The sequence below is a fragment of the Ursus arctos genome, unplaced genomic scaffold, assembly GCF_023065955.2.
Source record: "Ursus arctos isolate Adak ecotype North America unplaced genomic scaffold, UrsArc2.0 scaffold_6, whole genome shotgun sequence".
Lineage (NCBI taxonomy): Eukaryota > Metazoa > Chordata > Mammalia > Carnivora > Ursidae > Ursus > Ursus arctos.
Genome location: NW_026623078.1, coordinates 19,493,000 through 19,637,178, shown reverse-complemented (window position 1 = coordinate 19,637,178; position 144,179 = coordinate 19,493,000). Strand labels below are relative to the sequence as shown.

Here is a 144,179-nt window from a genome sequence, read left to right as displayed (position 1 = left end):
TTTTTAAACTAAGTCCTTCGAATACCTGACATCCTCAACCTGTGCCAGAACCCTATCCAATTTCTCCATCCCACCTTTGACCACAAAGCTTCAGGAGGTAAGGAGCTAAGGACAGGATCAGACCGTCTGCTGTGCACATTGCTTAGAGAAAACACTTGTAAAAGCTGAATGTTTACTTTATGTCACACAATGGGAGACATGGGCAAAACATTTCCAGTGTGAAAATAGCTCTGCAGGCCCAGAAACTCAATTTTACAGGACTCACAAGTAATAGAGGGATTCAAAAACTGAACCATCATAAACATGCTCGTAAAACAGATGCATTAACCGGAATGCCAGTTAACTGGCTCATGGTGGGAAATAGAGCTGACAAGTGGGCCAGGATTCTCGTGATGTCTGGTGAGTGTGTTCTTTCCCCACAATAATAGCTGCACGGGAAGTCAAATTATAACCAGAAAGCTACCCCAGTGGCCCAAAATCAGGGGGCAAAGAGTTGTATGGATATATTCATTTTCTGGAACTGCCACAACAAGGTACCACAGACCAGGGGGCTTAAACAACGGAAGTTTATTTCTCACCGTTCAGTCCAAGATCAAGGTGTCCCCAGAGTTGGTTTCTTCTGATGCCTCTCTCTTTGGCTTGCAGATGGCCACCTTCTCCCTGTGTCCTCACATGGTCCTCCCTCTGTGTGTCCATGTCCAAATCTCATCTCTTCTTATAAGGACATGAGTCAGAAGATTGGATTAGGGCCCATCCATATGACCTCACTGTACTTTAATTATCCCTTTCAGGGTTATTTCCAAATACAGTTACATTCTGAAATATTGAGAGCTAGGGTTTCAACCTGTGGATTCTGGAGGAATGCAAGTCAGCTTGTAGCAAAGGATGACCTTCAAGGCCAGTTCACCAATGTCCTCGTAGCTCAATGCACTCATGGTCATTGCAAGGTGAGCCCACTGAGCAGACATGCAGCCATGTGGTCTCTTCAGGGCACTGTCTCTGACAGCACTGGGATCTCCACTCCAAGTTCAGTGCTGCAGGGTTCCTTCAGAGGATTGTCGCAAAGTTAGATCTAAGCTTCCTGAGTCACAGTTTTTATTTTTATTTTATTTCAGCCCTGCTTATCTCAACCAGCATCTTACTTGGATTTGGGGTGTTCTCTAACTCTTGAGTCACACCTTTCCTCCCTCCCTTATCCTCTTCCATAAGTGGCCAAACCCATCCACACAGTGGATTTCATTAGTTTAATTCACAGAGGGCAACTGTATTTCAGAATTCTTCAGTGTACTTTTTGGTCACCACTAATTCATTGATTAAAGAAACAGGAATCAGAGTACAGCCATAAAGACTTCTCATGAAAATGGTGTTAACACTACAACCTTCCCTCTTTGTTTTAAACTATTGGTGATCACAGTTAAAGTGCAGTTAAAGTGAAAGAAACCATATATCGACCAGAAATGGGCACGGCTATCAATGAAACTCCAGCTGAAGGTTGGTCCTGCGTCACAGTGTCCACTGGCTTGAGGACGAGCTCTGCAATATCCTCCACATCGCCGTGGAGTTCAGACCACTAGGGTGAGAGCTGCTTCTGGATGGGAGGTTTCAGGAAACCAGACGGACACAACTTTTAGGGCTGCCAGACAGGGAGAAAAAAAAACAAAGGGAAAATTTTGAAAACAAACTACTTATTTTTCTACAGCAAACTATTATCTTAAATCACGTGAAGAAAAATTAGCACCAAGAGATATTGACAAAGTGCAATAAGAAATGACTCTCCTCCCAACTAGGGAGATAGTGTGGTGCAGACCTGTCCTGCCCAAGTTTGGTGCACATCACAATCACCGGGGGATATTGTTAAAACTACAGATCACAGCCTCAAAGGTGCCAGAATAGGCTTAGAATTGCCAGATACAATGGAAGACAATGAAAATCTTTTAGCATCCGTATGTCTCGGATATTGCATGGGATACACTTATCCTGAAAATAATTATTCATTGCTTATTTAAAATTCTATTTTAACTAGTCATCCTTTTTATTTCCTGTTGGTTTTTGCTAAGTCTGGCAAGCAACTCTGTTTCCCACAAAATGGAATAATAGACTAATCTGAAATGCTGTTAGCATAAGCATGGTTAGAGGCCTCAAAGAGATAAAGGAAGAAATAACATCCATTTAACCAAACCACAAAAGTATGAACTAAAATTGGGTGGACTAGCCAATCGCCCCTGGAAAGAATAATATACTTTGACATGGAAATTAACCTTTTAAAATTTAACAAACTGGATAAACTCATGACAGGACAAAGTTAAAGTTAAAAGGGGTATGGTATGAAGCAACTCATCTGGAATTCTCTACAGAGGGACAGGGAGATAAAACGCATGAGAATCTAAAAGACATAGAGGAAAGAGCAACAGGCTTCCTCGTGCATCTAACAGGAGTTCTGTTTGAGAAGATGCAGGGGCAGAAGAGCTAAATTAAAGGGGTAATGGTTCAGTGCTGTCCACAACTGAATAAGGAGAGAGGGACATCTACCATGGTGGATACATTAGAAAAACAAAAATGCACATGTAGAATCCATATAGTAAAATGCAGAATACCAAGAATAAAGATGAAATTTAAGCCACAGGAGAGAAACAAGTCAGACAGCTACAAAGGAACCATTTATGATGGTGGGCATTTCATTGGGGCAGACAGGCTGGAAAAGCAGGGTGAGGTATTCAAACAGGAGAGTTCACCCCTCACAAACCCTCTTTGACAGAACTGCAGAGGCATGGGAGTCACCTGAAGAGACTTCATGCTCAAGGGTCTCAGGCCACGCACCTTACCAATCAGATCAGAGCCTCTGGGGATGGGACCACAGGTCTACATGAGCCTAAATGTGTGGGAAGGGGAAGGGGATGAGGGCGTCATTAGAACACTTCCTCTGACTCTAGTACAATGAAATTAAAAATCACCAACTACAGAAACTGATTTTAAAATTCATATAGATTAGTACATTCTGCAAAGATTAAAGCAAAACAAGAAGACTTGCCCTACTAGATAGTAAGACTTCCTTAAAACAAGATAATAATTAAAACCGTGAGAGGGGCACAGGGGTAGATCAACAGCACAGCCTACAAAGCCCCCAAACAGGTCTGAGTACATATATATGAAACGTTGATACATCACAGAGAAGGGATTACAAATCAATAGGGAAAGAATGAGCTGTTCAATAAATAGTGTTGAGATCACCAGCTTCCCATATGGAAGAAAAATGGAAAAACTAAATCCCAATCGAATACCAGGTACAAAAATTTATCCGTGTTGAGTGAAAGATCTAACCGTGAAAACATGAAACTCTTGGAAGAACATACTGAGATATGGAAGCATATCCTTATAATATTGGAATGAGAAGGATTTCTCTTAAAAATAAACATAAACATGCATATAGTTGTAAAGAAAGGTTTTTTTATTTTTAATGTTTATATGTAATTAAATCTACCAGTCTAGAGATAAAAGCTATTAAGGCAGTTGATGACATAAAAGGTCCACATTGAAGTTTTTCAAACTTTTTTTTACAACAAAAAATGGTATCAACAACATTAAAACCTTAACCACATACTCCTCACTCTAGAAGTAACTAGTATTACTAGTTTCCTATGTGTCCCAGATGTACTGCTAAGAATTTTAGTAGAGTGAAAGGAACACAGACTTGAAACAACTTTTTGAGGTCAAAGAATGTACTTACACCCTCTTTGTAAACGTCACCACGCGCGGTGGGGTCATCAGACTCAGCGTCGCGTAGCAGACATTGGCTGAGCACTAAGTGTCAGGTGCTACATTAAACTGTTTTCATGTAGCATTTCACTTAATACGCGAGTCTACCCATAGGAGGCAGGAACAACTGTTATCTCTATTTTTAGAAGAGAGGAAAGAAACGGAACTTTGGGAGGAAAGTGTTATGGGTTGCAGTGGGTCCCCTGAAAATTCACATGTTGAAGCCCTTAACCCTCAGTACTTTAACATGTGAGTGTATTTGGGCAGAAGGACCTCAAAGAGGTAATTAAGGTGCAATCAGTTTGTACGGGTGGGCCCTAACCCAACTGAATGAAGTCCTTGTGAGAGGAGGAAGTCTGGACACACGAAGAGATACTAGGCACGCACATCAACAGAGGGAAGATCATGCCAGATCACCAGGAGAAGATGACCATCTACAAGGGAGAACAGAAGCCCCAGAAAAAAAAGCAAAACTAAATAATAATAATAATATTTAATTTTAATTAATTTAATTAGAGTTAAATGAAATTTAAGAAAAATAAGAGGAAACTAAAACTGCCAACACCTTGATCTTGACCTTCCACACTGCAGACCTGTGAGAACACAGATTTCTGTGGTTTGTACCATGCAGTCCGTGGTACTTTGTTCCAGACTAATACAGTAATACGGTAATTTACCCAATGTCACACCCCAACAATAATTTTGTCACCAAGAGCAGTGCCTATATACAAATTACTTATACCCTTGAACTTGGCTTTTACCTCCTTGTGGGGAGGGGCAATTATTCCCACCCACCTAACCCCTGTGTACCTACTGATAGGTGATGCTAGAGAAAGACCCTCTCCTGACTTCGAAGACTCTAATAGCAGTTTACCCTGTCCATGTGAAGGGCACTGTGTGGCTATAATCCCTTTTCTTCTTCCCACATACAGAAAGCTAGGTGCAGGGGGGTTTACAGCTCTGCATGCTGCTGGGAGTGCTAGAAAGGCAAACCAATCTTGTTCAGGGATTAGAAGCAATAAAGATCAGATTCTCCCTAAAGGAAATGCTTAGAAAATGATAGCAGAGCTGGCAGGTGGGAGCCAAGCAAGCAAACTTTTAGGACCAAGGGGAACTTGAACTAAGCCTGGACTAACCCCCCATTTTGACACTGGCCCAACAAACTAGGGCAAGGAAGCCAGTCGCAAGGGAAGAGTCTCCTTTCATTGGTCCAGAAGCCCCTGGGATGGGGACATGTGCAGTCTACTCCCAAACATTAATGTCCCCTGGGAAGAAGGAGGGAGCAGGGAGAAAACTGTAAGCTCAGGATGACCTGGAAGAAGCCAGCAACCAAATTCTCGGGCTTGGTAAGATCCTTATTCATTTTTCCAAGCAGAGGTTAAAACGCTTTACTTCTCCCCGCCCTGGCCCCCCACATGGCCAGAGGATAGCCTGTGTCACCCAGAAACTGGGGAGTCAAGTGCAAGCCCAGCACAGCCCCGCCCCCCTGTAAGTTTTCCTCTCCCGCCTACGTTGGCCCATCTCTGAGACTCTCCCGCTGCCCGTCGATTGTGCTTTCCATGTCCTTCTTCCTTCCTCCGGGACTTTGCTCTATTTCTCGCGCTCATCTGCCACCTTAATCATAGTCGGCTCTGTCCTTTCCTCATTTCCATAACCCACTCTCTGTTTCAGCCCTCACGGCCTCAAGCTCTGGTTGCTGCAATCCCCACGTGAGCAGGCTTCCGCTTCCCGCCTTCCAGGTCATTCACACACTCCATCCAGAATTGTCCCGTTTACCCCCCTTGCAAGACTCCAACGATGCTTCCTTGTCAGCAGGATACAATTCTGGCCGACTTTGGGGTGCCTGCTCAGCCCTCAGCTCGTTGGTCCCGAGGCCTCACGGAGCACGCTGGAGGCAGCCTCTTTCACTTCCTGAAGTTTGCAATGCTTGTCATGCTCTCTTTATTATGGGTTCTCTCCCTGCTGCTCTGTCTCTTTGTTTGTTTTTAAAGGTTTTAAATTTATTTGAGAGAAAGCAAGGGAGAGAGCATGGCAAGGGGAGGGGGTGAGGCAGAGAAAGAAGCAGACTCCCTGCTGAGCAGGGAGCCTGATGTGGGACTTGATGCCAGGACCCTGGAATCACGACCTGAGCTGAAGACAGACGCTTCACCGACTGAGCCACCCAGGCGCCCGTGCTCTGTCTCTTTGAAATGCTCTCCCCGCCTCACTGCCTACCTCCTTCGGCCCAATTCCTACTCTTCCATCCGAATGCTGGTTGGACATGATTACCTCCTCTGTAAAGCTCTCCCTGCCTCCCTCCCCACAGACCAGGCAGCCCTTGGTTGTGGTCAGGACCCGTGGGTGGGCTCCCCAGAGTGCTCTGTGCACACCCACCCAGAGCGTCATGAAGGGGGACTGTGAGGCTATCTCTGCATTAGCTTCTGTACCCATTTCCTATTGTTGCTGTACCAAATTTCCGCACCTTTAGTGGCTTACAATAACACAGATGCATCACCTTACAGTTCTGGAGGTCAGAAGTGGGAAACAGGTTTCAGTAGGTCAAAATCAAGGTGTCAGCAGGGCCATGCTCCCTCCAGAGGCCCGAGGGGAGAGTCTCTTTGCTCACTTCACCAGCTTCTAGAGGCCATCTGCGCTCCTTGGCTTGTGGCCCTTCCTCCGTCACCACCAACAGTAGAGCATCTTCCAGTCTGCCTCTGATGCCGACCCTCCTGACTCCCCCTTGTAGGGACCCCTGTGATTCAACTGGGCCCACCCACAGAACCCAGAAAAATCTCCCCGTGGCAAGATCCTCAACTCTATCACATCTGGCCATGAAAGAGGTAACAGATTCACAGATCGGGGCTGAGGTTGTGGACATCTTTGGGGAGCAGTTATTCTGCCTTCCACAGTGCCCCTCAAAGTAAGAAGCAGGTCTTGTTTGTAATTGTAGCCCAGCACATCATATGCTGTAAATATTAAATGAATCATGAAACAGATTATGATCCCTCAGGTGGATCTGTTGCCTCAGCCCACAAATGTATTCAATTCCATCTTATTCTGGAGAAGGAGGAGGAAGAGAGTAAGAAGGAGGAGAAGGATAAGGAGGAAAATGAGAAGGAGGAAGGGGAGATAGAGGAGGAGGAAGAAATAAAGAAAGATGACTCTACTTGATTCTTTCTAGAGATAGCCTGTACTTTTCACCGAATCTTTTGAAAAATTGTCCCACCTTCCTCCCTCAGCCCACTGCATTTGACCTCCCTCTCTATTTTCACCAATGTGTCTGACTAAAGTGGTTCGGGAGGGTCCGCCATGATCTCCACACTGGCCATGTTTTGGTCTCCACCCTTCTGGATCCCTCAGCTGCATTTAACATGGTTGACTATTTGGCATTTCTCCAAGCCCTCTATTCCCTGGGCTTTCCTGACTTGATTTCCTCCTTGTCCTCCTCATTCTGTTCTGATGGCATCTTCCAGATTACTCTTCTCTTTCCTAAAATGAAGGTGTTCCTCCAGGCTCTCTTGTTGGCCCACTGGTTCTCTCACACTACAGGTTCTCCCAGAGTGATGGCATCTATTTCTTTATGGTATGGACTCTCTAAGCTATATATCCAGGCCCAGTGCTAACTACAGTAGTGTTCTATTGCTGTGAACAGATTGCAACAAACTTAGCAACATTTATTACTTCACAGTGTCCTTGGCTCTGCAGTCCAGTCAGGGCTGAGCTTTGCTCAGGGTCTCACAAAACCGCAATCTCGATGTTGCCCTCCTACATTCCTTCCTGGAATTCAACATCGCATTCCAAGCTCCACATCGCTGTTGACAGGATTTAGTTCCTTGCGGTTGTAGCCCTAGGTCCCTGATTTCTTGCTGACTGTCAGCTACAGGTCACTTTCAGCTCCTAGAAGCCCTTACAATTTTCAGCCATATCGCCCTCAAAGGCCCTCTCAGGACACAACAGCTCACTTCTTCAGTGCCAGCAAGAAAATATCTCACTTTGAGTCTCTTCTTTCAGAAAAGACCAGAACCTTCTTTAAAGAACTCACCTGATTAAGTCAGGCCCACCCAGGGTAATTTCCCTTTTGATGAATTCAAAGTCAACTGATTAGAAGTTTTAATTACATCTATAAAATCCCTGCACCACCTAATCATGGAAGCAATGTCCCATCACTTTTGCCAGATTCTATTGGTTAGAAGCAAGGTACAGGTCATCCCACATATACACACTCGAAAGAAGAGGCTTATACAAGGGCATGAGGCATTGGGACTACTTTGAGAATTTTGTCTACCATTCCGACCTTCAAATTTATCTATCCAATGCCTCCTAGTTATCCGTATCTGAGACATCATAGGTATTGATAAACAAATTATGTCCAAATGTAAATCAATAATCTCTTCCTCAAAACTTGCCCTTCCTCTTCTTCTCCAAAGGTCAGTTAACATGACCCAGCTACCCAAGCCAAAAACATGGCGGTCATCTTTCACTCCTTATTCCTTCTCACAACTTCACAGACAATATGAAGTTGAATTGACCCCCTTCTTCCATCTCTATTTCCCCTGCCTTTGTCAGGCAATGGTCTTCTTTTACCTGGACAACTACAGTAGTCTTTAGGTCTTTAGTCCCCACGCTTACAGTCTTGCCCACCCAAAGCCACATTATACTCAATGCTCTATCATAGTTAAGATTATCTTCTTTTGCAGCTTTTGAAGCACTATAGAAATGTGACAATGAACATTTTCTATGAGGATGAGATAAAACTTTCTAAGCTTGAGGCAGCCAGGCGGGGCAGTCAAAAGAGTAACCTCCAAACCAAGAAAGGAAGCTTAGCCTGAGTGCTGAGCTCCAAGGCCAGCCCTGGCTACTGACTGGCCCCTCGAGTCTGGCCTCCACATCTGTCATTCATTCTACCCATTGTGCATCTCCCTTAGAGTCACCAGGTGGCAAATGCGGTCAATGCCTGCAGAACACAGGTGTTGTTATTTTTGTGATGGAGAAGTTTATTAAAATAACTCTCAAATTGGGGGCCTGGGTGGCGCAGTCAATTAAGCATCTGCCTTAGGCTCAGATCATGATCTCAGGGTCCTGAGATTGAGCCCTGCATCAGGCTCCCTGTTCAGCAGGGAGTCTGCTTCTGCCTCTGCTGCTCCCCCTGGTTATGCTTTCTCACTCACGCTCTCTCTCTCTCTCAAATAAGTAAATAAAATCTTTTTTTAAAAAAATAGCTCTCAAATTTAGGAGGATTGACATCAGTTCTTCTACTGCTCTACCAGATAGAAATCTTCCACCCTATTTTTAATGGAACCGTACACCTGCCCATAACTGTCTCTTAGAAATCTAAAAGGATTTATGAGGAAATTTCTCCAATCCTATTAGAAAAATGGTGTGCAGTCAATTCACTAAATTATTTTTCCTATCTGGCAGATATGATCTGATAACTTTTACATTTTGTTGATTTTCATGTTCAAACACTACAAACTACCTTTGTAACTAAAATGCAAAATTCACCTCAGCTTTGCAATTTCTTTAAGCTAATTTCTAAAACTATTGCAGCTCTTGCCAAGAAAGAGTAAGAATGTAATATTACTCTGATTTATCTCGTATTCTGTCAGGACACTTTCTTCAGAATTAATGAGCTGCATACCTTGCTCCAAAGTATATGAAAGATAGGGTCTTTAAGAAATTCTGCCTCACAGTTGGAACTAAATCAGCATGTGTGTCTGGAAAAAATCTATCATTTTGTGAAACCAATAAATATCTCCCCCCTTAGCAAATGTACTGGTGATGGATCACAGAGAAAAATTATTTGATCTATCTGTATGCAATAAAATACGTGAAGGCATTTCTGTTTTGACTTCTCATTTTTAATTCTACTGAAAGACCAAGAGCAATAGGTGAAAGGTTATGAGGATAGATCTGAGTTTCCTGAAGGGCTATGGGCTGTGGTAGCTGAGCCCACTATCTCCCCTGGCTTTCACTGACCTGCCGTAGCCAGGGTGTGTCCCCTCCTTCGCCAGCACGTCTCCCTGAGCCGTCGGTGGAAAAGTCTTCCCAAGGACCTCCAGTGGTGGAAATCTGGTACTGCAAGACCAGGCTGGTGGGCTGCCTGGGAAGCCAGGGGGCTGAGCGTTTCCCCAGTCTCCCTCTGCCCTCCCTGTGAACAGTTAGAGCTCAGAATCACGCCTGAGAAACGTATAACAAACATTTCACCTCATTCTGCGAAGCTAAAATAGCGGTAAGTTACAAGCCAAGGACTCACAATCACTTCCTTCTCACCAAAACCCAATGTACAGAGGAGAAACCGAGGCTGAGAGCTGATGGGTGAGTTACCCCGAGGTCACACATTTGGTCAATAGCAGAGCCAGGTTCGAGCCCAGGTCTCTCTACCTTCGTCCGTAGCTTTCAGACCTGAGTGTGTGTAAGAATCACTGAGGGGCTTTTATAAATCTAGTTGCCTAACCTGGTGTCAGAGTTCCTGGGGCCCTGGAATGCGCATTATAACAGTCTCGCCCCCAGGGACTGGGAAATGCATCCAGCTTGAGAACACCCGCTCTGCGTTGTACCCCTTCCCTACATGTCTCAGGAAAACAGAGCTAATCTCCTCCACCAGATAGGTCAGCTTCTCTTAGGGTGGAGCCTGAGACAGAAAGGGTCTTATAACTCCTAGAAGGCGTTAGAAGATCAATAAGATATGAGGGATGGATAAGCAAGCTCCGCACATGCAGGAGCCTTGGTCCCGTCTCCCGGTTTCTCAGACTGGCTTCCACGGCCACCCAGGGGAGGCTCTGGGTCTGCCTCCTCCAGCTGATGCACTTACAACAAAAGCATCCAGTCCGTGGCCGAAGGAATTATGGCACATCAATTCAATGGAATCTTTCCCAGGCACAGGAAACCAGAAGCCTTTTCTAGATTTCTTATAAAATTAAGACAGCGCTGAGCTCTATCTGCAGACTATTAAGCTGTATAGGCATTGGTCACAAGAATATAAAAACCATGCATGCACATGGCAGAGACCAATAGAGAACATAGCAAGATGGAAAGAGTCCATGAATTAGGATGTTTGAGTCATGGGTAAATGTGTGTGTGTCCCTCTCTTTTTAAAATGTCCTTTCAGCAAAAGTGAATTTTAAAATATTAAGTTAGAAAAGTCCCCCATGCTCATTGACCACTGTGCAGTCCTGTTGGGTGCCCGGGTCTGTGGCAGGTGCTAAGCAGAGACGAATTCACATTCACTGAGAAGCTCACAGCTCCTCTCCTCCAGCTTGCAGTTCAACGAGGTCGAGGTTGGTTGGTTTCAGAAAAAAAATCCCGATTTTATCCCAACCAAAAATTGTATTACGAATATTGGCAGAAGCCCTGGCACCAAAGGTTTCCTGCTACAAGGTGAACACTTGATAAATCTATGCCCAGTGAAGAAATGTCTGCCAGTGTTTCCTGAGTCCCTAGATCCCCATGCCTGTATGGTGGCCAGATTGGTCCATCTGAGACGTCCAGAACATACTCTGGGGCACCTCACTGTTCTTTCAAGATCTCCCCATTCCCCACCCAGTACATACCTGTGCCTTACATGAACTCATGCACAGCTCAGCTCAGAAACTTTTGCCATGAGGTCTTCAAATTCCTCCCCTCTGCAGGTAGAATTACTTTTTTCTTCTCTTTTCGTCCACGGAAATTTGTTAATAGGAATATTGGCAATGCTAAGTCATCTTGAAAACCTCTCCTATTGGACTGCAGGCTCACTCAGGGCAAGGATGCCATATACACTCTTTCTTTCATTCATCAAATGTCTCCTGACTCCCAGGGGCCAGGTGTTGTGCTAGGCCTAGAGAAACAGGTGCATAAAGCACAGATAGCCTTGCCCTCATCAGCCTGAGAATCTAGTAGGAAGGCAATCATTCAGTAACTAATGAATATTATGATAAGTGCTATAAAGCAGTTCAGGGTCCCGAGAATGAATATAACAAGAAATCTAGTTCAGGGAAATGGGGAAGGTTTCTTTGTGCAAGTGACATTTATTTTAGCCCTAAAAACTGAGTAAAATATTAATTAGCAGAGAATCGAGATTTCTGAGCACACTGGGCAGAAAGAACTGACAGCCCTGTGTTTTCAACCATCCTGGCTATTACCATACAGACCACATCCTACTCAAAACCTATTGCAAATTTCTTTGCACGTGTTCAATTTTCAATAGTCATTGGATCAATGACTTTAGTGGAAATATACTCTCCCAAACCGCCTTTAGTTTTGATGGTACAGGTTAGGGCTTAAATGAAGATAGGCAGTCTAAAAACGACAACATGTGAGCAAGAAATTTAGCGGTATACTCACTCAAGACAGTGTTAATCTAGGATCTAGGACATGGTAGGGGTTTGACGAAGCTTGCCGAATGGAATGGAAAAAAAGTAGAAAAAATACTGGCCTGGGAATTTAATTAATTAACTCAGCAGATATTTATTTTATTGAGTACCTCTTATGTCTTGAAAGCTTGCTAGACATAGTCTATATGTTTTTGAGCTTACAGACTGATGAGAGAGACATAACCCATCAAACGTATAATTTGCCAGAAGAAGTAAAATTACACTAAAAAAATAGGCAGAATTCAAATAAGTAAAGATAATGAATTTCAAGAACTTCAGCAACAAAAACAGTAAAAGACAGGTTTAGTGTTAAAAACATTCTTCCCTCATACCCATTAAGATGGCTATTATTAAAACAAACAAAAAACCAAAAATAACAAATGTTGGCGAGGATGTGGAGCAATTGAAGCCCCTGTGCCCTGCTAATCGTGATGTAAAATGGTGTAGCTGCTGTGAAAAACAGCATGTCATGTTTTACCAGAATTTACCAGAATTACCGCAGGATGCTGCAATCCCACTCCAGGTGCATATCCCAAAGAACTGAAAACAGCTTCGAACAGATAGTCATACACCTGTGTTCACAGCAGCACAATTCACAATATCCAAAGAGTGGGAGCCATCAAATGTCCACTGACAAATGAATGGATAAACAAAACGTGGCCGGTACATACAGTGGAGTCTTTATTATTCAACCTTAAAAAGGAAGGAGATTCCAACAGTGCACGATGACATGGGTGAACCTTGAAGACACCATATGCTAAGTGAAATAAGCCAGTAGCAAAAAAACAAATGTTGCATGATTCCACTTATGCGAGGTGACTAAAGTCATCAAATTCATAGAGACAGAAAGTAGAACAGAAGTTACCGGTTACTTGGGCTGGGAGGAAGGGAGAATGGGCAATTATTGTTTAATGAAAAAGAAACTTCAGTTGGACATGATTTGAAAAGTTCTGAGTTTGGATGATGCTGATGGCTGTACAACAATGTGAATGTGCTTAATACCGCAGAACTTTACGCTGAAAAATAGTTCAAAGGGCACAGTTAACATTACATGCATTTAACCATAATTTAACATTTAAAATTTTTTTTAAAAAGCACTCTTCTAATTAGGCACAATTCCCTTGTGACGTATGAGATCATGAAACTCGGCAAATTTTGTAGTTCTTTCACCCAAATGAACAATTCCATCCACCTCTAAAAAAATTTTTTTTTGTAAGTACTTATTCTTTCTGGAAAGTTCAACTATTTCCTCTGGCTTAAAGAACAGATTTTGAAACAAACACATCCTCAAATTATACTTTGCAAATTGGACATCTGTAAACTACTCCCAGTTCTGCTTTTGTTTGGTTTGGTTTTGAATTTTTTTTTTTAGTAGCAAAGAGCTCTTGAAGAAAGCAGAAGAAAAATGCTTAGTACAGTGGGTGATCTATTAGTGGGACAACTTGACCTTATGAGAGCTTAATGAAGCTGGATTCAACCTACAGTGGAATTTGCTTTAGTAGTAAAGTAGCTAGACACAGCGATATGCGGCACTCCCCATTTATTTTGTTATATGAAATTGATTCTTTTCTTTTTTTAATGAAGTAATAATGTACTTAATGTCATCTGCAGAATGTTTAGGGAACCTCATTATATTCTTCCCACATTTAACATTTTCCTGTAGAAATAGCCAAGTTCTGTAGACATGCTAAAAAGCCCTTAATGCATTAAATACTACATTTTTTATAACATAAACAATTTGCATTTGTAGCCTCTGAATGTACTACTTGACTATTTTGCCAGCAGAAGATAGCCACAAGTACATTAGTTTTCTTCCTCAAAAGTCATCAATTTTGGCTTCAGTGGCAAGGCTGCCTCTCTAAAGCTGTGTGATTTGCTTTTAAAAATCAGTCCTTGCCCAAGAACATAGGCACCCCGGGGCTTGGTTTGTGAGAGCTACAAAAATAATCATTATTTCCTTCTCTCAGTGTCCCTCAATAAGCTTGTCAATGATGACAGTTCTGTGTGCAAAGCTCTCCCACCTACGATCAGCTTGTGTTGAGCGAAACCCAGGAGGGGGACACTGTGAAAAGAGCCCCAGTTTTGAAGCTGGGAAACTGGAATTCAAGTCCCAGCCCAACGAGCAGAGGAGTCTTGCAAAATTGCTTAACTCTCCTTGGCCTCAGTTTTCTTATCTGAAAAATGGGTCAGTATCTCCTACAGGGCAGGGTGGCTGGTAAGATTTAAATTAGATCTCTAATGTGGAAGCACGGAGCACTTAATAGTTAGTCAATGAACATTAGTCGAATCTTTCTGTGCAGCTATTGTAAGCAATCATCAATGAAAAGAATTCATGCTTACGATCACCTCTACTATGTGCCCAGCGTTTTGCTGGGGATAAAACTGTTGATATAGGGGAGTTAACAATCTATCACAAGACGTGAATAAGAATAATATATAAAAATGTTAGGAAAGCAGGAGAAGGGGCACCTGGGTAACTCAGATTGTTAAGCATCTGCCTTAGGCTCAGATCATGATCTCAGGGTCCCTGCTCAGCAGGGAGTCTGCTTCTCTCTTTTCCTCGGCCTCTCCCCTCAGCTCATGCTCTCTCTCTCTCTCTCTCTCAAATGAATAAACAAAATCTTTAAAAAAAAAAAAAAAAGAAAAGGCAGGAGAAGAAGTAAGATAACCAATGCTAAGCTGGGTGGGACAGGCTCTGAATACTAAAGCAATCTCCTATGAGCCTGGCTTGCCTGGAGGTCTTCTTGGAGGAAGAGGGGAGTGAAATGACACCAAGCTCCTAGGATGACTGGGTTTAGATGGACAAGGGAAAGAATAGAGGGCACTAAATGTAATAAGTAGAGCACAGAATTTTTAAAAACACGATCTCTTTGGGCTATCACCGCATTGGCCATAAGCATAACTTTCCTCATTATCAGTAAATCATCCTCTTATTTATGCTGGAAAGAAATATTTGAACATGTTCTGCCACCTCTATCGACCATAGCTATCCTGTCCTTTCTTCTTTGCTCTTTAGATTTTGTTTTGTTTTGTTTTTGTTTTTTCATGAGGAGGACACTGGTGCAGGCCTGAGAGCTGACATCATCCTTCCTCTGGGGCTTTGGAAAATGCATTTACCCTTCCTCACACCAACTCTCCTTACCTGCCACTGCACAGGACCTGGCTCTGTACTGTGCTGCTGTTACTAATTTGGCTGGGACATGTGAGCTTTCCACCTTTCAGGTTGGCTAACCCATCAAATTACCTCTTTTCCTTAGTGACAATAGGCCCTCGATCTTTAGATGACCAGACAAATATGGTCCCATTACAAACCCTATGGAGAAGGTTAACTTATCAAAATTAGTGGGTAGATTTATTTCATTCTGCTGGTGCTTTTGTTTTGTTTTGTTTTCCTTTGTGAGGTACAGAGACGAATCATTGAAAAGGAAGTCAAAGAAAAGATCACAATTGGGGAAATTTCACCGTGATTGATTGTGGCTAATCATATCTTGAAAACATTTTCCAACTCCAAAACCTAATTCTACATTGCCAAATGTTAAGTTATGATTCAGCCCCAATAGGAAATAAATTCATAATTCCAAAAATCGGACATGGAGTGGTCAATAATGATAAAAAAATTCAAATTCGCTAGTGATTAAATAAATGAAATAAAAAGAAGATGCCATTTATGCCCACTGAATGTGCAAACTTAAAAAGAATGATAGAAACTCTGCTGGCATAATTGTGGGGTCAGGAATATCTCGTACATCATTAATGAAAGATAAATCAGCAAACCTCTCTGAAGGGCAATAAGGCGAAATTGTCATTAATTGCATATGCTTAGACTCAGCGTTCTCATTTCATAGAACTTGTTCTGAGTAAATAATTTGGAAAATACTCCAAGATATATGTACAAGGATGTTCATAGCAGAGTTTTTACATTAATGAATAAGTTTGAGGGGTGCCTGGGTGGCTCAGTTGATTAAGTGTCTGCTTTCAGCTCAGGTCATGATCTCAGGGTCCTGGGATCGAGCCCCACATTGGGCTCCCTGCTCAGTACGGAGCCTGCTTCTCCCTCTCCCTCTGGCACTCCCCCCAACCCATCCCGCTTGTGCTTTCACTCTCTCTCAAATAAATAAATAAAATATTTTTAGTAAAAGTTTTAAACAAATTAAATATTCAAAAATAGAGAATAGAACAAATATATAGACAACACCTATATGTGGAACGATGTACTATCCAGTCATTAAAAGTGACAATATAAATGTACATTGACTGTGTGTCATGGAAAATTGTTACATTAATGTTGCAGTGATAGCTTTATTAATTCCTGGGTATTTACCTTTTTTTCTCCTTTTCTACCCATCCCCACTTACTAAGGAGACGGTGTCCTTGCCCTCCCTCCTCTGGGCCTCAGTAGGGCACCCTAGCCACCCCGGCAAGGGCCCTCACTTTTGCTCATGCAGACTCTGGAGAGCAGTGAATTAATAAGGGCACCAGACAGAAGAGGCAATATGAGGGGGAGAACTCAAGAAAACAAATGGCTTGACATAACAAAATGGAAAGGGGGATGGGACAAAGTAGCTCTGGGGATGAAGGCGACATTGGGCGCTTGGCACAGAAAGTACCTTCAGCAGCTCTGGCTGCAAACGAAACAAAATAAAATAAAAGAGGAAGGGGCTTTCCAGAGTATAACTGTGGGTCATGTGTTAGATTCCTATTGCTATCCATCAAGAAACACAAGGACTTGGGGTGCCTGGGTGACTCGGTCGGTTAAGCATCTGCCTTTGGCCTGGGTGGTAATCCCAGCGTCCTGGGATGGAGCCCCTGAGGCGGGCTCCCTGCTCAGCGGGGAGTCTGCTTCTCCCTCTCCCTCTGCCTCTCCATTCATGCTCTCTCTTTCTCTCAAATAAATAAATAAAATCTTAAAAAAGAAAAGAAAAGAAACACAAGGACAGAATGGAAACTGTACTCTCAGTTCACAGCTTCTATATCTTTAAGACAACTCTAAAAAATGGACCTCTTGGATTTATTAAAATATATTAGTCTTACATTATTTGAAAGAGAGTGGAGAAAGCAGGTTACAAACCAGAACACTGCTTTCAAACATTCATATATATGTATTTGCACAAGCAACATTCTAAAAGGACATAAAGTCAAAATTTTATATAGTGGTCATCTCCGGTAGTAAGGTTTTCAATTATTTATTTTATTTTATTGGTTTGTTTCTCTGAATTTCCTTATTTTTCTACAATGTGCACATCATTTATGCAACAAAAAGGAGGATGAAAATGAAACAATTCCATCCAGAGGCTTGGGCACAAACGCACAATGTCGTACCATGTTCAGAATTATATTCCAGTCTCCCCCTCAAAATAGCCTCTTAAAGAAAAGTCCTTCCTCCCGTTTCCCATGTGTGTCCCAGGCCATGTTCGCTTCCCATGCATGAGGCCCCTGGCCACTTGTGGAGGTGGCCACGCTTGGCCATGCACTTGGAATTAAAGGCAGCTCCATCTCTCGTAAGTGTCTTGGCACTCACTTTTCTGCAAGCTGGTTTTGCAAAACGAAAACGAAAACAAACCCTAGCTTGAGTTTCAGGCTGCGCACTGCACAGGTGCTAGAGCCAGCGGCAGAAGTCTCCAGAGGAGAGCAAAACACAAGCATGACATAAAGGAAGCCTAGCAAGCAGATGACTGCTCCCCACATGTCCCTCCCGACAACGAGATCTGTTCAAGACAACAATTTTCAGTGGTGTCCAGGGAGAGGAAAATGTATGACACTAGCAAACCACACTGGAATCTTTAACTCAAACTACAGAAAAAGCAAATTGAAAAAACGTAATATATTGGATAATATGATTTACTAAATATAATTTAATGTTTATACACGCACACTGCCATCTAAGAGGAAATAAATAAATGCGAGTTAATATCTTCCCATGAGATGATCTGGGACTTAGATAATCATATTGTCATCTTCACTGACTAGCAAGAAATGGGGTTTTGGGGCTTTTTTTTTAAAGATTTTTATTTATTTGACAGAGAGAGAGAGCGCAAGTGGGGGGGCAGCAGGCAGAGGGAGAGGGAGAAGCAGACTCCCCGCTGAGCAGGGAGCCCGCCTCAGGGCTCGATCCCAGGACCCTGGGATCATGACCTGAGGCGAAGGCAGACATTTAACCGAGTGAGCCAACCTGGTGCCCCAAGAAATGTTTATATTAAAAAAAATCATATCGCGTAAAAGAAGAGTGTAATGTGCTGAGCTGGAAAGGTAATGGTAAAGGGAAAAAATGATGACTTTCACTCCAATTGCAGACTTTTGAAAGGGCAAACCTAGCTTTTTCTGCTCTGCTGCTAGGTAAGTGCTTGTAACAGGTATTATTTTGCCTGCCAGGCATAGCACTCAAATTTGATAAGCACCAGCCTTCCCCACTCCCAGTCAACAATGCTCATCGGGAAGAGTTCATCTCAGACCCTAGTTATAGGCTTGAGCATTTATTAGCTAAGCCGCGGTAACAGTGAAGCCCAAGGCTGCAGTCATTAGGTGACAAAGTCCAGAACTGGCAGAAGATTCCAGACAGACAAGCTCTCTGCCCCACATGGTGATCCAGGGGTCCAGATTGCTTTCACCTGGCTATACCCCCAATAGCCTTTCTCAATTCTCCCAAGCATGATCCACAACCCTTCCAGATGCCACAGTACCATTCTAGATGCATACGAGGGAACTTAATGCATTATATCCAATGGATGCTCGAGGACCCTGGGGCTTAATTCCTTTCTGGAACTCCTTGTTGGAAAGGCTGCTAGAGTACCATGGATGAAGCAGGGATCACCAGCACTCTATCCACATTTCAGCAGGTGGGGAAAGGACAGAGCGAGCAGAGGTAAGCACGGGTTTAAAGCAATGCAGATGTTGCACGTGTTACTTCCACTTACATTGCATTGCTGAAGAACTGGCCACACATAGTTTCAAAGGAGGCTGAGAAACATGTTCTCTAACTAGGTGGCCATGTGTCCTGCCAAAACATATGGGGATGTTATTACTGAAAGAACAAAGAGGAAAGTATATAGTGGGTAGCAAATAGCAGTGTCGGCTTCGGTCATAGTGACCTAAGTATAGCAATCAACAAACACCTTCATTCCTTCACTCCCCGCCCCTGCCCCCCACCCTCCCCCACCACACACACACCTCAGCTGGAGCTAGCACCTGCTCTTGTGGATCTTATCTCTCATGGTGGAGTAGGGGAAACAGGTGAAAACAAGTAAACCTGAAGATATCATTCAAGCCCCCAGGTCAAACTGTGCCGAAGGGCTTCCAAAATGCACGGGCTAATACATCCCTTTTTATGCTTAGGCCAATTTCAGGTGAGTTTCTACCTTTTGCAACAATATGAGTCCTGAGTAGAGAACAACAGCTCTAGGGGCTGATAGAAAATTGTGATGTGTTTTTCTATCATTAATAATAAGAACCTTAACCAGCATTGATCCGGCAGTTTAGTATGAGTCATACAGAGAACTAAAAAGCTTTCAAACATCTCTTTTAACCTTTATCTCAACACCCTATTACCCATGCAGCGTGTATCACAATTCCCATTTCTTTAAATAATTTGGTACCTGTTTGGTACCTGTCCCTTTAATAAAAAATAAACTCTGTGATGACAGAAACTTTGTCCATGCCCTAGCGTCTAACGCAGTACTGGCCTGTAGCAGTTGTTCAATAAATATCTGCTGTATGAGTGAATGAATTCATGACTCGAAAGTCTATGTTCTCAACTATTTTGCAATGTTCCCTTTCTAAAGTTGTAAAAATCATCTTGTTTTGAAGATTTGAAGTTCTCTTGTCTAGTCTGTTTGTCCAGGGGAAAAAGAAGCTGAAACCCATGACAGTAATGTAATTTTTCCAAGGTCACCAAACAACACCCCTAAGACGATCTCTGTAGAAATGATTGGATACAAATGCTCTAATCACATACTTGCAGTAACGTATATGTATACATATATGTAGTATATATTACCACATGCATACATATACCTGCTATATATTATATATTGCTACACACATATATATGCATACAATACATATTATATATATTACTATATACATACACATATACACAATATATATTCTATATATAGAGACTATATATACATACATATACATACTATATATATATTCTATTCACTCATTTTAACTGTTTTCAGTAAAATGGTGGGTCCAAGCCATCTAGTCTGCCATTACTAGAAATAGAAAAGATCCAGAAAAGTGTAAAGGAAGGAGTGGGAGCAGGGCTCAAAATCCTGGCTCTTTGGGAAAACTATCAAACCAGTCTGAGTTGCTAAATAATTTTGTTGCAGAAAATGAATGAGAGAAGTCAGGTGCCATACATGTCACAATGCCTGGCACACGTGGTTGCCTTTCTTCTTTTATTATTCTACAAAATGCTTCAGTTGGAAGGGTTCTTCATGGGGGGAAGTTGAACATTTGTTGGGTGAAACCATATGTTGGGTGGATGAAGGTGGCCTGAGGTGGGGGACCACATAATAGGCAATAAGGAAATGAGGTTTCTGAGAACAGATCTTTTGTTCCTCTGAGCTGGAGTGAAAATGGGATTGTCTGGCATGTTCATGTGGATATAGTCATTTTGCTCCCTTTTGTCTGCATGTGTAATTAATTTCTATTTTTTATGATGCAGTTCAAATGTCACCTCAGAGACAAAATGCTTATTAAATGAATGAATGAATGAAACAGTTTGTCAATCGGTTTTCTGTGGGGAAAAATATTTTCCTGCCTTTGAAAATGTTTGGAAATACTCACCACTCAACAATTATTCTCAGTGTTATATTTCAGGCTTCCATCTCATGTTGCCAGTTATATATGAAAATAAGTCCAGCTGTGTACCCCAGGATGGCAGGAAATGAACAACCCTGAAATGGTCTTGAACTTCGTTTCCCCATCCTCGGACACATCCACATTTAACACTCTAGAACACTTTATCTTTAAAAATCTCAGAGAAGACAGTACAATTTTTCTCAGTCCCACTGCCCTTTCTGCCCCAGACCCTTCCTCACACCTTAGTTAAATCCTTTCTGAAACTACGGAGCTACTTGAAACATGTTTGGGGTTCTATATTTTCCAGTTGTCAGAATCTCAAACTTCTTTTAAGGAGTCTGATGTAATTACCTTCAATTACAGTCTTTCCTTCCTTTCCTCCTTCCCTCCTTCTCTCCTTCCTTCACTCCTTCCTTCCTTCCCTTTTTCTTCCTTCCTTCCTTCCTCCCTCCCACCCTCTCTCTTTCCCACCTCTCACCCATCTATCTCTCAATCTTTCCTCAAATAGTTATAGTTCCCAGTCCCCAGTGTTCTCATGTACTTCCCACCTAGCAAAACCCCAAGGGTGCTATATATGAGGAAATCCAGCACAACTGACCCTGATTCCAAGAAGGCAATTTGTCTGCCATTTTCTTTCTTTTCTCATCCCTTCAACTTTGCATGTCCCTCCAATGCATCTTCAGATGCTTGTCCTCACCTGTCTTTCCTCCTCAATGTTCACGATTCTTCAAATATGCAGAAAAGGAACAAAAATTACACCTTCTCTTGAGGGGAGTTTGTATTTGCATTACATTTTCATTTCATTATGTGTCTGTGCAGATCTACAGAGATATGACATCAATTCATTCAGCTGAAAGTTTTAATCTCACAGAAGGTAAATGCCAGCTGCAGACAGAGCCTTTATCCCATCTGCTCTTACTTGATTCTCCTCTTCAATTCCAAGCACATTTATGATAATGAGTTAGCCTGGCTCTGCACTTCTGTGTGACCCTTTTCCCCACAGGCCATGCAGTGTTGGTGTGAGATGTCAGAGAGACATAAATTCCTGTTCCAGAGATTTCTAGCGGGAGGCACGGAGGCCTCCTCCCCCACTCCTGTTAGCCCTGCTGGGCAGCCTCACTTACACTGTCCTTATCTCAGTGGCCGCTCACAGGGCCAAGTTATGGCAGCCATATTTCAAGTGGCAACGAGGGAGGAAACAAGATTTGGAATCATGGCAGTAATACTAACAACTAACATTTGTATAGCATTTAAACCTTGCAAAGGGCTTTCATATTAGCCTACTAAATCATCACAGTCATTCTAGAAGCTAGGTGTTTGTGTTATTATTCCCATTTTAGAAATAAAGAAATTGAGCCCTGGAATGGTAGTATAAATAATCTAAGATTACACTACCAGTAGATAACTGAGCCTGGTAGACAAATCCAAGACTCCTGACTCCAGAACTCACATTCTTAGTAGTTACTTTAAATAGTCTTCAATACAACGGACATGGACCTAAACTGGACAGAAAGCCTAAAACGTGTGCATATGCTTTATTCTATGTGTAGAACTTCTTGTAATTTATTACAAGAAAACAATCAGAAATATGCATAAAATGTATTTATAGGAATTTCAGTAACTGTGGAAATGTCATGAAATTGCACACTAATGAATGTTTAAAAATAGGGGGTAATGTAAAAATATTAGCCTACATTCCTAAAATGTGTTTTGCCATTAAGACTTGTATTTTCAAATGGCATTTAAACACAATTGTTGTATAACATTGAATAAAAATTAAAACAGTTAGAAACCTATACAGAGTGAGATTCTGATTTGATTTGGAAAATACTTATCTAGAAAAAAGAAAGTATCATATAGATACATATATACATACATGTATGCTTACACGTGTAAACATATATACACACATATTCATGAAAACATTACAGATAATATTTATTTTCCTGAATATTCCCTGAAAAAATCTGAATTGTTCAAATTATATAAATGAATATGTATTCATTTTAATCATCAGAGAAAAAAACAATAAAATAATTTTTCAAAAGTTTGTCAAATAACCCCCATTCTTCCTGAATATTTCTTTATTCCTTTCAGGACTTATTTTTTCAGAGTCCGTTATTGTTTGTGTCTGTGGCTACTTTGTACAAGCTGGCTGTGCAAAGCCCCTCCCTTCGGTCTCTCTGGCAGGTATGTCCCCTAGCATCTTTTGTACAGTGGTGGGGCGGCAGGTGCAAGGGAAGGCAATGACGGGATTCGATTTCTCTTTAATGGGCTCTGCGATTTGCAGTTTTCTCTCCTGGTAGCTGATCCCCAGCGGAAATACTGCCCAGCAACCCACAGTGTCTGCTGAGGCACCTATGACAGTGTCTTCACTAGAGTCTTCCCTCAACCCTACTGCAGCCACACCCCCACTGAATTCCTTCAAAACCCTACTGCAGCCCACACCATTGAATGGCAGTGGCACCTGTGTCTTTTTCAGAGTATCTGCTGGGCCTTCGATGCTTGACGAGGAGTGACGCTGTGTGTGAGGCCCTGAGACTGGGTCTTTATCTCACACATGCATGCCTTGGCCTCACCATAAAAGAAGAAAGCCCTCACACAGAAGGAAGCCATCGGATAGAGGATGTCCACATGAATGCTCCTCTGTTCTCCCCAACCTCCACCTTCTTCCCTCAGTTCCAACTCCCAGAGCTGGTCAGGTGCCTGGACTCTCCCTCTCCTCTTGAGAAAGAGGGTCCACTCCTTTGCAAGACTCTCTTTGTGTCTTGCAAACTCCAGTTGCTCAAGTATAGGCTGGGAGTTAATACAGCTTCTCCTTTGTTGAGTCCAAAGGGCACACCGTGGGCTCTGCCATTACTTGTGGGGGAGAAGAAGTTAGAGCTCTCATGCCAGTTCCATCTCCCTGCTTGGAAGTTGTGGCCGATTTCCTCAGAAGTTTCCTATGAAGCTGGAAAACTTCCCTAAAGCAAACCTTACTTCTTCTAAAATAACATATTCTCATTATTCTCCTGTGAGAAAAACACATTCTCCCGTTAATGTCTTTTATTACACCTGGTGTTTGGGTGCTAAGGGTCATCTGATAGATATAAATATAGACAGATACATACAGATATAGATATATACAGGTAGAAACCTCTCTCTCTGCCTGTGTGTCTATATATATAAACACATATATGGCATGTTTTATACATATAACAAGAACCATTGTAGCTGAAAATTACTCCTACTTAGCCATGGTAGTCAGGGGTAGGAGGAAATATTAGATCCAATTAGATCCTCTCGGAGATTCAAATCTCTTCCTTAATAGAATGGGGGATAGGAGACACAAATGCCAAGAGGAGGGAAATGGACATGTGGTGTACCCTCCTTCTGAAGCCCTTGTTCTGCGTATGGCTTCTTCACTCAGAGCTGTAATGGTGGCTTCTCTGTGAGATCTGCCGACCTTTCTATATCAGTTAGCTTTTGCTGCATAACACCCCACCCCATGATTTAGCTGCTTATAACAACAATCATTTATTTAGCTCATCTTGTAGGAAGCAAGAAAGAAAATTAACTATGCTGGAAGTAATTCTGACAAACAAAAAAATTGGTTGTGGCAATAAATGTGATAGGAAACTCAGAACAAATTTATCATGTCCCATAACAGTTATTAAGAGTCAATGGTAAGAATTCAATGGATAGATATGTAGTTAGATGATCTTTTTTAAATATATGGATCCTCTTTTATTTTTTCATTTTTTTATGTTTTTGAAGATTTTATTCATTTGTTTGAGAGAGAGAGCATGAGCAGGAGGACGTGCAGAGGGAGACGGAGGTAATCTCCAGCAGACTCTGCACTGAACACAATACCCCATGTGAGGCTCAATCCCAGGACCCTGAGATCATGACCTGAGCAGAAACCAAGAGTCAGACGCTCAACTGACTGGACCACCCAGACACCCCATAAGGATCCTCTTTTAAAGCAAAAAACTCACAGTCTCACTTGATAGTAGCCATACTTTCAACATCTATATATCAATAAAATTCACAGTGGTAACTTTGGATTGACCTAGGCTGGGCGGTCTTCTGGTCTGCCTGATTTCAGCTAGGCTCATGTCTGAGTCCAGGGTTAGCTTGTGGGCCCTTTGGCGCTGCCTGAGTTGTGCAAGCCTCAGCTGGAGAGACTGGCACCGCTGGGGCCTCTCATGTGCTCTCTCATTCACCAGCAGCCCTCCCAGGTGCGTTTACACAGCACTGAGGTCCAGGAACAATATGAGGGCGAATTCAAATGCTCAAGTACTTCTCAAATCTCTGCTTGTGTCACATTTACTACTTTCCCATTGAAAACAAATCATCTGTCCAAACCCAGTATGAGAGGGCGTTTTCAAAGGGTGTAGATACAGGAGACATTAAAAATTAGCACTATTCGTGCAATTCCCTTTAACTTCATTGAAGGAGCTCCATTTGTCTTTAGAGTGTGTTGGTTTGGAGAAAGTTGGAAAATCAGGAAGCACTCTGGAAAGGGAAAGTTACCACTTCATGCTCTCTGCTGGTTTGAGGGTGGGTATTAGTTAGGCAGGCATGGGGCTGAAAGTTCCCAATGATCTCCATGTTCTCAGGCTGCTGCAGCCAAGAACCACAAACTAGGTGCCTTAAAAAAGAGAAATGCATTCTCTCACAGTTCCAGAGGCAAGAAGTCTGAAATCGAGGTGTCGGTAGGGCCTTGCTCCCTTCAAAGTCTCTAAGGAAGAATCCTTCTTTGCATCTTCTAGTTCCTGGTGGATGCTAGCAACCTATGGCCTATCTTGGCTTGTGGCAACATAATTCCAATTTCTGCCTCCATCTTCACATGGTCTTCTTTCCCATTCCTCCTCTGTGTCTTCAAATACCTTTCTCCTTATAAAGACACCAGGCATTACAACTAAGGCTCATCCTAATCTAGGGTGACCTCATCTTAACTTGATTATACCTGCAAAGGCCTTATTTCCAAATAAGGTCACATTCACAAGTACTAGGGGTTAAAACCAACATATCTTCTTATGGGGACATAACTCAAGCCACAACACCTACTTACGGTTTACTACACAGAATCATCATTGGTCATCAACAGCCTAGAGGGACATACAACCAGTAGTAACTTAGAAAATGTCTCAGGAATGATATCATAAAACCAAATGCCATGATCTCGACTGCTCTAAACTTGGGTTAAGAAGAAACACCTCCTGCAGATAGAAAAGGGGAGATCTTTTGACAGCAAATGGTGAGGGAAATTTATGAGAAGTTGGACTGGAAATCTGAGTTCATCTTGTTACATTTTTCTTGCAATTATTCTCTTCCTACCTTTATGACTGTTCAGTCTTCCCAATGACATTGTAAGTTTGGAGGCCTGGAACAATTTTGCATTTGCAAATATAAATGGGCACTTAACCATTGGGGAATTAACATTCATGGTTTCAACTATTCTCAAGCAACCCCTAAAATCCTTGATACATGGTAATTTACAATGGTCAGGAAATCATTTTGAATCCCAGCAAGAAGACCAATTATACAATAAATCTCTCAGCTAGAGTCTTCCTAGCTGATCACACATGTTTTTCACTGTATACATTACAGTTTTATCCTTAGCAGTTGAATTTAGGTCTTTTCTTGCTTTTCATGTTTCCCTACTTTTTTTTTAAATATATAGAATTCAGTTAAAACTGTTTTTAATGACGTTTTATGCTAATTCTAACATCCGTACCACTTTGGATCAGTTTCAATTGACTTAACTGCATTACCCTGGTTATATTTTCCTGTTTTTGTTTATGCCTGGGAATTTTTTGTGGGATGTTAGACATTGTGAATTTTATCATGCTAAAAATGATCGATGCTAAAAATTTTTGTTTTCTACTAAATGTTCTTGAGCTTTGTTCTGGGGTGAAGTTAAGTTACTTGAAAGCCATTTGATTATTTCAAATCTTGTTTTTAATATTTGTCAGACAAGACTGGAGTGGTGTTCATTCTCAGGTTGATTATTCCCAGTACGGGGGCAAGAACTTGCTGTGTACTCTACCCGATGACCCATGAATCATGAGGTTTTGCAGTGTGGCGGGCATAAATAGGCACCATTTTGGATTGTATGGAAGTGTCAGATGCCATCACCTTTAATCCTTTCAGGTGGTTCTTTCCTCAAACTCAGATGGTTTCCTCACATGCCTGTACTGATCAGCAGTCGGCTGAATATTTTAGGGGACCACTGCACGTATCTAAAATTCCCTCTCTGTACACCTCTCTCTCCTTCAATGTTCTGAGCTGAAAACTTGAACCACCTTCATCACCCTTGGCTCAGCCTGGGCTCTCCTCCCCACCCTGCCTGGAAACTCTCAGGGGCAAGTTGGGACAGCTATAGGGCCACATTATTTGTCTCCCATGTCTCAGGGATTACTGTCCTTTGGTCGTCCGATGTCCAGTGTCTTAGTTTGCTCAGGCTATCACAACAAAATACCATAGACTAGGTGGTTTAAACAGCAGAAATTTATTTTCTTACATTTCTGGGGCTAGAAGTCTATGACTGGAGTGCCAGCATGGTTGCATTCTAGTGAGAGCTCTCTTCCCTGCTTGCAGATGGCAACTTTCTCACTGTGTCTTCACAGGGACTTTCCTTAGTGCGTGTGTGTGGAGAGAAAGTTCTCTTTCTCTTCCTCTTTTCATAAGGCCACCAATCCTGTTGGATTAAAACTCTACCTTTATGACCTTATTTAATCTTAATTACATCCTAAAAGCCTCATCTCCAAATACAGTCACATGAGAAGGTAGGACTTCAACATATGAATTTGGGGGGGAATGCCATTAGCCATAACATCCAGTGTCTTGCAAACCATTATTTCATACATTTTGTTCAGTTTCTGGTTGTAACTGGTGGGAGTGTAAATCTAGATTCTGTTACTCTATCTTTTCTGGAAATTGGAAATCATATCTTTTTAAAATGGAAATTTCATAACCTCACTTGATAGTACCTACACTTTTGGTAACAAGTTATTAACAAAATACACAGTGGCAAAAAGCTACTATAAACTCAGCAATTCTTTTAAATAAATATGCATTTTATTTAACAAAATCTACATCTATTTGCAGACAGTGGCACCTGTATGTATGAGTCACATTATTTATTTTGTGTATGGACAAAACGTAATATGTATTACAGGTTTCAAAAATTATTATAAATATTGTTCTAATATTCAAATTATAGATTCTAGGAACCAAGACCAAAAAGAATTTTACACTGAGCTCCATAAGTTTCTAAAATAAATTTTTAATGTAATTATTAATATTCACTAAAAAAATTAAAAAGTGATTGGTTCAGTTAGAAGAAATCATTAGTCTAACCTCATTTTCTTTAGGATTGGGTCACTAGCCTGATATTGCAGGGGAATGTTTAGATATACTTCTGGAATTCAGCAAGGCCACTGGTACTCCATCTTCTTGATCTACTTGTTTGTATATGGATACAGAAATGCTAGCCAGATAATAACTAAAGAACAAACCAAAAAGATGCCAATCAGATGTCCTTCTAAGTGCACACACTTGGCATCTGAAGCAGAATTTTCCCAGCTTATCACAAAATTTGTTTCCTTTTCCCCTTACCGGGCTCACAGCTAGAATATATTTCCCAGCTTCCACTGCAGTTCTATTCAGTAGAATATGAGCAGGAGTGCTTCGTGCTCCTTTCAGGTCTTATTCAAGTAAACATCCCATGGAATATCCTCCATGTTCTTCATTCATCTGTCAGCTGATGCAGACAAGTGTAGCCACCTTAGAAGACACACGCTGAAGATGGTAGAGGTGAAAGGTATCATCGGTTCCCTGAATCTCCTTTGGAAGACACTGCTCACTAATTAGGAGCACTGAAGATTTTATTAGGAAGAATGTGGAGAATGGAAAAAACAATACTCAGAGAATGAAGTCTCAAAATATGTGCTTTGCTGTTTACATTTTTATAAAATAATTGGATCAAAATAAAATCTCATAAGTAGTATTAATTTTTAAGATTCTTTAATTTTCATATTTTATTATTATTTTATGACTTTCTCTACTTTTATAGTAACACATGCTCATTATATATTATGCAAAATTTGCTGCTCTTTGCAAATAGAAAAGTGAGAGAGATAATAACAGTCTTCTGTAATAAAACACTCAAATATAACTACAGTTAACTCCCCCAATTGTCTCAAAATCACTTTAAACTCAATTTATTCAATGCTGCACTTAGGATTTTTTCCCCAAAAATAAAGTCTCTTTCCAACATTTCCTACTTCACTGAATAATAATACCATTCCTTCACCTGCATGAGCCAAAAATCACAGAGTCATTCTTGGCACTCTCCACTTTATATGCCCTTTCTGTAACCTGCAAGATAGAGCTAAAATAGACAAAAGATACAATGACTGATGAAATCTTACAGCAGATTGATATGTCAGAGTGATGGAGGAAATCTAATAGTTTTATTCCAAGACAGCTCTGGATTGGAAGGATTTTTGGTGCAGGTGGGTTGGGCAGAGCAAACTTAATCAGCAAGACTTTAAATGTGAAGCAGACTTCATGCTCTGAGTATGTTTTTTCCATTCTCCACATTCTTCTTAATAAAATCCAACCCTAGGTCCAGCTCAAAATCTACATCTTACATAAAGTTTTGCTTGACTTCTACCCTACAGCAACCTGGCTCTAGCTGAAAGCAATTTCCCCCTTACTAAAGTATTTTGCATCCATGTCATTTGTGTGGTGCTTATTTTTTAGCCATACACTGTTATTTATTTCTTTAAGATGGATATACTCAGCTGTCCTACCTGGAATTAAAGTTAAAGTTCTTGAGGGATAAGAGTTACAGCTTTCATGGCTTTATTCCTTTGTGAATTCAGAGTCTAGTATAGTTCCCTAGCATGTTTACTTTAAAAAGAAAAAAACAACAACATCCACTTATGATTAAAAAAAAAAACTCAACAAAGTGGGCATGGAAGGAATGTAACTCAACATAGTAAAAACCCCATATATATACAAAAACCTCACAGCTAACATCATACTCAATGGTGAAAAATAGAAAATTTTTCCTCTGAGGTCAGGACTAAGACAACAATCCTCACTCTTGCCACTCATGTTCAACACAGGATTGGAAGTTCTAGCTAAAGCAATTAGGCAAGAAAAGGAAATTAAAGCCATTCCAATTGAAAAGGAAGAAATAAAACTCTCACTATTTTCAGTTGACATGTTACTATATGTGGGAAACCCTAAAGACTCAACCAAAAAACTATTAGAACTAATAAATGAATTCATTAAAGCCACAGGATACAAAATTAACATATAGGAATTGGTTGCTTTTCTATACATTAATAATGAGCTATCAAAAGAGAAATTAAGAAAATAATCTAATTCACAATTGCATCAAAAAGAATAAATACCTAGGAATAAATTTAACCAAAGAGGTGAAAGACCTATATCCTGAAGACGATAAGACATTGATGAAAGAAATTGAAGATGACACAAATAAATAGGAAGATAAACCATGCTCATGGGTTGGAAGAATTAATATTATTAAAATGTCCATACTACCCAAAGCAATTTACAGATTCAATGCAATCCCCATCAAAATACCAATGGCATTTTCATAGAACTAGAACTAAGAATTAGTTAAAATGTGTATGGAATCACAAAAACACTCCAAGTAGCCAAACAATCTTGAAAGAGAAGAACACAGCTGGAGGTATCATGCTCCTTGATTTCAAACTATACTACAATGTTGTAGTAATCAAAACAGTATGGTACTGGCACAAAAACAGACACATAGATCAATGGAATAGACTAGACAGCCCAGAAATAAACCACGCATATGTGGTGAATTAATCTATGACCAAAAAAGCAAGACTACACAATGGGGAAAGGACAGTCTCTTCAATAAATGATGTTGGGAAAGCTAAACTGCTACATGCAAAAGGATGAAACTGGACCACTCTCTTACATCATATACAAAAATAAATTCAAAATATATTAAAGACTTCAACGTAAGACCTGAAACCATAAGACTCCTAGGAGAAAACATAAGTAGTAAACTCTGATATCAGTCTTTGCAACATATTTTGGACCAATCTCTTCAAACGAGATAAACAAATGGGATTACATCAAACTAAAAAACCTTTGTACAGTGAAAGAAACCATCAAGAAAACAAAAAGACAACCTCCTGAATAGAAGATATTTGCAAATCATACATCTGTTAAGGGGTTAATAGCCAAAATACAAAAAGAACGTATACCACTTTTTATATATATATATATATATATATATATAAACAGGGGTGCCTAGGCAGCTCAGTTGGTTAAGCATCTGACTCTTGATTTCAGCTCAGGTTATGATCTCAGGGTTGTGAGATTGAGCCCCACCACACTGGTCTCCGTGTTGGACATGAAACCTGCTTAGGATTCTCTTTCCTCTCCTCTGCTCCTCCCACCCTCACGCTCACTGACTCTCTTTCTCTCACTAGAAAAATAAAAATTAAAAACTAAAAATTAAAAAAAGAAAACTAAAAAGTAGGCAAAGATCTTGAAAAGACATTCTTCCAAAGCAGGTATCCAGATGGCCAACAGGCACATGAAAAGATGCCCAACACCAGTAATCACTAAGGAAACACAAATCAAAATCACAATGAGATAATACCTCACATCTGTCAGATTGGCTATTATCAAAAAGACGAGAAATAAAAAATGTTGGTCAGATGTGGAGGAAAGGGAACCCTCATGCACTGTTGCTGGGAATGTAAACTGGTGCAGCCACTATGAAAAACAGTATGGAGTATCCTCAAAAAGTTAAAAATAGAACTACTATACAATATAGTAATTCCACTACTAGATGTTTATCCCAAGAAAACAAAAACAATTCAAAGAGATGCATCCATATGATTACTGCAGCATTATTTACAATCACCAAGATTTGGAAGCAAGCTAAAGGTCCATCAATAGATGAACAGGTAAAGAAGATGTTATATTTATATATGGAATATAAAATATTACTGAGCCATAAAAGAGAATGAAATATTACCATTCATGACAACATGGATGAACTTAGAAGGTATTATGCTAAGTGAAATATGTCACACAGAGAAAGATAAATATTGCATGTTTTCACTTATATATGGAACCTAAAAAACAAAACAAACAAGGAAAAAAAAAACCCACAGAAACAGACTCATAGATACAAGAAACAAACTGTTGATTACCAGAGTGGGGAGGGATTGGGGTGGAGGGGGAACAAAATAAGTGAAGGGGATTAAGAGGTACAAATTTCCAGTTATAAAATAAATAGATCATGAGTATGTAATGTAGAGCCTAGGGGACAAAGTCAATAATATTGTAATAACTTTGTATGGTATTAGATGGTAACCACCCTTATCATGGGGATCCTTTCGTAATGTATAAAAATATTAAATTATTATGTACACCTGAAACTAGTAGGATTTTCTATGTCAGTTATACCTCAATTACAAGAAGGAGGAGGAGGAAGAAAAGGGGGGAAGTAACAAATGCCTGCTGACTTATCTCAGTCTTATGTTGCCCTGCGCTGGTGTCAGCAAAGCTGCTAGAGGAGCTGGGGTGAACAAAGTGCGGCTGTGTGAGCCATCCCGCCTATTTTTTGAAGAGAAGACAAATGACTAGGTTTCCAAAGTAGGCTCTTCTCATTCTGACCAGTGTCTGGAGCATGCCTAGAAGATGAAGATTTCCAAGATGAGATTTTAGTTACATCAAAAAAGAGATGAATAACCTTAGTTGTGATTACTTCCCATTTGCTAATAAAAAAAATCCATTTAAATTGGCCCTTCTCCACCACACTTTTTATACTGATTAATTTCTCTCCAGTCTTGACCTGCTGATCTCTTCAACATTCACATTCACTATTTATTTCAATAATAATTCATTAACTTGATTTTTGTATTGACCACAAGACCTAGAAAATGTTTTTCAAATTTCTTGCTGATCTGCTCAATGATGATTGTGCTGAAGTAGAGTCATTGCATTTCAAACCAATGAAAGGGGGGCTAATTGGAGGCTCTGAGACCCATCTGATAATTGGGCATTTAGATGAAGACCTCTTTTTTTTTTTCTTTTTTAAACTACTATTATCTCAAAGAATCATATCTTTTGCTCAAGAGGCTTTTCTAAGAATAAACTTACAAAGAGAGAAATTAAGCAAGGTAGTCTTTTAAAAAATAATAAAACTAGGGATGCCTGGGTGGCTTAGTCAGTTAAGAGTCCGCCTTCAGCTCAGCTCATGATCCCAGGGTCCTGGGGTCAAGTCCTGCATCAGGATCCTTGCTCGGCAGGCAGCCTGCTCCTCCCTCTGCCTGCTGCTCCCCCTGCTTGTGCTCTCTCTCTGACTCTCTCTCTCTCTGACTAATAAAGAAATAAAATTTTTTAAAAATCAAAATAAAATAAAGCTAGTAAAATAATTTAATAATAATGACAGCTCCTACATCATTAGGTCGCTGTGAGAATTAAAGTTAATAGAGGACTGCATGTAACAAATTCTCAACAAGCATAACTCTTGCTATTGTCTGCTATTGTCTATTATTTCTCTCCATCGAAGCTATTTCTTTTTTTTTTTAAGACTTTATTTATTTATGAGAGAGAAGAGCATGAATGGGGGCAGGGACCAGCAGAGGGAGAGAGAGTAGCAGACTCCCAACTGAGCAGAGAGCCTGATGTGGGGTTGATCCCAGGACCCCAAGATCTTGACCTGAGCCAAAGGCAGATGCTTAACCGAATGAGCCACCCAGGTGTCCCCATCGAAGCTACTTCTTAATCTATTATTTATACTGGAAGATATTTGTAACATAGGACAGAGCAATGAACAGTTCCTCCATGGAATGTTTCTTACTCACTGGTAGACAAGAAATAAATCCCCTGAACCAGTTAATCTTCCTTTTCTTCTTTTATAAAAGGGGGACCAGAAATGGGCAAATGAGATTATTTGTGTTAGCATCTGTTTATCAACAAATCCTCACTGAAAGAAGTCTAGGTTCCTGATACCTCCAATACTGGGGATGCATTAGTAGAAGAAAAAGGAAGAAGTTGTTACCCTCATGCAACTCTCAGAAAAAATTATTCTGTTGCTTGTTATAACATAAAGGAAGATTTTATTCAAGACTATTGCAACAGATGTCAAGATGAGCATAATGGGGAAAGATTCAACTCAACTCTCAGTACAAGGTCAAGTATGGATTTATAGCTGAGGTGGGGGGATGGATAAAAAAGGAAATGAGGAAATATCAGGATAGATTTCTGGTTAAATCAATTTATTTTTTTTTTCAATTACTGTAGCTTTTTTTTTTACATTTCTTTTTTTATTTAAATTCAATTAATTAACATTTAATGTATTTTTAGTTTCAGAGGTAGAGGTCAGTGATTCATCAGTTTTATGTAATACCCAGTGCTCATTACATCATATGCCCTCCTTAATGTCCAGCACCCAGTTACCCCATCCCCCCTGCTCCCCTCCCCTCCCCTCCAGCACCCCTCAGTTTGTTTCCTATGATTAAGAGTCTCTTATGGTTTGTCTCCATCCCTGATTTCGTCTTGTTTGATTTTTTCCTCTTTTACTCTATGATCCTCTGTTTTGTTTCTTAAATTCCACACATGAGTAAGATCATATGGTAATTGTCTTTCTCTGATTGACTATTTTCACTTAGCGTAATACCCTCTAGTTCCATTCACGTCATAGCAAATGGCAAGATTTCTTTTTTTGATGGCTGAGTAGTATTCCATTTTGTGTGTGTGTGTGTGTGTGTGTGTGTGTGTGTGTGTATCACATCTTCTTTATCCATTCATTTGTCAATGGATATCTGAGCTCTTTCCATAGTTTGGCTATTGGGAGTATTGCTGCTATAAACATTGGGGTGTGGGTACCCCTTCAGATCACTACATTTGTATCTTTGGGGTAAATCCCTAGTATTGTAATTGCTGGGTTGTAGGGTAGCTCTATTTTCAACTTTTTGAGGAACCTCCATACTGTTTTCCAGAGTGGCTACACCAGCTTGCATTGCCACCAACAGTGTAAGAGGGTTTCCCTTTTTCCCCATCCTTGCCACGATCTGTCATTTCCTGAGTGGTTAATTTTAGCCATTCTAACCAGTGTGAGGTGATATCTCATTGTGCTTTTGATTTGTATTTCCCTGATGCCTAGTGATGTGGAGCATTTTTTCATGTGTCTATCGGCCATTTGTATGTCTTCTTTGGAGAAATGTCTGTTCGTGTCTTCTGCCCATTTTTTGATTGGATTATTTGTTCTTTGGGTGTTGAGTTTGGTAAGTTCTTTATAGATTTTGGATACTATTTCTTTATCTGATATGTCATTTACAAATATTTTCTCCCATTCTCTCAGTTGTCTTTTGGTCTTGTTAACTATTTCCTTTGCTGTGCAAAAGCTTTTTGTCTTGATGAAGTCACAATAGTTCATTTTTTGCCTTTGTTTCCCTTGTCTTTGGAGACAGGTCTAGCAAGAACTTGTCAGAGTCGAGGTCTAAGAAGTTGCTGCCTGTGTTCTCCTCTAGGATTTTGATGGATTCCTGTCTCACATTTAGGTCTTTCATCCATTTTGAGTCTATTTTTGTGTATGGTGTAAGGAAATGGTACAGTTTCACTCTTATGCCTGTGGCTTTCTAATTTTCCCAACACCATCTGTTGAAGAGACTGTCTTTTTTCCATTGGATATTCTTTCCTGCTTTGTCAAAGATTAGGTGACTCTAGAGTTGAGAGTCCATTTCTGGGTTCTCTATTCTGTTTCATTGATCTATGTGTCTCTTTCTGTGCCAGTACCATGCTGTCTTGATGATTACAGCTTTGTAATAGAGAGTGAAGTCTGGAATTGTGATGCCACCAGTTTTGGTTTTCTTTTTCAACATTTCTTTGGCTATTTGGGGTCTTTTCTGGTTCCATACAAATTTTAGGATTATTTCTTCCAGCTCTGTGAAAAAATTTGGTTGTATTTTGATAGGAATTGCATTGAATGTATAGATTGCTCTAGGTAGCATAGACATTTTCACAATATTTGTTCTTCCAATACATGAGCATGAAACATTTTTCCATTTCTTTGTGTCTTCCTCAATTTCTTTCATGAGTGTTCTACAGTTTTTAGAGTACAGATCCTTTGTCTCTTTGGTTAGGTTTATTCCTAGGTATCTTATGGTTTTTGGTGCAATTATAAATGGTATTGACTCCTTAATTTTTCTTTCTCCTGTCTCACTGTTAGTGTATAGACATGCAACTGATATCTGTGCATTGATTTTATATCCTGCCACATTGCTGAATTCCCATATGAGTTCTAGCAATTTGGGGGGGAGAGTCTTTTGTGGTTTCCACATAAAGTATCATGTCATCTGTGAAGAGTGACAGTTTGACTTCTTCTTTGTCAATTCAGATGCCTTTATTTCTTTTTGTTGTCTGATTCCTGAGGCTAGGACTTCTAGTACTATGTTGACCAACAGTGGTGATAGTGGACATTCCTGCCGTGTTTTTGACCTTAGGGGAAGAGCTCTCAGTTTTTCCCCATTGAGGATAACATTTGCTGTGGGCTTTTTGCATATGGCTTTTATGATATTGAGGTGTGTTCCCTCTATCCCTACACTGTGAAGAGTTTTAATCAAGAAAGGATGTTGTACTTTCTCCAGAATAGACCATATACTGGGTCACAAAACAGGTCTCAACCGATACCAAAAGCCTGAGATTATTCCCTGCAAATTCTCAGACCACAGTACTTTGAAACTGGAACTCAATCACAAGGAAAAATTTGGAAGAAACTCAAACACTTGGAAACTAAGAACCATCCTGCTCAAGAATGATTGGGTAAACCAGGGAATTACGAAGGAGATTAAACAATTTTTGGAGACCAATGAAAATGAAAACACATCAGTCCAAAACCTATGGGACACTGCAAAGGCAGTCCTAAGGGGAAAATACATACCCATCCAAGCCTCACTCTAAAGAATAGAAAAATCTAAAATGCAGTTTTTATATTCTCACGTCAAGAAGCTGGCACTGGAACAGAAGAATAGGCCTAACCCACACACAAGAAGGCAGTTGATCTAGATTAGAACTGAGATCAATGAATTAGAAATCAGGAGCACAGTAGAGCAGATCAGCAGAACTAGAAGCTGGTTATTTGAAAGAATAAATAAGATTGATAAGCCACTGGCCAGACTTATTCAAAAGAATAGAGAAAGGACCCAAATTAATAAAATTATGAATGAAAGAAGAGAGATTATGACCAACACCAATGAAATGGGAAGGATCATTAGAAACTTTTATCAACAGCTTTATGCCAATAAATTAAACAACCTGGAAGAAATGGATGCCTTCCTGGAAACCTATAAACTACCAAGACTGAAACAGGAAGAAATTGATTATTTAAACAGACCGATTAATTATGAAGAGATTGAAGCAGTCATCAAAAACCTCCCCAAAAACAAGAGTCGAGGGCCTGATGGATTCCCCAGGGAATTCTGCCAAACATTCAAAGAAGAAATAATACCTATTCTCCTGAAGCTGTTTCAAAAAATAGAAACAGAAGGAAAACTACCAAACTCATTTTATGAGGCCGGTATTACCTTGATCCCAAAACCAGGCAAAGACCCCATCAAAAAGAAGAATTACAGACTGATTTCCCTGATGAATATGGACGCCAAAATCCTCAACAAGATCCTTGCTAATAGAATCCAACAGTACATTAAAAGAATTATCCATCATGACCAAGTGAGATTCATCCCTGGGATGCAATGGTGGTTCAACAAGTTGATCAGTGTGATAGATAATATCAACAAGAAAAGAGTCAAGAACCATATGATCCTCTCAATTGATGCAGAAAAAGAATCTGACAAAATACAGCATCCTTTCCTGATTAAAACCCTTCAGAGTGTAGGGATAGAGGGTACATTCCTCAATCTCATAAAAACCATCTATGAAAAGCCTACAGCGAATATTATTCTCAATGGGGAAAAGCTGAAAGCCTTTCCCTTAAGATCAGGAACACGACAAGGATGCCCACTCTCACCATTATCATTCAACATAGTACTAGAAGTCCTTGCAACAGCAATCAGACAACAAAAAGGGATAAAAGGTATCCAAATCAGCAAAGAAGAAGTCAAACTGTCTCTCTTCGCAGATGACATGATACTCTATATGGAAAACCCAAAAGAATCCACCCCTAAACTACTAGAACTTATAGAGCAATTCAGTAATGTGGCAGGATACAAAATCAATGCTCAGAAATCAGTTGCATTTCTATACACGAACGATGAGACTGAAGAGAGAGAGATTAGGGAATCCATTCCATTCACAATAGTACCAAAAATCATACGTTATCTCAGAATTAACTTAACCAGAGAGGTAAAGGATCTATATTTTAGAAACTACAGATCACTGTTGAAAGACATTGAAGAAGACACAAAAAGATGGAAAAATATTCCATGCTCATGGATTGGAAGCATTAACATAGTTAAAATGTCCATGCTATCCAGAGCAATCTACACTTTCAATGCTATCCCGATCAAAATATCAATGACATTTTTCAAAGAACTGGAACAAATAGTCCTTAAATTTGTATGGAACCAGAAAAGGCCCCGAATCGCCAAGGAATTGTTGAAAAGGAAAAAGAAAGCTGGGGGCATCACAATGCTGGATTTCGAGCTGTACTACAAAACTGTGATCACAAAGACAGCATGGTACTGGCACAAAAACAGACACATAGACCAATGGAAAAGAATAGAGAACCCAGAAATGGACCCTTGGCTCTTTGGGCAACCAATCTTTGATAAAGCAGGAAAAAACATCCAGTGGAAAAAAGACAGTCTCTTCAATCAATGGTGCTGGAAAATTGGACAGCTACATGCAAAAGAATGCAACTTGACCACTCTCTTACACCATACACAAAGATAAACTCCAAATGGATGAAAGACCTCGATGTGAGACAGGAATCCATCAAAACCATAGAGGAGAACATAGGCAGCAACCTCTTTGACATCGGCCACAGCAACTTTTTCATGACACACCTCCAAAGGCAAGAGAAACAAAAGAAAAAATGAACTTGTGGGACTTCATCAAGATAAAAAGCTTCTGCACAGCCAAGGAAACAGTCAAAAAACCTAAGAGGCAGCCCATGGAATGGGAGAAGATATTTGCAAATGATGCTGCAGATAAAAGACTGGCATCCAAGATCTACAAAGAACTTCTCAAACTCAATACGTGAGAAACAAATAATCAAATCAAAAAATGGACAGAAGATATGAACAGACACTTTTCCAATGAAGACATACAAATGGCTAGCAGACACATGAAAAAATGTTCAAAATCATTAGCCATCAGGGAAATTCAAATCAAAACCACACTAAGATACCACCTTATGCCAGTTAGAATGGCAAAAATTGACAAGGCAGGAAGGAACAAATGTTGGAGAGGATGTGGAGAAAGGGGATCCCTCTTACATTGTTGGTGGGAATGCGAGTTGGTACAGCCACTCTGGAAAACAGTGTGGAGGTCCCTTAAAAAGTTAAAAATTGAGCTACCCTATGATCCAACAATTGCACTACTGGGTATTTACCCAAAGAGACAGAGGTAGTGAAGAGAAGGGCCATATGCACCCCAATGTTCATAGCAGCATTGTCCACAATAACTAATTTGTGGAAGGAGCCGAGATGTCATTCAACAGATGACTGGATTAAGAAGATGTGGTCCATATATACAGTGGAATATTACTCCGCCATCAGAAAGAACAATTACCTTACATTTGCAGCAATATGGATGGGACTGGAGGAGATTATGCTAAGTGAAATAAGTCAAGCACAGAAAGACAATTATTATATGGTTTCACTCATTTATGGAACATAAGAAATAGTAGGAAGATCGGTAGGAGAAGGAAGGGAAGAATGAAGGGGGGGTAAACAGAAGGGGGAATGAACCATGAGAGACTATGGACTTGAGGAAACAAACTGAGGGCTTCAGAGGGGAGAGGGGTGGGGGACTGCAATAGGCTGGTGATGAGTATTAAGGAGGGCACATATTGCATGGTGCACTGGGTGTTATATGCAAATAATGAATCTTGGAACACTACATCAAAAACTAAGGATATACCGTATGGTATCTATAACTAACATAACATAATAAAAAATTATTATTGAAAAAAAAGAAAGGATGTTGTACTTTGTCAAATGTTTTTTCTGCATCTATTGAGAGGATCATGTAATTCTTGTCCTTTCTTTTATTAATGTAGTGTAACAAATTCATTGATTTGCAGATGTTGAACCACCCTTGAAGCCCAGGAGTAAATCCCACTTGGTCATGGTGAATTATCCTTGTAATGTACTGTTGGATCCTGTTGGCTGGTATCTTGATGAGAATTTTGGCATCCATGTTCATCAGGGATATTGGTCTATAACTCTCCTTTTTGGTGAGGTCTTTGTCTGGTTTTGGGATCAAGGTAATACTGGCCTCACAGAAGGAGTTTGGAAGTTTTCCTTCCATTTCTATTTTTTGAAACAGCTTCAGAAAAATAGGTATTAATTCTTCTTTAAATGTTTGGTAGAATTCCCCTGGGAAGCCATCTGGCCCTGGATTCTTGTTTTCTGGGAGATTTTTGATTACTGCTTCAATTTCCTTGCAGGTTATGGGTCTGTTCCAGTTTTTTATTTCTTCCTGTTTCAGTTTTGGTAGTTTATACATCTCTAGGAATGCATCCATTTCTTCCAGATTGCCTAATTTGTTGGCATGCCTTTGCTCACAATATGTTCTTATAATTGTTTGTATTTCTTTGATGTTAGTTGTGATCTCTCCTCTTTCATTTATGATTTTATTTGGTTCCTTTCTCTTTTCTTTTTGATAAGTCTGGCCAGGGGTTTATCAATCTTATTAATTATTTCAAAGAACCAACTCCTACTTTCGTTGATCTGTTCTACTTTTCTTTCGGTTTCTATTTCATTGATTTCTACTCTAATCTTTATTAATTCTCTTCTCCTGCTGGGTTTAGGCTTTATTTGCTGTTCTTTCTCCAGGTCCTGTAGTTGTAAGGTTAAGTTGTGTACTTGAGACCTTTCTTGTTTCTTGAGAAAGGGTTGTATGGCTATACACTCCCTCTTAGGACCACCTTTGCTGCATCCCAAAGGTTTGAACAGTTGTGTTTTCATTCTCATTTGTTTCCATGGATTTTTTTTAATTCTTCTTTAATTTCCTGGTTGACCCATTCATTCTTTAGTAGGATGCTCTTTAGTCTCCATATATTTGAGTTCTTTCCAAATTTCCTCTTGTGATTGAGTTCAAGTTTCAAAGCATTGTGGTATAAAAACTTGCAGGGAATGATCCCAATCTTTTGGCACCAGTTGAGACCTGGTTTGTGACCCAATATGTGATCTATTCTGGAGAAAGTTCCATGTGCACCCGAGAAGAATGTGTATTCTGTTGCTTTAGGATGGAATGCTCTGAATATATCTGTGAAGTCCATCTGATCCAGTGTGTCATTCCAAGTCTTTGTTTCCTTGTTGATATTCTGCTTAGATGATCTGTCCATCTCAGTGAGTGGGGTGTTAAAGTCTCCTATTATTATTATTATATTATTATCAATGTGTATCTTTAGTTTTGTTATTAATTGGTTTATATAATTGGCAGTTCCCACATTAAGGGCATAAATATTTACAATTGTCAGAACTTCTTTTTGGATAGAGACTTTAATTATGATATATGTCCTTCCTCATGTTTTAGTACAGTCTTTCATTTAACATCTAATGGGTTTGATATAAGGATTGCTACCCCAGCTTTCTTTTGATGTCCATTAGCATGATTGATTTTCCATCCCCTCACTTTCAATCTGGAGGTGTCTTTGGGTCTAAAATGAGTCTCTTGCAGACACCATATCAATGGGTCTTGTTTGTTTTTTTATCCAATCTGATACCCTGTGTCTTTTGATTGGGGCATTTAGCCCATTTACATTCAGAGTAACTATTGAAAGATATGGATTTAGTGCCATCGTATTACCTGAAAAGTCACTGTTTCTGTATATGGTCTCTGTTCCTTTCTGGTCTGTTACTTTTGGGCTTTCTCTTTGCTTAAAGGATCCCCTTTAATATTTCTTGCAGGGCTGATTTAGTGATCACAAATTCTTTTAGTTTGCTTTGTCCTGGAAGCTTTTTATCTCTCCTATTTTGAATTGCATCCTTGCTGGATAAAGTATTCTTGGCTGTATATTTTTCTCATTTAGCACCCTGAATATATTATGCCAGTCTTTTCTGGCCTGCCAGGTCTCTGTGGTTAGGTCTGCTGCCAGTCTAATGTTTCTACCTTTGTAGGTTATGGACCTATTGTCCCAAGCTGCTTTCAGGATTTTCTCTTTGTCCCTGAGATTTGCAAACTTCACTATTATATGCCAAGCTGGTGACCTATTTGTATTGATTTTGAGTGAGGTTCTCTGTGCCTCCTGGACTTGAATGGCTATTTCCTTCCCCAGATTAGGGAAGTTCTATACTATAATTTGCTCCAGTATACCCTCTGCCCTTCTCTCTCTTTCCTCTTCTTCTGGGATCCCAATTATTCTAATATTGTTTCACTTTATGCTATCACTTATCTCTCAAATTCACCCCTCATGAGCCACTAGGTGTTTATCTCTCTTTTTCTCAGTTTCTTTATTCTTCATCATTTTGTCTTCTATATCACTAATGCCCTCTTCTGCCTCATTTATCCTAGTAGTTAGAGCTTCCATTTTTTATTGCATCTCACTAATAGCCTTTTTGATTGACATGATTATATTTTTAGTTCCTTTATTTCTCCAGAAAATGATTCTCTAGTGTCTCCTATGCTTTTTTTTTAAGCCCAGCTAGTATCTTTATAATCATTATTCTGAACTCTAGTTCTGATATCTTACTTATAACCATATTGATTAGGTCACTGGCAGCCAGTACTGCCTCTTGTTTTCTTTTCTGAGGTGAGTTTTTCCATCTTGTCATTCTTGCAAAAAGTGGTCACTTTTCTATTTGTACAGTTGCAGCCATTATTTTCTTAGATCTCTGGTTGAGTTCACAGATGTTCAGAATGATTTGATAGCTATCTAGCTGAATTCCTGGGACCAGACAAAACTAATGTCTCCTACTCCTCCTCCATCTTGGACTACCTCCTGTTAAACCAATTTAATAGGATTCTTGCTGAAGGCGGGTGGATGAGAAACTTGATTGTATTTCAAAGGATATCAGCTATCAAGGATGGGGGATTCCCTCTACAGTGACTTATCAGGATTATTGCCATGACTGGACTATACCAGCCCACAAGTTCTGGGCCAGGGGCTCAAAGGAGCTTGGCTCAAGTTTGTTCAGAGGGGACAGTGTCTGTTAACTTCAGCCTTGGAATATTCACCTGGACTCAACAAACCCTTTTGAAAAGCAAATGGGTTATTTATTTTTAGACCTGCTTGTTAATTCATCTGAAGGAAAAGAAAGTTTAAGAGATCATTTAGAAGCACAGTTTTGGGGAAAGAGTGGGTGGGACAGCCACAAGTCATTGAGGCAGAGACGTAAATGAATCTTCCTTCTCTTTTCCATTTTGCTTCTGCTACTGAAATCATGATGGCAGGCTCTTCTGAGCTGCTTCAGTTGCTCTCCTGCACTAGGAAGGATCTGGTAGAATGATCTTTATTCATGTAGGGGGAGGATTGATTTTATTTAGTAAATACAGATTCCTTTTCATAGTTTGAAATCATAACATGCAAAACAATGGCTAAAAAGGCAAACATTCCTCACAAGGTTGGCAGATACTGCTTTGAGTCATTTTTTTAACGGTTTATTGATTTAATATTGCTACTGATTTTAGAAACACTGCAATTAATTCCTGTAATCAATATGCATTTTTTAAAATTCAGGGCTAAAATCCAGCTGAATCCAAAAAGTTCAAACAGGGACCTCCCAGCCTCATGTGAAGGTCCCATCTGAGCTCTGCTTCTGCATGAGAAGCTCCTTCAGCAACTTCCACAGAGCAGGTCAAGCCAGGAAAGAAAGTGAAACACAGTGGTCTCTGTGCCTTTTCCAGTGAGCAGTGACAGGAAAAAGTCCAGCTCAAGAAATGTCAGTCATTTATGGTGTCAGCAAGAAACCTAAGTCTAGGTAAAAAGGGACCATAAATAATTCTAAGGCCTTCCCACAAATTTTTCAAGAATGTTCAGAAAGATCAAGCTGATCCTGACCGCTCTGAATTTCTTTCCCAGGTGTAGACAATGATTTGATATCTCCTTCTGCCCCTCTGGGCTTTGTTCAGGACACAGCTAGCTTTTTCTTCTGTTGCACATGTGACAAATGCCTAGAGGGGTGTCACACCAGCCATTCTCCCCCCTCCTGGCAATCAATTAAAAGCATGAAGCCTTGACTTTCTCTAAGTGATTTAGATCCTTGTCTTGACTTACAGCATTTTGCATTCTCAGTAAGCTATTTTATTCATGATAAATGATTTGGGTGCCTGGAAAGGAGCCACCACAGTAGGTACACTAGAGAGCTCAGGAGGCTGAGAAAATAAAAGTGCTCTTCTCTGATTCAAGTCAAGTTTGGGTAACAGAGACAAGAGGCCATTGTCCAAAAGCCATTCACCAGCAGTGAAAGAGCTGATCTCCCCTATCCCCAGTAGTCTTTGCAAAGGTCATTCCTTTGGTGCTGTACATGCTGAATATTTGTGTCCACTCAAAGATTCCTGGGTAGAAGCCCTAAGCCCCAATGTGACTATATTTGAAAATAGAGCCTTTGGAAGTAAGTAAGATTAAATGAGGTCATAAAGGAAGGGCTTGGCTCTGATAGGACTACTGTCCTAATAAGAAGAGGAAGAAATACCAGAGCTCACTCTTTCTCTCTCTGCAGGCACACAGGAGAAAAAAAAAAAAAAAGGCCGTGTGAAGACACAGCAAGAAGGTGGTCGTATACAAGCCAAGAACAGAGTCCTCACTGAAACCATATCAGACTATGCCTTGATCTTAGATTTCTAGTTTCTAGAACTGTGAGAAATAACCATCTGTTGTTTAAGCCACCCAGTCTATGGTATTTTGTTGTAGCAGCCTGGGCTGATTATGACGGACATAACCTTCATCCGCATCCTCTTCCAACATTATCTCCTCAGGCATGCCTTTGCAACTTGGCCTGTCTCTTGCCTGTCCCAGGACTAGCTGGCTGAGGCAGGAAGAGGAGTTTAAAACAGGTGACGTAGATTAAGGTAGGGAAGAAGCCACCTCCAGAAGAACAAACAAGCTGTAAGTATTTACTGAGCATCTCCTAGGCCTGTGGCTCTGTCCAGCAGTGTCACTTGTAAGCACAGCCTGAGAACACAAAGAAAACCATTTTACTCATAGCCAATCATGTTCTGATCCACTGCAACAGATGATTTCCACCATCATCTGAATCCATATCAGATAGGCAGATAAGATCTTTCCCCTGATCCCCTCTCTTTCCTACCCTCACCCAACCTCTGTCACAGACTCATTTTCCTGCTGCCCCTTTAGGATAGGGGAGGTGCCCTGTCCTAGTACCCAGGCCATCTAGCTCTACTCCTCTAGGTTCACAATGCTCCATCTCCTGCAGGGAGCACTTGTAAGGCAAACAAAACTGTTTGCTACCAATGATCAATGTGGCATTATTTTGACTGTGGTTTTTATTTTTACTTCTTTCCCCCCACCCCCAGCTTCATTGAAATATAATTGATATACATCACTGTATAAGTTTAAAGCATACAGGATAATGGTTTGACTTAACACATGTTGTGAAATGATTACTGCAACGTTTAATTAGCATCCATCATCTCAATCAATAAAAAAGGAAAAGCAAAAAAAGAAAACACTTTTTTTTCCTTGTGATGTGAACTCTTAGGCCGGACTCTGTAACAGCTTTCACACAGGCATATCTCATTTTATGGCACTTCACTTTACTGCGCTTTACACATTGAAGGTTTGCTGCAACCCCGCATTCAAGGGGGTCTTTTGGCACCATTTTTCCAACAGCATTTGCTCACCCTGTGTATCTGTCACATTTTGCTAATTCTCTCACTATTTCAGACTTCTTCTAAATGCCATTAAGAATATTCATAGTTCATGGGGTGCCTGGGTGGCACAGCAGTTAGGCGTCTGCCTTAAGCTCAGGGCGTGATCCTGGTGTTATGGGATCGAGCCCCACATCAGGCTCCTCCGCTATGAGCCTGCTTCTTCCTCTCCCACTCCCCCTGCTTGTGTTCCCTCTCTCGCTGGCTGTCTCTATCTCTGTCGAATAAATAAATAAAATCTTTAAAAAAAAAAGAATATTCATAGTTCATGGGAAGAGCTCAAAGCATCAACATCAACAGGAGTTTGGAAGAAGTGGATTCCAACCCTCACAGATGGCATGGAGGGGTTCAAGACTTGAGTGGAAGGCAGAGGAGTTAAGATGGTGGAGGAGTAGGGGACCCCTTTTTCAGCCGGTCTCCTGAGTCGAGTTGGATAGGTACCAGACCATCCTGAACATCCACGGAATCAGCCTGAGATGCAGGAAGATACATCTGGATCTCTACAAATGAACATCTCCAGCACTGAGTATTGAGGTACGAAGAGGGGAGCCGTGAAACCGCGCACAGATATCGGAAAATAAATGGAAGGGGGAGGGAGCTGCCTCGTTCAGGCACTGGGAAGCGGTAGCCACCTGCATGGGGGAGCGGGTGGTCTTGCCACCAGCACCCGCGAGAGAGCAGACTGAGACCATGAACAGGGGAACGCGGGCGCGACCAGATAGAAATGGAGCTCCGGTACGCTCACTAGAACCAGACTGAGACCGGGAGATCCGGAGCGCACGGGGGCGGCTGGCGGCTGGCGGTGTTAGAAACACAAAGGACGGAGACGTGCCAGCCCTGGAAGTGAGGGCCAGGACACTGGGTGTGGGGCGCACATCCCGGGATGCTGCAGGGTTGAGCAGCACCAACAGAAACAGAGTTAAAGTGGCCAGAACATCAGTGGAGAACGGTCCGTGATCCCTCTGTTCTGAGACAGAGGCTGAGATTCGGCCACTGCTGCTCTGACGCTCAAGAGGCATAGCAAACCGCCAGGGAAAGCTGCCAGAGAACAAAAGCCTGGCAATACCGGCTCACAGTGTGCCCATCCCCATCCCCCCTCCCAGGGGACATGGAGACTTTACCCAAACAGGGTTGCCTGAGTATCCATGTGGCAGGCCCCTCCCCCAGAAGGCAGGCTGAAAAATCAAGAAGCCCACATCCCTAAGATCCCTAAAAAACAAGGCACACTGCCTGGGTCCCAGTCAATAATTTGGGCTCTGGACAACCCCACAACCTCTCCTCATCAGAATGACGAGAAGGAGAAATCCCCCCCAGCAAAGAAAAGACAATGAGTCTGTGGCCTCTGCCACAGAACTAATGGATATGGATATAACCAAATTATCAGAAATGGAATTCAGAGTAACAAGGTCAAGATGATGTGTAGACATGAAAAAAGTATTAACGAAAATGTTAATGAGAATATAGAATCTCTAAGGGCAGAAATGAGAGTGAATCTGGCAGAAATTAAAAATTCTATGAGCCAAATGCAGTCAAAACTAGAGGCTCTGACGGCCAGGGTGAATGAGGCAGAAGAACGTATCAGCGAATTGGAGGATGGGTTAGTAGAAGACAAAGCTAAAAAAGAATCTGGACTCAAAACAAATCCACGCTCAGGAATGTAGGTTACGGGAGATTACTGACTAAATGAAACGTTCCAATGTCAGAATCATCGGCATCCCCGAGGGGGTGGAGAAAAACAGAGGTCTAGAAGAGATATTTGAACAAATTGTAGCTGAAAATTTCCCTAATCTAGCAAAGAAAACAAGCATTCATGTCCAAGAGGCAGAGAGGACCCCTCCCAAGCTCAACCATGACAAACCTATGCCACGTCACATCGTAGTGCAATTCACAAATATTAGATCCAAGGATACAGTATTGAAAGCGGCCAGGGCAAAGAAATTTCTCACGTACCAAGGCAAAGGTATCAGAATTACATCAGACCTGTCTACACAGACCTGGAATGAGAGAAAAGTTTGGGGGGGGGCATTTTTAAAGCTCTTTCAGAGAAAAACATGCAGCCAAGGATCCTTTATCCAGCAAGGTTGTCACTCAGAATTGATGGAGAAATAAGGACCTTCCAGAATCGCCAGTCATTGACCAATTTCGTAACCACGAAACCAGCCCTACAGGAGATATTAAGGGGGCTTCTATAAAAGTAAAAAGGCCCCAAGAGTGATACAGAACAGAAAGTCACAATCTATAGAAACAAAGACTTTACTGGCAACATGGCATCATTAAAATCATATCTCTCAATAATCAGTCTCAAAGTAAATGGCCTAAATGCTCCCATGAAACACCACAGGGTTGCAGATTGGATAAAAAGACATGACCCATCCATTTGCTGTCTACAAGAGACTCATTTTGAACCTAAAGATACATTCAGACTGAAAGTAAAGGGATGGAATACCATCTTTCACACCAATGGACCTCAAAAGAAAGCTGGTGTAGCAATTTTCATATCAGACAGATTGGATTTTAAACTAAAGACTACAGTTAGAGACACAGAAGGGCACCATATTATTCTTAAAGGATGTATCCAACAAGTGGATATGACAGTTATAAATATATATGCCCCCACCAGGGGAGCAGCAAGATACACAAGTCAACTCTTAACCAGAATAAAGAGACATATAGATAAAAATACGTTAATAGTAGGAGACCTCAACACTCCACTATCAGCAATAGACAGAACTCCCATGCAAAAAATCGACAAAGAAACAAGGGCTTTGAATGCCATACTCGATGAGTTGGACCTCATAGATATATATAGAACACTACACCCCAGAACCAAAGAATACTCATTCTATTCTAATGCCCATGGAACATTTTCAAGAATAGACCATGTTCTGGGTCACAGAACAGGTCTCAACCGATACCAAAAGACTGAAATTATTCCCTGCATATTCTCAGACCACAATACTTTGAAATTGGAACTCAACCATAAGGAAAAATTTGGAGGAAACTCAAACACTTGGAGACTAAGAACCATCCTGCTCAAGAATGATTCAATAAACCAGGAAATCAAAAATCAATTTAAACAATTTGTGGAGACCAACGAGAATGAAAACACAACGGTCCAAAACCTATGGGATACTGCAAAGGCAGTCCTAAGGGGGAAATACATAGACATCCAAGCCTCACTCAAAAGAATAGAAAAATCTAAAATGCAGTTTTTATATTCTCACCTCAAGAAGTTGGAACAGCAACAGAGGGACAGGCTTAATCCACACACGAGAAAGCAGTTGATCAAGATTAGAGCAGAAATCAATGAATTAGAAACCAGGAGTACAGTAGAGCAGATCAACAGAACTGGAAGCTGGTTCTTTGAAAGAATAAATAAAATTGACAGACCACTGGCAAGACTTATCCAAAAGAATAGAGAAAGGACCCAAATTAATAAAATTATGAATGAAAAGGGAGAGGTCACAACCAACACCAATGAAATTGGAAGGATTATTAGAAGCTTTTATTAAAGGTTTTATGCCAATAAATTAAGCAATCTGGAAGATATGGAGGCCTTCCTGGAAACCTATAAACTACAAAAACTGAAACAGGAAGAAATTGATTTTTTAAACAGGCCAATTAATTATGAAGAGATGGAGTCAGTGATAAACAACCTTCCAAAAAAACAAAACTCCAGGCCCGGATGGTTTTCCTGGGGAATTCTACCAAACATTCAAAGAAGAAATAATACCTATTCTCCTAAAGCTATTTCAAAAAATAGAAACGGAAGGAAAGCTACCAAACTCATTCTATGAAGCCGGTATTACCTTGATCCCCAAACCGGGCAAAGACCCCATCAAAAAGGAGAATTACAGACCAATTTCCCTAATGAACATGGACGCCAAAATTCTCAACAAGATCCTGGCTAATAGAATCCAACAGTACATTAAAAGGATTATCCATCATGACCAAGTGGGATTCATCCCTGGGATGCAAGGGTGGTTCAACATTCACAAATCGATCAGTGTCATAGATTTTATCCAGAAGGAAAAAGCCAAAAATCATATGATTCTCTCAATAGATGCAGAAAAAGAATCTGACAAAATACAGCATCCTTTCCTGATTAAAACCCTTCAGAGTGTAGGGATAGAGGGTACATTCCTCAATCTCATGAAAACCATCTATGAAAAGCCTACAGCAAATATCATTCTCAACGGGGAAAAGCTGAAAGCCTTTCCCTTAAGATCAGGAACGCGACAAGGATGCCCGCTCTCACCACTATTATTCAACATAGTACTAGAAGTCCTTGCAACAGCAATCAGACAACAAAAAGGGATAAAAGGTATCCAAACTGGCAAAGAAGAAGTCAAACTGTCTCTCTTCGCAGATGACATGATACTCTATATGGAAAACCCAAAAGAATCCACTCCCAAACTATTAGAAGTAATAGAGCAATTCAGTAATGTGGCGGGATACAAAATCAATGCTCAGAAATCAGATGCATTTCTATACACAAATAATGAGACTGAAGAAAGAGAAATTAGGGAATTCATCCCATTTACAATAGCACCAAAAACCATACGTTACCTTGGAATTAACTTAATCAGAGAGGTAAAGGATCTATATTCTAGAAACTACAGATCACTGTTGAAAGACATTGAAGAAGACACAAAAAGATGGAAAAATATTCCATGCTCATGGATCGGAAACATTAACATAGTTAAAATGTCCATGCTATCCAGAGCAATCTACACTTTCAATGCTGTCCCAATCAAAATACCAATGACATTTTTCAAAGAACTGGAACAAATAGTCCTTAAATTTGTGTGGAACCAGAAAAGGCCCCGAATCGCCAAGGAATTGTTGAAAAGGAAAAAGAAAGCTGGGGGCATCACAATGCTGGATTTCGAGCTGTACTACAAAACTGTGATCACAAAGACAGCATGGTACTGGCAGAAAAACAGACACATAGACCAATGGAAAAGAATAGAGAACCCAGAAATGGACCCTTGGCTCTTTGGGCAACTAATCTTTGATAAAGCAGGAAAAAACATCCAGTGGAAAAAAGACAGTCTCTTCAATCAATGGTGCTGGAAAATTGGACAGCTACATGCAAAAGAATGCAACTTGACCACTCTCTTACACCATACACAAAGATAAACTCCAAATGGATGAAAGACCTCGATGTGAGACAGGAATCCATCAAAACCATAGAGGAGAACATAGGCAGCAACCTCTTTGACATCGGCCACAGCAACTTTTTCATGACACATCTCCAAAGGCAAGAGAAACAAAAGAAAAAATGAACTTGTGGGACTTCATCAAGATAAAAAGCTTCTGCACAGCCAAGGAAACAGTCAAAAACTAAGAGGCAGCCCACGGAATGGGAGAATATATTTGCAAATGATACTACAGATAAAAGACTGGTATCCAAGATCTACAAAGAACTTCTCAAACTCAATACGTGAGAAACAAATAAACAAATCATAAAATGGACAGAAGATATGAATAGACACTTTTCCAATGATGACATACAAATGACTAACAGACACATGAAAAAATGTTCAAAATCATTAGCCATCAGGGAAATTCAAATCAAAACCACACTAAGATACCACCTTATGCCAGTTAGAATGGCAAAAATTGACAAGGCAGGAAGGAACAAATGTTGGAGAGGATGTGGAGAAAGGGGATCCCTCTTAAATTGTTGGTGGGAATGCAAGTTGGTACAGCCACTCTGGAAAACAGTGTGGAGGTCCCTTAAAAAGTTAAAAATTGAGCTACCTTATGATCCAGCCATTGCACTACTGGGTGTTTACCCCAAAGAGACAGACGTAGTGAAGAGAAGGGCCATATGCACCCCAATGTTCATAGTAGCATTGTCCACAATAGCTAAATCATGGAAGAAACCGAGATGCCCTTCAACAGATGACTGGATTAAGAAGCTGTGGTCCATATGTACAATGGAGTATTACTCAGCTATCAAAAAGAACGATTTCTCAACATTTGCAGCAATATGGATGGGACTGGAGAAGATAATGCTAAGTGAAATAAGTCAAGCAGATTAAGACAATTATCATATGGTTTCTCTCATCTATGGAACATAAGAACTAGGAAGATCGGTAGGGGAAGAAAGGGATAAAGAAAGGGGGGGTAATCAGAAGGGGGAATGAACCATGAAAGACCATGGACTTTGGGAAACAAACTGAGGGCTTCAGGGAGGGGGGTGAGGGAATGGGATAGGGTGGTGATGGGTAGTAAGGAGGGCTCGTATTGCATGGTGCACTGGGTGTTACATGCAACAAATTAATCATCGAACTTTACAACAAAAACCAGGGATGTACTGTATGGTAACTAACATAATACAATAAAAAAAACATTAAAAAAAAAGACTTGAGTGGAAGAAGTCGCTGCAGATGTGGTGGAAAAAGCAAGGCAACTAGAATGAGAAGTGGAGCCTGAAGATGTGACTGAATCACTGCGATATCATGATCAAACTCTAACAGATGAGGAGTGGCTTCTCATGGATGAGCAAAGAAAATGGCTTCTTAAGATGGAATCTATTCCTGGTGAAGATGCTGTGAAGATTGTTGAAATGACAACAAAGGATTTAAAATATTACATGAACTTAGTTGATAAAGTAGTGGCAGGGTTTGAGAGGATTGATCCCAATTTCAAAAGAATTTCTACTCTTGGTAAAATGCTATCAAATAGCATCACGTGCTATGGAGAAACTGTTCTTTTATGAAAAATCAACCGGTACAGCAAGCTTCATTGTCTTATTTTAAGAAATTGCCCCAGCCACCTTAACCTTCACCACCCTGATCCATCAGTGGCCTTCAACATCAAGGCAAAACACTCCACCAGCAAAAAGATTTACAACTGGCTGAAAACTCAGATGATGTTTATCATTTTTTAGCAATAAAATATTTTAAAATTAAGGTATATACATTTTTTAGGCACAATACTATGCAAATGTAATAGTTGCACATGTAATAGACTGCAGTAAAGCATATAATTTGTTTGAATCTTCTGGATTTAAACATAACTTTTATATGCATTGGGAAACCAAAATATTTATTTGACTCACTTCATTATGACATTTGCTTTATTGTAGTGGTCTAGAACTGAAGCCTCAATATCTCCAAGGCATGCCTATGTATATCATACAGCAGTGTTTACTATAGCCGTCACATTGTACATTACATCCCCAGTACTCATTTATCTTATACCTGGAAGTTTATACCTTTTGACCATCTTCCCCCAATAACTCTCCTAATTGGGATTTAATTTATACATGATGAAAGATCCAGACCTTATGTGTACTGTCCAGTAAGCCTTAACAAATGTGCATCAAAGCACAGAGCATTACTATTGCCCCAGAGAACCTCTCTGCTCCTCCTCACACAATTCCTGCTCCCCAGAAGTAACCAGTGATCTGATTTCCATCACCATAACATAGTTTGCCTCACTTAGAATTTTATATAAGTAGAATTACACATGCAGGTTTGGGGAGTCGGGAGGTCTAGCTTCTTCCACTCAGCATAATGTTTCTGAGCTGCATTTACGTTATCAAGTTTCTTCCCTTTGTACTTCTGAGCAGTATTCACTGTATAGATATGCCACAGTTTGCTAATCCTTTCCACCGAAGGACATGCAGGATGTTTCCAGTTTGGGACTATTATATTCGTAGCTGCTATAAATATTCTTGCACATGTTGTTTCCCTTTCTCTCGGATAAATACTTAGATCACAGGGTAGACGTATGTTTAACATTTAAGACACTGTCAAACAGGATGTACCATTCTAAGCTCCCTCTGGCAAGGTATGAAAGTTCAAATTTCCCCACATTACATCTCGTTTTCTCCATTCTAGTGGGTGTGCAGCAGTCTCACTGTTTTTTAATTTGCATTTTCCAAAGGATATTGTGTGCTTTATCATGAGCTTACCGCCATTTCATTATCATCTTTTGTGAAGTGTTTAAGTCTTTTGTCCATTTTTTATTCGGCTGTCTTTTTTATTATTGAGTTGCAGGAGTTCTTTATAACTAGAGTCAAGTCATTTGTCATATATATGTGTTGTGAATTATTTTTCCCAGTATGTGAATTGCCTATCAATTTCCTTGATGGTGCTTTTTAATGCACTGGAGTTTTTAATTTTGATAGCCTAATTTAATAATGTTTATGCTTTTATAGTTTGTGGGTTTTATGTCTTCTCTAAGAAATATGCACCCACCTCAAGGTTGTGTAGATATCTCTATGTTTTATTCAGGTAGGTTTATCATTTTTGCTTTTTCAGTTAGGTCTGTGATCCATCTTCAGTTGATTTTTGTGGATGGTGTGAGATAAGTCAAGCTTCTTGATTTTCCCATATGGATATCCAGTTGTCCCAGCATAATTAATTGAACAGACTTTCCCTTTCCCCATTAAATTGCTTTGATGCCCTTTTAAAAAATCATTTGAATGCATATGTGTGGATTTAGCATTACTTAGATGTGTTTATGCAAAAAAGAGCTCCTTCTTATAGGGGGTCAGAGTGCGGAGTATGAAAGGAGCAAGGGCACAGAGAAACCTACTCTACTACGTATGCAAAGGCTGCCCTCTAGCCAAGGATACCAACAGTGAAAGACCTCAGAGGTGTTCAGCCCAGGGAGGCGATTGAGACCAACTAGAGAACATTCTCCTGGAGGCCTTATTCTCACACCAGTTTTTCAAGCTCTCTGATGATGCAAGAAGGAGAAAATCAAGAAGAAAAAAAGTCAAAAGAGCTGTTGGCATTTGTGGAGTATGAGCTCTAGTTTTTTGTTTTCCTCCCCCACTGAAAGAATTGTCCAAGGTGCTTTGTGGAGTTCTGCCGCATGGGGCCTTTTGATCCAAAACACAGTCATTTACTCCCATTTCTAGAAAATTGCTAGGAAACCTCATCAGTGCTAGGGCACTGAGCAGATATATTTAGAGTTTTATTGCTGCCCTAACTTGGAATTAAGGAGTAAGTAGCCTGACCAATTTTCATTTTCCAATTTCCCCTTCATAAATTCTAAAGTGATTTTTATCATAGGGAAGAGGACATTTTAAGAATATAGAATTCTTAAAAATCCATGGCAGATATGTGTCTTTGAAATTTTATTAAAAAGTCTTTCTTCCAATTGTCATTGTGAAAGACAATGTAGGGGGTTTGTAAGTATATACTGAATGATGTGACATGTTTAGGGAGAAAAAAAACTCAAAAACAAACAGACATCCCCTTTAAATTGTATTGACTTTTGAGAAATCTGCCTAAAGTCTTATTCTACAATAACAGAATATTCCTAGTGGCATGAAGTAAATGAATGGAACTATGGAACAGTTGAACACTCACCATTGGATGGCCAATTAGACTTCATCCCAAAACAGGAGAGGAGGCATGGATTCCTGGTGTGCCCTTCAATCTTCGACAAAGCTTCTCTCTTTGACCAAACGAGTCAGATTCCTCTGAGCTCTTTTCCAACTAGGCCCTGATCTCGAGCACATCTTCAAAAGCTCAATTTTTGCAAGAAACATGCCAAGTCAGTTTAGTCAGATCCCCCACCCTCGATATCTGACTCAATTCGTCATTCCCCATGACCCCCCAGGTGATGTCTGGTCACCCTGCCCTGTCTTCAGCAAGAATTCTCTCAAGTTGGTTTAGCCAGGATCTTCCCTGACCCCCAATGTTTCCTATTAGTAATTTTCCACCCACTGACCCTCCCCCACACACACACACGCGCTGCTCCTTGGCTATAAATTCCCACTTTCCCTCGAAGTTGGAGTTGAGACTGATCTCTCACCCCTGCTGCAAAACCCCATTGGTGTACCCCCTAAACCTTCCACAGTAGTCCCAAATAAAGCCTGCTTTGTCAGGTGAACAAGCATCATGGACAACTTTTCTCTTTAACATCTCTCTAAAGAGATATTGTAGTACTAAGTGGTAGTGGCTGTCTCTTTAGCAGGGTAAGGAGGAAGGCTCTGTAACTAAGCAAGGGGGGTGTGTACTTGTCTGTACGTATGTATTGTTTTGTCAAACAATGCAGAAAATCCCTGAGTGGCAAACAGTCCTTGTAGAGACTTGAAAACGACCAAGACAATGTAGAGGTTCTATGTCAGTCCTCTAGGACAGAGACCCTAGTGGCCTTTGTGAATATACAACACCCAACACACAACCCACTGTGGATATTTTGCCCTCCCATACTTCATTGGAGGTTTGATCCTGTTTCTTTCTTTCTTTTTTTTTAAGATTTTATTTATTTATTCGACAGAGACAGAGACAGCCAGCGAGAGAGGGAACACAAGCAGGGGGAGTGGGGAGGAAGAAGCAGGCTCATAGCGGAAGAGCCTGATGTGGGGCTCGATCCCAGAACGCCGGGATCACGCCCTGAGCCGAAGGCAGACGCTTAACCGCTGTGCCACCCAGGCGCCCCTGATCCTGTTTCTGACAACATCCGTGTGGTCCTGCTCAGCCCCCAGCTCCTGGAGCCGGTGACCCTCCCTGACCCTCCCTGACCTGTGCACACCCCTGTGTGTCACGCAGCTCCTTGTGTATTATCATTTACCCCCATTGCCCTAATGAGCACTTTTGATGGATGTGACATAACGAGCATCAGGAGGACTGGACAGCACACGCTTTCTCTGTTTTTCACATTCTTTTTCTTCCCTCCATAATTGAATTTCCCAGGAAAGGATGAATCACAACTACCAAAATTTCCTGAGCATCTACTCTGTGCCATGCGCTGTGCTAAGAAATTTTCAGGTAGTATCTCCTTGAATTATCACGACCACCATGTGAGAGAGGTTTTATGACTATTATCTTCTAGGTAAAGAAAGACAGGCTCAGGGGAATTGAGCCACTTGCCCATGGCCATAGAGCTAATTAATCCAGAATTTGAGTAAAAAGCTGTTGAGCTTCGATATCTGTTCCTAACCATGATGCATTCTGGATGCAATGGCAAAAGTCCTCTGTGTTATTTGGGGTTTATTTGTTTGGTTTTGTTTTTTGCCAGATCACACTACATGTTAAAAACAAAATGACACCCCACCAAAAAATTACATAGTGCCCTGATAAGCGGGTACAATTTTTAAGGCCACTGTGATGACATGGTTGTTTCTGATTTTTGAACTGGAATGTTGGACAGAGAAAAGACACTACCTCCATTGAATTGTGTGGTTGAATAGAACCACTTTCATTTTAGCTTCATTTGGAAGAGACAAAAATCAATTTCTGCCTACCTAGAAAATCAAATGGCATGCTCTACTGGGAGGGAAAAAAAAAAAAGATCTCAGGTTTCATGTTAGTATTGTGAATAGTGCAGAATGCCAAAGGGGAAGAAAGACCAGACTACAGAAAAGAAGCGACAAAAGCAGGGCCAACGCTGAGCCTCTTGTAATTGCTGCTTTGGGCTTTCTTTTTTTGCTTTCTTTTCTTTGTGAAGAAGAAAAAAAAATCGTATCTGATTTATAGATTTTTTTCTGGCTTCCTAGATATTCACTCTTAAAAACCTAGAGATGTAGTTTAAAATGGCTTGTGAAGCACCTTGAACGTTCTCGTTATTTTTCCACATCTAATCTCCACCTAAACACCCTGGCACAATCTTTATGCAAATGTCACCAGGACACCAGCTTGAGGACCCTGCCAGGTGGCAAAAGGCCATCCCTGCCTTCGATATCCTTGAGATGACCTGACACCTAGGACAAGCATGGTATTGAGGGATAGATGATAGCAAACACAGGGCCCCCACTCCTTTACCAACCCGAACCAAGGCCTGCGCCCCCTTCCCCAGGGCTCACATGGAGCCCTGAGCCCTTGTGAGTCCTGGTCGCCATCTTGAGGCTCCCCCACGGTGGCTCAAACAGGCTCTCCCCTTTGCTTTTGGTCTTATTATAGGAGGATTTTATTTTCACATGTACCTTGCCAGCTGCCGAAACAAAACACAGCAGTACTTCGGATTTCCTTCACACCCTCTGACCCTAGAGAAATCCCTTGCTCGCAGCCACCATCTGGGAGGACCATTTCTTTCATCTGACTTGTAAACATTTTCAGAGAGCCTCGGAAGGCAGCCATTTGGCACAGCATCGCGACTTCTTTGCTGAAAACAGTGAGATTTCAAATTTTAATTGCAGCCTCTTGATTAGGCATCCAAAGTCCATATTTGAGCATTAGAAATGGCATTTCTAAAATGCAAATCTTTAAAAAATTTCAAGTGTTCTTTAGGGGTGTTTCGAGTACTGAATTTGTTATTGCCTGTTTGAAAATTGACTTGCACTATGTGTAGAGAAAATACTTAGGTGGTTAGTCCTCATTAGTCTTAGTTTCAATGCTCACCGTTTTCAGATATCTATAGATAATCTTACCCCCACAGCAGTCAATAGAAGAAGAAACAGAAGAGGAATGCCAGTGGGGTTTGGGGAGCGGGGTGGGGGTTCAGTAGGATATCCTCCTCCCATGGCCCTCCTACCAAGCAGAGGGAAGGAGCAGAATTTGGGGTGGACATCTCAAATGGCTGCCCTCCTCTTAAGACTCTTGAACTCATTCCAACACCCATGATAAACTAGGATCCTAAAATCTCGGATCTGAAAGTCAGCAAAGAAAGGGCCTTGCCTTCAAATGGATCACCTTTCAAGTGGGAAAAATATAAGAATTGGAAGCTGCTCTTTTCAAGAAATATTTCTGAACCACTTAGATGCCAGGCCCTGTGAGGGGACCTGAGGTCCAGTAGGGGGCCATCAAAGGGCCACCTCAAGCTCTAGTACCTATCACTGGACTCATCACCACCTTTTCGATGCTCCCATGGAAGGCCTGACAGTGTCCTGAGGCTCTCCCTCTCTCCCTGCTCCCAGCCCCCTGCCCATGTGCAATCATTTCCCAGAAAAGCACAGCCCCCATTAAAAGCCCGAATTTCCCACTTTATGACTGCAAGAGTACCAGAAAAAAGCAGCAACCACAGAGTAAGCCTGAAGTCAGCTCCAATGAAAGCTCTGCCTCGTTCTAGTTGCAGGATCCTGAGTTTCTTGACTCCACTAAAGTCTCAGTTTTCTCATCAGCAAAAATGGGGAAAATATCCACTTTGTAGAATAATCATGAAGATTAACAAGGTTATATAGTAAAAAATATAGCACAAAGGCCAGAGCCAGTAAATGTTCAATGAATACTAGTTTCATCAATCTGGCTCCTTTCCATTTTCTGATTTACTACAATCTCCTCTGAACATCCCCCCTGACTTGAGAACCTACCTTTCTAAATCACCAAAGCTGCTACACTCATATTTTAGGCCAGCTCTTGTCTTCACCTCTGAGTTGATTTCCTGTTACCTACATGTATGCACAAGAGTTTGTGTTCCTCTAATTGCTGGTAGCCAGTCATTAGTGAGGACTTTTTTAATTGCAAGGGACAGAAATCTGATTTGCACCAACATAGTCTGGAAATGTCTTGGCTCCCACAACCAAGAAGTTAGTTCTGGCTTATCCAGGACTCCTGTGTCATCCAGCTCTTTCTCTGGCTCTCTTTCTCGATTTTGCTTTCCTTTATGGGTCAGCCTCATTCTCTCCTGCTGTAGGTGGCTTGTCAAGCTTGGCAGGCAAGATGGTTTTCAGCAGCCGCAGATTCTCCTCCTCCCAGCGTCCTGACCTCCATAAAAAGAGGACCCATCACACTCAGTGCCTACATATCAACACCAGGGACCAGCCCCCCCCTGCCCCGGCTGTCTGAGTCATGTCTTTGTAGCTCTGAGCAGTGAGGGAGAGAAGCAGAACATTATGGTTGGGACTTCTGGTGGAACCACAGGGGAAGAAAGGGCAGATTTTAAAGGGCAGAGGTCACCGAGACAAGCACAGCACACGCCCACAGTTGCCAGGGATCCTTGGCAACACTAAAGTGTTGCTTCCCTAGAGGAAGCCCTGCTGAACTAACGGTGTGTAATGGGAGACACAGCAGGCTCCCAGGGCCACCCCCCTCCTTTGATCAAAATCAGATCAAGACCAGGCTTCCCACATATCCCATAGAAACTGTAGACATAAAATAGGACAAAGGTAGGTCTCCCTTGGAATCTGGCCTCCCAGACCAAGCTTAGAGAAAAGTGGGAAGGAACAGCAGAGCTGCCAAGGGCCACTGCAAAGCCTTGTCAACTACATGAAATAGTAAGGACCGTGGCCTTATTTCCTTTGTCAAGCTTAGTGCTTCGTCTTGCTGGACCAGAAATGAAGCACCCCTGGGCCTAAAGAAGAGTGAAGGTGGAGCACAGGAACCTGAGCCATGTCTTTCAAGGGTTCCCGCCGCACTGACAAAGCACTTCCGGCCTCGCCGGACGTTATGTTCATCTACCCACAGGAGTCTCAGATGCGGTCAGTGCTGTGGTGGGACGTTTACCAGAGAAGCGTCTCTGGGGAGAACAAGGGGACAAGAGGGTTGTTTAGCCTTTATTAGGTGCCTTTTATCTGGGATCACAGGAATGGTTTTGAAACATTTAATTAGGTCTCACAACATGTCTGTAAGAAAGGTATTATTATTCACCTTCTTTAAATGAGAAAACTGAAACAAAAGTTGAAAGTGACTTTCCCAAGGTTGCTCACAAGTGGGATTTTTAGCAGCGTGACAGTCACAGATTCTGAACATGGTCTCACATTCCCACCTCTTCCCCTCACCCACAGCCTAGCTGCTTCCTTAATAGCCAGAGGATGAAATCCACATGGTTTAAGCTGATAAGGCTTGGTCAGTGTCATAGAATGCTGAACTCCTAAAGAGGAGAAGGTTTAAATATAAAATATATTTTTAACTCAATCTCAAGGTCAGAACACATTGTAGAGGTCATTCAATCCACTTCCCATTCTAGTCCTGGAGTAGGATATTCTCTTTGAATATATCAAGTCACAGGGAGCTGTCTCCAGAAAGAACTGGTTCCAACAACAGACAACTACAGTTGTTGGAACATCCCACTTTCCATTAAATTAAAATTAGTTTTCTCATAGCACTATTCACTACAACTACTTTTGCCCATTGGAATTCATTCACAATTTTCTTCCTCCTCCCTCCCTCCCTTCCTTCCTTCCTTCCTTCCTTCCTTCCTTCCTTCCTTCCTTCCTTCCTTCCTTCCCTTATTTGTTAAGTACCTACTCAGTGCTACATATTGGCTTGGGCAACTGAGAAACAGCACTGAATGAGAAAGAAAGGCCTTTGCCTCATGGAGGTTATATTGTAGTGGGTAAAGACAGAAAAATAGAGAAGAAAACAAATGAACACAAACTTCAACTACTGTTAGTGTCATGGAGGAAATTAAACAGGATAACGAGATAGTGGGTGCTGACAAGGACAGGCTGCTTTCTATAAGGGGATGTAAAGGCTCCACTGAGCACCCGAAAAGGTGACATTTGAGCCACAACTTGAATGTCCCTGGACTCGCACAGCAGATTTCCAGTCCTCCTTCCACAGCTTCCTCCCTTACTTGAAAGCAGACATCATGACACATGCATCCACGCAGGTGCAGGCACGCTAACACAAATGTCTCCTCACCTCTTGGTTGAACATCTATATTCTTTAGTCGTTTCAAACATGTATACCTATTTGTCAGTGCTTCTCTGAAAATACAGTGTTCAAAACTGGGTAGAGCACTCTCCATTCAGTCTGACCAACATAGAAAAGATGGCTCCCGGAGCTAGCTCCCTTACTCTAGACACCACACTTCTGTTAACTGGACTGCTGTGCTCCTAGACATTGGATGCCAAAGTTGCGATAGACTTTAAAAACTTGTATTTCATTAACTTTCCCTTTATTAAGCTCTTAGCCAACTATAAAAAATACGCCTGTCACACTTGCTATTGCTAAACTTCATCATTTGTATCCTATAATTTTGTAATTATGGGTGGGAAGGAGTAGGTAACACAAGGACCTGGGTCTCACCTTGTTTCTCTTGAAGCCGTCTTGCCATCTGTTAATATTTTCTTTTTTTTGTACAGCAGAGATTGTTGTTTAGAATTTTAACTGTGCTTCTGCATACCACTCACAGATTTGATAAGCTTGCCGCCAACATCCAGGTTCAAGTCATATCGAAGCATTTCCCAGGCTGAGACAGGAAAGGAGTATGGGCATTCAAGCAGTTAGCATTCCATCTAACAATATTATGAGCCAGTCAAACACCTGCCGCAACCCAAATACACCATATACATTCATTCATAACCCAACAAACAAAGAAAGGAGGTTAGCGTGACATGACAGTCTTAGTAAATCCTGTCGTTCCCTGCTCCTGACTTTGAGCACCCAAAACTCCCTTTTTGAAACTATGATCTAAAAATGTGTTCTAGGGGCGCCTGGGTGGCGCAGTCGTTAAGCGTCTGCCTTCGGCTCAGGGCGTGATCCTGGCGTTATGGGATCGAGCCCCACATCAGGCTCCTCTGCTGGGAGCCTGCTTCTTCCTCTCCCACTCCCCCTGCTTGTGTTCCCTCTCTCGCTGTCTCTCTCTCTCTCTGTCAAATAAATAAATAAAATCTTTAAAATAAATAAATAAATAAATAAATAAATAAATAAATAAATAAAAATGTGTTCTAAGTCTTGCCTCATGTATATATAGGCTCACCAGTTTAGGGTGATTTCTCTCTTTCAAACATTTCAACGTTACTATTTGGTCCCTGAATTACGTTCCAGGAAGTACCAGAGGTTTCTGACCATGCTGCTACAATTGAATATATCAGTTTTATGTACAGTATGTACATATATATAATATGTATGTGTATATACATATACATATACATAAATTTTTATATAAAGTTTTTCCTAAAATATAATCCATTTGGGCCAAAGACTTAAAAACTTATAAACCATAATAGGCTCGCTTTTACAATCATTAACCTAATGTTGGGTCCCTTCTCTGGTAGTCAGTACTACCATTTCCAATAATACTTTCTTTCCTGAAAAAAAAATTTAAGTAGGAAACGAGAATTGAGCACGTCTCCATTTTTTGCTTTTCATGTATTATTGTGTTTTTTTGTTGTTGTTGTTCATACCTTTTATTTGAGGATATAAAGTTTCCAGAAGTTAAAGCAGAAAGTGGTAGAAGGGGAGTCCATATAAGAAATAAATGATTTTACACCTATCTCTAATATATTTTGAAAATTGAATTTCTAAATTTGTATGTGCCTAATCTAACGAGTATGCTCAGAAGTGTCTTTATGGCTCAGATGACATTCTCAATTGCACACAAGTTTTTAAAATTATTAAGTGTCGCCTTTGCTGATCTGAACCATTTCCATAGTAGCAATACTTTTGTTGCTTCTCCTGACCTCCTAGAAATGCACCAAAACAAATGAAAAGATCTGTTGGCTGCTCTGTTTTCATTGAAAGGGGCTTCAGGCTGAGGTCTGGATATTTCAAGATTAGATCTTTCCCGTAAGCCAGTTTCGTGGTTTGCCTTGGGGACACATGATTCACTTCCTCTCTCAGACTGGAAGGTCCAACATGGACATACAATGCCCCTTGTGTTTCTATCTTTTAATCTTCACTGGGAAACTCCCCATCTTGTAAAAGGGACATTCTCAAAAGAAGGAGGTCCTATTTCAGTCACCCTTCTTCCAGGGTCTCTGCTGTCCTGATGATCAATCTGGTCAGCTCAAATATGGGTTGAAGCTATCCCGAATTAGATATGTCCCCAAAATAAGACCTGAAGGGTGCTTTTAACTCAAGACTTTATAAAGACTCCACAATCATGTTGGTGTTAAGAACCAAGTTCAGAGCATGCCATGAAGTACATCGAGTGCACACTTGACAATGCAAACATATATTGTCTACATGCATGTGTATGCAGACAGAGCAAACCACAAATAAGGTTACATGAAACTGCTGGCTGGTGATGGTTGGCCAGCCGTGGTCCTGAGGGCACCTAGGGTTCCGTGATGCTTCTCCTTTGCTGTCCTTCTTCTTCTTCATTTGATTCTGCACCAGCACTGATATTTTATCTGCTGAGGTTGTGAACCTTCAGGGACAGTCTTTCTGACATATTCCACCACATCATGTGATTGCCTCAAGCCATAAACAAATGGGGACACTATGGGGAGTATGCACCCTCTCTAACAGGAAGGCCTTCACAGAATGCCTTTCAGGGTATGGTGGACAGAGTTCAGACACGTCTCATGTTTCCAGGGAAAGTCTCCCTCATTCTTCAGAGTCCTTTATCAGAAGTTTTTTCCTGACTGCCACTATCATTTAGGTTCCCCTTCCCCCTCTTCTATGGCAGCTAGAATGTAATTTAATTCTTATTAAATGGGGGTTAATCTTGGAACATCAGGTTCATAGATTTCCATGGGGATATTTATTTACTTACCTTACATAGAGTGATGCTATTTCCTCTTTTTAAAAAAAAAATGTATTTCACATACAGAATTTAGCTAATAAAAATCAACTATCATGCATATTTTTTTCAATATAACAGCATATTGCAAGAAAACAAGGATTTAAGAACAGATGTGGATGCCGATGATGGCCTTCATGCATAAACAACCAAGCAGAGCATTGCTGAAACTCATCATGAGATGCAAAAGAAGCGTTTTTGAATTGTACAATATTAGCAATAGGGCTGAGAAACTTGTTGAGGGAAAAGCACCTTATACTTAAATCAGAAGCCCTTCCACGACCCAGGACAGGAATTTAAGCTACTCATTCAACCATTCTGTGCCTCAGTTTCCCCCATTTTAAAGTAGGTTTTGTTTTTTTTTTTTTTAAGATTTTATTTATTTATTTGACAGACAGCCAGCGAGACAGGGAACACAAGCAGGGGTAGTGAGAGGAAGAAGCAGGCTCCAAGCAGAGGAGCCCGATGCGGGGCTTGATCCCAGAACGCCGGGATCACGCCCTGAGCTGAAGGCAGACGCTTAACGACTGAGCCACCCAGGCGCCCTAAAGTAGGTATTTACAATACCTACTTGACAGGTTTCTTATGAAGAGGCACTCTAGCCAGCTACGTTACGTGCCACGTAAGGGAAAGGTAACATCACCTGCCAATATCCAGCTGTGGGCACTTGCATACCTTGCCAGAAGGGACAGGTCAGTAACCGAGAAGGCTGGAGACAGGTGAGATGGCAGGAGAATGGAAGGACAGGGAGCATAGCCTGGCCCCCACAGGACTAGCCTGGACCCCAGTCAGCAAGCTGAGGGCCCCTCTTCATCTGGTCCAAACATGCCTGTAGCTACAGGTTTAAACCTAGTTCTGAGATGTCAATGATACAGCAGAACTTTGTACTCACCAGATTTCAAGAGCCACCTTTCCTTATTTCAGAAAACCGACTGCATGCCAACCCTAATGTTTTCACATCAGTGGGTGGATTTATTTTAAATCTCTTTTATTCAAAATTGAGATTATGGTTTCTGGTTTGTCCTGTGACTGTGATGGGTCTTTCCCTTGTTTCTTTCTGTTTGAGGATTTCAGACTAGCTCAAATCTCGAGATCATGAGCACACACAAAGTGAAGCTGAGAATTGATATTACCTGAAGAGCTGAAGAGAGAAAAAATTAACTCATCCAGTTTAGGTAATTCAAACCAAAAAAAAATGTTACTAATTTGGGTCCTTTGGTAAACTAGTTCAGCTCTTCAGCTTAATTTGCTCAGGTCAATAATCGCATTGCCCTCCTTGTAATAAAAGCATGTCCATTCAAAAACATCTAAGAGAAGTGAAAGATGGACTCACTTCTATGGACGTATCGCTAGATGAGAATGAGCAGAAAGGAACCATCCCTCTGGGCATTAAAGAAGGTATCAGTCTCCCCCTTTCCAACACTAATTACAGTTTTATTCTCGAAAGTTAAAGTTGAGAAACCAAGTGTAAGAGCCCTGCTTCCCTTGGCTTCAACAGCTCCCCTGAAAGCCAGACCCTCCATAAAGGACTGGCCAGGAAGAGGAAAGGAAACATATCTCTGAGCAGGATAAACTTCATACACTTGCCTCCATATAGTTTGTGATGGCAAGAAACAGGCAAGATTCTTCCCTCCCTGATTTCCTGGTGATGGTTCTCAATCAGCCAGTGAGACTCCAGTGAGGGCTATTTGCTTATGGCAGACTGCGTCCCAGCTGTCGTGTGAGTTACAAACAGTTTCACGAGGGGTTAGGATCCAGAGTCAGACTAGTCACATGAGAAACCACACCGTATGAGAGACTCTTGAGGAAATTGGCAAGACCTAACCTAGCGAAAAGGAGTAAGGGAAGATGGCCCCCTGCAATCAGGGGTCTTCCAGAAGCTCAGCTGAGAACAGAGACAGACTTTCTACAACCATCACATGAGGGACTGGGCTCTCTCTGCGGCTAGCAGGACTGGACAACCACCCATCCCATACTGTGGAGGGAAGCAAGCACCAAACATATCAAGTGTATCCAAAATTATCCAGTGGGGCGTGGAAGGAGATGAACCAAGCCTCATCCAGTCCTGATATTCTGCACAAAGGTAACTAATTAAAATAAGTAAATAAATGAAGGATTCTTGGTAACTGGGGCTTCACGAAAGAGCTTTGCGGAATTGGATTGTGGTCTCCTCATCTAATACCTTTTTTATGTACGGTCAACCATTGAACAACATGGTTTGAACTGCGTGGGTCCACTTATATGCAGATTTTTTTCTCAGTAAATACATTATAGTACTTTCTCTTCCTTAAGTATTTCTTTTCTTTATGTATTTTCTTAATAACTTTCTTTTTCTAGCTGACTTTATTGTAATACAGCCTATAAGACCTACACAAAATATGTGTTAATTGACTGTTTACGAGTAATGTTTCCAGCCAGCAGCTCTTAGTAGTTAAGTTTTTGGACAGTTGAGAGTTATATGCAGATCTTTGACTCCACAAGAGAGGTGGCGGGGGGGGGATGCCCATAACCCCCATGTTGCTCAAGGATCAACTATATCTTCAAGAGAAAGAGAGAGAGAGGGACAGAGAAAGCTGTTGGTCTATGTGTATAAATATGTGTATGTGTGCCAAAATACTGGCTAGTTGACCAGTATTCAACATATAGATAAATATAGAAATATGTATACATATATGTCATTTTCTTAATGCTGTGATTTCCCTTAAGTGAGTTTATATATAACTGAGGTTAGAAGGTAAGGCTCCCCTTGTCTGAGTGTTCATCTGTGCTCCTTTGGACGAGAGAAAGAAGGAAAAGAAGGAAAGGGGGTTGCTGATAATACGGATCACCTACCATGGTTCAGGCATTTTACAGTATTGTACTTTATATACATGATGAAACAACGTTTGTTTCTTTTTAAAGATTATTTATTTATTTATTTGAGAGCGAGACAGCGAGAGCACAAGCAGGGGGAGGGGCAGAGGGAGAAGCAGACTCCCCACTGAGCAGGGAGCCCCACACTGAAGGCAGACCCTTAACCGACTGAGCCACCCAGATGCCCCGAGACAACTGTTATTATTCCTCATTTTTACCTTTGGGAGAACAGGAGCAGAGATGAGCTCAAATAGGTGAAAGAATGAAATAAGTAAAGGCTGAGCTGGGTTTTAAACCCCGTTTCTTCTGATCGCAAACACCAGTTCCCTTGGTGACAAGGAGAGAGTCGCCTGAGTCACTGGACGTCCCACCGCTCTCATGACTCACTGCAAACACATTTTGACACAACAGGAAGACTTTTCAAGATATTTTAATTCAAAGAAAAAAATTAAGGTGCGTATTCCTAAATCTGCTCTGGGTTCTTAGGTTAGTTACAAACATTGCCTTTGCCTGTACCAGGGAGGGATTTGATTTGACCAGCCAAACATATCACTTCTTAAAAGGACCGAGGAAATACTTGGCTCCACGTCCAAATCACTTAGCAGCAGCTTTTTATGGTCCTCATGATTCTCAAACAAGAGGGCTCTCATTTACAACAAGACCAGGTGTATGGGTAAAATTGGGGATTTGAGGGTAATTATCCAGAAGAAATGATCGGAAGCATCTGCAGAGAAATAAAGCTCACTGGGGAGCAGCAAAGATTCCGGTTTGTTGTAGCAACAAAGAACCTTTGCCCAAGGATAGAATTATCATTTCATTGGGCTAAAGGAAGAGGACCTCAAAGAGTTTTACCCACTTTGTCCAACTGGGCTTACTCGTCTCTTCTTGGTCCCTGTAAACGTGCCCCTTTAAAGTGATTTAATGTTGACAGCTTGTGGACCATGTCTTCTGTAAGAACTCTGCAGAGGGCCAGTTCAGATTTCGGAACATTGACTCAGCATCCACAGTAGGAAAACACAGAAAATGGGAAAGGCAAAAAGGATCCCACCCTTCGGATCAAACAGGAGGGGATTCAGGGCCATTTTCAAGGCTGAGGGTATGCCCAGGTGTCTGCACAGCTCAACTGAGGAGCAGGCAAAGGAATGGCAGGTCAATGGAGATGATGGAGAACAAAGAAAATGCTAAACATTTCTCCCCGTAGATCAACAAAATCAATATGGAAGGAGACATCTGTCGCTGATGGGAAGAGCCGCCTGCCTGCCTCCCATCACCTTCTGCCTTCTAAGCTTCCTTCATCGTGCTGTGAGGCCATGCCTCCTTCCACCGGATCACAGCTGGAAACGTGCCTGCAGCCTCAGCACCCTTCATACATCTGCATCCCTTCTCTCCTGCACAGGCCCCGGTGCTCAGTCCCCGTCGGCTTCCAGCCTTCAGCTTTCAGGCGCCCCCCTCCCGCTGCTAGCGGCGCCCACACACATGCTGGGTGTTCTGGGGTGGGTACCATGGCAAACGCCTTCACCTGGCTCCTGCACTTAACCAAACCACCTTTAAGCTGGAAGAAGGTGTCATCAACTGATAATATGCTAAATGACAACTCATTTTCATTCTGCAGAAGGGAATTGCTTAATATTTCATTCTTATCACCTGCTCATTTTCGGGCAGCCCTCACAGGGCAGGAAGGGCTCCCCGGGGAATGGCTTGAAAGGTTAGAGCCTCTGACGAGCTTGGATGCTGCGGCTGCGCCTCCCGGTTCCGGGCTCTCTCCTCGTTGGTGTCTCAATGCTGCCCCCTGCTGGACGCCGGCGTTCCGGCGGCGCCCGGGAACTGAGACCCACGCTCGTAGAGGAGAGACCGCGTTGGGGCCTGTGTCCTTGTACAAAAGCCGCACAACCGAAATTCACTGCCTCTGAGGGCATCCGGACCCCACTGGATAGATGCTCGGCTGCTCGGCTGCTCTGTCCGCAGCGTGGCCGCTTCCTGCCTTTCCTCCCGGAAAAAGCTGGGCGAGTGGAACCAAGATGTGTACGAAGGGGAGAGGTTTCCTACCAGGAAAGAGCGAGACAACACCTGGTAGTAGAGAGGCCACGCCTGGGGCACATACAGGCATCTCCAGGTTCAGGGTCCGGGGTTCCACTACCCTCTGCCCCCCAGCTGGGACTCCTGTGGAGCGCTCCGTTCTAGCCTGCGGCCCTCCTGCCTTCTCAGGCGGCGTTTGTGGCACTGTCTCCACAGGGCACCCCACTTCTCTCCCATCCCCTTCCCCCCCACATCCCATCAGAACTGCTTCTGACTGGTCCCCACACCTGCAGCTCTCCCTGCCCGCCTCCTTCCAGCACTCAGCGCCAAAGAAATCCACACCAAATCAGTCCTCTAGCATACAGTCCCTCATACAGTGCCTGGCAGCGGGGTGAGCACTCAAGAAATTGTAGCTAGAAATTGAGTGAAATGTCATCTGCCACTCCCCGCCTTAAGTGAACACTCTTAGGGGCTCCCCATCCCTTGGATAAAATTAGTGGGCCTCTGCTTACCTCTCAACTTCCTTTTCAAGCATCTTCTCAAACCGTAGAAACCAGCAGGGTTAACTGCCTGGGGTTCTCCCATGCCTACCCCGTGACTGATCTCTGGCATGGGTAATGCCAGTCCCCTGACCTAACAGACCCTCTCCTGCCTCCTGCTTCTGAATCTGTTAAGATTCAAGCCTTCCTGGAGGCCTCATCTCCTTCGAGAGTTGAATTGTCTGCTTAGGTGTCTGGCTGCTCTTGGAGTCTGAGCTTCTTGAATTCCAGGACTGTCGGATTGACCTTTCTATCCCCTAGAGCTAACACAGTTCCTGGTTAGCATCGCTGGAACTCGCCACACGTTCACTGCATGTTCTCTTTGTATGATGACAACGGCAAACCTAGCTGCCTTTGAAAAGGAAAGTTATTTTTGGAGGAGGAGAAAATCATCCTGGAGACTTGGGAACTTGGCAGAGGACAGATCTGGCAGGAGTAGGGCACTTGAGGCCCAGGAGAGCTATATGAGGACACTAGGTACATAGGGACAGATGACACTGTGGGAGCTTAATAGAGGGGATTAGACAGGGGAACATCGTATGTGCCAAGTCCTTCTCATAGTCCTTCTACACCTCATGACGACCATGAAGGATTATTGACCTTCATTTTCTCAACGGGAAATTGAGGCTCAGACAGTTTGGGTTCCACACCTGAGGTCACACAATAGCTAAGCGAGAGCCCTAAGATTCCAAATCAAGCTCCATCATGACCAAGCCCATATTTTCCCATTACGTTCACGTTTGCTCTTCTCAGAGAAGAAAGGCAAAAATACTGCGGGCAGACAGGTACAGACCTCCCACTTCTGAATAAAGCAGTCTAGCCCTTCTTAAAGCTCACACTCCTTTCCATCTCAATGGAGAGTGCTGGATTTCTCCATCTCCGAAACGTGTCCCATGGAATACTCAGGGTCCCCTAGCATTCAGACCACTTTACAGCTCTCAGCTATGGACAAGCCGTCAGTAGAATGAGGACCTGCCATTGAAGAGTTTCATTTCCCATCGTCCATAGAAGACATCCATGTTCATACTCTCCATTTTCCTTGGAGACCTGGGACACTGCCTATTTATTTATTTATTTATTTATGAGCCCATGAGCCAGGGGCGGGGCGGGGCAGAGGGATAAGCAGACCCCTCCGCTGAGCGCGGGCCCCCAGCACAGGGCTCAATCCCTGGACCCTGAGCCGAAGTCAGATGCTCAACCAGCTGAGCCACCCAGGTGCCCCATGACGCTGCCTCATTTATCACACTTTGTCCTGAAGTGTCACACTTCATTAGGCATCAGTAGGATTAAACAGTGGCAACTAAGGAGATCTGATCGACCATTACAATCTCCAGAAAAGAAATCTGACCTCAAAATCCCTGCACTTTGGTCCAGAAAAACCCAGACCTGTGTCTCAACTTAGCTCACAAAATCCTGGTGTTGCAGTGAGCCTGTGAACAAGGTATTTAGAGCTAGGATTTGGAATGTGCCGTTTCAGCGGGGAAGTCACATCTCAAGTCTCCCTTGACAAGAAGATCCACCAAATTCCACATGCACCCTATATGGCCCTCCAGCAAAGCTGTACTTGATGATAGTTGGACACAGTCTAGGAGCAGAGGTCCTCAAACTTTGGTGTATATCACAATCCCTTGAAGGGTTATTACAATACAGATTTGTGGGTCCCATGATCCCCAGTTTCGGATTCAGTAGGTAGGCCTGGAGAAACCCAAGAATTTTGATTTTTAACTGATTGCCAAGCAATGCAGCTGCTGTTGGTCTGGGGTTCATACTTTGAGAACCACCAGAGAGGTCACAGCCAGAGAGTCAGCTAGCAGAGCCCAGGGGAGTAAGAGCCCAGTATGGAGCTCTCTCTGACTGTCCTGAAGGGCTTCATCTTGTAATTGATGATAGTCAACACAACATCTCCTTCTCTACTGGACTTACTTTTCTTTTGCAGAATGCATTGTTAACACACCATCCTTCAGCTTCTGCTTGCTGATTTTGCACTTGCAGAAACTTCCAGAGGCTTCTAGATGGGTGAGGACCCATTTGGTGTAAGTGACAGAAAGCCTGGCTTTGATTGACTTAAGAAAAATAAAAATACATGTATTGGTTCCAAAAGTGAGAAGTCCAGACCTGGCTTGATCAGGGCTCAAATAATGTCACTCAAACCATGTTTTCCTTCTTAATCTCTCCTTTCTCTTGCCCTCACTTCTCTCTCCCTTGCTCCTTCACATATTCTCTATTATCAAAAATCCTCTTCATGTGGGTCAAAAGATGCTGAAGCTATGGCCCTGGAAAATTCTAATGTTAGAATTTTTCCCAGGATTCCCAGCATAAATATCATTGTTTTGGATTGCTTCTCATTGACACAAATTGAATCAAGTGCTCGCCCCAAGCCAATTATTATTTCATGGACAGGAAAAAGCAATTCACATTAGGCTTAAATCACATGCTCCACTCTTGATCCCAAGACAAATCACAGGGCTTTGGGAGGGGATAAGGGCTTGGACAACGTATCTATTTGCTGTGTACCTGGATCTGCATACATTCACTATGCTAATGACAGGTAACTCTATTATATACCCAGCCACCTGCTGGACATCTCCACCTAAACATCTCATAAACACCTCAAATGCACACTGTCTAACACTACGGTCAACTGAACTCATTACCTCTACCTTTCTTTCTCCCCCTCCAGGCCCTCCCAAACCCAACCACCTCAACCAAAAACACAAAGCTTCTATATACCTTACCCTTCTCGTTAACACCATGAAGCACCTGGTCACCCAATTTAGAATTCTAAAGCCATCATTGTCTCCTCTCTCCCCTGTATTCCGTAGCCAACCAAGAGACCCTATTATGTCCAGCTCTTGTGTATCATAGACGTGCCCTTGAACCATCCCCATGACCGGTGCCTTAATCCCAACCTTCATCACTAAGACTCCCCATTGCAATGATCTCTTAAAACTGGCCTCACAAATTCCAATCTTGCCCCTTCCCAATCCATCCAACATATTTTGGCAGAGTAACTTCCTCTGGCAGACACATAGCTACCATTACGTCATCCCTCAACCTAAAGCCCTTCAGAACGTTGTTTCATTCACAGGATGACATCAAGTCTTCTTAGTGTGGTACGAAAGCTCCTCCATGACCAGGCCCCCGGCTGACAACCTGGGTCCTGCTGCTCCCACCTTACCCTCTCCAGCCAGTTATAAAGAACTACTTGCAACTTCAGGAAACGTTTTCTTCTATACAGTCATGCCTTTGTATATGCCTTGCCATCTCCCTGTACTTCTGTGCCCTTCTGTCCACTTGGCCTTCTCCACTTCAAGCCCCACTCAGCACTCAAGTGTCTTCTGAGATGTCCCTGGCCCTGGCCCCTCTATCCTCCTGTACAAGCTGATGGTTCCTTCCTTCGTGCCACCTCCATATCTTCTCACATCTATCTCTAATGGCCATGTATTCAACTCCACTGAAATGACTTGCTTTCCTGTCTACCTTCCCTCCGGGCTTAGGGCTCCTGCGAGCAATATCTCTTGGTGTCCCCAGAACCAAGCACAGCATCTGGGCCTTGGTTCACACTCCAGACATTCATAAGCACTCTAACCTCTGGGCTGGTAGAACTTCCCCCACGGTGCAATAGAAGTACACTAGTTCTTGCTAGACTCCAACGTGGGCTGAATTCCTCCAATTCAGAGTGTCACTGCTTTTCCTTAAAAGACAGATGTCACTCGAGCCTTTGCAGAAAGGAAGGCCTGTTCTGCTTGAGGCCCACCCCACAAAAGCTTCATCTCACGCCTGGCTGAATACAGTGGCAGGATCATGCCTCACCCCTGGTAGGTGAAACCAAATGCCCTGCGTCACCTTGTGCTAATGACACTCTGTGTGCCTTCTAAGCCACCGCTCCGGTATCATTTTACTTGTGGGAGTCAGGCATCATGTTCCAGCGGGGACGCTGGAGCCCCTTGCCACGCCACACAGCAGCTAACCCAGCCCCACAGCATGACCGCAGGGCATCTGAGGCTTCCTGCTGGTTGAGCACCTCTAGCCCCCGGGACTGCTGGGAATCAGTCACGGAGGCCCCAGTACTCAGTAATCCCAGGGGACAAGTTGTTCCCCTGATAAAGACTGACAAGTAGGCCTGAGTCTTGCAGCACAGAAAGGCAAGTGCTACAAGAACTCTGATGTCTCTGGTGGAAGGAAGGACACGGACAGGGGTTCTCACTTCTCTTGTGTGAAACCTGGAGCAACCGCTCCTTGGGGGCAGGTAGCTACCAGCACCAAAAGTCGGCCCCCTGTAGCCAGCCTTGGCCCTCCTCCTGTGCCCCAGTTGTTTCAGGCTTGTGCTTCTCGGGCTTCTGGAACTTTCCAGCACACCTTTTTAGGCCTGGCCCCAAGGAGAACAGTCCTGAGGCTCTGGCTCCAGGCTCCCTCTGCCATCGACCCCAACTCCAGTGTCATGTTTTGTCACCACCAACAGCCCCTCCCAGCCAAGTTCCCACCTCCTCTCCGAAGGACCCCAGGCAAGAAGGTGGGACCTCCCGAAACAAAGGACAAAATAAATCTCCAAGTAACTGAAAGTCAAAGAATGACCACGTCCACGTCCTAAAAGATAAATGCATTTTGACACTTTTTCTCGGTGCAGGTGCTACTGGCATTCCGAGGGCGGTACAGCTCTTTTTGGTATGAGTGTGCAGACACAGCCAAACACTCGGCGTTCATGAGCTCCACCGGAGACGTACCAGCCAGAGACACCCCCACCCTGTCACTGCGGCAATCAAATTACCCCTTCTCACACTCAGCTGCCCCCTGGAGTTTTAGGGGGAAGAGCCCCTCGGTAAGAGGCACTTTCAGGAAATCCCCTACTAATGAAGATTACACAGTTTCCAAAAACACCAGTCACTCACATTTTTCCAGGCTGAGGACAAGTGTGGTCCACCACAAGAAATCAATCACCAGCACCCATGTTCTCTCCTTGGTTCTCTTACTCATCCATTTCTTTGACTGGGATCCTTATCTAAAAAGAAAAAAAAGAATGTCATGGTGCCTGGGTGGCTCAGTCAGTTAAGCGTCTGCCTTGGGCTCAGGGCATGATCTCAGGGTCCTGGGATCAAGTCCCGCATTGGGCTCCCTCCTCAGCGGGGTGCCTCTTCTCCCTCTTCCTCTACCCCTCCCACCTCCACTTGTGCTCTCTCTCTCTCTCTCTCTCAAATAAATAAAATAAAATCTTTAAAACAAAAACAACAAAGAACGCAACCGATAATTTATTGAACACTACACCTGAAACTAATGATGTACTATCAGTTGGCTAATTGAATTCAAATAAGTAAATAGAAAGAAAAAAAGGAAAAATGTCTGGATTTTAAGAGGTAAAACCCACTTAAATCTTGTTCTGCACAAAGTAACGGTTAAAGAAACAATCTGTGCAGCCCAGAGAAAAGGAACTTCTTTGCATTAAGCGAACGCCCTCTGCTATCCCATATTTCTTCTCTGCCGGTAACAGAGGCTAAGCTGTAGCCAAGAGCCCCTTTCCCTCAACCCCTTGTTATCTTCCCCTCCCAGCTAAAGCTCCTTCCTTCCTACTCCTTTCAGAAGTCACATTGTCATCTACGCAGTCAGATGGGCTCAACCCCACTGTGCTCCCAGCCCAATATTGCCCCTCAACTCCAAGTGGCTCGGACAGTTACACAACACTTCTGGAAACCTCTCTTGGTGTTCGCCAATGATCACCCGCATCACCACTTCTCTAATGCATGCCCATGTCACCTGCCGCCTGGACTGTGGCAGCTGCCCCATGGCTAGGGTTGCTCTCAGCCATCTCTTCCCCATCCTGAATCCTTCTCCCCTCTGTTACCACACAGAACTCCCTAAAAGACAAACATGCTCAGGTCCAAAATCCCTGTATACACACTGTTGTTATGGGAATATCCAGCCCAGGGCTGCAGATGGGAAGAGCCACATCCTGCCCCCTCCCCCCGAGGATAATGTTGGGCCATTAGAGGGGGCATAGGGTGGTAAATATCCATTGTGGGAGGCCCTGGCCCAGGGTTGGAGGGGGGCACAGGACCCCTGCACAGGCCTATCCCTGAGTGTAGGTAGGTGGGCACACTCAGAGCCAATCTGGAAGTAGGAAAGGACCAGGACACTCAGGTCTAAAAGGGGACCTGAAGTAAAAGTCCTTCCAACTGTATGATTATGATGACTTGATGTATCTGGAATTTCAGAAACAGCATAGGCCTCTTCCCCGGCATTGACTTTGCAGAGTAAGGAAGAGCCCCAGGGTAAGCGCTAAGGAGCCCACGGCAATTACCTTCCAGCTTTTTGGGAGAATTCCGGTGTTCCTTCCGTCAGCAGCCGAAGGGCGTGGCCGACCCTGCAGCCTGCACGTTTTCAGATACTTGACCTGCAGCCTCCTGATGCTCTTCAAAAAATGTTCTCTGCTCTGTCTTCTGTCACCCAATCAGGCAGTTATTTGAATATATCTAACTGCCTTTTAACGAAATTGTATGTACAAATAGAATGAAACAAAGCAAAACAAATGCTAGACTAATTATATTTTAGAAACATATTTCCTCGCCCAAGATGCCAAGTTATAATTCATTCTGTTGGCTCCAAATCTATTTGGCTTAAGAGCTCTTTTGATTGATGACAGATATGTGAACTAATTCATTATATATTCATTCATTCATTCTGTTACTCTTTATTAACTGTCTGTAGAATGCTTGGCATGAATTGGGCCAATCTGATGTGCACAAAGGCTCCATATTATCCATGATATGTTACAGAATATACTGGTCTACTGTGGAACTTTCCCCTGTGTGTGTGTGTGTGTGTGTGTGTACACACACACATATATATGTATTTTTTATATAGACATATATATGTCTTTTTTTATATAGACATATATAGATATGCCTTTTTTAACTCTTTAAACCAATTGGTCAATCAGGATAATTAAAAAAGCATACATTGAGATTTAAATCCAAAGGATATATTAACATTGTCTTAGAGAGAGGTGCGGTACTTTTAAAATACGTCTGCAAATCGTTTGATACTCCTATCACTGACAACTCCCCTTGAACCTGGCCCAACCTTAGTGCCTGGCCAACCAATGGAGTTTGACAGAAATGATACTATGGGACCTCTAAGTCTGTGTCATCAAAGCCAAGAGGTTTTCACCTGGGTTCTCTGCAGTGTTCACACTGAAGCCCTAAGTCTCTGTGTGGTAAGTTCTACCACCTGGAAGTGGCCATTCTGCAAAGAAGGCCAAGCCAGCCTGCGTGGCCAAACCAGAGATGAGACTCTGAGACTGGATATAGAGAAATAGGGATATCAATACAGGCCCCGGCTCGCCAGCCTTCCACTGTCCCAGCTCCAGCTACTGTCTGATGACAACCAGTTGGTTGACCCCGAGGCAGTCAGCCCAGCTGAGCCTTCCTGAACTCCTGCCCCTTGGAAACAGTGATGATAGTTGTTAGACACGGTCACGTCTGGGAATGGCTTGTTACACAGCCACACATAACCAATACGGGAGGAAAAGGGAAGGTTTTCGACACGAATCCACACTGCTGTCCTTAGGGATGATCCAAAAAGTATGTTCTAGTAACCACAACAAAACAAACTCCTTTCTCTTCCTCTATTTGGACAGTTATTTCTCTGAGTCGTGAACATTTCTCATACCCTCAAGTAATATTGGGCCTCTCTATTCACACTTCCTACCTAAGATTATTTATGGATAGAGATTCCAACTTGCTTCCATTCTAAGAAGAGACAGAGTTAAAGGAAGAAGCAGTAACCATAGTTTTAACTGACAAGTAGACGTCAGGACCCTTGCAGGGGCAGGACATAGAACACCCAAAACATTTTTCCCTCCACTTAGTGGCTGCAGAACAGGAGCCCAAATCAATGTTCTGTAATTGTTACACAACTTAAACGGCCAATTTCGTTCATCCACAAGGAAAATGTCCATTCCACTTCCTCTTTTCCAAGACAGATAACATGATAAATCACTGTTAAATTGTCTGCACCAAAGCGACCATGAGTTACTATCTAGATAGTTCCATGTAGCTACAAACTCTTCCGTCTCTCTCTGTGGCTAGCCTGTGGCTTACCTTGCAACAAATGAATCAGCTGATGGGGGGTATTCTTACAGAGACCTGATGGGCTTCGGAAATGGGATCTTCTTGGCATAGACATAGGACTCCCTGAGGATTATCCTGGAAAAACTGGGCAATATCTAATGAAATTTAAAAAAAAAAAGAAATGATTCACTAAGGCATCATGAATCCCAAGAACAACACAGAAAAACTATGGAGAGAGCCATGGCATCACTCTCTCGAAAGAGCAAGAAACTACAGTACGGTGAGTTTATCACCTATTCCTACAACATGCTGAGACCAGGTCAGCTCTTGTGATGTGAGAAAATGGGTCACCTAAATGGCTTGCTGTGAGAGGTATGTATTCAGCAAACCCTTATTTTCAAGGGTCTGGGCTGGAGGGTGAGGAGGGAGGGACATACTACAAAAAAATGAAAAGCATATTGATGTTTTCAGTGAAGCTATTGAAAGTCAAGCCTCAACAAAGCACCGTAACAGATTCGGAAGCACCAGGGCAGAGAGGAAAGAGCACCGGTGGTTTTCCGAGGACTAATCCTGTGCCACTTTCAACTCTGGGTCCTGGATTTCTACTGTAACGTATCACATCAGGGCCTCTCGATGCAGGACCCTGGGACAATGAAGAAAGTAGAACATTTGTTAGGGGGGAATAAAAGAATATGGAGGAAGGAACCCTACACATGGATGAAAAGATTTCAGAAAAAAACACAGATGATAAAGATAGACCAAACAGACCCAACTTGGGCCAGTTCTGACCATAAGGGATTACGAAGTAATTTATTGGAAACATCTGAAAGATCATAAAGAATGAAAGCTAACCCATGTGCCCACAGAGCAATGCAGGCCTCACCCCTTAGTGCCTAAATGACTTCCTAGAACAAGTTAGATCGTGAAAATTCTTTGAGATCTGGATATATTTGTGCATAGATCTGGTATCACTACTAGGAAATAGCTTTAGATCTAGGTGATTATATACTGTAAGACCTTAGGAAGTCAGATAATTGGTTATGTTGACACCAAATATCTTGTTTTAAAAAAAATAATGAATGGCCAGTATTAAAAAAATGAGAAATAACAGGTGTCGGTGAGGATGTGGAGAAAAGGAAACCCTTGTACACTGTTGGTCAGAAGGTAAACTGGTGCAGCCACTGTGGAGAACAGTATGGAGGTACTTCAAAAAATTAAAAATAGAATTACCATATGATCCAGTAATTCCACTATGAGGTATTTACCAAAAGAAAATGAAAACACTAATTCGGAAAGATATATGCACCCCTATGTTTATTGGCAGCATTATTTGCAATAGTCAAGAAAGGGAGCAACCTAAATATTTGTCCAACGATAGATGAACAGATGAAGAAGGTATGATACATATATACACATGGATGTATGTATATATATTACTGAGCCATAAAAAGAATGTAATCCTGCCATTTGCAACAACATGGATAGACATAGAGGGTATTATATGCTAAGTGAAATAAGTCAGAGAAAGACAAATACCATCCCATGTGATTTCACTTATATGCAGAATCTAAAACAAAACAAAACAAAAAGAACAAACCAACAAAAAAACAGAAACAGACTCATAAATACAGAGAACAAACGAATTGTCAAACCTCAGGGGAAAGTGAGGTGGGCAAAATGGGTGGAGGGGAGCGGGAGAGGCAGGCCTCCAGTTACAGAATGAGTAAGTCATGGGGATGGAAGGTACAGCCTAGGAAATACAGTCCGCGGTGCTGGGACAGTGTGTATGGTGACAGATGTGGAGAACACACAGGAACGTGTAGACTTGTGATCGCAGCGCACCTGAAAATAACGTAACGGTGTGTGTCAATTATACTTCAGTTAAAAATTGTTTTAAATAATAATGAAACCAATCAACTGAACATTCCATGGCACCTGGTTAATGAGTGTTTTAAAAAACTCTGTTTTTTTCCACTATTGTTGCTCTCTAGGTCTTCTGTGTGTATTTAAAACACATCCAATAAGCATTGTTTGGAGTCCTTTTGGCAGAAGCCTAAAGAGCAAGTATCTCCCATCTTACTAATTAAAATGGTCCTTTAATAGACACAATTGGTTTTTTTACAAAAAAAACAAATGCTAACGGTATTTATTTTACATGGTTTATAAAACAAAGAGTATATCTTGAAAAGAATGAGAGGAGAGGATTCTTGTTTGGACTTTGCAAGGATGCTATTTGATAGTGAATATCCAATTGGAATGCACAATGAAAGAAAAATATATAAATTTTAAAGAGTAAGATATCTCAGCAATTAATCAGTTTGGATCCAAATATTCAGTGTGCTATCAACTATCTGTCCAATATTCCATAAAAGATCATCAAGCATATTCCAGTCAATGATTAATTAAAAATTAAAAATCATTTTATATATTTTTTTATTTCCTCCACTCTATAGATGTCTTTGTATATCAAAACATATAAATCTGATACTTAATTCTAAGCTGAATAGGTATTTTTTTTAAGAAGAGAGAGAGGCGACTCTGGTTGCTGAAATTTTCTTTGCCCGGTGCACTTAGCAGCCCTCCTCTTTTTGTTGGTTTGTTTCTTTCCAGAAGCTCTTTCCCCATTCCTGCACTCCTGTAGGGTGGTGAAGCCACCGTGCTCATTTTAAGACCACCAACAGCCCCACTCGTGGCCAGCGGGAGAGGAAGAGATCCCAGGCCAACTGTCATACCAAACCCGGGGACCCAGTGATTGGTTCCGGATGTAAAAGTGACTTAAGCAGGGCCAATCAGAGTCCTCCTGCTGCCTGTCCCACTCAGAAGGAAAGACAGCCTTTCTCCTCTTCTGATCATGAATGGTGGGAATGTCCGCGCAACACTTGTCAGCAATTTAGAGAAAGGTTGTATGAAGCAGGAAGAGACTAAATCCGATACACAAACAAAAGACACAGAAACAAGCCGAACTGAAAAATGAGAGGAAGAAAGTGATGACGATTTTTTTTGAACCCCCGGATTTGGCCATGGAAAAAAAGTGACCCTTTCCCTAGACTTCAAAGGAAGTGAGTGGGAGTTTCTGACTCTTGCAATACAAAGAACCCCAATTAATACAATGTATTGGATTATTTTAAAACCTTCTTTTTCTTTTTTAAGTAGGCCCCATGCCCAACATGGGGCTTGAACTTACCACCCTGAGATCAAGAGTGGCACGCTCTACTGACTGAGCCAGCCAGGAGCCCCAGATTAATTAATATTTCTTTAATACTATCAGTCCCACTGGCTACAAAACTGATACATTTTATGATTCCAATTTTGTAAAACAGTAATATATATAATAATTCAAGTCAACAATAGCAAACATGCTGACCATCTATGGCGTGCCAGGCAATGTACCTGTGTGCAAAGAGACAGAGTAAAAGGAGAATGTGCCATTATGCCAGCAAGCCAGGCAGGACAGACCTCCACAAAGTTCACAGCAGGTCCCTAAGGATAGCTTCTAGAGCTTCTAGATAAAGAGGTGATTTCCATCTCTTTGTGTGCTTATCTTTCATTTCCAAATCATTCACAATAAAGTATATTACATTTGGAATCAGAAAAAAAAATGTCCTTGAAAAAGACTCCACTCCATTTATCAAACCAACAAGGTTATTTCTCATTAATTGTTGTTTTAATATTAATTAAAAGCATTTATATAATGTTGTTGAAAATCAAACTAAAATATATTATCTGTCATAGAATTTCATTTTGTGTGTCTCATAGCTGTGTCCTCCTATTAATCTCCCCAGCATATTTGCATATCTCTTTTTTAAATTACCTCACAGAAAACCTCCCTGAGTACTAAGTAGGAAATTATTCTGACCCTGAAATAAAACAATGGGAGTTCCTTAGATTAGAAAATCCCTTTGGACTGAATTTAAACAATAGCTGAAAGTTTGTTGCCTGTCTGTTGATTTCAACGCTCCCCAAAATGAGTCATTTGCCTATATCACGTGACCCACAATTCTTTTCATCTTGGGTCTTAAGGTGGTGGGGGGGAATCACCAATGTCTCTTTCCATCGGTTTGAACCAAATGAGAAAAGAAATTTCATCTGGAAGAGACAAACCAAAATGAGGAACTGAATTTACGTAATGTTTTTAGTTTTAGTTTTGAGTAACCCCTTATGGGTAAAACCTGACTCTCTCCGCCTGGCAGCTTCCCTGCGTGGCCATTCTCCCCCCCCCACACCCTCACCCCACCATCAGGGAGGCAGACAAAGATGGAGCATTTGCAATACCAAAGCAAAGGAAGGGGGAGACAATGAGGTTGGGTCGTTCAAAGCCTGGACTCTGGGGTTCTTGTTGCCTGGGGTAGGATCTTGAAGTTGTCATTTTGAGTGTGTGACCCTGGGCAAGTTGCTTCATCTCTGTCAGCCCCAATTTCCTCAACAATTCAGGGATAATAATACTAAGTACCAAAGGTGTATGTTCAGATGAGATGCAGTGCTCAAGCGTCCAGCCCGGCGCCTAACACGTGGTACGGGCTACATGATTGCTCGCTATTATTATTAGCCAAGGACTTTGGCAAACAGTATTCTCTGTCCTCTGCCAGCATTCTCTAATGTTCCCTGCTCCTCTTGTCCCCAAATAGAGCCAATCACCACCACCTCCACTCATTGTAGGAGGCACTTACGAGACTTTAGGGCACTTAGCGCATTCACACGTGCCTCTCTCCACCATAGCATCAGCCCCGAAAGTTAATAATAATATAAGCCTGTGTCTTATTTATCTTTATGTGCCTGATGCCCCACATCTAGTAGACATTCCATAATCTTTAAAGGAATGAGTGAATGCATGCCTGGCACTCTAACAGATCAGGAATTTGAGTCTCAGCCGTCGTAAGTGGCTTCGGCAAGATCCCAAGCTGGTAAGTGCCAGAGTCTGGTCCTTTCATTAAAGGGTCTGGAGGGACAAGAATAATACATCACAGTTTAATGTTTTGGGGGAAATAGACATGCTTGACTAGAAAGGGAACAAGATAAAGGAGCTGTTAGAAAAAAAAAGAATTTTGATCAGACATATAACAATAGTATGCTTCATTTATAAGAAATGAAGACCTTGTCTAAACAAGCACAAACCAGGTTTAAAACAAAGAAATGCAATCCCACTCAGTCAAACCAGTGATTACTTTGGAAATGATTCATCTCATTCCAGGGAACAATAAGCAGCTAATTGTAGACTCTCAAATTCAGTACTTTGCTTGTTTTTAAGACCTCCTCGATTCTGTTGTTTGGTTATGTACTCATTGCTTTCATTTGAATCATTTAAAACTCACTCGGTGATTTTGAACCTTAAAGGTTGTTCTTTGGCAAATGTTCGACTGCAAAAATATAACCACAAAGGACAGTGATCCTTGTCACTCCTGAACACCTGGATATTGTACCAAAGTTTCAGTGACTTCTGTTTAAGACTGAGTTTCATCCATTTCTTTTTTTTTTTTTAAGTAGATAAGTTTGTGCTTTGAAAGAGTCTTTTTGTCTCTGTGCCTTTGTTGTGCAAGGACAAAACATTTTTTTTTTAAAGATTTTATTTATATATGTGACAGAGGGAGACAGCCAGCGAGAGAGGGAACACAAGCAGGGGAGTGGGAGAGGAAGAAGCAGGCTCCCAGTGGAGGAGCCTGATGTGGGACTCGATCCCGGAACACCGGGATCACGCCCTGAGCCGAAGGCAGACGCTTAACGACTGCACTACCCAGGCGCCCTAGGATAAAACATTTTTAAACCCCTCTTGAAGACGAAGATCTACTCTTTTTTCTATTTATGTGTTTGGTGCAAAAGGAAAGGAGAAGTAATCGCCTCTTCCTTGTTACCCTTGCCCCAACTCTCTTTGTGTCTGGTTTGACAATCAGGCTATTTCAAAGCGAATGCAGAGCCCCAGTGTAAACACACCACATAAAGTCCGAGTGGAGGCCAATGCTGGCCTGGCCAAGAGGGCTGTAGTCACTTATATGTGTACCCCACGAAGTCGTTTCTTCACGGAGTTTAGTCCATGAACATAGATTGACCTGAAATTATAAAACTACAAAAGAATGACCCATGTCAGCATGGCATAACCTGCCCCAATTTTTTGGAGCAAAGTTTCCTGTTCAACTAAAAATGACCAAAAAATACATATTTCTATTATTTTGAAACCATGGAAAAACATTTTAAGATTTAAAAATTTTTCTGCAAAACCTTCTCGGTTAAAAAAGGAAATCTGGGGCACAGTTTGAAATCTCCTGTATGTACTTTTTAGCTGAATTGCATAACAAATGCATTTGTTGTAACGTTCTCCATTATAAAAAGTCAAAATGATTTTTACTCTAAATCAGGGAAGAAGGGCACCTGGGTGGCTCAGTCAGTTAAGCGTCTGCCTTCAGCTCAGGTCATGATCCCGGAGTCCCAAAATCGAGCCCCCACATCGGGCTTTCTCAACAGAAAGCCTGCTTCTCCTCCTACCCCTCACCCTGCTGGTGCTCTCTCTCTCACTCTCTCTCTCTCTCTCTCTCAAATAAATAAGTAAAATCTTTTTAAAAATTTTTAAAAAATAATCAGGGAAGAAGGTAACTTGACAGTTACCAAATTATAAAGTTACAAAGTTACTGTTTGAATTTACTTTAAAATATTTTCATCTTTTCTAGACAAGGAGGTATAGACCATGAAACTTCTTCAAGCACCGGATACCTCTTTTGTTTTCACCAGTGTGTGAAAAGCAGGCCAAAACTTAAAAACGGAAGAACCCATCAACATTAACAGCGAACACAGGAAGTCACATTTTCTGTGCTTAAAGTCATCACGGAGTCAAGCATCCTTCTTATCTGGGATAGGGCTGAAGCTGGTCCAAAGCATCTCTTGTCTCTGGAAGTATGTCGTAGGTCCCCTGGGGCTACGTCTTTATCACTTTCTGAAAATTCAAAAGAGCAACTTCTCACCCTTTTATGTGGTCTTTCATGCCTTGGTTTGCTCGGTTTTGTTTTTTCTTAATAGAGGCCAATGGCTTTCTCATGTTGTAGGAAGTGGAAAAATAGGATTTGAGCAAGAAAGATAGCCAAAAGCCGAATTTGCAAAGGTTTACCACTAGGCTCCCAGAAAGATGTATTTCACGGAATTCCTTGCAAGCCATTTTCCTGGCCTGATCAGGTCCCTGAGGTAACAATCGGAATTTTGCCGCAATTGCAAGGATGGGGCGCCGTGCTTATGAAGTACCCACTCTGGCCAGTGGTGGTGCTATCAACAAGGAGGTTGCAGTAGCACGCGCTCTCGCCGAAACCCTCCCAGTATCTTTATCATAGTCTGTCTTTCTCCTTACTTTGCTCTGTACTTAGAACCAGAAGCAGCTTTAGAGTAACCAGATCAGCTCATTCTACTGGGGTCATTATGTCTAAGTCATGTCTATCAGCAACAGGTCCGGTCATTGCTGCAGAAAGTGGCTTTAGATCCTTCAAAGGGTTTTATAGTTAAACCAGAAGAGATTTTCACCAAGTTCAGTATTGTTATTGGTTTTTGTTTTTTGTTTTTTGTTTTTACTTCTAATGCCTCGATTACTTCTGACTCTTGACTTTCCACCATATTGAGTCTTACTATTCTACTTCAGCATCTTCATTTCATTGATATTCTTTTCTTCCGGAAGGCAGCACGTCCAATATGAATAGTTGGCAACTTTTTATTCCTCCATGACTCTTTCAGGAATTTCTATTTGGTGCTCCCCGAAGCACGCGTGAGCCATAGAATGTACACCGAGCTGCATTAATGTCTGCGTGTAGGCGGGCACGTTTCCGTTACGATCTGCCGTGCTGTTTCTTTGTACATGTTGCTTTGACGGACAGCAAAGAGCATACTTGAAGTGTTCAGCATCTCTCTTTGATTTCACAAGCCACAGTATCTGTTCACTCAAGTTTTGATTCTTCTGCAAAAAACCTAAGGAACTGAGACATAATTATCAAGTCTGTATGATAGTTTTATTTCCCAGAACATGGCTGTATTCTTCTGGGAGTGTCAGAAAACACACAGGTTTCAGTAAATCTAATAGTTGAAATGATAAAAAGCCACCATGTTTCTAACTCTGACTGTATGCCACTGTGCTAAATGCTTTGCACACAGAGTCTCATTTTGGTTCACAATGGTGGTGTAAAAAAATAGCCATTAGCAGCCTCATTTTACTAATGGCTTAGAGTAATTCTTCCAAAGTTATATAGGAGCAAGCATCAGAACTGCATTTTGAGCCCAGGGCTCTGTCCTGCCAAAGCCTGTGCCCTTAAACACTGGGCATTCATGTCTCCTCTACGTAGGGCTGCTTCCCAAAATGTCTGCTGCGGAAACACCATACGGTCATTTTAGTAACTTACCAGGTCCAGTTTGCATGCACTTTGCATGGTCAAAAATGACAATCCAGAAAATCGCACTGTGTTTTTAAGAGAGTGAAGAGATTTTTCGAATCCTCCAGCACCATCCTACACGATCATGAAGACACTGGAAAGTTTTTGTTTTTATTTTTGGGTTTTTTTGTTGTTTTTTTTTTAAGATTTTATTTATTTGAGAGAGATCGAGAGAGAGACAGAGAGAGAACACGAGCAGGGGGGAGGGGAAGAGGGAGAGGGGGAAGAAGACTCCCGCTGAGGAGAGATCCCGGTGAGGGACTCAATCCCAGGACCCTGAGATTATGACCTGTGCTGAAGGCAGACTCCTAACCCAGGTGCCCCTTCTCCTGCTTTCTTAACATTTTTGTTTGCTGATTTTTAACTTACAGTTTGAATGTAGTATTCAGTGACTTGAGGCCATTACCTAGAACATAAAACAAAAGGGGAATCTGGAGGTTTGACGGCTGATATTAGGAAGATTTCATTTACTTTCTTTCAATATTGGGAAGATATTTCATAGACCAAGAATTTTTTTTTTTCCATTCTAGAACTCTTGGTAGACACATGTTTCAAATTCAGCCATTTCTTTTTAACCTCAGGATGACGTATCAGGTGATACTTTCAACATCTGGCTCAAAGGGGAAGACATTTGTTTAGCCATTGCATTAAGTTTAGCGGTACAAAAAACTACTTGATCATTGAATTTTTTTTTCTTTTGAACCCTTAAGTGCAAGAGGGGTTTTATTTAGGAATCTGGTATTTCTTTACATCATTTTTGTTAAAGTCACTATCTCAGAGCATTTGTGTAGAAGGCCCTGTCAGTTCAAACTACAGAGGGCTCTTTGAGCAACTTGCTTGTATGACCACTCACTGAATTCACATGGAGCTGTTTCTGCCATTTCATTTTATTTCTATGGGTCAGGTTGGTCCTACCAAAAGACTGTATACTGGCTCATAAAGCAAGTGAGACTTCTGTGTGCGTAGAGCAGGGGTCGATGAACTATGGTTAGCCCCCCGTTGTCGTATGGCCTGGGAGCTAAGAAGCGTTTCACATTTTTAAATAATTGGAAAGAAACACAAGAAGAATAACATTTCATGACATACGAAAGTTATATGAAATTCAGATTTCATTATCCATAAGTGAAGGCTTACTGGAACATGGCCATGCTCATTCATTTATAAATCGCCTGTGACTACTTTCAAAACAAAAGTACAGAGTTGAGTCGTTGCTACAGGCTCACAAAGCCTAAAATATTTACTACCTGGCCCTTTACAGGAAAAGTTGGCTGATCCCTGGTGAAAAGAACAAATACAGTTGCCGAATGGCTATTTTAGACACCAGAGCTGACAGCTTTTGAAATGGGGTGTTTGGAATGGCTTAGCTTTCGATATGAGTAGGAGTTCAAAGCTTTAGTACATTAAACTGTTACACAGATTATAGAATAAATAAACTCTGAAATGGCCTTCAGAATCATCTATTGTCAAAAATGTGCCATCTAGTTTTTTGTCTTCTGGAACCAAATTTGCTGGACATGCCACTGCCTTCCCAACCCCCCCACCAAGGATTGTCACGATGTGAGCTGGGATCTGTGGTAGGAGTGGAGCTGGGGTTAGCCACGCGAGTGTCCTACCCATGAAGGGGTGTCTCTTCCCGGCGGTCATGGGCGGCATGGCTGCTGATCCTGAAATTTGCTTCCTTGAAAAACTTCCTGAAGCCAACTTGATTTTTGGTCCTTTGCCTCTTTTGCACAGGAGTGGAGTATGGGCAGCTGGGGGATCTCCCGGATAATGCAAGAGAAAGCTGCCTTCCTGCAGGTTGAATGAGCAAGCTTAAGTCTGAGGTAGGCTCTCTCCACCTGGCTTTGCCCACCGCCATTCACCTCAAAAAATATCTTCTTCACTTTTGCTCTTACCGTAGTTTGACTTGATGATGTTTCTTTTTTTTTTTTTAAGATTCTATGTATTTATTTTGAAAGAGAGAGAGAAAACGAGTGAGGGGGAGGGGCGGAGGGAGAAGGAGAAGCAAACTCCCCAGTGAACAGGGAGCCCGACGGGGGACTCGATCCCAGGACGCTGGGATCATGACCTGAGCTGAAGGCAGGTGCTTAACAGACTGAGCTACCTAGGCATCCCCTCAAGATGATGTTCCTTTAATCTGGACATCCCTCAGGGCTCAGCAGCCTGTGGATATATTCAAGGGCACTTTTACAGCAGTAACCCAAGCTTCCTGTTCTTGTTCCTGCTCACGAAGACCTCTGCCCCTCTCCCGGCATTATCCACAACCACCTGCAGTGCGTTTTGGGGTTCCCCCAGATGCCCTCGTGTGTTCCAGGACCAGACTGTCAGTGCAGTCACACAGGACCATCAGCCTCACTCTGCTTCTCACGTGAGGGAGCTCAGGACTGCCCTCCCACCAGAGCCCCCCAACCCTGAGCTCCCCAAACTGCTCATTCTCCGGGTGCCTGAGCAGGGCAGCAGTTCATGCAGAAAGGGGAGAAATGTCTTCTCGAAGTGCACGGCTCTCTGCAGCCAGGCATCCCAAACTTCCTGCTTGTGTTCAGAGCTCCCCAAATTCCCATAGAAACAGCTTATTCAGTTGTCACTTTGAAGACTGGTACATTTTACAGATTGAAAAAGGCAACCCACAGTCATGAGCCCAGTGGCACCTGCTGGGGACACCAGGACCCAAACCTAGGTCAAACTCCAAAGATTTGCGGCTCCTATCACTTTTCCAGTCTGGGGTTCAGTTAAGTTCGGATTTTCTTCCACCTTTCAAACCTGTTAGACCATCTCTTACTTATCTCTGCCCTAAATATTTTGAAAAAGTAAGGCAGCCAACATCTCGTTTAATCTCTTACAGAAAGACGTATGTAGTATGGACCTACAAGGCTTTAATTGGCTAATTACTTCAAATCTCCAAGAAAATGTTATCTCTCTGCTTAGTTGAATTCTTCCAAAGTTTTAAAAAATGTGGGAAGCTATGCAATTTTGATCAACATAGCAGAGCTGTGATGTAAAGTCTTACAAAGATAATACTGAAAAAGAGAGAAAATGATAGAACAATTCTCATCTACAATAGGAATGAAGTTCTGCATTAAGTGTTAGCATGTTTAATCGAGTGTATATTAATGAGATTATACATCATGATCAAGTAGGTTTTATCCTAAGAATTCAGGAATGATCAGAGGAAAAATTAGGAACCTCTGTGTGTGTGCGCGCGCACAGCATGGAGAATTTCACACTAAAATAATAATGGTGGTCACACTAGGTGGCAAGATTGTAGATTATGTTTACTTCTTCCTTTTCCTTCTCTGCAAAGTCATTGGGAATATAACAAAGAGTAGTTCTTGCTTACAATAGCAAATAAAATAAAATAAAACAAGATAAGATAAAATAGTAAAATAAAATAAAATACCTGGGTGATATTTAACAAGAAATCTGCACTACTGATGTGATGAAACTTTACTGAGGTTGCTAAAAGAGGACTTTACCAATTGAAAATATCCTACAACAAAAATAAATGTCAGGTCTCCGCAAAATGTCTGTAAATGTAATATGACTTCAACAGAAATTTCAAGAAAATATTTGAAAACCTATGAAAATAATTTTTAAACTTATTTGAGAGGAAAACTATATCACCACAAATAGTAAAAAAAAAAAAAAAAAAAAGTAACAAAGGATTCTCCCCTCTACTAAAACATATTTTAAAGCCACAGGAATTAAAATAATGTGCTAATAGCAAAGAACTAAGTAGAAAGATTTATGGAACAGAAGACCAGAAATAGGCCCACATATAAACAGATTATGATGGTATCGTTCAAATCAACGTGGAGATGATCAACAGAGATAGAACAACTTGCTAACTAAAATAAATTTCAATTGCATTAAAGTTTAAATGTAAAAGATGAAACCACAGATGCCATCTCTTTTCCACTCTCAATTTTTCCATGCCAATTCTGGAAGGTAATACGACATCCAACGTATCTATCTACACTGAAAGTAAATTCCATGCGGTTCCTGGGGGACTCAGTCAGTTAAGCATCTGCCTTTGGCTCAGGTCATGATCCCAGGGTCCTGGAATCAAGCCCCGCATCGGGCTCCCTGCTCAGTGGAGGGGGTCTGCTTCTCCCTCTCCCTCTGCCCCTCCTCCCTGCTTGTGTTCTCTCACTCTCCCAAATAAATAAATAAATCTTTAAAAAAAAGAAAGTGAAGTCCAGAAAGATAACAAAGAAAATACTGTGTCATCATCCTTCTCTTGGGAAAAGGATAGTGCCTTTTGGAGGAAGAAGAGCATTTTACTTTTGTGGTGAACCAAACATTATGATTTTTAAAATATATTTTTTAACTGAAGTATAATTAACATACAGTGCTATATTAGTTTCAGGTGTACAGTATAATTATTCAACAATTCCGTACATTATTCAGGGCTCATCACTCTAAGTGTATTCCTATAATTTTAGATTTGTGAATTTTCTAGGTTTTGTACAGCAAAAGCTGTTTATTAATATCTGAATACATTCTCTTAAGCATCATTGCTTTTTTTTTTCCTCCAGAAAAAAATTCCTACCTGTTTTTATGGATTGTCACAGTTTTTTAATTACTGAGAGGGGGACAAACTCCCCATTCATTGATAGCTGCCTTAGCTTGATTTCCAACCTAAAACAGGGCTTGAGACAGGGATTCTTGTGAAATGATTGTGAAACGTATCTCAGAAGCAGGGAGAGAAAGGTGTGGTATGTGGGATGTGGTCTTGGCTGGAACCTGGCTGCTGTCTGGCCCCTTAGGGCAGCTCTCCAGCACAAAACGTACACAGATAGGGTCCCTCCTTGAGCAAAGGGGGCCGGTCTCCTGTGCCCTCCTGCCAGTCAGAGCCACAGGCTGCTGCCATTGGAAGGAGGGAGGAAAGAAACCTTCATTACCCATGTGAGACGCTCCCCACCCGGGGCCCCCAGTACACACACTTTTCAACCAAATCCCTAAGAAGAAAGGGGCAGCTGGGGGCCATTGGCAGCCCGCACTCAGGGTAGCTGAGAGTGGGGACACAGCCCAGAGAAGAGATGAGGTAGGGCGAGTATTGCCTCTTAAATTCAATTTGAATTTCAGACGAACAAAGAATAACTTCTTAATATCAGTACGCCCCCTGCAATATTTACAGTAAAATATTTGCATTTATATTAATATATAATATTTTTATTTTATATTATACAGTTGATTACAGTTTATGTTCTATTTATGTATTTTAACTCAAACGTATCTGCTGTGCATCTGAAATCCCTCCTTAATTGGGCACCTTGCATTTTTAGTTGCTTAATTTGGCAACCCTAGATGGGTCTCTAACACCATCCACTTTAATAGCTCGCAGGTGCCAGGCTCTTGCATGGAAATGACTTCATTTAGACCTCAGAACAACCCTGTAAGAGCAGGAGTATCTTCCTTATACTACAAATGAGACAAGTGGAAGATCACACAGACGTGACCGACAGAAGCAGGATGTGGGCTCACCGAGTACACACAGCTCCGCAAGCCACTCTGCATGGGACCCCCTAAATCCCTCCCCCCATCACTCCAGCTCCTCACCCAGGGGCTCACCAAGGGGAGAAACCCCAGATAGAAAATCACCTATGAGAATTCTAACAGAACTGGGAAAAATCCCTGCTCACCCTTTCCCTCCTGCCAGGCATCTCACAGAGTAAAGTGCTCTCTGCACTCGCAGGAACGGCTCTTCTACTTAAGGCAACATGGCTTAGAACCAAGAGAGATGAGCAAACTAAAATACAAGGCTTGAACTGGAAGCACCTTAAACCCCGGACTCAGCAGGTCCACTTCCCCCTAAAGAAAAAAGAGCCTTCCAAAATGGTAAGCCCCAGACATAGGGCTAAGCTTCGTATTAGCAAATGAGCTAGGACATACCTAGATGAAACAGTTGTAACCGGAAAGGAACTAAAAAGTCGGAAGAAAATCCCAACCCCTGGATTAGGATTCATATTTAGGCTGGTTGGATCTTAAAAGATTCCTAAGAAGCTGTAACAGTCTTACTTAGGCTTATACATGTAAGTATAATAATAGACGCTGCTTCCATCCTTCCAAATGTTGTTAGGGATGCACGTATCTGAGTGTGTGTATACATATGCAGGGAGAGACGCACACACAGAGACAGACAAAGACAGAGAGCAAGAGACTGGAATAGATTGAACTAGAAATCTACAGAACCCTTCAGCTTTTGGACACCAGAATTACAAATCATCCAAGTAGCCAACGACAATGAAATGAATGGCATAGAAAAGTCCCAATCAAGCGGCACTCCTTCCTCTGTGAAGGAAAAACTCAACTAATCACAGTATATTTGCCACTAATATTTTAGATTTTTCTTGGCATTGAATGGAAGACCCAGAAGAACAGAAACTCCCATCTGTTTTGTTCCCTGATAAATCCCGAGTGCCTGAGCGGGGTGTGATGTCGAGTAAGCACTCCATCAACATTTAGCGAGTGAGTTCAGTGTCAGCACACAAATAACCAGGGAACACACGAACACGTTGGTTCGGAATTTCACCCAATCCAGAGCAAAAGGCCATAACTTGAACTCAGATAACTGCAGAGTGGGGGCTGTATTTCCAAAGCTGCTCGGATGACATTTGCGTTCATCTGGCCATGTTTCTGTGCTTAATAATGCTGTGCAAAGAGGCGCCTGGGGGGCTCAGTCGGTTGAGAGTCCAGCTTTTGATTTCAGCTCAGGTCATGATCTCAGGGTTGTGAGATTGAGTCCCGTGTCCGGGTCCATGTTCAGCTCAGAGTCGGATTGTCCCTCTCCCTCCTTACGCCCCTTAAAGCAAAGTCAGGCGGATTCTTATCTATAACCTTCACAGTACCTGGGAGTTAACCCAATAAAATTGCAATCGCTGTGTCTCCTCCGTGTGCAGGGGAACAAAACCAGGCGTCGCCACATGGCCGAGTGCCTCCGCGCAGCCGGTCCAAGCAGCCTGCACCTGGGCTGCTTGTCAACGTGCCCAGGGCTCCGCCGCCCCAGCACCACGCACGGCCGCCTCGAGGTGCCAGCAGCTCCTTCTGTGGTGTGTGGTGCAGGCCTGGGCTCAGGGCTCATTTTCCTAATCTCTAACCCTCCCACCCTCATTGTTTGCCTCTCCTACGCCCAGCCTGTATCCGAAGCCTGTTCCCAGGATTGTTTTTCTGTTTAGGCTTCCAAAACCTGCTTTAGCCTTGACTCTAAGTTCTTTTTATATCAAGCTTTCTTTCCTGTGTGCCGTGTCTTCAGCACTTCAGAAAATGTTTTATTTGGCTGTTCAGACTGACAGCTAGCCACCCACCTAGCGCTGACGTGTGTGCTCATGGGCTGTTTTGATGGGGGTTTTTTGTTTGGTTTTTTGGGGGGAGAGTTTCATTTATGGCCTTCCCCTACCACTTGTGAATTCAGGCTCTGGCTTCCTATTTAAAATGTATCTCAGTTAAATAAAGTTTACCCGAAAGCCTACGACGGATGCCCACTCTGCTGGGGAACTGGTAGAAAGAGGGATCCAAGGAGGAAGACGTGGCAGTATCTGCTGTCCAGTGGGGGAGACAGGCAGGCAAATAATGGTTGTATGATGTAAAAAATACTCCAGTAGACAGGAATACGGAAATGCTGCAAGATCGAGCAGTAGAGAAAGACACACACACACACACACACACACACACACACACGCAAACCTCTGCTGGGAGAATGCCAATCAGCTTCCAAAGGAGAATCCTGGGAGCAAACAGAAAGCTGGGGGTGGAAGGTAGAAAGAGCCGCAAAGGACTGGGCTCAACGGGTCTATGGGTCAAGTTGGTTGTGACGGTTTATGTGGTCCAGGACAAGTTTGTACTTTATCCTATAGCTGCTGATTGCTACATTTTGGAGTATGAAGATCCTTTTTTAAAGGTAAAAAAAAAAAAAGGTCAGGCACCTCCAACATGAAAACAGTTGTATTTTTAATACCCTATGATTAAGGAAATACATATAAAAACATGTAATAATACGTGAATTGAAATTCATGTGATTATTTGTGAATTACAATCTGTACAAGAATCTGTGAGCCCTTATCTGGAACAGAGATGGTACTTGGTGTGTACATGGGCTCTAACAACCCATGCCACGCGCTGCCACCTTGGCCCCATCCTCTGCTGCCCTGCCCTCAGATGCCCAGGCCCTGGGAGCTAAGAACCATTACTATTGCCCTCACTGGAGTTTTAAGTAAGGCAGGTATCAGACATGTTCTCTGTTGTAAGAAGTTCTCTGTGGTAGGTATGCAAAATGCACTGAATGAGGAAGAATCTGGAGTCAGAGAAATCTGTGGAGAAGCTATTGAATTTCAATGATGGATGCTTTATGCAAAACTCTGTGTGTGTGTGTGTGTGTGTGTGTGTGTGTGTGTGTAACCTATGTGCAATAGCTCTTTATATACATTTAAGTGATTCAGGTTTGTTTTTCAGATTCCTTTTATTGTTCTTCCTATAAAGGTTGATCAAAGCTGCTTTAAGAAAATCTATATTTTAAAAATCTCTATTATAGTCTTTTAAAATAAAAGAAATTTTAAAATTCTGATCTGATCTTTGATTTTCAAAAACCCCATATGATTTTGAGGTCTCTCTCTCTCTCTCTCTGCCACACACACACACACACACACACACACACACAAGATTTGGTTGTATAAGATAAGCCAAGTTTCCAAATGGTGATTTGAATGTGCTTCATGATTCGTAAAGACTAATAATGTTAAGATAAAACAATATATCTCTTCTGCAGCTTGGATGGGTTTTTATCTCCTACCGTATCAAAATCATGTCTGTTGGAGTTAAGGACTGCATGAACTCCTCTTGGATTTCCCATCACTACTGGCCACTGCAAAGGAGACATGCATGCTTTCTATATAATCTTCGAAGCACATCAACTTAAAACTGTCAAAACAACTGTTTAACTTCCCATTCAGCTTCCAGAGCTTTGAAGTGGCCAAATGATGACACCAGCCTGATTTCTTGTTTGTATGGACCGAGTTTCTTCCTCACGCTGCCGGGAGCTCAGGTTTTCATTTTCTGTAATAAAGCATTTTTCAAAAAGCAGAAATTTTGCAAGGCTGAATTTGCTCTTCAAAGAGCAATGGGCTAAATTTGCTTACGTTCATGCCTGCTGAAATTCAAGTGTCCAGTAGATTGTTAATCACTTTCTGAATACATGAAACGTGTAAAGTGAGCAACAGATAAAAGTTTCAGATTTTATGATATATGTCAGTTATCTATTGTATCATGCCCCTGAATACCAAAAAGCCAGAAGACTTTGTAGTTAGTGTTTTGTTAAAGCTTCTAGAGGAGGAGTCCGCATGAAGGATGATATAATAGGATCTATTCTCCACTCATAAATCCCCACCCATCTAGGAGAGAATAGACCCCTAACGTTTGCATTCTTTTAAGCCAGCCCTTGCCTAAAGTTCACCCCTTCCTGAAATTCGACTCAACTGTTCAGCACATGTCGACCCTGCAGTAATGAATTGGCACAAGCCTAATTCTTATGATGATTAATGGAGCTCCTCAGATGCAGCCCTATTATTTCATCCAAAGTTAAAACAGTGATTCATCATTAATCACTTTAAGAAATGGGCTCAGTGATTCATAATTCTAAGCCAGCCCATTTCCTTAAGGGTCCCGTTTGCCTTTTGTTATTCCAGAAGTGGCACAGTTCACAGCCTCGTGCTGCCTGTCTCTGACATGCACATTTTTGGATTAATTCTCTTTAAAAAGTCACGTACCCCCAAAATATTTACTTATGACCCCAAACCCTCTGAAAAGTAGTACTTCTTTCAGATACCAGTCTCTTTCTGGATCTCACTGCCCTCGGATTATCCATTGCAAAACAAGCATCCCCACCCAGAGACTGAACAAATGAATTGCAAATCAATAATCATCATGGCTACCTTTGGTCCTCTGCAAAGAGCAGTATTGGGAGGAGGGCCATTTAGATTGAAATGTACTCCCCTTGATTACTTTTTCATTGCTACCTTTCACCTATAACCAGATTATCACTAGGGGCCAAGGAAGAGCCACAACACAAATGATGCTTCACTTCCAGTCTTGGCCCAAAGTCACTGACAAAGACAGCATCACTGCTTCCTACATGGAAACCTACATTGTCACCTGCCAGCTTGATGCTATTTTCTCTTATGCTGCCCATCTTGCATAAGGGTCTGATGTTCTTCCACTTTGCATAAAAGAAATGAAAGCCTTCACTCAGCTGTAGCATTATTGCCTGCCCTTCCTGGTGGAGGACAGGCAGGGTATAAAACCCAACAGCTTCACTGCTGTCACTACCGCCTGCGAGAGGTGACCTTCAGCCCTAGAGTCAACCCTTGGTTTTTTCTGTCATTTGCCTTCTCTTCCTCCTCCAGCTACCTCCTTCCACCTCCTCTCCTGCCTCTTGCTTCTCTCTCTCTTTTCCCCCCCTCACTTTTCCCTTTTTCTGTTTTCCTAAGATAAGTTCCTCCTTTGCACCTGGCAGTAAATTCTGGATGACAGCTTAGCCCAGCAATGGCATTCAGGAGTAGAGAGCTTGGGAAGGGCATGGAACTTGTCATGATGATCCATAATATTCTCTCAAGAATTTACAATTTCTAGCCAAGTCAGTTAGGCAAGGAAATTAAATAAAAGGCATCCAGATTGGAAAGGAGGAGTCAAAACTAGCTCCATTTGCAGAGCACATGACCTGGTATACAGAAAATCCTAAGGACTCCTCTAAAAAATTCTATTAGAACTAATAAACAAGTTCAGCAAGGTTGCAAGATACAAGAAAAATATACAAAAATCTATTGTGTTTCTAAACAGGAGCAATGAGAAAAATGCAAAAGAAATCAAGAAAAAAAGTACATTTCCAACAGCATCAACAACAACAAAAAAAGAAACGCTTAGAAATAAATTTAACAAAATAAGTGTAAAACTTATACTCTGATAACTAGAGAACATTTCGGGCAAAAGTTAAAGAACTAAATAAATGGAAAGGCATCTCACATTAATGGATTAGAAGACTTAAGACTATTGTTAAGATGGCAATTCTCCTGGAGTGCCTAGCTCCAGTTGACAGACCATGTGACTCTCGATTGTGGGGTCATGGGTTTGAGCCCCATTTTGGGCACAAAGATTACTTTATAAAAAAAAATTTTAATTGAATAGAAAATTTAATTTAATTTAAAAAGATGGCAATACTCCCCAAATTTATCTACAGATTCAACACAATCCCTGTCCAAATCCCAGCTGACTTCTTTGCAAAAATTGACAAGAATGGGGTAAAAAAAATGGATCCCACAGAATGGGATAACATTTTTGCAAATAATATATCCGATGAGAGATTTGTATTAAAAATATATAAAGATTATTACAACTCAATAATAAAAAAGAAAGAAAACCCAATTTTTAAAAGGTGGCAAAGGATCCAAATAGACATTTTGCCAAAGAAAATATGCAAATAGCCAATAAGCACGTAAAAAAAGATCAATATCACTAGTCGTCAAGGAAATGCAAATGAAAACCACAATGAAATACACTTCACATGCAGTAGGATAGCTAGAATCAAGCGTTGGTGAGAATGTGTGAAATTGGAACCCTCAAACTCTATTGGTGGGAATATAAAATGATGGGGTCACTTTAGAAAACAACCTGGTAGTTGTTTAAATATGTGGTCATGTTACCATGTGACTCAGCAAGTCCATTCCTGAAGCACACACTGAAGAGAAATGAAAAAGTATGTTCACACAAATATTCATAGAACATTATCTATAACAGCCAAAAAACAGAAACAATTCGCATGTCCAGCAACTGATGAATGGATAAATGAAGTGCGGTATATCCAAACAATAAAATATTATTCCCCAATAAAAAGATACATGCTATGGCATGGATAATCCTTGAAAACACTATGCTAAGTAAAAGAATCTGGTCAAAAGGACCATATATCTACATTAAATGTCCACAACAAGCAAATCCACAGAAATAATAAATCAGTGCTTCTCTAGGGCTGGAGAAGGTGGAAAGCATATGGGGGGATTGAGGAATGTTGGTTAAGGAATATGAGGTTTCCTACTGGGGGGATGAAAATGTTCTAAAATTGATTATGGTAATAGACACACAACTCTGTGAATATACTAAAAGCCACTGACTGCACACTTAAATGGGTGAATTGTATATAATATGAATTATGTCTCAAGCTGTTTTTGACATGAAAAAAAGAAATCTAAAAAAAAAGAACTCATGACTTGAAAGTTGTGCCTTTTTAAAGCCTTTGTGGAGAAGACAAATCAACTTCTCCAGAGTATCAAATATATATATATATTTATATTATTATATAAATTATATATATATTATATATAATATATAAAATATAAATTATTATAAAAATATTATATATATATTAAGGTGCTATTTGAAGTTCTGGTATAATTTTTAGTGCTGGAATTTACTCACTGATTTAGACCAGTCTCTCGCTTCATTTGTATTGTTTTTGTCTATGCCATAAAATGGTGATTAATAAAGTCGTGATTAACAGGTCAATGGTATATGCCTCACAATGCATTGTGAGTCATAATTATTTCCATCGATAGTCACTGTCATAGGCAAGACAACTTGCCTCATGAAAATATTCAGGAGTCTATCTTTCCTGTTAAATTGGGTTATTCAGGAAAAAAAATTTCAGAAAAGACCCTTTGGTCAAGTATAAAGTAGATTCATCCTTCATCATCCATGCACATGCGGTGGGGCGCAACAGAATTAACCACTTTGGAGAGTGAAAAACAAGGTGGCAGAAGATGTCTCCCATGTTTTAAGCTACTCTTTGGTCACCTTTCCCATTGCTCTGAGCAAAACTGGAGGCTTATGAGTAATTAGTATTATTCAAGTCATCAAAGTAATTGTGTTTTTAAAAATAAGTATGTTTATCATCTCTTTAAAAATGTCCTTTCACTCATGGTGACAGATCCTGCTAGATGCCCTTAATACCCTTTTCCTTTTCTTCCTTAGGAAGCTGTGAACATGGCTGATAGAAAGTACATTTCCTATCCTTGCCGGTAGCTAGGTGTGGCCACGTAAGGAGGTTCTGGGAAATGGGAGAGAAACAGGAGTGGTGTGTACAATTTGCAAAATCTCTCCTTGAAAGGAAAGGGTGTACCTTTATTTCTACCCTGCATGCTTCCTGCTGACTGGGGTGTGGACAAAGGGCCTCACCGCCAGCACCTACTGAAACCACAAAATGGCCTTGGCAATGGGAGCTTTGCAAGCTACTGTAACAAGAAAGCAGGAGCCTGGGTTGCCCCTGGACAATCTGTTTTCCAGCCTTTTACATGAGAAAGAAATGTTTTCTTCTTTAAGCCACTTCTGTTGGGAATGTTGAGTCTCTGGCAACCAATCCTACATCTTCATCATTAGGCTTGCCTACTCAACAGTCTTTGGATGCTCCTGGTTCTCTAAAATCAAAGCCCAGCCTTCCTAGCCTGCGTGTGAGATCCGAGAGCACTGGCTGGTGCAGAAGAGTCGAGTGATGGTTGGGCGTGTTGGCCTTTAGAAGAGGAAGGGTCATAGTCATTAGGCAAAAACAGCAATGCCTTGTCTTTCCTTGTTTGGATCCCATTTCCCGTCTAACATGAGCCCTGCCTCTTAGCCCAAGGGCTTGTGTTTGCTCCACCCAATATGCCCCATCTGTCTTTCGGTCTCTCTCTTTCTCTCTCTCTCTTTCTCATTTCTATTGCTCTTTCAGACTTTTTCATTCTATTTCCTCTGTCCAGAATTTTTCTTACACCTCTCACCTAAACACCACAGGTTCGCCTTTTAGACCCAACCTAGTTTACAGCTCCCCCGTAAGTATCCCTAATTCTAGCTTTTTCACTTTCCACCCTATTGTCTCTGCCTTTCTATCGTGCTTATTGTCCGAGTTCTCAAGTGGCACTGACTATATACATCACGTTGTATTGCTATTTGCCCTTTAAAGCATATCCTGTTTTCTCAAACAGATTACAGTTTGCCCGAGGACCAAAATCATTTCCAGTGTGCCTTTGCATCTACAATAGCCCAGAATAGCAGCCTGAACACGTTAAGAATTCAGTAGCTGCTTGCTGCTGCTGTAAATGGTACTGTCAATCCCGAGAACAAACTTCAGCAAATGGATAACCGTTGAAAGTTTAGCCCCATCACACCCCTCAGCAAACTCCTCGTCCTTCACACCCTTCCTCTCTGCGGTTTCCAAGAGATGCCTCTTGGAAGATTTCTCTGAACCATTCAAACCTATTTGTCCTGATTAGACTTTGTAAATACCTCTACGATTACTCATTACTTTATATAATAATCATTTGTTTGCTTGTTTATCTTTGCTCCTTGATTGCGAACTCCTGGAAGATGAGAATTATGTCTTATTCATCTTAGAATTGCTTGCACCCAGCCAACGACTGGCATATAATAGATACTCTATAAATGTTTGTTGAATACATACATGAATGATAAATAAAGACAAAAGCCCAAGAAGGCTCACGACTTCCCATTGAATTTGCTATTCTGCCTTTCAAGCTGGTCTCTGGAGCCCTTTGACCCCAGGTCCCAGGCTTTCAGTGGCTCCGTGGACATTAACTATCCTCTTTGACGCCCACCAGGATCACACGGTGGCCCCTCCTCCAGCTCCACTAAAATGACAATGAAGTCCATGTGAAACCAGCCTGCATTCAAGTGAAACCAAGGAGAAAATGTTGTTTGTCAAACTTAAAAGACAGATGTTAGTACTTCTCAGTTTCAAACTGAATCCTAACCCTTGTGAAGTTCAAGTTTCATTTCTGCTTGGCCAAATGGAATTTCCTGAGTCTATGTAAGAGAAGTTTAAGGGTCTCTATTAGAAGGCTTTGAGGACTTTGGTATTCTCTCTAAGTGATTGCCCAATTTTATTTTGGTAATTAACATACACATCTCTTTTCTCTTAAAGGGCAGAGGTTTTACAATTCAAGAAAAAAATATAAGTTTTTGCCTTTGTTCTTGGCAAGTTGTTCAGTTTGTTGCTCCACAGTGATATTCAAAAAACAGGTAGAGACAATTCCCAAGATCCAACTGTTACTGGCTTTTCCTCCTGGGAGGAGAGAGGGTTCAGTGAGCCAGACTGGGGGTGGAACATGAGTGGGCTCTGTTCTCTGCCCAGCTCTGACTCATGCAGCCTTGCAATCCTCTGTTGCTGAAATCCCCTGTGCTTCTATGTCCCCGTCTGGAAAATGGGCTAATCGCCTTGCCTCCAATCTGCCTCCCAGGAGTGTTGCAAGGATTAATGAGTTAATAATGTTTGAAGAGCACTTTGAGCTTCGGATGAAAGATACAGAAGAACAAAGTGTGATGGATATTACGCATAATTAAAAGCTCTAGCAGAAACATTGGTCTGAGTTAACCCCCCATGCCACAATAACCAGCCCTCAGACATAGCATGGAACCAGTATTCAAATCTATATATCATTTTCCCTAAAAGGGAATTTTTTTTTTCCTAAAAGGGAATTTTAATCGGATCTCATGATTACTCTAAACTAACTTGTTTCATGAGCAGAACCATCATAATCACTGTGGGCAAATGTCTGGTTCCATCACCGCCCCGACCTGGGGCTAACGTATGCCATGATTCTCCCATACCACACTGTGAGCTTTTCTAAGATAGACCTTTCTAAAGAAATTTTAGGGGCGTCAAGAAGACTCACAGCCCCCAAACCATTTCCCCATGTGATCCTGGATTCTTGAAGTTCCTTTAATAGAAGACAAGCCTCTGTTCAAATTATACAGAAGACTCCCAATACACATACCACCCAGGATGGCAAAGCAGAGTACCCAGCCTGTGAATGAAGTCTACGTCTGGCATAAATGACGGCAGACCCCACTTCCCACTCAACACAGGTTTCAGGAGGTGAAAGGGAACAAATGATCTTGAGCTCAAGGATGGAGATGGGGTCTTCCAAAATAAGAGGGTCTGGGTGCCAGAAGGCCAGAGTCAGATCCCAAACACAGTCATAGCCTCCTTCACAACTTCACACAGAGCAGAGGCTGCAAAATACAGAACTCTCTCTCCTGCCTCCACAAAACAGCCTCCGCTCACACCTACCCCACTGAGATGCACACGCGATATACTGGAAACCCTCGGGCAGGACTGAAAGAGCCGCCTGTGCTGCCCTCGCTGATCTGTCAGGCGCAAAGGCAGGGTACCGTGAGAGCTCAGCAAAGTAATCCCACTCACGCTTCTCCCAAATGACCACATGAACTTTTTAATAGCGGCCGCAGAGCACTTCAACTGTGTAAAGTGCTCTCTTTGCTTATCAAGCTGCTGTCTGAGCTGGAGAGGACAGAAAGCAGGGTCTGCAGGTGGGAGGTTATACTGTCCATCACCTCCACACCGGTCTGCTACTGACATTAAAACAAAATACGGCGCTATGGAGAGGCCTCGGGGATGAACAATGACGGCCAGAGAAGCAGGTGGCCAGGTGGCTGAGGCTGTAGGAAGCAAGTCTACGTAGACCAAGTGGTCGAGTCTTGTAGAACCAAGTCGGACAGGCTCTTCAGCCTCAAGGGTAAAGCCCTGGGAACCATGATGACTGCTTCATGCATGTCAAGCATTGTCCTGTGACAGAGGGAATTTGCTTTCTCGGCGTCACTCCAAAACACAGGGCCAGGCCCAACGCCCAGCATGTGAACACATTTTAATCCAACAGAAGGACCTACTTTCTAATAGCACTAACCCAAGATGGAGTTAGCAGGCCGCTGTCCATCTCTTAAATTCAGAGACTGGTGAGTGTGATTTAAGTCTCATTAAGTGACACTTCACAGTGAGAAGCATTATTGAGATCCTGATGCATGCTGATCTGAGAGTGGGGAAAAAGAGCAAAGAAAAATATGAAGTGTCTGCATGACCAACTCGGACCCTGTGTCTAGCAAATTATTCTCTCCAGGCTCCTCTTTCAATATTTACCTCCTGTTTATTATATATATGAGTCTTGGAGAATCTTAAGATTCGTTATAACGAATAATGATTCCCTACAGAATAAAGGGCTTCGCTTTGTATTCTAAAACAAAATCAAGAAATTCGAATAAATCCAGATTCTGATCTTCTGAATCGTGTAGAGAAATGGGTAGAAGAAAAAGCCTTCGAAATCAGGGAGTTTGAGACAGACAAGCGGCTGGAAAGCCAAGGACGGGCCTCTGGCCGCGCACATCCCCTCTCTGGCCTGTAGGTGGCAGCATGTGTTTGTGGCTGTCGCACCCATTTTGAATGGCGGCTGGAGGGCCACCGGGTTGGGTTGGAGTTCAGCTGCTTCAATTTTCAGAACACCCAGCATAATCAATGAAAATTTTAATATCCTTAGGTAACTGACTTTGCTGAAAAAAAAGAAAAAGAAAAAAACACACAGAAGTCTGTTCCGCCTTCCCGCCGAAAGAGGAAGCGGCCTATTGATTACATGCAAGGTCATAGCTCCATCAGACCTGCCACTATCGCATTTTTTTTACATTGACCACGTATTGAACCCTTTCTTTTTTGTTGAAATCTACATGACTGCAACAAAAACTGTCGTTTACCATTCTTTTGTCATTCTCAGGTAGATTTTAGAAAGAAACCGATAAAGACGTAGCTAATGCTAATCCAATGAAAATTCAGAAAGCCTGTGAACTGTGTCTACAGCTGAAACCAGGAAATTGGGCAAATGTTGCTTTTTATAAATTAGTAAAAAAAAAAATATATAAGTAATGGAATGCATTTCTTAAGGCATTAAAAAAAAAAAAAGCAGATGTGCCACAAAACACTAAACATGCAGCTCCCTATGCTGGAGTGTCTGTTAATCTATTAACATGAACCCCACAGTAGGCCAGAGAACAGAGCAAGTCTCCCATTGCCACTGCATTCAGTCTTTCGGAAAACTCAAAATACACAGTGTGTAAAGATCCTCCAGGGCAGACATTCCCAACCAGGAGGTCAGGATCACCCTGTAAGTCACCAAGCTCCCCTCCAACTTGGGCCAGGCAGGGGAGGGGGGAGCGCAGATAAGGGCTGCCTCCCAACTCCCCCCTGCCCCCACCCTCAGGCTCCCAGCTGGGAAATGGACACCTCCGTGTGCACCTCAGAGGTCTGCCCTGAGCCCGCTTTCCAGACCTAGACCTCCCCTGGTGCCCAGAGTCTCGATCCTTTGGGAAAATAAAAAGTGTTCCACTTCTGGGAGAGGTTGCTCGCTCCTGCTGTGGGGTCAGAAAGCCCCAGTCTTTGGGGGAATTTCCAAACCGTATTGTTTGATTTCCTGAAACCTGCCTACTACCCCTAAAAACCAAAAGCTGTTTTGCATAGTTGGGTTTTTTCCCCCCCTTTAATTAAAGAAAACTTGAGTTTTGTTTTGAAAATTTCACAGCTCACCTAGACATAACTGGATACCAGGGTAGCGTAAGGTCGGCTTAAGGAGCCACTTCTTTCAAAATTTGGTGCAGGTTATAAAAAGGAAGGGAGATAAAGACATATCCAGTATTTTAAAACGTGTCCTTTCAGAAGATCAGCTAATGCTTATATGTAGTATTTGAGACACATTATAGAAAAGTTGTAAGGTTTACATTGAAAACGTAGGTTCCATAGGCAGGTTTCCCCAGTGTGTTGCCTTGCGGATGTTACTGTATTACTTTGCTAGGGCTACCACAGTAAAATACCACAGGCTGGGTGGTTTAAGTAACAGAAATCTAATGTTCTATTTTTTGTTTTCTAGTTCCGGTGGCTAGAAGTCCAAGACCAAGGTGTCAGCAGGGTTGGTTTCCTCCAGGGCCTCTCTGCTTGGCTTGCAAATGGCTGCCTTCCCCCAGTGTCTTCCCCTGGTCTTCCCTCTATGTGTGTGTCTGTGTCCTCATTTCTTCTTCTTAGGAAGACACTAGTTATATTGGATTGGGGGTCACCCCAATGACCTCATTTCGATGTAATTCCCTCTTTAAAGACCCTATGTCCAAATTGAGTCACATTCTGAGGTACCAGGCGTTAAGACTTCAACATGTGAGTGGGATGGCGTGGGGAGACAATTCCAACCACGAGAGTTACCCAACCTTTTGAGTCTCACTTTACTCATGCTTCAAAGAGAAGGTAATAGTACCATCATCTGAGTTTTTCTGAGGATAAACCGATGCAAGGCTGCAAAGCACTTCCCAGTGCATAGAGTTTAGGCAACGTTAGCTGTGGTCTCTACTTTCATCATCAACGAGGTAGCAGTAAGAGGGCAATCCATGTGTCCATGCCCAACCTCAATGAAAATGCCTGACAGCACCGAATCAGAAATACGGGGATGAGTCCACACCTTCTCTCCTGCTCCTAGCACACAGGTGCCTCAGAGCAGAGGACTGCTGGAGCCTCCGGCGATTCCTGGCAGAGACAAAGCCCGGCCTGTCCATCCCTGCTCCTCTGGGGAAAACGGCACAGCCATTAACCTGGTCACCCCAGGAGTTGTGACACCTGATGCTGGCATTGCAGCGAGCTACTGAAACAACATTGTTAAGGTAGCCTAAGAATCCCAAACCACAGTGGATAAAGGCAGCGATTTCTCGCTGGGGTGGGGAAGGGGCTCCAAGAAAGAACAACCGAGCATGTGTGTTTCAGAGAGAAAGGTACACGAAGATCTGCTGAGTGCCTCACTGTTTTCTCCTTCACCACACCTTCCCACCAGTGCTTGTTGTTAATTTATGACATTCGGTGCTAAGGAGACTGTCTATAGATTTAACATTGGCATTTCCTTCATGCAATAATCCTTTGAATCCCATTTGCTGTAAATTTCTGCAGGGTGACATAAAAATGATCTTTTTCTTTTTTATTACTGAGTACATTATAATGAGCTATTTTTTTTTCCCCAGTATTTGGGAAAGGCTTGAATAAAGCACACCGGTTTTGAACCCCCAAATCCACCTCATTTGGCCTAAGTCCAGGAAGAATGCTATAACTATAGGGGCATGGGGTACAAATTGTCACACTATCCATTATTTTGAAAAGTGCTAATGGAGAATGGCTCTAATGATATGATTTTCCCCACACAAGCAACTCAGACCACCACCTGATATAAGGAAAACATTTGCATGTGGCTCCATATGCCAATTTCTTTTTTTTTTTAAGATTTTATTTATTTATATGAGAGAGAGAGAGAGCACGTGCACGTGCACAAGTGGGGGGGAGGGGCAGAGAGAGAGAGAGAGGGAAAAGCAGACTCCCTGCTCAGCAGGGAGCCCAGACAGACTCGGGACTTGATCCCAGGTCCCCAGAATCATGCCCTGAGCCCAAGGAAGACACTTAACCAACTGAGCCACCCAGGTGTCCCTCCATATGCCAATTTCAACAGGGTTAGTCTTTTTTCCATTATATTATACGCTTCATAAAGTTGTCTCTAGTTGCCATATATGCAGTAAGGTATAAATAGAAGAAGAATATATTCTCTAGCACCCAATAAAGGGTTTCTGAGATTCCACATGAAGGAAGGAAAAGAAAAGAGAGAAGTCAAATGTTTGGAGCTAGGAGTTTACCTAGTAAAACCTTCCTGTGGTGCAGTGAGGAGCCAAGGTATTTCTTTCTCCCCCCTTCTACCGTCTTGTCCTTGCCTCTCCTTCCGGGGTCATAATTCCTGCTTTGGCCCAGCTCCTACTGTATCACCCTGGCTACCAGCCCCAGCAATACCACTCAAGGAAGGCAGAATAATGGCCCACCAAAGATGTTCATGTCCTACTTCACAAAGTTATTATCTTAGAAGAAATGTCACAATACTTGGCAAAGGGGAATTAAGGTCACAGGTGGGAGTAAGGTTGTTAATCGCTGATCTCAAAATAGGGAGATCATCCTGGATTATCATGGATTAAGGACAAAGGTTCTTAAACGTGGAAGAGGTAGCAGAAGGGTCAGCGTCAGAACGAGGTAGCATGAGAAAGACTCAATCAGCCATTGCCAGCTTTGAAGATGGAGGATGGGAGCCAGTAGCCATGAAATGTGGGCCGCCTCTGAAAGCTGGAAAGGCAAGAAAACGGATTCTCCCCTAGAGTGTCCAGAAAGGAAGGCGGCCCTGCTAACACCTTGATTTTGGCCCTTTTGGACTTGTGACTTTCAGAACTGTAATATAATAAGTTTGTGCTACTTTTAAGCTACTAAGTTTACGGTAACTTGTTACAACAGCGGTAGGAAATCATGCAGCACCTCTTCCTCTCGGCCCTCTAGAACTAAAGGAGGAAGCAGCATCTTGCAATAGGTCTCCCCACTGTCCTTGATTGGCTCTCAGATCTTTCATCACATGCATAACCCACATATCTAGGTTCCTGACTGGACTGTGACAGACACACGTACCATAAATATGAACTGGTATTTAATTTTCTAAAAAAACAAAACAAAACCACAAATGGCAAGAGACAAAAATGATAGCTAATAAGTTAGTTGTCTCTGCATTGTAGATACTGCAAAGTCTAAAGCTATTTTTCAGACGTCTTTTCCAGTGGGAAACTCTGCATCCATATAGCCACACGTACGTGAGTTAAATATTGTATGCTTGGCATCTCTGATCAAGCAAAAGAAGGGAATACACACGACGTGGAAGACCTCGCTCTGAAGAATTTTCTTCCTAAAATCAAAAGCTCGCCCATTTTACTTCAGTGTCTTGCCAGATCTGCCCAAACCTGCTCTAAATAACCAGTGCCATCAAAAACTCACCTCACAAGTTTTAACCATGGCATTTTTCCCTATTGGGATTTCATAGGAATACAAATAATGCGATCTTCCTGCCACTTTGGCAAATGCAATATCATGCGTCACTGCTAGGTTTTTTCCTAAGAGGACTTAGGCCTTTCAGGGAGGAGGTGTTTTAAGTGAAGTTAGTTTAGATCTTTAGGAAAAGCTGAAGTATTATAGCCCAGGAAGTATCTGCTCGGTTATGGAACATTTATTTTATAAAAGGCTTTAAATAATTCAGTTTCTTCTTAATAGCTCATTTAAAGACATTATTTTGTTTGAGAAAAAGAAAATTCACCAATTATAATGAAATAGTCCACCTCGGGGGCAAAAGAAGTCTCCTTCCTCGTTCTTTTTCCTACAACTGCTCTGTTCTTGAAGGTATAAGAGCATTTCAGGACCCTGGCCCAATGGATAGCATATTAGTTTCCTAGTGCTGCGATCACAAACTCCACAAACTTAGTGTCTTCAATCAACACAAAGTTATTATCTTAGAGCTCTGGAGGCGAGAAAAGCAACACGAGTCCTAGAGGGCTAAGGTCAAGGTGCCAGAAGAACACGTTATTTCTGGAGACTCCAGGGGAGAGTTTGCTCCTTCTCTCTTTTACCTTCTAGAAGTTGCTGATATCCCGTGGCTCATGGTCCTATCACTTCAGTCTGCTTCATGTGGCCTTTTCATCTGCCTCTGACTCCTCCTACTTCCCTCTTAGAAGGATCCTTGTGACTGCATTGGGCCCACCTGGAAATTCAAGGTATCTGTCATGTTAAGATCCTTAACTTAATCACAGCTGCAAAGGCCCTTTCGCCATATAAGGTAACAGTCACGGGTGCTGGGGATTAGGACATGGATATATTTGGGGTTATTTTTCAGCCTTCCACAGTCGACCCTCTGGCCCCCAAAGATTCACACCCATCCCGCATACAAACCACAATCAGCCCCATCCCAAGATAACCAAAAATCTTAGCTCATTACAAGTCCAAACTCTCATCCAGGTCTCATTGGCTCCAAACCCCCGAATCTCATCTAAATCATCCAGATGAGGTATTGGTGAGTCTCTTCACGGATCTCATCCAGCAGCAAATTCCTCTCTTTCTGTCGACTTGTGAAATTAGAAAACAAGTTATATATTCCAAAACTATGATGGGCCATGCATAGGTAAGAGTTATAGACATTGCCCAATGTTCAAACGCAACCAAGCAAAAACTCCATTACATTTTTGGACCTAGGAATGCTTTTCTGTGGTTCCTGGCCCACAGCTTCACCCTTGAAGTCATCTCTTTTCTTGGAGGGTAGCACATGTCCAGAGCTAAGTACTTTTGTCAGCCTGTCTCCTACCTGTAGAGCCTGGGGATTCCCCCCACCTTCTTTCATTTGGCCTCTCTGTGTCTCTTTCAGTCCAAGCTGTCATCGTTTCTGTTGGTATAACATTCTCAAAAACCCTATGGGCTGTTACTCAGCCTACCACAGATAGCATGGACAGGATAATTAACAAAGGGAGGTAAGTGGGACTTCTGGAGAGGAGAGGAGACTATCTATGTTGTAAAGCACTACAAACACAGAACACAGTCATTCAGGGTTCTTCTGTGTGGGTTTAAGGCACGTGAGGACTTTAAATAAGTTATACACTAGAACATACTATCTGAAGGAGATTTGAACTGTGATATATCTCCGTACAGGCAAAAAAGTCAGAATGCAGGCCAAAAAGGAAAGCCATGCTGCCCAGAGGGGGCTGATGACTAAGGAGAATAATCAAAAAGGGGGGGGCTGCTCAGATTACAGCAGGAGGGATTAGGAAGCACTTGTTTCTAGGAAACCAAACTGGAGTCAGGATGGTAAACAAAGCCATGAACCTACTTTCTGGGAGATTCTTTTTTTTTTTTTTAAAGATTTTATTTTATTATTTGACAGAGATAGAGACAGCCAGCGAGAGAGGGAACACAAGCAGGGCAAGTGGGAGAGGAAGAAGCAGGCTCATAGCGGAGGAGCCTGATTTGGGGCTCGATCCCATAACGCCAGGATCACGCCCTGAGCCGAAGGCAGACGCTCAACCGCTGTGCCACCCAGGCGCCCCTTTCTGGGAGATTCTTAATAACTTCTTTGGAAAGGGGCAGCATCAAGGACTTTATTTCCTGAGCTCAACTCCCCATTGCTGGTAATATGGACACTGTAGAAGTGACAATCGAACCATCCCCTCACTTTCCATCCACTGACCCAGCAACAGGGAAAAAATAAACCAGGGAAACACTCAGGCACATGTGTGGCCAGCAGAGCCTCCCACAGATATGCTCTGGCAGTAAGGGTAGAATGGCCGTATTATGTGCCCATATACGTCCTGGGACTCCTGGTGCCATTTTTGGCTAACCCCCAAAATCAGATCGACTTTCTCCCATAGGAATTTATCATACATTTCAGTAGATGGAGTACAAATTAGAGACAAATAGAGTGACCCATCTAATTCCTCCTTTTCAACTGATTTCTACAATTGCAATTTAATTACATTATGGAACCGGATTAATTTATAACAGTGATAAATAGGCCCATTAGGGATCATGAAAATGTAGCCTAGAGCCACAACGAGATATCATGTTAAACCCACTAGATTGGCAAATATTGAAAAAGTCTGACCATAGCAAGTATTGCCTGGGATGAGAAGAAGTGGGAACTCCTGAGGGATTCAGAGGGGGGTTTCAGGTGGAAGAGGGAGGTTAGCATTTAATTCAACTACTTTGGAAAACAATTTGGTAAAAATTAAGAAGTGATACCACACAACCCACTCTGAGCTATAGACATGTGCAAAGTCTTGCACATGAGCCCATGTCTTAGACAGTAATCCAGCCTATTGACAGGAAAATCAATCAATACATTGCTGAATATTCATACAATGGAATACTGTATAGCAGTGAATATAAAGAAACTATAGCTGCATGTTTCACTATGGATGAATCCTAGTAACTTAATATCTAGTGAAATAAGCAAGCTATAGGAAAATATATACATCTGGTCTGACACTGTTTAATAAGGTTCAAATCGAGCATCACATTATAGAAAGCTAGCATCCATAATACTTCTGCAAAGAAAAGAAAGGTAACAAAAATAAACCAAGTATCAGGATATTGATCAAGTGGAGGTAAAGAATGGGATGGGGAGCTTCTGCATGGGACTTCAAGGGTTCTAGGCATGTTGTATTTCAGGGGTTTGTTTTATTATTAAGATGGGTAATGTTAATATGTTGCATATTTTTGAAGTATAACCAGGATGCACTTTTAGAATTCTCCCCCTGTCCTTCCAAAATTATGGGGAAGCCCTTTTCCTCCCACCACTGAAGAAAACTTCAGTAGAGCCCCATGACTGTGTTGGTCATGCTTAGAAATTCCCACAGTCATCTCACATGACTCAAATCAGAAATTAAGATGTCTTCAACCTTCATTCAGCTCTGAGATCTGGCTCTCTCATTTCTTCCAGCTAGGCATATCATGGGCCTGCTACTTGAGCTCAGTTTCCCCCGTCTATGATCACCTCCACTGCCACTGCCACCCCCAGAGTTCCTACCAAGTTCACTTTCTCCCCAGAGAGGTAGTACTTACCTCTTTCGCAAGAAACATTCATGTCCCTTTGACCCCAATAAAGGGAATGCACATCCGCCCCACTCTCCTTTGTCCTGCCCCAGAGCATTTCTTTGACCCAGCTTTGTTTCCTTCTCAATTTCTGGAGCTGGAAGGTAGAGATCAGACAGTAAGTACGTGGACGGTCCCCACCCTGAGCCTCAGGCCTGACATTTTCAACCCCATCCTTAGCCCCTCTTTCTAGGTGAGGGGTGGAACAAAAAAATCACAGAATGGCTTTCACCAGAGGAATCAAATTCAAAATTCCTCCAAATGTCTAATCTCTTTTATATGCATGACTTGATTAAGAAACCCAAGAGTTGGGGCGCCTGGGTGGCACAGCGGTTAAGCGTCTGCCTTTGGCTCAGGGCGTGATCCTGCCGTTATGGGATCGAGCCCCACATCAGGCTCCTCCACTAGGAGCCTGCTTCTTCCTCTCCCACTCCCCCTGCTTGTGTTCCCTCTCTCGCTGGCTGTCTCTCTCTCTCTGTCAAATAAATAAATAAAATCTTTAAAAAAAAAAAAAAGAAAGAAAGAAACCCAAGAGTTACGTAACTTTTTTTTAAATTTTATTTATTTATTTGTCAGAGAGAGACAGAACACAAGCAGGGGGAGAGACAGGAAGAGGGAGAAGCAGGCTCCCCACTGAGCAGGGAGCCCAATAGGGGACTTGGTCCTGGGATCATGACCTGAGCCGAAGGCAGACACTTAACCGACTGAGCCACCCAGACGTCCAAGTTATGTAACTATTTCCTGGTTATTTCCTTTTAAAAGTTACATCTGGTACCTGTTTCTCAGTTCACCCTGGTATTTGATATCTTTATATATCGGTGCCTTAGGCAAATATTCTAACTTCACATCTTTTGACAGGCGTTATCAAATATTTCACTTTTCAAATGGGAGAGAGCAGCCTTGTGTTAGATTATAAAAGCCACCTGCCTTCATGTGCTTGGCACTCTCAGACCTGGCTCCCTTGGGGTCAGCGCCTTCGGCTCATGGCTGGTCATCCTTACTGCTTCACTACTGTGAGCGTTAGATGAACGCAGAAGTAAATCACCACACAAATATAATTTGTTTTTACTATTATGACTACAGCACTTCCTTGACAGCCTTGGAGACTATATTCCAGAAAAAAACTTTGGAAGTCAGGATCAAGGTCTCCTAGAAAGTATGGAATGGGGGGCGCCTGGGTGGCTCAGTCCATTAGGCATCTACCTTCAGCTTGGGTCATGATCTCAGGGTCCTGGGATCGAGGCCCACGTTGGGCTCCCTGAACAGAGGGAAGTCTGCTTCTCCCTCTCCCTCTGCCCCTCTCCGTGCTCACGTATGCTCACTCTCTCTCTCTCTCAAATAAATAAATAAAATCTTTTTTTAAAAAAAGTGTGGGGTGGGGAGGAAAAATATAATTAAGAGGACACAGGAACAAAAAGTTCTAGAAGATGTTTGCTGCTAAAACAATTAATAGCTGTTATATTTGAATAATATTTTTAAAATACTAACTTGAAAAAATGTAACCCTTCTTCTGAATAATCTTCAGCTGGTCAAGAAGTACTGCTTTTGATTATGGTCTAGGGTAGAGTCACCAGACATACAGGACGCCCAGGGAAATTTGAATTTCAGATAAACAATGAATATTCTTTTAGTATAAGCATGCCCCTTGCAATATTTGAGACATACTTGTGCAAGCGATTATTCACTGTTTATCTGAAATTCAGATTTCCCTGGGTGTCCTGTATTTTTATATGCTAAATCTGGCAACCCTGGTCTAGGGAGGAAGTTTCTTTCACAAGTTTTATGTTATGCAAATTGAATCTTTTTCAAGTTTTCAAGTCAGCCCTCACTAGATTGAAATGTCGAGTGTTTTACTCTTACGTTCTCCTTTGTTCCATTTTCATAAATCTCAGTAAGATATACAACCTCCTGGACTTTTCACAAATACTATGTTGCTAGAGGCTTTTTACTCCTTGTATCTAGTTCTGTAGTATAGATTGAGTGTGTGTTATTTGTTTGTTTCATAAACATTCATAGAGTACTAAAGTTAAGATGATAAGAAAGAAGAGACCCATTCCTCCCCTCATGAAGACTAGGGTCTAGGGAAGGAGACAAATAGTAACCAATCATCACAACCCCACTGACCTGCTTACATAATTTTTGAGGGGGGAAGCAATAATTGTTTTTGTTCTCCCTAATTAAGGATCTTGATCTAAACCACCCATATTTATTTAAAGGTTATGGATTTTTAAATTGTACAGAAATAAAACAATGACATTAGAATCATAGTTGGCAAAACTCTGGCTGGCAAGAGATTTCTCTCCCCCAAACCATCTGCCTCACTTCTCTTGTTTTCACAGTTCTGATCCAGTTGCTGCCCTATCCCTTTTGACCCTTGGTTAATACTGGAGTCCTGATATACTTTTCCCTTCCATTAATTCCCTTTCCTGGCACTGACCAACACCCTTATTTTCTCATTATTGCATGAAAAGAGGATACCTATGGTTTTCTTCTCTAAGATAGCTTATAAACTGAGATCTTTTCAAATATTTTAATGCCCCTCCTATCTCACCAGCCTTCTGTCCCTTCCCCAATGACTAGCTTTCGTAGAGATGATTTTGTACCTTTAGCTCATTATTAGGATTTCCTTGCAACTCATCTCTTATTTCAAGAAACTTTCATTAGTTCTTACAGTGCCCATTCCAAGACAATCTTTGCATCTCCACCTGCATTTAAATTTGATAGACGTAAATATAGCAAGTTTGCAGCTCACCAATCTCTCCATATTTCATGATCTTCTCCTAGCCCAAGTTTCTCAACCCTGGCACTACTGACATTTTGAGCGAGACAACTGTTCGTTTGGCATCTGTCCTCTGCACTGGCGGATGTTTAGCAACGTCTCTGGCCTCTACCCATAGAAGCCAGTAGCAGAACCCATTTGTGAGATATTCCCCAGTTGTGATAACCAAAAATATCTCCAGAAAAATCTCCGAAGTCCAGGGAGGGAAAAGGGGACAAAAACATTCCTGGTTGAGAACACTACGCCACCCCAAAGTCTCTATTTTTTTTTCACTTAAGGTTGGTTTTCTTCATATGAGTATATTATGGGGTGACCAGTTGTCCCAGTTTGCCTAAGCCTGGAGGGTTTCCCAGGAGACAGAACTTCAGTGTTGAAGTAGACAAAGTCCTGGACAGACCAGGACAAATTAGTCATCCTATTGGGTGACACAGTCTTTTTTTTTTTTTTTTTACATTTATTTATTTATTTATTTATTTATTGGACAGAGAGAGAGACAGCAAGAGAGGGAACACAAGCAGGGGGAGTGTGAGAGGGAGAAGCAGGCTTCCCGCCGAGCAGGGAGCCCAATGTGGGGCTTAAGCCCAGGACCCTGGGATCATGACCTGAGCCAAGGGCAGACACTTAATGGCTGAGCCACCCAGGTGCCCCGACACAGTCTCGAATCCTTGTAAATCCACCAACACCTTTCCTTTATTTTGTCAGATAAATGTCATCTTGGCTAGGTATAGAATCCTTGTCTTAGTATTACCTTCTCAGTAGCCTAAGCATATTACTGCCTCACTTTCTAACACAAAGGGGGATAGATAAAAAGTCTGAGTCTAGTCTGATTGTATTCCCTCTCATAGTAATTTATTCTTCCTAGCTGGAAACTTGAACGATTGTCTCTTTAAGCCATAGAGGTTAAAAATTTTACCAGAATATACCAAACATACACCTTTATCCTCACTCTCCCCTTCCATCAGTCTCTCCTGGAACTTATACAATTCTCTCAAACTGCAGATTTGTATGTTTCTTCTTCATGTATTCAATTATTGTGTCCCCTCCATCTCTATTTTTTCTTCTTCTGGAATTCCTTTAGTCCACATGACATGTCTTATAGATCTATATACTCCAGGTCTTTTATCTTTGTCCTTACTGTTTCCATCTCTTAGTAACTGTTTTGTTCTGTGTTTTAAGACATTTCCTCCACTCTTTGCTTCTCAACAATGACCATTTTCACCTTCAGTTTACCTACCAATTGTTTAATGTTAAACAACATCATGGGTTTTTCATTTCAAAAATCTTTTTGGTACTATTCTTAAATCTGCTCTAGGCTCCTATTTTCATTCAGGTTGGTGTCTGTCTTCTTTAGCAGTTCAGTTTCATTAGGAGCCAGGTTATTTATTTGTTCTCCCTTATTCCAGCCCCCAGGCCCCCTCGAGGGTGCTACTATTCTCCTTTGTGCGTTGGGGCTCAGGTTCAACTGTTGGGACTCCCTGGATGATGGAAGATGCTATCATACATTTTCATGTGGTCCAATGGTTTCTTGGTCCTTGGTAAGACAACAGGAAGATGCTTCTCTGCTCTCTGGCCTCCCCACACTCACCCATCCTCAAAAAAAAAGAAGGAACCCACCTGTTACAGACCAACAGTTTACCTTGGAGAGCAGGGAGAGGTGCCATGCATAGTTATTGAATCCAGCATCACTTTCCTCTCTGCTATTTATTTTACCTTCATTTATTCCTTCTCTAACAGTCTTCCTCTTTTTATGTAGATTTGAGTTTCTTCCCTATGTCATTTTCCTTTTCCCTGAAGAATGTCTTTAAGCATTTCTTTTTTTTTTAAGATTTTATTTATTTATTTGAGAGAGACACAGATAGCGAGAGAAAGCATGAGTGGGGAGGAGAGGGAGAAGCAGGCTCCCTGCTGAGCAGGGAGCCTGATGTGGGGCTCCCAGGACCCTGGGAACATGACCTAAGCCAAAAGCAGATGCTTAACTGACTGAACCACCCAGCCACCCCTCTTTGAACGTTTTTTACAAGCGAGGTCTACTGGCGACAAATTTTCTCAATTTTTGATTATCTGAAGAAGTCTTTATTACTCCATCACTTTTGAAGGGTATCTCATTGGATACAGAATTCGAGGTTGATGGGTTTTTTTCTCTCAACATTTTAAATATTTCACTCTATTCTCACTTGCATAGCTTCTGAAAAGAAGTCTGCTATAATTCTTACCTTTGCTCCTCTACAATTAAGGTAGACTTATAGCACCTCACAACCTCAGGCTTCTTTGAAGATTTTCTCCTTGTCTTTGATTTTCTGCAGTTTGAATGTGATATGCCTAGGGGTTGCGTTTGGTATTCATCCTGCTTGTGGTTCTCTGAGCTTTCTGGACTCCATGGTTTGGTGTTGATCATTAATTTTAGGAAATTCTCAGTCATTATTGTTTTAAACATTTCTTCTACTCCTTCCTCTTTCTTCTGATATTTCTATTATGCATATATAACACCTTTTGTAATTGTCCCATAGTTCTTGCATATTCTCTTTTGACTTTTTCATTCTCTTTTGTCTTTGCATTTGTTTTGGAAGTTTCCATTGACATTCCTCCAAGCTTCCTGATTCTTTGTTCACTTGTATCCAGTGTATTGATGAGCCCATAAAAGGCAATCTTCATTTCTGTTAAATTTTTATTATTATTATTATTAATTATTATTATTATTGTTAGCCTTCCTTTTGGTTCTTGGAGTTTCCATCTCTCTGATTATATTTTCCATTTGTTCTTGCATGCTGTCCCCTTTTTTAATTAGCACCCTTGGCCTATTAATCATAGTTGTTTTAAATTCCCAGTCTGATAATTCCAACATATCTGCCAAATCTGAGTCCAGTTCTGATGCTTGCTTTGTCTCTTCAAACTATGCTTTTTGTCTTTTAGTATGCCTTGTAATTTTTTGTTGAAAGTTAGGTGTGAATACTGGGGAAAAGAAACTTAGTACTGGTTTTCATGGAGGTTTCTGCTCATCGACTTCTGTCCAGCAAACTGTGATTCTCCGTATCTACTTATCTGTCTCCTACTTGAAGGCAGTGGTTTGTCCTATGACCACAATTCACTGATAGATCTAATAAGACTTGTTGATTTTTCATTTGTTTAGCTTTCTTCTTATCGTGAGGATGGCAGTAATGACTTTGAAGTTTTTTAATGCCACACTGGAAACCAGGAGTCCTCCCTTCTGTTTACACCAAAAACACTACCCTCTTTGCAGGCCAACATACAATTTATTTTATCTGCCTCACCTAGGCTCTTTCCACTAACTCCAGGCTCTTGCCAAGCACACAGAGAATAAGTCCTGAATCAACTTTCTCCAACAGAATCAGCCAGAGGTGGTGCTGTCCTTGTACCCTCCAGTCCAGCATCCTGCTGGCTTCAGGAGGGGGGCACACATTTGGGGGAAGCCTGGACACACTTAAGTTGCTGTCTTCTCCTAAGTCTTCTTAATCCACTTGCACCTGGTTAGCTGCCAAATCAAATGTAGATTCTGCCTCTTCTTTTATTTTTTCCTGCTGCCACCAGCCTGGCCCAGTTTCCCATTCCTTCTGCTCACTCTTCCTCACAGGGCATTTTACCAGCTTCTTCTCTACAGGTCTCTTCCCAAATCATCCCGGTTTAGTTTTCACTAACAGTGAAGCACAACTTGGATCATTTCACTGCCTCCTCAGAAATCGTCAGTGTCTTCCCACTGCTTTCTGGATTAAATACAACATGCCTAGTCCTGACATTTAGGACCGATCTGCATTTCTAATCTCAAATCTCATTGATCTCCTACAAGCAACTGACTCCCAGCCAAGCTAAAATTGTAGACATTTTCCCAACACCTGGGCATTTCCTATTTTGTGCCTTTGCCTTATCATTTCAGTTCTGCCACCTAAAATGCTTTCCCAGGTTGCCAAATTCTTACCCACTCTTCAAACCCTTCTCCTTTATAAATTCTTTTCCTCATTCTCATCACCAAAAGCTAACTCTTGCTCACTCTCTTTCTCTCTCTTTTGTGAGTCTCCAGGCCACTTTCAATTTCGGCATTGAACACTCTTTTCTATGACAGTATTATTGTCCTTTGGGCACCTGTCTCTTCTGTCTATGGTATTTCTAGTGCTTTGAGAACAGTCTGTGTTATAGTAATCTCCATATTCTTTTGCAACATCTAGCACAATGGTTTGCAAACAGTAGCTGCTTAACAAATATGTCTTCAGTTTACTTAAAAGCATGTCATTTTAAGGTGGAAATCCATGACTTTCAGCACATTCATTACAGTTTTGATCTACCAAATAAAATAGATTATAGTATATCCTTAACACTCACAAGGGAGAGAAAGACTGGGGACCTGGATGAATCCCAAATACGACAAATCAGAAATGTTCATATATGCCCTTAATTCATCCTTCATTATGTTTCTCCCGATAGCTATGGGTTTACCCAACTCTCCACATGTTAAATACATTTTCTGCCTTTACTTAACTTTTTCTCTTACCTGATGACCATTTTACCCAAAGGAGCAGTTTTTCGTCACACCATGAATGCTACTATACATGTGCAGGGAGGACACAACCCAGGGAGAAATTGGTGGTCACCTAGCCTAGCAATATGTGCTGTTTGTTTTTATCTCCCCAAAATGACAAATTACTCTGTTATGGACTCTAAGCTGGTTTGCTTTGGTTTGGTTTGGTTTGGTTACAAATAGTGACCACCACAACTGTTAAACCCTTATTGTGAGGAAACTGCTATACTAAGAAGAATATTCAAATTATCTGCTACTTGCCATAGATATAATTTAGTTTCCAGCAAAAACAACTTTGGGTTTGGAATATTACCCCCCTGCTTCCACCTGATTCTCGCTCTCCCTCATTGGAAACCACACAGCTGCAATGATCATCAACATTCTAAGCCACTAGAATAAGATAGACTTTTTTTTTTTCTTTTAAGATTGTATTTGTTTCTTTGAGAGAGAGAGAGAGAGCACAAGTAGGCAGAGTGGCAGGCAGAGGGAGAGGGAGAAGCAGACTCCCCGCTGAGCAGAGAGCCCGATGAGGGGCTCCATCCCAGGACCCTGGGGTCATGACCTGAGCCGAAGGCAGACGCTTAACAGACTGAGCCACCCAGGAGCCCCTAAGAAAAACTTTTTCTGTTGACTTTTTTTTTTATTGAAGCAAAACACACACCACATAAATTTACCCTTAGTGACATTTAGTACATTCACAATGTTGTGCAACCCTCACCACTATCTCATCCCAGATCTATTGACCTTTTTTTTTTTCTAATGGCTTTTTGCTAAAATAAATTTGGACCAATTTCTATAATGTAGGCAGATATTAATTTTGCAGAATTGGATATTTTAAATCATTTAGACTTGCCAGCTTTTATCAATTGAACACATAAACAGCCCAAAAGAAAGAATCACTGTCTGGTCTCTTGGTCGGTCTGTATAGAAGCATTTTGAAAGTAATATGTACTTGAGATTCATTTGCCTTCGGAGGATGAGGCAACGTGGTTTCTAGCTCCTGGCAGTATGCTCCTGGCACTGTAACAAACCTGGAGGAGGCACAGGAGACCCAAGACCTTGGCACATTTTCACCTAAGCCGAGTCACACCATTAAACCTCAGTTAGGAAATATCAATAACTTTTGAAAAGTGGATTGCAGTTTAGCGTATTACCAGCTGTCAGCGCCTCAGAAACTAAATTGAATGGCCAGGGAATTGAGATATGAAAAGTAAAGGGGAAAAATCACATGGGCCTCCTTTAATATCATTTTGTGACATGTCCCCCCACACTCACTCCACCACCGTTCCCCAACAACTGAATAAAACATAAATAGTAAAAACAGAGGTTTGGTTATGTTTTTAAAGAAATAGGGACAGAGCGATTATAAAATTCCAGAAGTATAGAAGCTGATGTCTCAAAAACCACTACTCGTTCTACTCTTATATTTTATAATATAAACCAGATGTTTTGAGTTTTTCCAAATAACTTCTTTCAGAGAAATAATGCTTTGGTCTTTGGCATGTTTTTGATCTTAGGTAAATTACTCCTACCTATTTTTTTTCCTCAACCTTCACGAATGTTGTTTTCAGAAATTTCTCAAAGTAAATATCCCCTAACGGGGCTAATTTGATTTCACAACTATCCATTTTAACATTGAATATTTATCATATAATAGGGTAATGGTTTTGAAAAATTGGAATTTAATGAGAAAAATGCATTTATGTAAGCCCTTTGACCCAAAGATATCCAATTCTTTGGAGCATCATTAGGGAAACATTAATCCAACAGGGTTGGTTGGCAAATAGAGATAGGAGCAGTGGTCCAACATATATTAACAAAGCCCAAGGTCTCTATTATGGTGGATTTTGTCGGCTAACACCAAAAAAGAGAGAAGGAAAATTCGCGAATTCAAAAAGTGTCCCTTGAACTCGTTAGATTTGCTAGAGTAAACATTCAACCAGTTTCACAATGAATTACATTAAATCTTCCGAGGTTCACTCTGAATCTTATGGTTTGGGTGTATTCCAGGGTCATAGAAAACCAAACGGTAACACAAATGAAGATGGCCATAAAAGTAGATAAAAGTGAAGCTAGAAATTTCCACACTCCCTGACCAAAACGTCTCTGTCTCACCAGCCTGGCCCCTCGCCCTGGACTGATGGCCAAAACTGGCAGATAAATAAACACTCTAAGCTGCCAGGTGTCTTAGTCCAAATCAGTCCAATCTAAGGAATAAAGTAATCACTTGGGCCTCACCACGTCGCACAAGCGGGCAATTCTGCCGTGTGCGTGTCTTGGTCACACGGGCACGTTCACATAATCACATTGCCAGTTGCAAAATAAATTAACCCCTCTTCCCACAGCCTGTATCATTCTGCTTCTTTTGCCAGCCGCGCGCGCGCGCGCGCGCGCCCCTTAGCCAGGCAGCCGCAGCCGCCAGCAGGCTGGCCACGGAGACCGTCTTGGATGCCGTCTGGGGGTTAGCCCAGACAGCCGTTCTAAAGAAATCTTCAGATCAGCGCTCCCCCAGCTTCCTCCACCCCCCAACACCACTGGTTAGACAATAGGACAGCAGGGGCGGTCTGATCCCAAGTCGAGGCTCTCAGTCTAGCGCAAGAGCACAAACCCTACCCAAGCAGCGCACGCTCCCTTCCCGCCCACGTCCTGGCAACAAAGGGGCTCGGACCCGCGGGCCCCACGGCCATGGCTGGCACGCGGCCTCGGTGGTCTTAGGTCCACCCAGGCCAGTCCCGTGCTCCACCGGCAGTCCGGGGGAGAGGGGTGGCGTGCAGCGCGTTCACGGTGCTTCACCCAGAGCAGAGCATTTCCTTTCATTATGCTCTGCTTCAAGACCAAGGTCAAACCGTGGTCTGCGGCTGAAGGCTTTTGGGGTCTTCAATTTTATAAGCCTTGTGGACGGATGCAAAGGAGCCCAGGGAACGTGGAGTGCTATCGATTCTGAGTAAAGGAGACTATCTGGGGTCTAGGCTAAGAGCTGGCCCAAGTCTTGTAACACGTTTCGGTAAATATTTCAAGGAACAGCTATAAAGTATAAACCAGGAATGGAAGCCTCAGAACAAAGCATCACATTGGAGAAACACGGTCCATCTGCAATGGGCCCCTAATGGCCTGGCTGTGGCTTTCTGGGGGGGAAAGGGTAATAGAGGAAACCCACTATCGCCAAAAAATGAAAAATGGGCCTACATTTTGGTATAAGGCCTCTGGCCTTTTTCCAGTGGGACATATTAAAACCAATATCAGGGGTGGTACAGCGAGAGCTGCTGGAATGACTCATCCCCCTGACAGAGCCACCCAGACAGTTGGCCAGCTGCCCCGCTCCACCCCCTCTGATCTCACCACAACATGTAAGCATCTGGGACATCCATCATCCTCTCTGGGGCATGAATGAATGTTTCGGATGAAGATAATTTCGCAGGAATATATGTGTGTATTATCATGCAGATAAGACAATTATTTCATAATAGAAATGGAACCCAAACGGTCTTTGCCTGACTTCTGATCCTGCCAGCGTTGCAGAAGAGCTCGCTGATATGTTCGATAGGCAGGAAATGGAAGCACAGAAGGAGAGGGAGATTACCGGCGATTCTGCGCATTTGCCACCACGTGCTGGGATCTTAGGCCTTTCTTGTGGATATCTGATTTCACCGGGAAAAGGAAAGGCAAGCGGGAGACAAAGAGGTCCCCACCCAGCAAGCACACATTTTCCATACTATAGTATAACTGAAAAATAGAACAGAGTCATATAAATAAGGCAAAAGTGTATAAACAGACCAGGTGCTATAAAATGGTTTTAAAAAGAGAGGGAGAGAGAAAGAGAGAGGGAGAGAGGGGCGCCTGGGTGGCTCAGTTGGTTAAGCGTCTGACTCTTGACTGCAGCTCAAGTCTTCGTCTCAGAGTGGTGAATTCAAGCCCGGTGTTGGGCATGGAGACTATTCTAAAAAAATAATAATAATAACTAAAATTTTAAAGAGAGGGAAAGAGAGAGAGAAGAAATAATTGAAAAAAGAAAGAAATTTGTAAAAATGACTTTTCATTATGATCACTTTGATTCTGATCAGAATACCTCCTCATTTCGTTTCATTTCATTTCATAGAGATAGGCATAGAGAAAAATGATTTTCTACTTTAGATTTAAACTCAGTAAGAGCCAGACTCTGTATTCCTTGTTTAATTCCATAGCATCAAACTTAAAAAAAAAAAAAAAGATTTTATTTAGGGACGCCTGGGTGGCTCAGTTGGTTAAGCATCTGCCTTCGGCTCAGGTCCTGATCCCAGCATCCTGGGATCCAGCCCCGCATCAGGCTCCCTACTCAGCAGGGAGCTTGCTTCTCCCTCTCCCACTCCCCCTGCTTGTGTGCTCTCTCTCTGTGTCAAATAAAAAAAGATTTTATTTATTTATTTGAGAGAGGGAGGAGGCAAGTGTGAGTAGGGGAAGGGGCAGAGGGGGTGGGAGAGAATCTCAAGCAGCTCCCCACCAAGGGTGGAGCCCTATGAGGGGCTCCATCTCATGACCCTGAGATCATGACCTGAGCCAAAACCAGGAGTCAGATGCTTAACTGACTGAACCATCCAGGCGCCCAAACATCAAATTCTTAGTGGAAAAACTAATAATAATTGTTTTTCTGATCTAATTGGGCAAGAACTGGAAGATGTAGAGGAACAAGGAAGGATGTTAAATGAGGTATGTGAGAACAGGTGTATCTGAACTTGAATTGATTGAGCTGTAAAAAAATGGAGGGCAGGAGGCACCACAGCGCATGCCACTGAGTCCGCCATACTCCATTGGTAATCAGGTGGTACTGTGGGCCCAAGACAGCCTGGGTGGTTGTGCACAGAGGGCAACCAGTACCCAACCAATCATCCATAGTTGTGCACAATCATAAGTTAGGTGTTTGTAACTTGGAAAATACCTTTGCTTGCCTCAGACTTAGAATAGTTTCAATCACAGTTTAAGGTTAGGAGGATGTGACCAATATAAAAGGTATTTCATTTTAATTTGGATCTTTTTCATGCATTTATGGGATAGAACAGCCCTTCTAGCTCAGCTCTGGTCCTCCCCTTTAAACCTCCGCAGAGGTCACAGCGTTGTAACACTGGAGGGTGCTTATGAATTTTTATCCAGATAGACTTAGGGGTGCTTGACTGATCTGTCATAATTCTTTTGAATTTTTAGTCTTGTTTTGGATCAACTTATTACCCTTTCAGCTGTAGGAAAATGAATGGCCTCTGGGGAGAGTGATCCCCACACACCTCTTTCATTTGCCACTGACTACTGTACAAAAACAGCCACCTGCCACCGTCTGGCACCCATCCATCAACCGACCCCGTTCTCCATGAGCAGTCTGTGTGCCTTCCACTCCTTAAGACGTCTTGGGAGTCCTTCCCCACAACCTCGGCCGTCGATTATGTGTTGCCTTTGGAAGAGGTGTACGTAAAGACTACAGACGGCATGATCAGAGAAACTGTGCGAGCTCATTCGAACAGAAGGAAAAGGAAATAGAAACGCATTTTAGTTTTAAATTTTTTAAAGATGTAATTGTTTATTTGAGAGAGAGAGAAAGAGAGAGCAATCGTGTGTGAGGGGAGGAGAGGGAGAGAAAGAATCCCAGGCAGACTCTGTGCTGAGTGTAGAGCCCTACGCAGAACTCCATCTCATGACCCCGAGATCTTGACCTGAGCCAAAACCAAGAGTTCAACGCTTCACCAACTGAACCACCTTAGAAAAGTATTTTAAAAGGGAGGGAATGATTTATATTTCCAAGTGTACCCATCCCTGAGATTCTACAAGAACAAATAGTCCTCTAGAAACCTTCTCTGTTCAGCCAAACTGGGAGTGAATTTTTCTTTCTCTGAACTCCCACGGTATTTATTCATTTAACATTTGTTAAATACCTACTAAGTGCCAGGCATGTTTGCTTTTACAAACAACCCTGCAAGGTGATTAGTATTACCCACCCATTCCCACCCCTACCCTACACCATTATTTTAAAGATGGAAAAGTAGAGGCCAAACAAGCTAAGTAATTTGGTAATGAGCATGCTGTTAGCGAAGGAGAGTCCCGGCTCAAACACAAGTCAAAATCAGACCAAAGATCTCATGCTTTCTACAGTAAAAAAGGTAGCTGAGCGTTCTGTGTCACAGGTCTCATGGTCTAAGGGAAGAGAGAGAATTTATTTGTAGATTTTATTTTTAATGACAAGTCCCAAATTAGATTATTGGCTCATGAAAAGCAAACTCTATGGCAAATAATGCTTATCTTCTTAGGGACTATACAGCCATGTGCAGCAAACACTCAATGAGTGAGTGATGAATAGATCTGCGAATGGGGAAAGAATGAGTGAAACAATAAATGTATTCCATGAAGGATCACTGCCCACTTCTGTTTGTTAGTTTCTTCCCAAACATGGCTTATGATAAATGTTTTTAAAATATGGTTTGGGCGCCTAGGTGGCTCAGTCAGTTAAGCATCTGACTCTTGGTTTCAGCTCAGATCCTGATTTCAGGGTTGTGAGATCGAGCCCTGTTTCGGGCTCCATGCTGGGTTTGAAGCCTGATTAAGAATCCCTCAATCCCTCTGCCCATCCCCCATAAAATAAAATAAAATAAAATAAATAAAATAAAGTAAAATAAAATAAAATATTGCCATGGTTTTAGAAGTTATTAGAAAAAAACAGTGGAAGGAAATCTGAAAGTCTATATAAAACTACTAACAGTTCATACCACTGAATATGGTAATTTTCCACAAGCACGGAAATTAAATAAGCACAAGCAATATAAAAAAATAGATTGTAAAATGTTTTTCCGTGAGAAATTTAGAAACACAGGACATATATCTGACTCTGCCTGAACTTGACAACCATTTAACTAGCAAACGAACTAAAACTTACAAGAGTTGTATTTAGAAAATTCTACTTCAGAGATGAAGCCCAACAATATATAACTGTTCCTATTCCTTATCATAAATATAATAAATACAAAAATCAGATGAAAAGAATTCTCAGAGGAAGTGCTAAAAACTGCATGTATCAATATTATCAACAAATGATAGCCCAAGACCAAAAAACTGTATTAACGTCAATGAAAGAAAGCCTTATCATTTCATTTGTGATTTATTATTCCTTTTCATTGAGCTTGATTTTCCTAGAGATTTGAGATATTTGACCTAAAGACACTAGCCCACAGTTCTATTTGGAAGATAGTCTGTTCACTAGCAAACATATACTTATAATGCATAGTGTTATTTTATTTTATGTTATGATGTGAGCTGGGAAGTGTGATTTTATTTATTGCATGAGCACCATATTTAAAACTCCTTCAGTGCTACATACGGGAAGCAGCGAACGGACCCATTAGCTCTGTTTAAATCTCCATTCTAACACGAGAAACAAATAAACAAATCATAAAATGGGCAGAAGATATGAACAGACACTTTTCCAATGAAGACATACAAATGGCTAACAGACACATGAAAAAATGTTCAAAATCATTAGCCATCAAGGAAATTCAAATCAAAACCACACTAAGATACCACCTTACGCCAGTTAGAATGGCAAAAATTGACAAGGCAAGAAACAACAATTGTTGGAGAGGATGTGGAGAAAGGGGATCCCTCCTACATTGTTGGTGGGAATGCAAGTTGGTACAGCCACTCTGGAAAACTGTGTGGAGGTCCCTTAAAAAGTTAAAAATTGAGCTACCCTATGATCCAGCCATTGCACTACTGGGTATTTACCTCAAAGATACAGAGGTAGTGAAGAGAAGGGCCATATGCACCCCAATGTTCATAGTAGCATTGTCCACAATAGCTAAATCGTGGAAGGAGCCGAGATGCCCTTCAACAGATGACTGGATTAAGAAGTTGTGGTCCATATATACAATGGAATATTACTCAGCTATCAGAAAGAACGAATTCTCAACATTTGCTGCAACATGGATGGCACTGGAGGAGATAATGCTAAGTGAAATAAGTCAAGCAGAGAAAGACAATTATCATATGGTTTCTCTCATCTATGGAACATAAGAACTAGGAAGATCGGTAGGAGAGGAAAGGGATAAAGAAAGGGGGGATAATCAGAAGGGGGAATGAAGCATGAGAGACGATGGACTCTGAGAAATAAACCGAGGGCTTCAGAGGAGAGGGGGGTGGGGGAACGGGATAGGCCGGTGATGGGTAGTAAGGAGGGCACGTATTGCATGGTGCACTGGGTGTTATACGCAACTAATGAATCATCGAACTTTACATCAAACACCAGGGATGTACTGTATGGTGACTAACATAATATAATAAAAAAATATTTTTAAAAAAACGAGAACTGGGTCAAGGTCACAGAAAAAAATAAAAAAAATAATAAATCTCCATTCTAAACTTGAATACTCTGAATCAAGTTTTTACAAATTTGATTTGTCACAATTTTGAATGCATCTTTCTGGGTTTATCTCATTTTTAAAGTGAATTAGACAGCCTGATTATATTAAGTAAGGTTTGGTTTTTATCTACGTTTATAAAAAGAGCATTGCCAAACCAAATATTCAACCCAGAAGGATCACGAGAATATATAACCCCTGCAAATTAAAACAGATCTTTAAAACATCTTAAACCAAGAGAAATAGTAAAGGCACTTGAGAAAGTACTAAAGAAGTACTTCATTTTTAGAATTTTACATTTGAAACCTGAGTCTGGAATTTATCCCCATGGATGGGAGTTGAAGTTACAGAAGTAGGTAAGATTACCGAAGAAAGTCCTGAAGGAAGGAGTTGGACAAAGAATAAAAGCTCAGTGGAAATTTCTCCAACTGGGTGTCGAAGGCAGTGGGCAAAGCTGAAGAGACCAAAGGACAAGCCGGGGAAGTTGGAGGTGAGTTGGGTGGTGCAGTCAGTGGAACGGGCAGTGAGGGGCACGAGTCAGTCTGGACGCTGGAGTTTAGTAGGCTAGAGAAAAGGCGGCACCGTTTGCTGGCATCTGAGCAACCAGCCCAACGCCTGCCCACCACTGACGCATCTCCCACGATACATTTACGTGTCTTCGTCCGGGCTCTTTCCACAGGCTGAAAGAGGTTATATGAAGTTAAATACAAAAACTGACAACATAGAAATCATACCCTCTAAATTCTTAAAGATGTGTCAGCTTACCTTGAGAAGATGTTTTATAAAATACATAGGAAAATGCACCAATAATAAGCAACTTCATATATACCCATATCCATAGCTATGAAAATCCAAAGCTATGAAATCCATTCTTTGACCAGAACTAAACTCAAGAAAGTGGCACAAAGATATGTGAGCAGTCAAGGGGCAGGTGAAATTCAGTGTGTATGCTGTACTGTATACTATATTATGGTAAATACCGTCTCCCAAAAGGATCCATGTTCTAATCCCTGGAATCTGTGAATGCTACCTTATATGACAAAGGACTTTGCAGATGTGATTAAATTAAGGATCTGGAAATGGGGAGATTATCCTGTATTGTCTGGTAGACCCTAAATGTAATCACAAGCGTCATTATGAGAGACACAAGGAAGATTTGAGTAATGAGGAGAGGAGGAAGGAAGGGATGTGATCCTGGAAACAGGGGGGTTGAGGGTGAGGTGTGGAAGGAATCAAAGAAACAGATTCTCCTATAGAGCCTCCAGAGGAAACCAGCCCTGTGGACACCTTGATGTTAGCCCAATAAAACTGTTTCCAGGCTTCTGGCTTCCAGACCTGTAAGAAGATAGATTTGTGTGAGTTTAAGTCACGGTGTTTGTGATCGTTTGTTAGAAACAAATGCAGACACTTTTTTGGAAAAATATTCACCTTTATAGCACAACATGCCGTTGTATGTTTTTCTCTAGAAAAACCCGTGCAAACATGCGAGCCTCTGTAACGGGTGTTCCTTGAGAGGAAGCCTTTCTCTTTTTCGGGCCACCTCCTCTGCAAAGAGCTGGGCTTGGCGCGTCTGTGTAATGAGCATCTGGTCCCAGGTCAGCAGAAGGATCGGGTTCCGTGGGTGGGTGAGGACAGGAAAGTGGAAGGGAGAGCTGATGACACTGGATGAAAAAGAGGGGGTGGGGACGCTGCCGGGCACAGATCAAAGCAGGAGGGCCCCAGCCCCACTTTTTGTTTGGGGCTCAGAAAGATTCCTTCAGGACCCAACTTGAGGAGCATGTCCTAAGGTCAGCAAGTATTGTGGTGGAAGATAAGAAAAGAACCAGAAATTTCTCAAGTCTCAAAGACTTGAGAAAATGTGCTGCTTCGTCTTCAAATGTCATCAAAATGCTTGTTGTCCTCAGGAATCATCTCGATGATAAAACAAAGAGAATAACTTTCGGAAAACCACAATCTGATTTTTGGAGTAATGCCTACAGCCCAGTAAGCAAGCCTCCACAATGACCTGCTAAGCGCTAGAAGGCCTGGAGGACGACACTGAACTGCTAAGGGTCACGTACACAATACACTGTGTGTGTTACAATCATGCCGGATAAAGAATGCACGAGAACTCTGTGAGGGGATTAAACCACCCACAGCAGCTTAGAGAGCTAGGAGAGGAAGTGGTGGGCAGTGCCCAGAACCAGAGCATTCAAGGGCAGGCAGAACAAGAGACACCCGGGGTTGCAGGGGGAGGGAGTGGAAGGAACCATTAGAGAGCCAGGAGGGAAAAGAGGAACATGGTGGGAAGTCCGAAGGCAAACAGGATCGACGCTACCGAAAGCAGAAGGTAAGGACAGAACAAATGAGAGCAGCAATGAGGGAGTCACAAGAACCTAATTTCCAAGGGGTACTGGGAGCAGAGCCAAGGAGCAGGGGGCGGGAGGGAGTGAGAAGCAAGCTGGGAGACAAGAAAGGAGGTGCCTGACAAGGTGGTGAGGAGCAGAGGGAAGACCAGTCCCCGTGACTGAGTCAAGATGTCTCACACCCCCTGGGCCTTATGTGTTGTAAGATGCACCCCGAGAAATGTATCACTATGTGTAAACACTCCCCTATGCAAATGATTTACTTTCAGAGCGAAGCAGGAAGGAAGGGATGGAAAAATTAGAGACGATTAGGTATCACTCTTAATTATCTACATTCTGAGATGATTTCTGGAAATAGTGAAAAGCGGGGGAGTTGGAGCCAGTGCAGGGGGAATTGTCCATGACCCTCATTTTAAAAGAATCCTTCTGACTGCACTTTGCAAGAGGGAAAAAGGAAATGCAAGACGGTTAGGAGGCTGTCGCAGTAATTGTCAGGAAAGTGATGAGAAGGAGCCTATTCGTGGGCAGAGGGGGCATGGGGGAAAACGAAGGAGGGATTTACAGAGACTCCTCAGAGGGGCTGTGGTGAGAAATAGAAGGGGAGCACCAAGGGCAGAAGGAGGCAGACTCTGGGGGGGGGGGCGGGGGGGCTTGGCCGCTCTCCGAGGAGCCCCTCCTACCTTTCCCTGCTGGAGGGCAGGCTCAGCGGAGGCCAGATTGGGGAGAGGTAAGTTGTACGTAGAAAGTAGGAAGTGACAGAAAGCACCCGGATGACCTCAGTTTTCTCAATGAGTCATGAGGTGAGGCTGTCTGCTGAGAGTGAGGGGGCAGGAGTTAAGAGGAGTGCTGAGGGCTATAAATAGTCTTCTGACTGATGAGCGCTGAGGAGTGAGAGTGTGAGCCTTGTCTGAATGCCTTAGAAGCCTGATGAAGCCGCTCGCTGGGTACCAGGCACCTGCTCTGTGTCCACTGCTGGTGAGGCCAGCTCCCACAAAGAGCCGAGAGACAGGTGCACTTCATATGCCTAACTGCCAGAGCTGGGCACCCACGGAAGTCTCAGCCACAGTTAAAATAGGATGAAGGCCTCAAAGAACCTATTGATTCCAAAGCATTAGCTCTCTAAAAACTGGTTTGGATTTTAGTTGTGGATTTTTTGTTTGTGTTTTCAAAACCTATGGCTTGTATATATATATATATATACACATACACATGTATAGAATGAATAGTTACCATAATACACACACGTATATGCACACATAAATAACGATAGCCACCAGGGGTGCCCGGGTGGCTCAGTCAGTTAAGCTTCTGCCTTGGGCTCAGGTCATGATCTCAAAGTCCTGGGATCCAGCCCTGTGTCAGACTTCCTGCTCAGCAGGGAGTCTACTTCTCCCTCTCCCTCTGCCCTTCCCCCTTGACTTGTGCTCTCTAAATAAATAAAATCTTTTTAAAAATTAATGATAGCAACCATTCATTCAATATATACTTGCTGAACACGTTCTATGTGCCGAGAACTATGCTAGACACTGGAGAGACAGTAATGAGCAAAAACAAGATGTCTACCATTATAGAATGAACAGCCTGATGGATAACACAAGGAGGCATTCAAACTGATGTAAAAGTATAATGTGGGGGCACCCGGGTGGCTCAATTGGTTAAGCGTCTGCCTTCTGCTCATGTCATGATCCCAGGGTCCTGCCCCATGCCAGGCTCTCTGCTCAGCAGGGCGCCTGCTTCTCCCTCTCCCTCTGCCTGCCACTCCCCCTGCTTGTTCTCTCTCTCTGTCAAATAAACAAAATCTTTTTTTAAAAAGTATAATGTGATTAGTGCTGTGAAGAGCTACACACAGTGCAGTGAGAAGGTATAATCAACACAGGTCAGGGGTTGAGGGCAAACTGATTCTATCCTGCCTTAGGTCATAGATGGACATGTCCATGTTCTTCTCCCTAACTACATTATGATTCCTTTAAAGTGTGGATCACTGCCTACTCTTTTCTATTTATGGAACCTGACACATGACCATGCACACAGCAGGTGCTCAATGTGTGTTTAATGGCTGATCTGATGCCATGGGATGTTCATCAGCAATGTTGGTGGCCTTCCTTTCACAGGAAAACTACATACGGGCATCTTAGTAATAATGGAACAGCCCCAACATCTTGCAGATTTGGCAGGAACTCACTCACATGCCACTTACAGACTCTCTCATCCCTAAAATGTAGAGTGTCATTGACATTTTTCCTTTTAAAAGAGCACAAATCACAGTGTTCTTTGCAGTAATGTACACTGAGGATCTATATACTTGTTCCTCCTTAGTTTTCAAGGCAGCTCCCATTGACTGACACAGGTTATAGGGGAAATGGGGAAGAATTGTTTAATAGGTACAGAATTTCTGTCTGGGCTGATGCAAATTTTCTGGAAATGGGTATTACAGACAATTGCACAACATGTGATGTACTTACTGCCACTGACTATACAATTAAAATTGTTAAAATGGTAAATTTCATGTTGTGTATATTTTACACAATTAAAAAAATCCAAAAATAATTCAAGCTTGGGAATTGTAAAAATTGAAAAATATACTGGTTATGAATAAGTGTCACCTATTTCTTAAAGCCTTTCAGTGGTTCCCCATGTTTTTCTGATTAAAGCCCTCTCACTACATCGAGGCTCCTCATGGACTGGGTCTTGGTCCTCCCCTGTTCATTCTTGAACTCTATGTTCCAGACAGGCTGAAGAGCTTGCAATGCTCCCATCATGCATTTCTTTTAGATGCCTCGGTGCTTTATTTGCACATTCCAATCTCTGGGATGCTATCCTCAGCCCTAACCTGCCAGCTGGAAAGAACCTTCTCATGTACCTGAGCCTAGCCTCCTCTCCAAAACTTGTACCAATACCCATTTCAAATCCTCCCCACCCTCATAAGGAAATGATTGCTCTCTCTCTCTCTCTCTCTCTCTCACACACACACACACACATCCTCACTTGCCCCAGTGTAGATCGTTATCATGGCAAATATAACATTTAATGCTGCAGTTCATTTATAGGTCTGTCTTCTGTACTATACCATGGAGCTCAGGGGCAAAACCTTTGTTTTACTTATGTAGCATGATGTTAAGACCTCTGGCTCGAACTGTGTAACCTGGGAAAAGATATTTAACATCTTCCAGGTCAGTCTCATCTTCCATACAATGGGAATAATAATAGTCTCTGTGTCCTAGAGCAGTTATGAGGAGTACATGAAATAATGTGCATGAAGTGCTCAGAAAGGGTCTGATACACAATCAAGTGTTTGAAGAGAGGAAGTACATAAGCAGTAACAGTTGTTCAGTGTTTTAAAGGTTGAACATTTAAGGTCAAAAGTTGACAAGAAAAATAAAAATCCTAATCCCAAATGTTTATTTAGAAAGATGCATGAAGAAGTTGAGTGACTGGAAGAAAGAGCAACATCAAGAACTTCTTTTGGTGTGTGTGTGTCATTGTGTAGGCAAAATACTTCCCAGGGCTTCCCAGGTTCAACTTTCTGCCATAAACTCTTCCACTCTCTTCAGAGCCAGCCTAATCAGGCTACAGAGGTCCTTATAATTAAAATATCATAGTCATCATAGGAAACAAAAACAAAAATTCAAGGAAACCAGTCAGAAAGGTTTATTGCAAGAGGCCTCAATACCAAATCAGTGGAAGATCCTCATTCTTTAAAGAATGTAAGATGGTCCTGCTATAGACACTTTTGAGTACATTTTCTGTACTGACCCACTTACAGCAAAATTTTGGCAAACTAGCCTCACTGCTGGAAGTTAAATCAGAAAGTAACCCTTTCTAAGTCAGCCTGGCTTTGGATGTGGATTCTTATTTTACATGAATAGATGCTTGCTATTTTCAAGGTGTGCTGCTGGCTCGTGCAGTGAAGACAAACATTATGTGACACATACACATCATCTCTTACCAGGCAAAACTCACTGTAGTGGTCATTGCCTGAGTCCTCCTGTCCATACATGATTCTCACGCAGTCCCGTTAAACCTGACTCCAAACCCAGCCTCAGGGGTGGAGCTCGTGACCCAGGCCTGAGCCTTCAGCTTGTCTTATTTCCTTGTCCACTGATGTTCATGGATCACATGGCCCTAGTCAGAGCCAAATGAGATGCAATGACATTTTCCCTGAGTCTTCTGGGAAAGAGACTCTCACTCATAACCTCTGATCTAAAACATAGGAGAATGAATGAGGCTAACAGGGACCTTTCTGGTACCCATAAAACTTAAAGCTGAAGTCAACATAAAGAAAGCCAGAACAAAGAAATAGATATTAAAAAAATAAGCAGGTGCTACTGATATGCTTGAGCACCGAATAGAGTTGTACGTGAGGTTAGCTCTTTCAGCTTCTGAATCAGTAAACTCCCTTTTTGACTAAGCTAGTTTGGGTTGGGTTTTTCTGTAACTGCAACTAAATAACCCCACCTGGCATTCATCAAAGCCACTCTTTCCAAACAGGAGCTCCATACTGTGATTCCCTAAAAAAGATAACTGGTTTCTCTAGAGGACTCATATATGAATGAATCAGGGTATATTCAAGAGAGTAAGTGTCTGGGTAAGAAAATCTCTCCTTTGGGGATGCCTGTGGTTCACATTTCTGTGTGGGCCAGGAAACTCCTATAAATTTCACCTGTTGACACATTTTCTTTGCAAGCATTTTGCTATTTCAGGGGGAGGAGCCGGAAACAGAGGTGGAGAAGGGAAGGCGTGAGGCAAAATATGAATGATTATGCAGGAAGCAATATAGCTGATGGCCTTTCAGCAAAGGGCTGGCATGTGGGTACATGCGGTGTGAATTCACAGTGGAGGAACTAATCAGGCAACGTTATCTGATCTGGAACAACAAGAAAAAGAAAGAGTCTCTTTCCTTTTCCCCCGATTTGATATGTCTGAAAGCCTTTACCAAGGTAACAGGCTGGTAATGAAAGTATCCAACCAGACACTTTGACTTTGGATTGTTCTAAAGTGGGGACCTGGGATCTGTGTTGTTTTCCAGGGACCATTTGTCATATCATTTTCAGAACGAAGCTGGATTTTGGTTCTATAAAAACAGGGCAGGTTCTGGATTGAAAACAAGAGTCAAACATGCTGATGCTTGAAGATAAAGAACTACAGAGTTGCACAAATTCTTCTGAGTAATAGAGGCTGGTCTCAAGCCTGAGGCCGAAGAGGCTGTGGGAGCAGAACCAGAGTCTGTGAGGTTATTTCTTCCATGAAAAGATAAAAGCCCAAAGCAATAATCTGAGTAATCTAAGTCCAAAGCTGCTCCCATGGAAAGCAGCAGAGCTTGCAGGAAGGGGCTTAGACCTTTGGTAGCAGGACTGGTTACATAACTTGCTTCCATCCCTAATTGGCTCTGTGGCCATAGATAAGTTAATTTTCCTTTCTGAATCTGTTTCCTTGTGTGTGAACTTCAGTTAGGTTCTCGAAAGAAGTAAATTCATTGAATTACATCAAGAGTCCATGGCCCATAAAAACTCAGATAAATGACAATGGCCCAACTTCACTGAACCTGGGGAGACTTACCCTGAGGGTAGGGCTGAAGGTATCTAGACATGCAGACCTTGTTCTTAGTTGGCAGGCAGAGGGGCCAAAGTTCAGTTTCATCTTAATGTGATTTTTTTTTGCGGAGTATCAACAGAAAAACACCAACTTGAAGCCAAATTTCTGCATTTCTGTAGATTCTTCAAAGCTCAGCAAAATTTTGTCCCTAAGTCACTGAACAACCAACTCTATAACTTCAAACTGGGTAGGCAGAAACTTAAACGATTTTTATTGGACCATCTATTTCTCCAGGGCAAGAAGTGAGTCTTCTTCCTCTCTTTAGGCAAGATGTATAGCACGGTGCCTTATTGATTGCTCAAGGAATTTTATTCTCTTGTCTAGAAAAATGAATTCATCCTTAGGACAACCAAACTGAACTTCTGTTGGAATGTGCTCAAAGTGAGAAGGGAGGAAGGAGTAACTTTCTTGGTATATCAGTTAAGGTAAGGTTAAGCTGCTGAGGGGTAACAAAGAGACCCCAAAATTCAGTGGCTTAAAAGAAAACAGAAATGTATTTCTCTACCTTACAACAGGTCAGAGGTGAATAAACCTGCTACACAAGGTCATTCTGAAACCCCCAGGGCACGGTCCTCACCAGCATGATCAAAGCTGGATCATTGGCTTGAGAACATAAAAAAGAGCCTGGAGAGGGATGCCTGGGTGGCACAGTCGTTAAGCGTCTGCCTTCGGCTCAGGGCATGATCCCGGCATTCCAGGATCGAGTCCCGCATCGGGCTCCTCTGCTGGGAGCCTGCTCCTTCCCCTCCCACTCCCCTGCTGCGTTCCCTCTCTCGCTGGCTGTCTCCCTGTCAAAATAAATTAAAAAAAAAAAATCTTTCTCTCTGCTCTCCACTTCAATTAAAAAAAAAAAAAAGAGCCTGGAGAAACACACACACACTGTTTTAAGGACTGAATCCAGAAATAGCACACTTCACTTCCACTCATGTTCCATGAGCAAGAACTCAAGTCATATTACCCAGCAACTAGAGAGGCTGTAGAAGGAATGCACATTTGTTAAGAGGATTAAAGATGAGCCACATGGTATTTGCAAGGCATATAGTTGATAAAGGTCTTGCATAAGAAGATATAAAGAACTATCAATACTCAATAATTAGAGAACTAACAACTTAGAAACAATGAACGAAGGATTTGAACAGCCACGAAAGAACATAAACAGATGGCAAATGAGCACATAAAAACATGCTCAACATCAGGAGTCATCAAGGACATACAAGATACCACAACACATCTATTAGAATGCCTGAAGTTACAAAGATAGATTCTATCGGTTTTGGGGGAAGACGTAGAAGAACTAGAACCCTCATACATTGCTAGTGTACCAATCAAAATGGTACCACCAAACGGAAACAGTTTGCCAGGGACTTAAAAAATTAGATGTATACCTACTGTATGACTCAGTCTTTCTGTCCCCAGATATTTACCTGACCAAAAAAAAAAGGGCATATGTTCCTACTCAGACTCATACATAAATATTCATTGCAGCTTTATTGATAATCTCCAAAACCTGGGAACAACCAAATGCGCATCAAAATTTGGAACAGATAAACAAACGTTATAATATCCATCTGTTGAAAGATAACTCAGCAATAAGAAGGAATGAGCTCTGGACATACACCAACAGCATGGATGAATCTCAAAATAAGAGTGAAGAAAGATCACACACACACACACAAAAGGAAGGTGTATGCAGTATAATCCCACTTATATAAAATCCTAGAAAATGAAACGAATGTACTGTACTAAAAAGAAGATCAATGCTTGTCTGGGGAAGAGGAAGTAAGGAAGAAAGGGACAGAGATGGGGAGAACTACAAAGAGTAACAAAGAAACGTTATGGAGTGATGGCTGTATTCTATATCTTGACTGTGATGATGTTTTCATGGGTGTAGAACATTTCACTTCTTAAATGTGTACAGTTTTTAAATGTGCAGTTTATTGTATGTCAAGTCTACCTCAATTTAAAAAGTATATGCCCCTGGGGAGCCTGGGTGGCCAGTGGGTTTTGGCTCAAGTCGTGATCTCAGGGTTGTGAAATCAGGCCCACATCAGGCTCCATACTCAGCATGGAGTCTGCTTGGGATTCTCTCTCCCTCTATCTCTGCCCTTTTCCCCGACCCCCTACCACTCTTTCTCAAATAAAGAAATATTTTTTTAAAGTACACGCCCTTTATTTTTAAGGATAATTAGACAAACAGAATTTAGTGGTCAATCATAAGTATCCTCCACATACAGTTTCTTTGTGTTACGTTGACATTAAATTCTGGGAGATGCCGGACCAGAGGAAGGGAGACTATGAAAGGAAGATTCCCGTTGAGAAATAAGACTTCAGAGAATGAGCTACAGTTCTAGCCCCAGCTTCTGGCTTCTGCGCTTCTCAAGCACCAGCCAAGTTTCCATCTCTGGTCCCGATTCCACACAGTGAACATACCCCATCTGCACCAATCCCGGTAAAATCCCCACCCACTACCAATCCACAGCACCTGGGACTTTGCACCCCAGTCTCAGCCCTGCCTTCCAGACCACACCTTGCCCTTAAGCCCTGCCAGCTCTTCAGTTCAGTCCACTGGCCAAGTTTCTAGCTAGGTCAATGCTGACCTGGCCCACTGGGTCATTTCACTTTCCCAGACCTTCCCAACAGAGTGAGAGAAGCTCTCGCATGTGCACCACACTGAAAACTTGCTGAAGACATTTCCCCAGAAATTTAGGTAGCATCAATGGGACTTTCTCTCAAAACACCCTTTCCAAAGACACGTTCCAGTCTAATCCCTTTGGCAGTGGCATGCTCCTTGCCAACAGCACTGCACATTCATTTGGGCGACACTCTGAAATCTTCTTATGTGAAAGGCTGAAATATATAAAGGCATCATAAAGGAATTCTAGAGGGCTTGGGCAGGATTATTCTAAGAATTTTATCCATCCACTTCAAGAAATTTCTTCTGTTGATCTTTAGGATTACTACCGAAACAGCCAAGGCTTTCCCTGATTTATCCCAGAATATCATCCTTGTCGGTCGTGCAGTCGTGCAGTAGTCTTGCCAATGCAAAGGGTTGTTGTTGTTTTTTTTTTTTTTCCTCTGACTGGCTCAAAGTGGAATACCAGAACTAAGTTAGAAATAAGCCTGATAAGAATGAGAAGATTTAAGGATTATAATTGGTTCTCATAGACTCCGTTCAGGAGAGCTGGGGGAAGTGACTCTCATCTTCCAACATGTCCTCAGGCATAGCCTGAGCCCACAGTATACAAACATCCTCCATTTAGAGGCGAGACTTCTCTTGGAAGGAGGGAGGGAGAGAGAGAGAGAGAGAGAGAGAGTGTGTGTGTGTGTGTGTGTGTGTGTGTGTGTGTGTGTCCGTGTCTGTGTCTGACTGTGTATCTGTGTCAAGTATGCTCGGGTTAGCTGAGCTTGATCCATGGGAACTGTGCTAACTGGAATAGAGAGACACTGATGAATCAAGGGAATATGTGAGAGAGGGGACAAAGCATAGAAAATGCCAGAGGTTAGCTAAATTGAATTCTGGGACAATGAGATCGGGGCTATCCTGTTGCCCGAAAGCCTTACCTCTTGGGTTCCCGAAGCAGAATTTGCAAAAACAGACTGCAGCGAAGCCTTTTCTCCAGCCAGAATTCTTAGTAGGCAGTCATGTGGGGGTAATTGCTCCTTTGTCTGGTTCCCACTCCCTCCTCACGCTCAGCCCCTCTGACTTCTGCCTGACTGGAGAGAACTATTGCTGCAGTTGGAGCCTGGTAAAGTCAGTGGGGTCGGGGAGAGGGAGCCTTACTTAAGAGGCACTGCCACTCTGACAAAGGCCTGGATGTCTTACCTTTCCCTGTGTGGAAAAAGGCAGGAAGGAAACTGGGAGTGGCTGATGTCTCGCTGATGTCAGGCCCTGTGCTGGGTGATTTCTCCTTCAATATCTAACTTAACTCTTACGATGCCCCCAGGAGATGGGACTTCTCAACCCCATTTCCACAGAATAAGGGGCCACGGAGAATAATTTACAGAATATTAAGCCTTAGAAAGGTTAAACAAGTTGCACTAACTTCACGGCTACTCTGTGGTGGGCTGGGGCGTTGCTTGCACAACTGTCCGGGTGTGGGAGCTGACTCACCCGTGGTAGGGGACCTAAACCTACTGAGCAAGGTCCAGTGTCCTTGGGAACATTCACCCAGGGATGAATGCTATCCAGGTCTTCTAGAAAGACAGGGAGGGAAAGATCTTGATTCTGTCTCAGGCCACCAGGATATTTTGGTGTGGAGCCTCTCATTTTCAAATGATTTACAAGAGAACAAGATCAAGTCAACTTCTTTTGCTATAGACTCTTTTTTCTTTTTTTTTCATTTTTTGAGAGGTTATTGTAGACCAAGATTTTAAGATGTTTCATTCCAGTCCAGAAGATAATGAAATAAAAATAGAAAAGCAGAACTGAGTAGCAAATAAAGGAAATTAATTTAATAACAGATTTGGCTTGGTCTCTCGGGGCCTGCCCCAACGAGTATTCCCAAATACTTTCGGAGTGAGAGAACAGCCACAGGAGGCAGAAACTATTATATGTGTATTCAACACTGGCACACAGCTAAACTACACTTCCCAGACTCCCTTGCAATGGGGGGGGGGTGGCCAAGGTCCAGCATCAGTCCTGCTCTGGTCAGTGGAAAATGAGCAGAACTGATATGCGTCAATCCCAGGTCATAAAACCACGTGCAATCGCGCATGCGCTGTTCTCTTCCCAGCTGGCTGGAAGAGTCAACTCTGGGGACCGTCTAGGGAGCCACGAGATGGAAGGAGCTTAGGCCCTTGACTCACATTGTGCAGGAGAGCTGCCCGACCAGAAGTATCAGCCCAGGACTGTTACATATCAAGATAGAAACTTCTAGTATACAAAGCTGCTAAGGTGTGGGGATTTTGCCAGGATAGCAGGTAGCACTTCCTTAGCTAATGCACCCGAACCCTGGTTCTGCTTACCTTCCCAGAGATCATGATGTGACCCCCCAAAGCACTAGAGCCCCGAGAATGAGAAGTACACTCCCGGGCGGGGGGCGGGGGGGGGGCAGCCCTCTCTACCTCTGAGCCTCCAGGCTTTTCCTTACCTGCAACTTGCATCCCACCTACAGGAAGTGTGGAGAGATTTTGGAAAACATGTTCTGTATATGATTTAGAAAGCAGAATTCAGTTGTGCCACCAGGAACATACTTCATTGGAGGATTAAGAAAAACATTTGTTTTCAGACCTGTTGTGGGAAAAAACCAAAGTGAGCAAAAAAAAAAAAAAAAGAGTGAACGATAGGGGTTTTATGTCGTTTTATTGCAGTAAATAAAAAGTAGGCAAAACAACCACTCACCGCCTGCCAGAAATCCTCGAAAACTTGCTTTTGTGAATACAGATTTATGTGTACCCGCAATCAATTGTTTGGGTGCAATGTGACATTTTCAAGAGCTTGATGGTGTTTTTCCTTTAAACGCATTAAATTCACCCTTCCTACAAATGTGTTTAGTCTGGCAAACACTACCTGTAATTATCTAAGCAACAAGTCAGCTGCATTTCGGTGTCTGTCAAATGCTACGGATTTCCACTGTGTGGCACTACATTTAATGAGGATTATTAAATCGGTATCCTTCCTAGTCCATGACGGGGGTGAAGTCTGCGGTTGGAAGGAAGTCTCAACCGCAGTCAGGTGACGAAAGGGTGGCTGTGAAAGGTGTGTCTTCTCCAAGAACAAAAGAAATCCTGAAGGAGAAGGAAGCAATGAGGTGACAACTTGAGAGGAAGGGATTGATACCAAGACCTCCGGTGCCCAGCTACCGCAAAGCTCTCTGAAGGCTTTATCCGGGCGCGTAGCATAGGCAACCAGGGATTATCATCGGAGCATCGTTTCTTTTGTCAGGGTGCAGAAAGAGAAGATCCGGGCTCTCCCCATGTGAACTCACGCACCTGCCAAGTACTGAGAGCGAGGAGATCGTCTGAACACCCTATCTGCACGCAGAGCCAGAAGACGTGCAAAAACAAATGGCTTTCCCTTTTGACCCATGGAGAAGACACCCAAAGGTGACATACTGGACCTTCAGCCAAAAGCCAGAATAAGAGGACCTGTGCTCCTTTGCACAGGTGCCTTTAAGACACTGCAATTTGTGCGTAGCTGGCCCTTTAAAAACAGCTCTAGGCCAGAGCCACTTCATCCAACAGAATTATTCAGTTTGTTTTAGCAACTGCTTCCCGTGCCATGGTCTCCCATTACTTCATCTGCATTCCCCAGATGCTGACCCTGTCCCCCTCTAAGCCCTCAGCATTCCCCGCCCCCCCACACACACACCCCTGCCGTGGCTTTCATAATCTCTTAGGGAACTCCCAGTACTGAGCCCCGGCGGCCCCACAGGATGCCACCTCTTGGGTCACCGGTGGAACTTGATGCCCTTCCCCAGCTTCTCTGGTTGCAATCCTACCTGCCCCAGATTTCAGGCCTGCGTCAGTGGCTGCTACAGGAGGAGGCAGGGAGGTGACCCTGTTTGGTCCTTCCCTGGGCTGAACTCCTCCATGCAATTTCAGACAGCTAAGAATAGTCCTGAATCCAGGGGTCGCTTAGTAAGGTTGCATTTAGCGGGCTGCGAGGCCAGGACTGCCAGGGTCTCTGACCAGGGGCTTAAGGGACTAGTTCGGTGGTCTTCGCATGACCAAGGAGTCAACAACTCTCTGCCACACATGCAACTCTCTGCCACTGTTGAATAGCGGGCTTCAGGGACATAGTTAGAGCACCTTTGGATGCAAGAGACAGAAGGCTGATTCGAAATAGCTTAAAATAGTTAATCGGCTAGGAAATAAGACAGAGTCCAAAGGAGGAGCAGGACTTAGCAGAGCTGTATCCAGAGCTGGTTCAAATGCAATTGTTGGGGACCTCTCTCTCTCCACCTTAGAAAGAGAGACTGTGCACGATAAGCAGGATGTCTGTGAGGAGGCATGACTTATATATCCCAACACTTAGCAACTCAAGAGAGGGGGGCCAATCTATCCTGACAGCTCCCAGAGAAAATGCCTGGAGAGGAGTCCCATCGGCCCTGTCCAGGTCACGTGATCATCTCTGAGCCGATCACAGTGATTAGCCAGACCTGAACCCACAAACCCACCCCGAAGGCGAAGGTAGAGGCCAGGAGCTGCAATCAAAGCATATTGGAGGGTTCACTCTGCAGAAAATGGGGCTTGACAGTAGCCTTCACTTTGCAATGACCAGTCGTCATTTTCAGACCTCGCCTTAGATAACCACTTCTTCCTGTATCTACCATCCAGCATCCCCCATTCTCCAGGTTTTCCTTTTCACTGGGCCTTTGATGCTACAGCCCCAAAGCTCAGGCCCGACCTCTCTCTCCCCCTGTTGCTTTCCGTCTGCACTCCGTTGGTAATCTCATTCTGTCCTGTGACCTTATCTGGCATCTATTCACGGTGGACACCAAATTTACATCTGACTGCTTCCTCTCAGGAGCCCCAGACTCCGCTTGGAGTCCTCACCCAACGTGGTCGACCAACAAGTATCTCAAATACACAGTTGCAGCACTGAGCTCCTGATCGGCACCCCCCAACCCCTTCTCCTTGCCATTAATGATAAATGGCTCCATCCATGCAGTTGCTCAGAACTAGCGACTCTAAAACATCTCTGTCTCCACTCTTGCTCATATGCCACATCCAGGTGATCAGCAAATCATGGCATTCCACCTCTGAGTATAGACTCTATTACTCACCTTCTCCACGATTGCCAGTCTGGGCCAAGTCATAGCACGTCTCACCGGTATGATCACAGCCGCCTCCTAACTGGGCGCCCGTCCCTGTCTTGTTCCTCTTTCTCTGTTCGCTCAGCTCCGCAGTCAGAGTGAACCTACAAACATAATCAGACAACAACTTCCTCTGGTCAACACCCTGAAGTGACCCTCAACTCACTCAAAACTCTTACGAGTAGTCTGCAAAGCCCTACACAGTCTCCCCGCAAACCAACCCCTCATTTCCTCCCCGACAGTTAACTGCACTACCCCAATCCATCAGTTCTAGCCACACCAACTTCCTGGCATTCCTTTCATTCACCAAGCAAGATTATGCCTCAGGGCCTTTGCACTTGCCGTTCCCGCTGTCTGGAGTCCTCTTTCCCCGGATGTCTACATGGCTTCCTTACTCATGTCCATCAGATTTTTAATTAAATATCCCTTCTCCGTGAGACCTCCATTGACCACCCCAATCTAGAACTGCAAACCCCTTCCTGCCTCATATTTCTTGTCTTCCTTCACTGCTTTGCTTTTTTTCCATAGTAGTGGTTAAATTCTAACACACCTATTTTTTATATATTTTTAGTTTTTTTATTTTGTTTAATTTTCCCTTATTTATTTTAGTCCCTGTCTGTTTCCCCAGCACTAGACTCTGCTGGAGGAGGGGCTTTTGTCTGTGTATTCAGTGCTGTAACCCCATCACCTAGTACTGGTATGATAACCCCTAGCAATTCGAGGAGTGAATAAAATGGAGTGACTTTCTCAGTCCTCCAATCTGGCCTCCATGGGGGTGTTGTAACCTTCAATCTCCCCTTTTGTCTTGCCATCTGAGTCTCCTTTGCCAGGGACCAGGGGACCAGGAGGCAGCACAGAATTACGACCCAGGCAGAAGCAAGATGGCAGCCTGTGAGCAGGAAAGGTGAGGCCAGACCCCAGAGGGGCATGAGGGAGGGTTGGCCAGCAGGAAAAATGTGGTGGGCTGTGACATTCCAATCATGGGAGGGGGCCCAGCGGGCAGCAGCTCAACTGGGCCCAGTGGTGGGGCCTGCAGTCGTGGGCGGGAAGCTGCATGGCCTCTGTGCTTTGTTAGGCTGGTACAGGGCAGATGCCAGGTCCAAGCAGGGCAGACAAGGGGACAGAAATCATGAGACACGCTGAGGTCAGAATGGATAGGGGCCAGAACACAATGGCCCGCAAGCTCTGTCACGGAGGCAGGGGATCTGTCACCCTTCCCAGTCCGGGCTGGTATGAGCTCTTCGAAGATGCCAGGCTGTCCCGGCAGGGCAGCGCCTTCTCTTACCTTAAAGGGTCAGCTCCCTATTTCTTTCACTTGGCAGGCTGCACCTCTTCAGGCAGAACCCCTATTACTGGTCTGGCAACCCCAGGACGGCCGCCCCCGCTGGC

General features: G+C 42.3%; 1 long non-coding RNA gene across 6 annotated transcripts; it reads right to left on the bottom strand.

Moving 5' to 3' along the window:
• Positions 1-32,074: 32,074 nt before the first annotated feature.
• On the bottom strand, positions 32,075-139,182 carry LOC113268068 (uncharacterized). 6 transcript variants are annotated; one of them, XR_008957786.1, is made up of 10 exons: positions 87,716-89,028; positions 86,472-86,508; positions 77,743-77,867; positions 75,942-76,121; positions 74,539-74,648; positions 67,313-67,480; positions 61,802-61,964; positions 57,820-57,998; positions 55,259-55,419; positions 32,075-32,593 (listed from the first exon to the last, which is right to left on the bottom strand). It is a non-coding gene; the product is annotated as an uncharacterized LOC113268068 (long non-coding RNA). The 6 variants fall into 6 exon arrangements; XR_007188061.2 differs by lacking the exons at positions 32,075-32,593; positions 86,472-86,508; positions 87,716-89,028 and adding an exon at positions 138,595-139,182 and having other exon boundaries at positions 53,015-55,419; XR_008957788.1 differs by lacking the exons at positions 32,075-32,593; positions 55,259-55,419; positions 67,313-67,480; positions 86,472-86,508; positions 87,716-89,028 and adding exons at positions 108,417-111,520; positions 138,595-139,182 and having other exon boundaries at positions 57,802-57,998.
• Between the last annotated feature and the right edge of the window lie 4,997 nt (positions 139,183-144,179).